This window comes from Trachypithecus francoisi, unplaced genomic scaffold (genome assembly GCF_009764315.1).
Source record: "Trachypithecus francoisi isolate TF-2019V2 unplaced genomic scaffold, Tfra_2.0 Lachesis_group2, whole genome shotgun sequence".
NCBI classification, from domain to species: domain Eukaryota; kingdom Metazoa; phylum Chordata; class Mammalia; order Primates; family Cercopithecidae; genus Trachypithecus; species Trachypithecus francoisi.
Window position 1 is genome coordinate 80,832,864 of NW_022681465.1, and position 144,179 is coordinate 80,977,042.

Sequence of the window (144,179 nt, forward strand, 5' to 3'; positions counted from 1 at the left end):
TTATAAAACCAAAAGACACTGTGTGTTTTAAACTCACTAAACACGAGCATTACAGTAACAAAATTTGTACTACTTCTTTTTCTGATTTAGAGATTGTCTTTCATGTGTTAATAATTTTTTGAGAAACTTAGTATCAAATTAATTACATAGAGAGACAAATAATCTGAGTATTCATCACACATTCACCTATATTTAGAGCTTTAGGCACAGTAGCAAAGTCACAAAGAAAATCTAGACTTGTATAAAAAGACATGATCTTTACTGGTGCTTAGATGAACAAAGAGGTAGCTAAAACAAAGCCACCATTTCTCTCAAATGTCATCAATTACATAAGACCTCAAAACACACACTGATTTAAAAGAAAGTCCATCCCTATTATAAACAGTGAAGACAGATTAATGTCATCTATTTCATAGTAGCGGGTCTTCCTTTGATATTTGTAACAGGCAGAAATATTTGATTTTACTCTTTTGTCACCAGAGATAATTGCTACATCACTTGCCAACATGATGAACTCATTTTATTAGTCAAATGTTGAATTCCACTCAAGTGCACTTAATACAGTACTACACATTATAAGTTGATTGAAATTAAAGAGATCTCCAATTAGAAATGGGATTTTCTAAAATACAACTATTACTAGTATTCAAGTTGTATGTTTCATTGGTGTTCTAATGAAACATATAAAGCAAATGATTTGTTTCCAGCATCTCTGAAAGATTATTTAGTCCTTTAATGTATTAAAATAGTAGTGAGAAAATATGCCCTTGAAATATAGACTCTGAGGTACAGTTTAAAAAATTAAAACTGATTTGATATGGTTAATTCAAACTGTGGTTAAATCGCAAGGGGACAGTTCAGAAGTTCATAAAAGTTTCAAATTAGTCACATTTGTTGAAAAAAAAACAAAATGCAGGTGCCTGCAATGTTTACATTGTGTCAGATATTTCAGAGCCATGTATAATCTTAAGTCCTGAAATCCTAAACACTTAGTTTCTTAAAACATTTCTGGTTACTGAGGAGGCATAAAAAATCCAACACGATTACATCTAAAATGAGGTTGTTCTTTCTCCTTTTATAAAATACTTTTGATTCCTAACACAAAAAATATGCACAGAAAGACATTTAGAATTTTCAATCCTTTTTTAAAATTGAGGGATCACTGCTTTTGAAAAATCTCTCTATACAGTATTTGCTTTGCTTTCTTCAGTCTTCCTTTTCTTCCAAGAGCTTTGCTACAGATGTACATCACCATGTATACTGATACTTTACTTTCCTGTTCCCACAACTGCAGAGGTGGCTTTATTAGCCAAGAGCTTGATCCTTAATATTTACTTCTGATAGGATTCTCTAACTTTCGCCTGGAGCGCGTCACATGTTTTCTTGGCATCACCTAGAAGCATGGCCGTGTTAGGTTTGTAGAAGATTGGATTGTCCACTGCAGCATAGCCAACGCCCAAAGACCTCTTCATAACAATCACCTGAGAACCAGAGATAAAATGACATAGTGCATTTAACAGACCTGTCTAGGACATGTTAGGCACACAAACATTGTTCTTCACTACCTTTGAACAAGGCATGTACCACTACTAATTATTTAGTGCAGGGACTTTACACAAGAAGTATTTTTAACATATGTTTACATTGTATTAACTTTAATACTTAAGTGTGCCCTTATTCTTATATCCATTAGAGAAAAAGTCATGTTAATAATTTATCTCTGAGTGACAAGATTACAATTATTTTCTTCTTAGTGCTTTTTTCTCTATAAAGACCATGTATACCATTTTCTAGTCAGCAAAATAAGCGTTTTTCTATGAATGTGCTAAAGAAAACAAGTTTAGTGCATAAGTTTCCACTACAAATTCTAAAACAGATGAGGTTGAGTGGGAAAACTATGTTATTCTTTTCTATGACTTTAAAGTATATCAGGAAGTTCTAGGATAAAAGCCCAAAGAGCAATCCAGCTTCTCACAATAACAGAGCTAATAACTAACAGAATGTTCTTATGAATCAAAATGGAAGATGTAAGTCAATGTATAATATTGATATGTTATAGACATTTACAATGACATGAGTTATGGATGTTGCTGTCTTGCTGAATATCAAGTCAGTTCTTAATGAAATGAAAAGCTTTTCTGTGGTCTACTAGGACACGTAATCTATCAAAAAATAGAAGCAGTGCAAATGTATTCTTTTTCTTATAGCATTAGTATAGTAATGCACTTCACAAATTCTCAAATATTGACTACTGATACAACTTTTCATACACACATGAACAAGTATATTTTATGTCTACTCATCACAAATACTAAGTTTTAAACTCTCATATTTATAATAAAAAGAAACAAAATTAAATGAAAATGTACACTATGTTATTATGATTTTTTAAATGCAGAGGAGCCTCAGTGGTGGTAAAATGTGCCTACTGCTGAGGCAGAGGAAAATTTACAAGCCTTTGAGTTATCCAAAATCTAGCAATTAGCTTTTTCAGAAGTAATATACATGAGTGAAGCTTGCTTCCTTATGCCACGTTATTGTTTGGATTTCTAAATCACCTTCCTGCTAGACACTCTATAACAACTTATAAATTCCCTTTCAGAAAGTTAAATGAAAAAAATATGCTCATCTTGGTATATGAAGGCGATTGATACTGACTCCCTGTCCCAGAGGGAAGCCATCTGCTTCACAGGACTCCATCTGGAATTTAGCCAGACTCATTACAAAAGCTCACAGCTCTTTTTTCAGCTGTGGTTACAGATTTTGTTAATCCACCCACATCATCTCATCTGGTTCTACTTGTGATTAGGGCATTCACTCAGGTTCTCTGGTGGCCAGAGAAAAGACAGAAGCTGGACATAGGAAACTGGGCCCTAAACATGCCCTCAGTCCTGGACCTCCTAGAAGGCATCATCATTTCTTATCAAATGATCAAAGAAAGTTCTGTGTGTATATTTTAAGTAACCTTTGATTATCAGAATGAAATACAAGACTGAAACTTTACCTGCTTTGATTTCCAGACCTCAAGGACTGGCATGCCTGCAATAATAGAGTTGGGATCTTCTTGAGCTGCTGAATTAACAGTGTCATTAGCTCCAATTACAAGGACCAAATCAGTATCTATATAATAAAAGAAAAAAGAAAGAATACAAAACTCAAAAGGTCACTCTTACATATTTTCAGACAAATTATAGTGATCTTTACTTTATAATAACAATAACAAAAATATAGGATTCACACTTGTGCCAGGCACTTTACAAGGAATTTTATCAGAGAGGTGAAGCAACTCAGCCAATGTCACACAGCTAAAAAGCAGTAGGTTTTGCATTTGAACTTGACTATCTTGACTACAGCCTGCATTATTATGCTTCTCCCCTCTCAATAAATCTAACTAATCTGACTTTATAACCCTTTTTTGATCTCAAAATGATCTTGCTATAGTGTCACATGATTTTACGAAATTTGCATTCCACTTTCAACCTTTAAAATGACCACTTAAACCTCAAACTATAAGAATCGAAGAAGAAAACCTAGGAAACACCATTCTGAACATCAGCCTTGGGAAAAATTTATGACTAAGTTCTCAGAAGCAATTGCAACAACGCAATAATTGACAAGTGAGACCTAATTAAACTAAAGAGCTTCTGCCTAACAAAAGAAACTAACAAGAGAGTAAACAGACAAGCTACAGAATGAGAGAAAATATTCACAAATTATGCATGCATTGGACAGAGGTCTAATATCCAGAATCTATAAGGAACTTAACAAGCAAAAAAAACACACACATTTTAAAAATGGGCATAAGACATGAACAGACATTTCTCAAAAGAAGACATACAAGTGGTCAACAAACATGAAGAAATGTTCAACATCACTAAACATAAGAGAAATACAAAGCAAAACCACAGTGAAATTACTATCTCACACCAGTCAGAATGGCTATTAATAAAAGTCAAAAAAATAACAGATGCTGGCAAGGCTGTGGAGAAAAAGGAACATTTACACACTGTTTGTGGAAATGTAAATTAGTTCAGCCACTGTGGAAAGCAATTTGGAGATTTCTCAAAGAACTTAGAACTTCTACGTGACCTAGCAATCCCACTACTGTGTACATATCCAAAAGAAAACAAATCTTTCTACCAAAAGACACATTCACTAGCACGTTCATTGCAGCACTATTCACAATAGCAAAGACATAGAATCAACCTAGGTGTCGATCAATGGTGCACTGGATAAAGGAAATGTGGTACATATACACCATGGAACACTACACAGCCATAAAAAAGATGGAAATCATGTCCTTTCCAGCAACATGGAAACAGCTGGAGGTCATTATCCTAAGCAAATTAACACAGGAACAGAAAACCAAATACCGTACATTCTCACTTATAAGTGAGAGCTAAACACTGGGTACTCAGGGACATAAATATGGCAACAATAGAACCTGGAGACTACCAGAATGGGGTGGGAAGGACATGGGCAAGGGTTGAAAAATTGTGGGGTACTATACTCACTACATCTAACCCTCAGCATCCCACAATATAACCATGTAACAAACCTGCACATGTACCCATGAATCTACAATAAAAGTTTAAAAAAGATACATAAAAATAAAATAAGATGACCCCTCGAGATGCAGTCTGATGTCAAGACAATGGTCTCAAAATCTGCATTAACGTCATGTCCATAATTCCTGGAACTGGCTGGTGTTACACATAATTTAACAACAATAGAATCTGAAAAGGGACATAAAATTAAAATGGCCTAAGTTTTCTCTTTAAGAACTGCAATATAAACTACCTTAGAATGTTGCCAAAAAATGCCATGTGAATCTAGACATATACATAATTTCATTACTTTTTCTAATAAACAGCATTTTTTAAGTTTACAGTGGATATTTGCCAGAGGGAAATGGTTTAATTTTAACAAGCATAGGCTTGGGCCAAATGTCATTACCATTCAACATCTACCCTATGACAGCTATAAAGTACAGCACCTTATCTAGGGAAATTCTAGTACTTTTTAAAAAGAAAAGAAAGAGAAAACTACTTCACCAGTCATACATTAGTACAATCAGAAACCAGTAAAATCTCAGAGACCGGCAAGAATCAGACACTAAATTATCAACAGAAGCACTCATAAACGAAGAGCCTGAGGTTGGGTAACAAGCTACTGAGAATCAGGATCTGGATTCAAAAGCCAGGTCTGCCCAGATTCCCAGTCTTCAGTATTTCTATACTATACCCCAAGGTTTTCACCATCCTTCAGTTCTTCACAGGGGAAAAAAATTTACCTGTGCTGTTTATGAATCTTTTGTACCTTATTCAATACTATCTTTCACTTATTTAATTTCAACTGAATATCTACCAGGTATAAGTTCTTTTTCATCTGACTAGTCAGTCTTCACTGAATCTACAATTTATATCCCAAATCTGCACTGCTTTGTTCACAGTAAGAATATTCAAACTTCACCATTGCCCCATCACTTACCTGGAAAATCATGGTTGATCTCATCCATTTCCAACACAATATCATATGGCACTCCAGCCTCAGCGAGCAGCACATTAAGCTGACCAGGCATGCGGCCTGCAACTGGGTGAATTCCAAACCTAGACATGAAACAAATGAACAGCTGGCTTTACTTGACAGGACATAATGTACAGAAACCCCAATATCACCTCTAAATCTGCACACTTTGCTCTTTGTTGCATCTCTGCTTTTTTCTGATACTATCTGATCTCTACAGAATGAAACAGAAGTAGTCCAGATATATAGTCAATTTACAAATATTGAAGTTGAAGTTTCGGTATCTTAGTGGGGAGAAACTATAACTTTCCTCAGAAAAATAAAAGCATAACTTTGGAGCCAGACTCTTCATATACGCTTGCAGGGCAGTGAACTTCCAATAATGTTAATAAATAATATCACCTTACATTTAAAAAGCATTGTGCTCTCTCATACTTTCTGGTAAATATTGAATCTTTAAAAACCTATTCACCTAGCCTGGAATTAAATGTTTCCCATGAAAAATCAACATTATTCTATCACAAGCTGACTTCACATTCAACTTTAACCTCTTTGTTCAAAGGTAGGGAGATGACTGGGCACGGTGGCTCATGCCTGTAATCCCAGCACTTTGGAAGGCCAAGATAGGCAGATCACTTGAGGTCAGGAGTTCAAGATCAGCCTAGCCAACATAGCAAAACCCCATCTCTACTAAAAATACAAAAATTAGCCAGGCACGATGGCGGGTGCCTGTAATCCCAGCTCCTCAGGAGGCTGAGGCAGGAGAATCGCTTGAACCCAGGAGGAGGAGATTGCTGTGAGCTAAGGTCGTGCCACTGCACTCCAGCCTGGGTGACAGAGCAAGACTTTGTCGCAAGCAAAACAAAAAAGGTACAGAGGTAAAATATTGTCATACACACGAAGTTAAAGCCTACAGCCACTCAGAGAATGATATAAAGTACTACTCCACATCACAGAAGACATGTGATGGGAACACACAGGAGCATCTAAAACACAGAGTGGGTAATACACAAGCAGAGCTCTACACTTAGGGTAAAGGACACCAAAGCATCAAGCAACTTCTTTTGACCACAGATATAATGAGGTCTTTAAAGTTTTTTAATCCAACTTCTTGCCCAGTATTTATCTGTCTCCACAGTACTAGGAGCAGTGTGTGGCACATAGAAAACGCTCCATAAGAAGTGAATGAATTAATGAATGGATGAATCCAAAAAGAAAAGCAGTTTATACTATCTCTTGGAAGAGATCCACCCAGCCTCAGCTTAAATACCTTCAGTGACCCTTCTAAGGTCTAATCCATTACTAGACTACATATATATATATATACACACAGACACACACACATATGTGTGTGTGCATGTGTGTGCAAGTATGTGTATATTGTGTATGTATGCATATATATTCATAAATATATTCATTCATATACAGTAAGTGCTCACATATCCATAAGTTCTTAGAAAGTGCAAATTTTTAGAAAGTGCAACTTCAAGTGAAACAAGATATAATGAAACCAATTTTACTCTAGGCTAATTGATATAAACAAGAGTTAAGTTCCTACAGCATATTTCTGGCCACAAAAATGTCCCCAAACTTCTAAATAAAGACCAAAACACTTCTAATAGTAAACATTGAAATAAATGTGAGCTATACATACAGTTAGGAAAGATTAATAAGATCAAATACAATAATTATTTACCAAAGGCAGGAACCAGATCTGGACAGGACACCATCTCATTGCAGTGCGCACTCCCAGACACCCACATTCACTCAGACTGGGACCACATAGACACAGCAATTCACTTAACATGAACATCTTGGAGATATGAGAGGGAAGCAGAGAATCCAGAGAAAACCCATTCAGGCATGGTGAGAATGTGCAGACCCCACAGTGACAATAGCCCCAGCTGGGAATTGTTTTTTTTTTTTCTCATCAAAGTGGTAACAAAATGATACTGAACAAAATGACATTATTTGAGGATTTGCCATATATATATATTCATATATTAATATATTCAGTCTTAATATGTTACATATTATGTAATATATAATGTATTCATATTAAGCCAAAGATAAATAAATTATACGTGTGTGTGTGTATATATATATAATCTCTTGGGTATATATATATACCCAAAGAGAAACTCCATCTCATTGTTTTCCAAGGTCTATAGTTGTGCCATCTGGAACCATAATGAATCTACAACCTCTTTCATTTGCAGATTCCTGTCAGCTATCCTAGTGATATGGTTTGGCTGTGTTCCCACTCAAATCTCATCTTGATTCCCATGTGTTGTAGAAGGGACCTGGTGGAAGGTAATCAAATCATGGGGGCAGATCTTTTCCCATGCTGGTCTCATGATAGTGAATAAGTTTCACAAGACCTGATGATTTTATAAGAAGGAGTCTCCCTGCACAAGCTTTCCTTTTTTTTGCCTGCCACCATCCACGTAAGATGTGACTTGCTCCTCCTTGCCTTCTGCCATGAATGTGAGACTTTCCCAGCCATGTGGAACTGTAAGTCCATTAAACCCCCTTCTTATATAAATTGCCCAGTCTCAGGTATGTCTTTATCAGCAGCATGAAAATGGACTAATATAGTAAACTGGTACCGGGAGTAGGGTGCTGTTGAAAAGATACCCAAAAATATGGAAGCAACTTTGGAACTGGGTAACAGGCAGAGGTTGGAACAGATTAGAGGGCTCAGAAGAAGGCAGGAAAATGTGGGAAAGTTTGGAACTCCCCAGAGACTTGTTGAACAGCTTTGATCAAAATGCAGATAATGTTATGGACAATGAAATCCAGGCTGAGGTGGTCTCAGATGGAGACGAGGAACTTGTTGGGAACTAGGGCAAAGGTGACTCTTGTTATGTTTTAGCAAAGAGAATGATGGCATTTTACCCCTGCCCTAGAGGTGTGCAGAACTTTGAACTTGAGCAAGATAATTTAGAATATCTCACAGAAGAAATTTCTGAGCAGCATATCATTCAAGTGCTGACTTGGGTGCTGTTAAAGGCATTCAGTTTTAGAAAGCAAACAGAGCATAAAAGTTTGGAAAATTTGCAGCCTGACAATGTGATAGAAAAGAAAAATCCCATTTTCTGAGGAGAAATTCAAGCCAGCTATAGAAACTTACATAAGTAATGAGGAGCCTAATGTTAATCCCCAAGACCATGGGGAAAATGTCTCCAGGGCATGTCAGAGACCTTTGCAGCAGCCCCTCCCATCAAACGCCCAGAGGTTTAGGAGGAAAAAATGGTTTCATGTGCCAGGCCCAGGGTCCCTCTGCTGTGTGCAGTGTAGGGACTTGATGCCCTGTGTCCCAGCCGCTTGAGTCGTGACTAAAAGGGGCCAAGGTATAGCTTGGGCTGTTGCTTCAGAGGGTGGAAGCCCCAAGCCTTGGTAGCTTCCACATGGTGTTGAGCCTATGTGTGTGCAGAAGTCAAGAATTGAGGTTTGGGAACCTCCGCCTAGACTTCAGAAGATGCATAGAAACACCTGGATGCCCAGGCAGAAGTTTGCCGTGGGGGTGGGGCCCCCGTAGAGAACCTCCGCTAGGGCAGTGCAGAAGGAAAATGTGGGGTCGGATCACCCACATAAAGTCTCTACTCGGGCACCACCTAGTGGAGCTGTGAGAAGAGGGTCACCATCCTCCAGACCCCAGAGTGGTAGATCCACCAACAGCTTACACCGCACACCTGGAAAATCTGCAAAAACTCAATGCCAGTCTATGAAAGCAGCCAGGAGGGAGGCTGTACCCTGTAAAGCCACAGGGGCAGAGCTGCCCAAGACCATGGGAACCCATCTTTTGTATCATTGTAAGCTGGATGTGAGGCATGGAGTCAAAGGAGATCATTTTTTGAGCTTTAAGATTTGACTGCCCCACTGGATTTCAAATTTGCATGGGGCCTGTAGTCCCTCTGTTTTGGCCAATTTCTCCCATTTGAAATGGATGTATTTACCCAAATGTATCTACGTAACTAACTTGCTTTTGATTTTACAGGCTCATAGGCAGAAGGGACTTGCCTTGTCTCCTATGAGACTTTGGACTGTGGACTTTTGAGTTAATGTTGAAATGAGTTAATACTTTGGGGATGGTAGGGAAGGCATGATTGGTTTTGAAATGTGAGGATATGAGATTTCGGAGGGGCCAGAGGTGGAATGATACAGTTTGGCTGTGTCTCTACTGAAATCTCATCTTGAATTCCCACTTGTTGTGGGAGGGCCCCAGTGGGAGGTAACTGAAACATGGGGGCAGGTCTTTTCTGTGCTGTTCTCATAACAGTGAATAAGTCTCATGAGACCTGATGGTTTTATAAGAAGGAGTTTCCCTGCACAAGCTCTCTTTTTCTGGCTTGCTGCCATCCATGTAAGATGTGACTTGCTCCTCCTTGCCTTCTGCCTTGATTGTGAGGCCTTCCCACCCATGTGGAACTGCAAGTCCATTAAACCTCCTTCTTTTGTGAATTGCCCAATCTCATGTACGTCTTTATCAGCAGCATAAAAATGGACTAATATACCTTGGATTCCTCCTAAGCAAAACACCCTCAGTCCTTTCAAATATTTAATGAATGACAGACTTCCTCACCTACTGCTGTCCTAGTCATCTGTATCCTATATTGTCAATGCCCAGCTTCAGTCTCAGTCCCTCAAAGTGAATACAGTATGCCAGACATGATCTAGATGCATAAGGCGCAGTAAGAAAACCATATCCTCACATCTTTCATTGATAAAGCCTAAGTCTGTATTAGCATTTATGGCCACCACAACACACTGCTGCCTCACACAAAAATTATGATCATTTAAGATGCGTTATTATTTTTCACATGAACTGCTGCCAAGCCAGGCCTCCCCACTCTTCATATAGGCACATCAGGGAAGAGGTTAAAGAGCACAAGACTTGACCCTTTCCTGAAAAGAAGACCTGAAAGGAGCTATAGATAGCCATTTATTTTGCCCAGGTAAGTGAGAAATAGTTTTCTACATCTTTAAAACTAATAATGAAGACCCTAAACTACTACTAGAGGTCTCTTAATTGGAGGAAAAATATATCAATGACAGATATTCTTTTTTTTATTATTATACTTTAAGTTCTAGGGTACATGTGCACAATGTGCAGGTTTGTTACATATGTATACATGTGCCATGTTGGTGTGCTGCACCCATTAACTCGTCATTTACATTAGGTATTCCTCCTAATGCTATCCCTCCCCTCTCCCTGCTCCCCACAATAGGACCCAGTGTGTGATGTTCCCCTTCCTGTGTCCAAGTGATCTCATTGTTCAATACCCACCTATGAGAGAGAGCATGCAGTATTTGGTTTTCTGTTCTTGCGATAGTTTGCTGAGAATGATGGTTTCCAGCTGCATCCATGTCCCTACAAAGGACACGAACTCATCTGTTTTTATGGCTGCATAGTATTCCATGGTGTATACGTGCCACATTTTCTTAATCCAGTCTGTCACTGATGGAAATTTGGGTTGATTCCAAGTCTTTGCTATTGTAAATAGTGCTGCAATAAGCATACGTGTGCATGTGCAGATATTCTCTTTTATCAAATATCTCTATACACACAAACTAGAAAATCTAAAAGAGTTGAATACATTCCTGGACACATACACCCTCCCAAGACTGAACCAGGAAGAAACTGATTCCCTGAACAGGCCAATAAAGAAATTGAATCGGGGTGGGGGGGCGCAGCAAGATGGCCGAATAGGAACAGCTCCAGTCTCCAACTCCCAGCGCGAGCGACAAAGAAGACCGGTGATTTCTGCATTTTCAACTGAGGTACTGGGGTCATCTCACTAGGGAGTGCCGGACAATCGGTGCTGGTCAGCTGCTGCAGCCTGACCAGCGAGAGCTGAGGCACGGCAAGGCATTGCCTCACCTGGAAAGTGCAAGGGGGAAGGGAGTCCCTTTTCCTAGCCAGGGGAACTGAGACACACAACACCTGGAAAATCGGGTGACTCCCACCCCAATACTGCGCTTTGAGCAAAAGGGCACACCAGGAGATTGTATCCCACACCTGGCCAGGAGGGTCCCACGGCCTCGAAGCCTCCCTCATTGCTAGCATAGCAGTCTGTGATCTAACCACAAGGCAGCAGCGAGGCTGGGGGAGGGGCGCCCGCCATTGCTGAGGCTTAAGTAGGTAAACAAAGCCGCTGGGAAGCTCGAACTGGGTGGAGCTCACAGCAGATCAAGGAAACCTGCCTGTCTCTGTAGACTCTACCCCTGGGGACAGGGCACAGCTAAACAACAACAACAAAAACAGCAGCAGAAACCTCTGCAGATGCAAACGACTCTGTCTGACAGCTTTGAAGAGAGCAGTGGATCTCCCCACACGGAGGTTGAGATCTGAGAAGGGACGGACTGCCTGCTCAAGTGGGTCCCTGACCCCTGAGTAGCCTAACTGGGAGACATCCCCCACTAGGGGCAGTCTGACACCCCACATCTCACAGGGTGGAGTACACCCCTGAGAGGAAGCTTCCAAAGTAAGAATCAGACAGGTACATGCACTTGTCAGCAATATTCTATCTTCTGCAACCTCTGCTGCTGATACCCAGGCAAACAGGGTCGGGAGTGGACCTCAAGCAATCTCCAACAGACCTGCAGCTGAGGGTCCTGACTGTTAGAAGGAAAACTATCAAACAGGAAGGACATCTATACCAAAACCCCATCAGTACGTCACCATCATCAAAGACCAGAGGCAGATAAAACCACAAAGATGGGGAAAAAGCAGGGCAGAAAAGCTGGAAATTCAAAAAATAAGAGTGCATCTCCCCCTGCAAAGGAGCGCAGCTCATCGCCAGCAACAGATCGAAGCTGGTCAGAGAATGACTTTGATGAGTTGAGAGAAGAAGGCTTCAGTCCATCAAACTTCTCAGAGCTAAAGGAGGAATTATGTACCCAGCACAAAGAAACTAAAAATGTTGAAAAAAGAGTCAAAGAATTGACAGCTAGAATAATTAATGCAGAAAGGTCATAAAAGAAATGATAGAGATGAAAACCATAACACGAGAAATACGTGACAAATGCACAAGCTTCAGTAACCGACTCGATCAACTGGAAGAAAGAGTATCAGCGACTGAGGATCAAATGAATGAAACGAAGTGAAAAGAGAAACCAAAAGAAAAGAGAAGAAAAAGAAATGAAAAAAGCCTGCAAGAAGTATGGGATTATGTAAAAAGACCAAATCTACGTCTGATTGGGGTGCCTGAAAGTGAGGGGGAAAATGGAACCAGTTGGAAAACACTCTTCAGGATATCATCCAGGAGAACTTCCCCAACCTAGTAGGGCAGGCCAACATTCAAATTCAGGAAACACAGAGAACGCCACAAAGATACTCCTCCAGGAGAGCAACTCCAACACACATAATTGCCAGATTCACCAAAGTTGAAATGAAGGAAAAAATCTTAAGGGCAGCCAGAGAGAAAGGTTGGGTTACCCACAAAGGGAAGCCCATCAGACTAACAGCAGATCTCTCCGCAGAAACTCTACAAGCCAGAAGAGAGTGGGGGCCAATATTCAACGTTCTTAAAGAAAAGAATTTTCAACCCAGAATTTCATATCCAGCCAAACTAAGTTTCATAAGTGAAGGAGAAATAAAATCCTTTACAGATAAGCAAATGCTTAGAGATTTTGTCACCACCAGGCCTGCCTTACAAGAGACCCTGAAGGAAGCCCTAAACATGGAAAGGAACAACGGTACCAGCCATTGCAAAAACATGCCAAAATGTAAAGACCATCGAGGCTAGGAAGAAACTGCATCAACTCACAAGCAAAATAACCAGTTAATATCATAATGGCAGGATCAAGTTCACACATAACAATATTAACCATAAATGTAAATGGACTAAATGCTCCAATTAAAAGACACAGACTGGCAAACTGGATAAAGAGTCAAGACCCATCAGTCTGCTGTATTCAGGAGACCCATCTCACATGCAGAGACATACATGGGCCCAAATTAAAGGGATAGAGGAAGATCTACCAAGCAAATGGAGAACAAAAAAAAGCAGGGGTTGCAATCCTAGTCTCTGATAAAACAGACTTTCAACCATCAAAGATCAAAAGAGACAAAGAAGGCCATCACATAATGGTAAAGGGATCAATTCAACAGGAAGAGCTAACTATCCTAAATCTATATGCACCCAATACAGGGGCACCCAGATTCATAAAGCAAGTCCTTAGAGACTTACAAAGAGACTTAGACTCCCATACAATAATAATGGGAGACTTCAACACTCCACTGTCAACATTAGACAGATCAATGAGTCAGAAAGTTAACAAGGATATCCAGGAATTGAACTCATCTCTGCACCAAGCGGACCTAATAGACATCTACAGAACTCTCCACCCCAAATCAACAGAATATACATTCTTCTCAGCACCACATCACACTTATTCCAAAATTGACCACATAATTGGAAGTAAAGCACTCCTCAGCAAATGTAAAAGAACAGAAATTATAACAAACTGTCTCTCAGACCACAGTGCAATCAAACTAGAACTCAGGACTAAGAAACTCAATCAAAACCGCTCAATTACTTGGAAACTGAACAACCTGCTCCTGAGTGACTACTGGGTACATAACAAAATGAAGGCAGAAATAAAGATGTTCTTTGAAACCAATGAGAACAAAGATACAACATACCAGAATCTCTGGGACACATTTAAAGCAGTGTGTAGAGGGAAATTTATAGCACTAAATGCCCACAAGAGAAAGCTGGAAAGATCTAAAATTGACACTCTAATGTCACAATTAAAAGAACTAGAGAGGCAAGAGCAAACACATTCAAAAGCTAGCAGAAGGCAAGAAATAACTAAGATCAGAGCAGAACTGAAGGAGATAGAGACACAAGAAACCCTCCAAAAAATCAATGAATGCAGGAGCTGGTTTTTTGAAAAGATCAACAAAATTGACAGACCGCTAGCAAGACTAATAAAGAAGAAAAGAGAGAAGAATCAAATAGACGCAATAAAAAATGATAAAGGGGATATCACCACCGACCCCACAGAAATACAAACTACCATCAGAGAATACTATAAACACCTCTACGCCAATCAACTAGAAAATGTAGAAGAAATGAATAATTTCCTGTACACTTACACTCTTCCAAGACTTAACCAGGAAGAAGTTGAATCCCTAAATAGACCAATAGCAGGCTCTGAAATTGAGGCAATAATTAATAGCCTACCAACCAAAAAAAAGTCCAGGACCAGATGGATTCACGGCTGAATTCTACCAGAGGTACAAGGAGGAGCTGGTACCATTCCTTCTGAAACTATTCCAATCAATAGAAAAAGAGGGAATCCTCCCTAACTCATTTTATGAGGCCAGCATCATCCTGATACCAAAGCCTGGCAGAGACACAACAAAAAAAGAGGATTTTAGACCAATATCCCTGATGAACATCGATGCAAAAATCTTCAATAAAATACTGGCAAACCGGATTCAGCAGCACATCAAAAAGCTTATCCACCATGATCAAGTGGGCTTCATCCCTGGGATGCAAGGCTGGTTCAACATTCGCAATCAATAAACGCAATCCAGCATATAAACATAACCAAAGACAAGAACCACAGGATTATCTCAATAGATGAAGAAAAGGCTTTTGACAAAATTCAACAGCCCTTCATGCTAAAAACGCTCAATAAATTCGGTATTCATGGAATGTACCTCAAAATAATAAGAGCTATTTATGACAAACCTACAGCCAATATCATACTGAATGGGCAAAAACTGGAAAAATTCCCTTTGAAAACTGGCACAAGATAGGGATGCCCTCTCTCACCGCTCCTATTCAACATAGTGTTGGAAGTTCTGGCTAGGGCAATCAGGCAAGAGAAAGAAATCAAGGGTATCCAGTTAGGAAAAGAAGAAGTCAAATTGTCCCTGTTTGCAGATGACATGATTGTATATTTAGAAAACCCCATTTTCTCAGCCCAAAATCTCCTTAAACTGATAAGCAACTTCAGCAAAGTCTCAGGATACAAAATTAATGTGCAAAAATTACAAGCATTCTTATACACCAGTAACAGACAAGCAGAGAGCCAAATCAGGAATGAACTTCCGTTCACAATTGCTTCAAAGAGAATAAAATACCTAGGAATCCAACTTGCAAGGGATGTAAAGGACCTCTTCAAGGAGAACTACAAACCATTGCTCAGTGAAATAAAAGAGGACACAAACAAATGGAAGAACATACCATGCTCACGGATAGGAAGAATCAATATCGTGAAAATGGCCATACTGCCCAAGGTTATTTATAGATTCAATGCCATCCCCATCAAGCTACCAAAGACTTTCTTCACAGAATTGGAAAAAACTGCTTTAAAGTTCATATGGAACCAAAAAAGAGTCCGCATTGCCATGACAATCCTAAGTCAAAAGAACAAAGCTGGAGGCATCATGCTACCTGACTTCAAACTATACTACAAGGCTACAGTAACCAAAACAGCATGGTACTGGTACCAAAACAGAGATATAGACCAACGGAACAGAACAGAGTCCTCAGAAATAATACCACACATCTACAGCCATCTGATCTTTGACAACCCTGACAAAAACAAGAAACGAGGAAAGGATTCCCTATTTAATAAATGGTGCTGGGAAAATTGGCTAGCCATAAGTAGAAAGCTGAAACTGGATCCTTTCCTTACTCCTTATACGAAAATTAATTCAAGATGGATTAGGGACTTAAATGTTAGACCTAATACCATAAAAATCCTAGAAGAAAACCTAGGTAGTACCATTCAGGACATAGGCATGGGCAAGGACTTCATGTCTAAAACACCAAAAGCAACGCCAACAAAAGCCAAAATTGACTAATGGGATCTCATTAAACTAAAGAGCTTCTGCACAGCAAAAGAAACTACCATCAGAGTGAACAGGCAACCTACAGAATGGGAGAAAATTTTTGCAATCTACTCATCTGACAAAGGGCTGATATCCAGAACCTACAAAGAACTCAAACAAATTTACAAGAAAAAACAAACAACCCCATCAAAAAGTGGGCAAAGGATATGAACAGACATTTCTCAAAAGAAGACATTCATACAGCCAACAGACACATGAAAAAATGCTCATCATCACTGGCCATCAGAGAAATGCAAATCAAAACCACAATGAGATACCATCTCACACCAGTTAGAATGGCAATCATTAGAAAGTCAGGAAACAACAGGTGTTGGAGAGGATGTGGAGAAATAGAAACACTTTTACACTGTTGGTGGGATTGTAAACTAGTTCAACCATTATGGAAGTGTACGGCAATTCCTCAAGGATCTAGAACTAGATGTACCATATGACCCAGCTATCCCACTACTGGGTATATACCCAAAGGATTATAAATCATGCTGCACATGCACACGTATGTCTATTGCGGCACCATTCACAATAGCAAAGACTTGGAATCAACCCAAATGTCCATCAGTGATAGACTGGATTAAGAAAATGTGGCACATATACACCATGGAATACTATGCAGCCATAAAAAAGGATGAGTTTGCATCCTTTGTAGGGAAATGGATGCAGCTGGAAACCATCATTCTTAGCAAAGTATCACAAGAACAGAAAACCAAACACCGCATGTTCTCACTCATAGGTGGGAACTGAACAATGAGATCACCTGGACTCGGGAAGGGGAACATCACACACCGGGGCCTATCATGGGGAGGGGGAAGGGGGAAGGGATTGCATTGGGAGTTATGCCTGATATAAATGATGAATTGATGGGTGCTGACGAGTCGATGGGTGCAGCACACCAACATGGCACAAGTATACATATGTAACAAACCTGCACGTTATGCACATGTACCCTAGAACTTAAAGTATAATTTTAAAAAATAAATAAATAAATACATACATTGAATCAGTAATAAATACTCTACCAATCAAAATAAAGCCCAGGATCTGATGAATTGGCAGCTCAAATCTACCAGATGTACAAAGAAGAGCTGGTACCATTCCTACAGAAATGATTCGAAAAAACCGAGGAGGAGAGACCCCTCCCCAACTCATTCTATAAGGCCAGCATCATTCTGACACCAAAATCTGTCAGACACACACACACACACACACATAAACATGCACACACACACGCACACACACACAGACACACACTTTATCCTTGATGAACACTGATGCAAAAATCCTCAACAAAATACCTGCAAATTGAATCCAGCAGCACATCAAAAAGCTAATACACCACAATCAAGTAGCCTTCATCCCAGGGATGCAAGGCCAGTTCAACATATGCAAATCAGTAAGTGTGATTCATCACACAAACAGAACTAAAGACAGAAGCCACAAGATTTTCTCAATAGATGCAGAAAATGCTTTCAATAAAATTCAATATCCCTTCATGTTAAAAACTCTCGGCCGGGCTCGGTGGCTCACGCCTGTAATCCCAACACTTTGGGAGGCCGAGACCGGCGGATCACGAGGTCAGGAGATCGAGATCATCCTGGCTAACACGGTGAAACCCCGTCTCTACTAAAAATACAAAAACTAGCGGGGCGAGGTGGCGGGCACCTGTAGTCCCAGCTACTCGGGAGGCTGAGGCAGGAGAATGGCGTAAACCTGGGAGACGGAGCTTGCAGTGAGCTGAGATCCAGCCACTGCACTCCAGTCCGGGTGACAGAGCGAGACTCCGCCTCAAAAAAAAAAAAAAACTCTCACTAAACTAGGTATTAAAGGAACATACCTCAAAATAATAAGAGCCATCTATGACCAACCCATGGCCAACATTATACAGAATGCGCAGAAGCAGGAAGCATTCTCTTTGAAAACCAGCATAAGACAAGGATGCCCTCTTCTCACCACTCCTATTCAATATAGTACTAAGAGTCTTTGTCAGAGCCATCAGGCAAGAGAAAGAAATAAAGAGCATCCAAATAGGAAAAGAGGAAGTCAAACTATCCCTGTTTGGAGATGACATGATTTTATACCTAGCAAACCCCACAGTCTTGGCCCCAAAGCGCCTTTAGCTGATAAACAACTTCAGCAAACTTTTAGGATACAAAATAAATGTATAAAAATCACTAGCATTCCTATATACAAATAACAGCCAACCCTGGACAAATCAGGAACATAACCCCATTCACAAGTGTCACAAAAATAATAAAATACCTAGGAATACAGCTAATCAGGGAAGCGAAAGATCTCTACAATGAGAATTACAAAACAGTGTTCAACGAAATCAGAGATGACACAAAAAAAAGGAAAAATGTTCCATGCTCATGGTTAGGAAGAATCAATATCACTAAAGCGGCCATACTGCCCAAAGCGATTTACAGATTCAGTGCTATTCCTATCAAACTACCAATGACATTCTTAACAGAATGAACTGGAAAACTATTAGAAATTATTAGAAAACTAATAGAAAAAACTATTTTAAAATTCATATGGAACCAGAAAAGAGCTCCAATTGCCAAGGCAATCTTAAGCAAAAAGAGCAAAGTTGTACCAGTACCATGCTACCTGACTTCAAACTATATTACAGGGCTGTAGTAAAACTACAGGGCTGTAGTAGTAAAACTATATTCCAGGGCTGTTTTACTACAGCCCTGTAATATAGTTTGAAGTCAGGTAGCATGGTACTGGTACAAAAACAGACACATAGACCAATGGAACAGAATAGAGACCCCAGAAATAAGATCACATAACTATAACCATCTGATTTTCAATAAAGCTGACAAAATCAAGCCACGGGGAAAGGGCTCCCTATTCAATAAATGGTGCTGGGATAACTGGCTAACCACACACAGAAAATTGAAGCTGAACCCCTTCCTTGTGCCATATCCAAAAATTAACTCAAGATGGATTAAAGACTTAAATGTAAAATCCCAAACTATAAAAATCCTGGAAGACAACCTAGCCAATACCATTCTAGAGATAGGAGCAGGCAAATATTTCACAATGAAGACACAAAAAGCAATTCAACAAAAGCAGAAATTGATAAATAGGATCTAATTAAACTAAAGAGTTTCTGCACAGCAAAAGAAACTGTCAACAAAAAGACAGCTTACAGAATGGGAGAAAATGTTTACAAACTATGCATCTAATAAAAGCCTAATATCCAGCATCTATAAGGAACTTAAACAAATTTACAAACAAACAAACAAAAAAAAAAACCACATTAAAAGTGGGCAAAGGACATGAACAGACACTTTTCGAAAGAAGACATACATATGGCCAACAATCATATGAAAAAACTCAACATCATTGACCATTAGAGAAATTCAAGTCAAAACCACAATGAGATACCATCTCACATCAATCAGAATGGCTATTACTAAAAAGTCAAAAAACAACAGATCCTGGCAAGATCACAGAGAAAAGGGAATGCTTATACACTGTTGGTGGGATTTTAGGTTAGTTCAACCATTGTGGAAAACAGTATAGCAATTCCTCAAAGAGCTATACACAGAACTACCATTTGACCCAGCAATCCCATTACTGAGTATATACCCAAAGGAATATAAATCATTCTACTATAAAAAACACATGCATGCAAATGTTCACTGCAGCACTATTCACAATAGCAAAGGCATGAAATTAACCTAAATGACCATCAATGAGAGACTGGATAAAGAAAATGTTGGTACACAACAGCCACAAAAAAGAATGAGATAATGTATTTTATGGGAACATGGATAGAAGTAGAGGCCACTATCCTTAGCAAACTAACACAGGAACAGTAAACCAAATGCCAGATGTTCTCATTTATAAGTGGGAGCTAAATGATGAGAACTCATGGACAAAAGAGGGGAAGAACACACTGGGGCCTACTCGAGGGTGGAAGAACGGAGGAGGGAGGGGATCCGACAAAAATAACTATTGGGTACTAGGTTTAAAACCTGGGTGATGAAATAATCTATACAACAAACCCTTTGAGATGAGTTTACCTATATAACAAACCTGCACATGTACCCATGAATCTAAAATAAAAGTTAAAAAAAGAACTCCTGTTTATATAATTTTCCATCTAGGTAGGGCTGAAAGATTCAACCCTCTAATCACATGTTCTTTACCTCTGGCAACTATCCCCTTCCTGAAGCTATGGGGCTAGGCCTAACTAGCCAAATTCACTTTAATAGCATAAACTCAGGTATAGTTGACAGGGTTTGTTGTGAATAACAGAAGACATCCCCAACAGGAAATTCCAAGGGCTTTATAAGTTTTTTTATGTCAGGAATGGGAGACAAAGACTAAATAGGTATTTTTTATTAGCACTGATAGCAAGCAGAAATGAACTGCACAGAATGAACTATTAATACTCCAAGATTATTTTAAAAGGAATCTAGCATCTCTTCCTTCAGTGGGTTGTTGACAGTTTTACTTAAGTGAGAATAAATTAAAGACATTCATTAGTTTTAGGTGGTTATCCAACCTCACCATCTTAACGCAGGTTTTAGGTTCTTTAATCATGAATTATTCTATAATTTTTGGCAATGTTAAGGACAGTTCAACATGTAAGTGAATTTTTTTTAATTCTCTAGAAACAAGATTGTTTATTTTTTTAACCGAACATTGCTATTCTAATGTCATCATCTGTGCCAAACCAGAGTTTCAATCACTCCTGACAACAAATGAAATGAGGCAAAATACTGACAATTTATGTTCATACTCTTCATGTAGTAATACAAGCTATATTCAGTACTACTACAGCTGTTTTCAAACTGCTCCAGAGAAAACATTTCCAAAATGTTACATGGATTCTTCTGCTGAGATCTCTACTTTAAAATTTTAATATTTTACAGTGGTAATAAGAAAATATTTGGAAAAAATTTTCTCCAGCAATCAAAGTGCATGCTCATTAAATAAGAGGCATTTTTCTAAACCTCAAATCTAAACCTCATATCTTTCTATATGCAGGTTTAAGCATGAAAATTAAAAATAGATTTAGAAAGAAAATGCATTATATTGAAATAACCAAAATATACTCCCAAGCCTACTGATGGCCAGGAATTTGAGAAAAGACATGATGAATGGAAGTTTCCAAGGTGCCTGAGTTTACAAATAACCATCACTGTTTTCATCAAGTTCCAGACTTTTAACCTTGTCTTCTATGGTGCAGATAGCTGAATAATCCCTCAGGTTTGGGACCATCACTGTTTTCATCAAGTTCCAGACTTTTAACCTTGTCTTCTATGGTGGAGATAGCTGAATAATCCCTCAGGTTTAGGGACAATAAAAGAAGCACTAAGAAAAAGATAACATATCCAGAAATAAATAAATAAATAAAGCTTACTTAAGTATAATAACAATTCAATTTTTTAAAAAAGAGGAAAGGCCTGAATTTGTGTAATCTTTGCATATGTGAGAAACAAGGATGCACACAAAGCAAAATGCACAAGAGTGACACATATACATGGCTTTAAAGGCACGTATGACACAAAATGTTTAAAAATAAGAAAGTTATTTGAACATCAAAATGGAAAGGATAGTAATAGATTATAACCCCCTGCAGAAAGTGAGAAACCAGGAATCAATACTGATAACAGATTCATAAGTCAGTAAGAAATAAACACAAAAAGAATGAAGCACTCTCCCTTACAGTGGTAGACCATGAACTGATAAATGTGATGGGGTTTTTACATGACCATTTTGCAATCATCATAATAAATATTGGTACTGTAAAAATCATTAGCATGGCTGGGCATGGTGGCTCATGTCTGCAATCCTAGCAGGTCGGGGTGGATGGATCACCTGAGGTCAGGAGTTCGAGACCAGCCTGGTTTAGTAGAAACCCCGTCTCTACTAAAAACACAAAAATTAGCTGGGCATGGTGGTGGGTGCCTGTAACCCCAGCTACTGGGGAGGCTGAGACAGGAGAATTGCTTGAACCCAGGAGGCGGAGATGGCAGTCAGCTGGGATGGCGCCACTGCACTCCAGCCTGGGCGAAAAAGCAAAACTCCATCTAAAAAAAAAAAAAAAAAAATCAGCACATGTTCAGTCTAGGGAGTTAAGTTTGATGAAGAGCAAGATATTTGCATGGTCTTAAAGACAGCTCAAGCAGTTTGCCCCTGTTCCCTTACTCTTACCTCAACTGAGAAAGAAAAAAAAATTAAAACTTTTAGTGCTTTCTCTGATAGCTACGTCAATGAAAACTGATCTATAATCAGAGAGTAGTTGTTAGAAATATTAACCACCTGTACACTTTGCTGAATGGGCATTTAATTATGTGGACAGAGTCCATATTTTTGTTTTCTCCCCAGATAATAATTCCTTGTAAATACCTAACAAAATAGATTTTACCAAGTTTAACATCCAAATCTCTGCCAAGAAGAACTTACATTGAAACTGTAGTTTATTAATATGTATTTTACTGCACTGTTTGGTGGACACAGGTACTGACAATATCTTAAGTCAATGTTCTGACGATTTCGTGAACCAAAGAAAGGCACAGAGATTGTGCCCCAACAAAGGCAGAGATCCTATAATTAAATTTTAGGGTCCTAGCATTTGATTATTTTTGAATAATAGAACAAAATCATTTCCAAAAGAATGTACCTTAAAATAAAAAGTTTTAGATTGAAAAAGTCATTTCACTTTAACAGAGATTCTTAGTCATATATCTAAAGTATCGCATTACATTATTAATCAACTGATTTTCTTTCAAAGTTAATGCCAAGTTGTATTTCAACTGTATCAATTTCAAATCAACATTTCAAATTAACTCAGAGACTTTTTCACCCAGTTACTAAAGGTACTCTTCTATCACTGACTAAACCCAATGATGAAACTAAATAACTAGATTTAGCCCATAGAACTACAGATCTAAAAGATCAGAGGGCACATGGATAAGGTTCAAGAAAAACAAGAAGTACCTAACAACTTAAAAAATAGCACACTCTGACCAGGCACCGTGGCTCACACCTGTAATCCCGGCACTTTGAGAGGCCAAGGTGGGTGGATCACCTGAGGTCAGGAGTTCAAGACCAGCCTGACCAACATGGTGAAACCTCATCTCTATTTTAAAAAAATACAAAAATTAGCTGGGCATGGTGGCACATGCCTATAGTCCAGCTAACTCAGGAGGCAGAGGTGGGAGAATCGCTTGAACCCGGAGGTGGAGGTTGCAGTGAGCCAAGTTTGCGCCACTGCACTCCAACACACACATATACCCTTAAAAAAAATTCTGGATCAACTGGCCAGAAAAAAAGGCAAAACTGTGATTTTCAAAAAAACCACAGAAGATGAGCAAATATTTCTTATTTGCACAGAAGAGAAGAAAAGAAAATATTCAAATGCAAAAGAAAGAATTAAATTTTTTTTTATTAAAAAAAGCTTTTTGTTAACAATTTAAAACAAATGCCTTATCTAGGAAAATTTCAGTCTTCTTTTTTGTGGGCCAGAGGGAGAGAGACTCATTAATCTGCCTTCATGTGTAACTCCCAGTTCAATCCAAAATGAATCCAAGAGTATTTTACATATAACTCAAAGGACGGTTGGCAGTGGGCATGATCAAGACCGTTATGGAAGCTGGGACAACATTTTATTTATTGAAGGTGGGGGAGGGATTTCAATACATGGTCTTACCACTAGTAAGAGCAAGAAGCAGCTTAGAGGGAGCCCAGGATTTCCAGAATAACTACATGATGTTGCCCAATCCTACAGTACTAACTGCCTCTCAAATTAATCATTTGTGCTTTTTGAGGTGTTAAAAGTAATCTTGGACACCAAAAATGTTTCCTAATTTCCCAATCCAGATCACCAATAAGTATCTCCTGCTTCTCCCAGGCCCACCACGCCCACTGCTCTTCCCAAAACCTAACTGATGAGAATGTAAGACTAAGAATTGCTGTTCCACATGACATTTAAAGTCTGTGTTAGTTTCATATTGCTGCTGTAACAAACTACCACAAATTTAGTGCCTTGAAACAATCAAATTTGTTATCACTTAAGGGTTCTGAAGGTCAGAAGTCCAAAATCAGTTTCCCTGGACAAAAAAAAAAAAAAAAAAAAATCAAGTTATCGAGAGGCCTTCATTCCTTCTGAATTGTTTTGTGATGAATTCCCCAGTGTTCTTTGAGCTTTTCTGGGTGTTATTTGGATGTCTCGATCTCTACCAAGGCCAGCGAGGTTTTCCTCAATTTTTCCCTCAAATATGTTTTCCAAATTTCTAGATTTCTCTTCTTCCTCAGGAACACCAATTATTCTTAGTTTTTAGATGTTAAACATAGTCCCAAACTTCTTGAAGGCTTTGTTCATTTTTTTAAATTCTTTTTTCCTTATCTTTGACAGATTGGGTTAATTCAAAAGCCTTATCTTTGATCTCTGAAGTTGTTTCTTCTGTTTGTTCTATTCTATTGCTGAGACACTCAAAGCATTTCACATTTCTCTGTGATTGCTTTTTATTTATGCTTTCTATTTCACAAAAGATGTTTCCTTTCATATCCTGTATCATGTTTTTGATTTCTTTAACTTGGACTTCACCTTTCTGTGGTGCCTCCCTGATTAGCTTAATAATTGGCCTTCTGAATTCTTTTTCTGGCAATTCAGAGATTTTGTCTGGAAAAGTCACCCTGTTCAACAAATGGTATTGGGACAATTGTAAGCCACATGTGAAATAATGAAACTGAATCCTCATCTCTCACCTTACACAAAAATCAACTCAAGATGGATTAAAGACTTAAATCTAAGACCTGAAACCATAAAGATTCTATAAGATAACATCAGAAAAACCCTTCTAGATATTGGCTTAGGTGAAGATTTCATGACCAAAAACCCAAAGACAAATGCAATAAAAACAAAGATAAATAGATGGGACTTAATTAAGTTAAAAAGCTTCTGCACAGCAAAAATAATAACAATCAACAGAGTTCACAGACAACCCACAGAGTGGGAGAAAATCTTCAAAATCTATACATCTGACAAAAGACTAATGTCCAGAATCTACAAAGAAATCAAACAAACCAGCAAGAATAAAACAAACGATCCCATCTAAAAGTGGCCTAAGGACATGAATAGACAACTCTCAAAAGAAGATATACAAATGTCCAACAAGCATATGGAAAAATGCTCAACATCACTAATTATCAAGGAAATGAAAACCAAACCACAACGCAATACCACCTCAATCCTGCAAGAATGGCCATGATCAAAAAATAATAAAGGTTGGTATGGATGTAGTGAAAAGGAAACATTTTTACACTGCCAGTGGGAATGTAAACTAGTACAATACAGTATGGTAAACAGTGTGGAGATTCTTTAAAGAACTGAAAGTAGATCTACCATCTGAGTCAGCAATCCCACTACTAGGTATCTACCCAGAAGAAAAGAAGTCATTATACAAAAAAGATACTTGCACACATGTTTATAGCAGCACAATTTCTGATTGCAAAAATATGGAACCAGCCCAAATGCCCATCAATCACTAAGTAGATAAATAAAATGTGGTATCTCAGCCATAAAAAGGAATGAAACAATGGCATTCACAGCAACCTGAATGGAACTGGAGACTAGTATTCTAAGTGAAGTAACTCAGGAATGGAAAACCAAATGGAAAATTATATTTTCTCACTCATAAGTGGGAGTTAAGCTATCAGGGCACAAACGCATAAGAACGATAACTGAACTTTAGGGACTCAGGGGAAAGGATGGGGGTGGCAAGGGATAAAAGAGTACACATTGGGTACAGTGTACACTCCTTGGGTGATGGGTGCACCAAAATCTCAGAAATCACCACTAAAGAACTTTTCCATGCAACCAAACACCTATTTCCCAAAAATCTATTGAAATTTTTTTAAAAATTTTAAATTCCTTCTGAAGATTCTAGGGCAAACTCCATTCCACGCCTTTTCCAACTTCTGCAGTCTTCCCTCTTTCCTTGGTGGGGGGCTACATCACCCCAACTTCTGCTTCCACTGTCACATCTCCTTCTCTAACTCTGATCCTCCTGCCTCCCTCTTATAATGACCCTAGTGATTACACTGAGCCCACCCAATAATCCAAGAAATTCTCCCCATCTCAAAATCCTCACCTTCATCAAATCTACAAAGTCCCTTTTGCTATGTAAGGTAACATAGTTGTAGGTTTTGGGGATTCAGATGTGGACACTTTGGGAGACCACTATTCTGCCTACCACAAAGCTCTCCAGTCCTGAAATTCAGTGAACTAGGACTTCTATTTTAGCTACATAACCTAATATATACTTTGTGATTACTGTTGGATTTCAATTTTATATCCCTCCTTGATTCCAGCTTATTTTGTTTAATTTTATTTGTTTTTAATATGGCTTTTGTCACCTTTAAATTAATCCATCTGGCTACCATCTTGAGGCTTTAACTGAGGTATCTTGGACCAAATTAGAAATTAAGGACCTCTAAAAATATTAGTTCTTTTTGTGATGCCTTGATTAGCTGCAGACTGCATAAAGACAACGTTTTTGTTGAGCTAGTTGTAAAGGGTAAATAATTTTGAGCTAGTTGTAAAGGGTAAATAATTACCAACATAACCATCATGTTATGCCTAATATCCCAAAGGACCGATCATTTTATATCTACTTGCACAGTAATTTATCACACTAAACTTTATGACTCTAAAGTCAGAAAAAAAAATATGCAAGATTATTACAAGAGAATGCCAATGTTTTAAGAAAAATAACAGAATACAATCAAATGCATAGAGATATATATGCATGCTGATGAGTCAATGTGAGTTTATAAAAAATTCTGGCACATGTAACTGGCTAATCCCCAAAGTATGTATTAAAATTAATTATATCAGACACTGGTTGGCCATGATGAGCAATTTCCCGGAACTGATGGCCAAAGCTCATCAATGTTCCGTCATCACATGAAGAATATCCAGAATTTCAACATGCAAAGCCTACCAACCTTTTAGTTCTTCTCTTTCAACTATGAAAATTATCTTTTATTATGCAAATGCTTAAAAAAGAATCAGCTATCTGTCACCATGATAAGATCCTACAGAGGAAAATAACTAAAATAAGGTCATAGAAAGATCTTGCGGGCTTTCAGAATTCTTCCTTTATGCATCTACTTCTTACTATACAATAACATAACTAGTTGACATGACTGTGCTCTCCTAACTAAGAGTTCCTTGAGAATAGGAACAAACCATGTCTTATTTATCAGTTCCTGTCACTCTATTGTAGGGACTCAATTAAAGAGAGAGAAGGAGAGAAGGAGTTTTAAACAACACAATGTGCCCAATAAAGTATACTGATTTATATACTTTCTATGTCTCTTTTTAGAGAAAGGATTTAGAAAAGCAGTATAGGGTAGCAGTTCAGAGTTCTAGCTTGCCACTGCCAGGTTCAAAGCATTTGAACAATTTACTTCTGTGCACCTCCATTCCCTCACATGTACCATGGGACTGATAATAAAATCTCCTCAGAGGACTATTGAGGGATTTAAGTGATGTAGTTTGTGTAAAAAGCTTTTCATACAAGGTGCTTTAGACCAACACCTGGCAGACATAAGTGTTCAATAAATGTACACAGCAATTATCCTGTTCACATACATTTTTGTATAATATAAATGTTCATCTGTGTTTTTCAAATAAATGCATATTTTTAATAATCACTTAATATAAAGAAGCACACATTTTCACATTAAAACAAATGTTGATTTAAAGTCAACACTTACTGGGTTGCTTTTCTAATTTTTATCTTGTAATGCAAGTAAAAATCAATAGAGTCCAATAAAAGCCAGAAAGTATTTGTATTTGCAGCTACATCAAAAGTATTAAAAAACTATACAGTCAATCTAGATTGAGGCCAGTAACTATCAATGTTGGGCTCCCTGGGAACTTGGTCAAAACTAACATTCAAATACTTTGATAGAGTCAAATTTCAAAAGATCATTTTTAACCATTTAACTGATATGATTAGGCAAAAATGTATTGTTTCTTTGGTTGATAGACACAACAAATGTGATCAAGTTAGGATAATCTCTTCACTATCTCGAAGCAAAAAAAAAGAAAACAAAAAATTCAACACTATTTGCTATTTTCCTCTCTCAAATATGAAAACAATAAAGCCTTTCATGGGACATTGGATGATAAAAAAGCTTAGGCTTCAGTCATCAATTAAGAATAGACCCAGGCAAAGTTCAAAAAAAGTAGAATAATCTACTCAAATGAAACAACCTGATCTTCAGAACTGTTTAAATTAACCAAGGAAGAATAAAAACAAATACGAGTATATACAAGAACTATTCATGAATACTGAGTATACTTGGTAAAATATGAAAAAGAAGAAATTCAAAAAGTACTATTTTTTAAAAACCTCTTTTATAATACATGATGACATAAACTTCATTCTTTAGAGGTTTTCACAACTTCACATTAAATTTCAGATACCACATGTTTTAAAGGGGACACAACAACAGAAATTTCCATGATCACAGACCATGGAGACAATATGTCCTGACCAGGGTACTTAACAGAAGTTTTCTTGGGTATGTGAGGCATTAAAGAATATAAAACATTCACCGCATGCATCCTACCAAAACTGTTCAAACAATGTTTTGCTTCTTGTATTATGGAAATATCCAGACCTAGTTCAGCAATAAACTATTAAGAATGTTTAATTAAATCAAGCATCCCAATTCAACAGTTATACAAAGAAACTATAAGTACAATTGGGCCCCTTTCTAAATTATTTAGAGTACTTTTTCCATTTTGCAGCTTCTTGCTATTATACATAGTGACAAGGATTAACAGATTTTTTTGAAAAAAGCTCTTTACAACCTTCAACTATTTGCTTACATGTTTTGTGAGTCACGATGCAAAATTTATGTCCGTACTCCAGATGTTCAGAGTTACTTTCCCTTACTTTACTCTGTTTTACATTTTAAAATCAAGCTAGATATAGGACAAGGTACACTGATAGCATTTTGGAATTCTGCCTTCCCAATACTATCATCCCACAATCTTCCTAAATATGTTACGATAACCTTCTAGGATGTTGACAAAGTAAACAAAATACATAAACAGAAAATAAAAAGAAGGCTCATTTGTTAAAAGTCTACTAACTTCTCCTGTTTTAAAACTATAAATATTTAAACATCCATAAAACCTTAATGGTTTAAATAGAACTTAAAGATCTTCCAGTCTTCCAACTGCTTCTTAAGGTAGGAATTCTTCATTTAGAAATTATACCAAAAATGTTTGCACAGTGTTCTGTCCCAAAAACAGGTTGGAAATTCCACTGTGGATACAATAAAGAGTACCTAGTATGGGCTATACCTCAAGGACCTGTGGAATTCTGTTTGTATGTGGCAGTGTTACATTCTGAGGAGTGTCACTGGAAGTAATCAAATGATTTGTTACTATATTCAATATTTTTTTACATTTAATTATGCATTTCACTTGTGAAAAATATGATAGGCTCGCTGAAAAGGCAGGTTTCTTTGGTTTATCACATGCTGATCAGAACTTCTGGTGACAGTTTTAAATCACGCTTATTAAAAGCACAAGGAAAAGGGTTTTTTTTTTATTAAGGAATCATTTTAGTGAGTCAGTTCTGAATAAAAATTTCCAAATCATGGTGTCAGCAGGGTAATTGTTCCTGTTAGATAAATAATCTTTGGTGGCGAAAAGGCCTGGACCAACTGGGTGGGGCTAGTCTATCCATCTGAAGGGAAATATGGTAAGAAGTGAAAAAAAAAAAAAAATCCTGATGAGGCACTTGCTGTCCACAAAAACTAATGAATGAGATACGTTGTAGAGTCAACATCTCTGGTGAGGCTTTCCAGGCAAAGGAATAAACACCTAGATTTCTAAAACTATCGGAGTCCTTCTTAGAAGCAGCAGTTCCGATGAATTCACTCATACAATTCCTAGTGAAAAAAAAGTGTTCATTTAATTTCCTAGAACTTTCCAAAAGCCAGAATTAAAGAACACTTTGTACTTTTCTTTTTTTGAAGGCAAATAAGGGCTGGACTGCTACTCTGTTTCTAAAGCCTGCTGTTCATCACGGCCTTCCCTTCTTAGGAAAAAAATACATATATATGAAAGAGAGCTTACGAAAACATCTCAGGGGAACAATTTTTCTAATGCAGAATAATAGACCTTGTCTTATGAATGTGAATGAGGAAATGTTTGACAGGCTACAGTCACATTTTCCATCGTACATGTGACCTGTGACACTGAGGCCACCCAAAGAGGTGAGTCAGAAGGATCAGCTCAGATGGTCTCGTGCAAACATCAATGCAGTCCTCTATAAAACCATGTCCCAAAACTACCTTTTCCATTCTGAGGAGAGTAATTATAGATTGTGCCCAAATCTAGTTTTCCCATCGCTTAACCAAATCCAACTACCAGGCCCAGAATAGAAACTGTATGACTACTGACACTGTTTTGATTTTTAAATAGTCAACAAGATTATGAAGAATGATATCAGAAAAAAAGAATTCAATTTGCAACTAACTCTCGAATATTACATCCTGGCATATTATAATATGAGAGATTTAGTTAAAATTATACATAATTTCACCTTTCTGTCTGAATAATTTTTATGATGCTATTGAATGGCTCTTGGAATGTAATGGCTAATGAGCTCAATAAAATGAAAATTATTTATAAGCAAGATCCTTATTTAATTGTTCACACGAACTTCATTGTAAAAACTAAGCTCAAAGAATTTCCTGTAACTAATACTAGAACCAGAAGCCAAAAATCACCCTGATGGTCAGTGACAATGAGTTCATCAATAGTTAAGAGTTTTTGGAGGGAGGGATTGCATTGGGGAGTTATACGTGATATAAACGTCATGCACATGTACCCTAGAACTTAAAGTATAATAAAAAAAAAAAAAAAAAAAAAAAAAAAAAAAATCCACACTCAAAAAAAAAAAAAAAAAAAAAGAGTTTTTTTCCTCAGGCCACAGGAATGCCTGTGACAACAGTTTATAAGGAATGCGTCCTAGAGTGGTATGACCGAAAGAGGCTTTACAAAGCACCTAAAGCACGGGCTTTAACCCAGTATTCTGTTCTTTCCACCATACCAATATGCTGTAGACAAGATAAAGCCAATCTGGGATGAAGGTAGCCACTTTCTAGGAGCATAACAGACACCTTTGATCTGGGAGATTACTAGCAACTCCACACAATAGGTTGAACATAGATGTGAGTGAATGCACATACTTTCTTTGGTTTTCCTCTCTTCCATCAAAAGTTTCATTCATTTGACCAGTTATACAAATAACCCATACCCACTATCCTGCCACCATGTTTTTCGAGAAGGCAGCCCCAGTGCAAAGTGCAAAGAAACACACCACATTCTTTGAGAAAATCAAAAGTGCTGGCTAATTCAAGGCCAAATAGTGGCAGCTATAACTTTGAAATTCTGATACAATAACCTATGCTACAGCTGTTCTCTGGTTTTTCAAGTAGCATTGAAATTGGAGACAAATGGGGTTATAATCTCCAATTCAGATTATCTTGAAGTCTATTAATTAATCAATTAATTAGTTAATTAATGTAAATTCCATAAGACCAGGAATTTTCAGCTGTTGTCTTCACTGAGGTATCCCCTGGACCTACAACAGTAGCCTGGGAAAGAATGCTATATATTATAATTATTTGTTCAATGAATGGTTATGGATATGAATAGTGGTATCTGTATTTTATAAAAGTATTACAAAGCTGACATGAAACTGCTAAATAATGTCTATCTCGTTATTCAAATACTATACGAGATAATTTCAACTGGCCTAGTTTCTATTCTCGTCAGAAGTATGTAACTTTATTGCTTTACCAATTTGCAAGCCTTGACTCTTCCTCCACCCAAAAACATAACAAATCTAAGAAGGCTGAACTTTGTTTATCTGAATCACATTTATTCATGAAACTCAGGAAAATCCTGGCCTAATGTGGTGGCTCATGCCTGTAATCCCAGCACTCTGGGAAGCCAAGGTGGGTGGATCACCTGAGGTCAGGAGTTTGAGATCAGCCTGGTCAACATGATGAAACCCCGTTTCCACTAAAAATACAAAAATTAGTCGGGCGTGATGGTGCATGCCTGTAATTCCAGCTACTTGGGAGGCTGAGGTGGGAGAATCACTTCAATCTAGGAGGCAGAGCTTGCAGTGAGCCAAGATCACACCACTGCACTCCAAGCTGGGTGACAGAGTGAAATTTCAACAACAACAACAAAAAAATCCAGTTAGTTAGATGGACAAAATATTTTATATTTTCAAGTATCTTCAAAGAATCAATTTCTAAGTAAAAATAACATGTATTTAAACCTATAGCCATATTATACAGGACTGTAAAACATTATTAGACTGCAAATACCACAGGCAGCTAGATGTGTTTAGACAGTATATAAAAAATAAATGAAAATATTTATTTTTAAAAATATGCAAGATATTTCAGCTTGTAAAAAGTTTAAAATATCTCCTGGACAGCTAACTACTCCTTGTATTCTTACTACTACTCTACTTGTCTTAGCATGCTATCACATTAAATGGAATTCATTCATTGATCTGTTAATAGTGATTTCTTCATAACTATAAACTTCTGAGAATTAGATTTATTCATCCTTATATGCTCAGTACCTAGCAACAAATTTCTCAGTAAGTTATTAATAGAAGGATGTGGTAGAACATTAACATGAAAGCAATACATAACATCAGTTAGTCACTCAAAGAAGTTGAAGCCAGGTACGGTGGCTCACGCCTGTAATCCCAGCACTTTGGTAGGCCGAGGCAGGTGGATCACTTGAGGTCCGGAGTTCGAGACCAGCCTGGCCAACATGGCAAAACCCCATCTCTACCAAAAATACAAAAATCAGCCAGGTGTGGTGTGTGCCTACAGCCCCAGCTACTTGGCAGGCTGAGGCAAGAGAATCGCTTTGAACCCAGGCGGCAGAGTTTGCAGTGAGCTGAAATCATGCCACTGCCCTCCAGCCTGGGTGACAACAGTGAAACTCCATCTCAAAAACAAAATAATAAGTTGAAAGGTATTTAATAAATTCAAATGACTTCTGTGATAATTCAAGCAATAATGATTTATAGAAAGAAAATCAAGAAGTAATTAATTATAAAAAAGAAAAAAATTCTACCCCCCCCTTTTTTTTTTTTTGAGATGGAGTCTCGCTCTGTCACCCAGGCTGGAGTGCAGTGGCATGATCTCGGCTCACTGCAAGCTCTGCCCCCTGGTTCACGCCATTCTCCTGCCTCAGCCTCCCGAGTAGCTGGGACTACAGGTGCCCACCACCACACCCGGCTAATTTTTTGTATTTTTAGTAGAGACGGTGTTTCACCATGTTAGCCAGGATGATCTCGATCTCCTGACCTCCTGATCCCCCTGCCTCAGCCTCCCAAAGTGCTGGGATTACAGGCATATTCTACCCCTTTCTAATTACTCAATGGGAACACTATCTCTGCCTTACAATGAAAAGCCTATCATATAATCAATCCAAAAATTGGGAAGGAAAAATAAAAAATATCTGTGGCTCTTATGTCATAAGATTGTTGTCATAAAATCCTTTTAGACATCAAGTAGAAGTTAGGTAAGCTATACAGGCATTCTGGGCTACTGGGAAGCAAATGATATCTTGGCCACTAAAGAAAGTCTAAGCCAGTGAACTTTCATGACATTCTAAAATGAGTTCTTGTCATGAAATGTCATGTGCTTTATTATATAATCTTAGTTCATGAGCATGTTATGACTATGGCCAAAGTAAAGGAAAACAGGAGTGTCTCTAAATCAATCATAGGCCTTGAAGCCAGACAGACTGTATGACAGATGTGATTTTTCTTGGCACCACTTGGGCGTAACTAATTGATGACAATCATATGTCCACACTGGCACATTTCCACAGGGGATGTGTGTGAATATGTCACCACATCTGGATGCTAGGCATGCTGGGGTCCTGAGGCACAAAGACCTACTAACTCCAGAGGCCCAGCAGCTGTACTCAATGAACACCGTGGGAGCTCCACAGAGTGATGAAAGGACTAAATTACTGCAAACTGTAAATACAGATTTATTTCATCAAAATACGAGGTAACTGCTACAGCCATCTCTTGTTCAAACAGACATTTGCCCCTTAAAAAAAAAAGGAAAAAAGCTAGCATCTATTATATATATATTCCTAACTTCGTAAAGAAAATTTGCATTTCTTCTGTGAAAAGATAACACATACAAAGAAAATCACCAAGTTTTTACAAATCTCTTTCAATAAAAAAAATTCACACAGAAAAATATGATGATCTACTGTCATTATTTTAGCAAGAATAGTCCTTTTCCATTTAATTCAAATGGAAGATTTACATAATTTGTTACAAAGTTTATGTTGAAAATTCAACATACTATAGTAAAAAAACTACAATATATTAATATATTTCACCTTTAATATGAAAGAAAGATGACTATAAATAACTTACAAATAGAAAAACTAGACTGAATTAATAATCTTATTCTGATCCTACATAATAAATTATTAATACATTTATAAAAGTATTTGAACTATGTTAACAATTATGTGAAGCAATGAAAAGCTCTCTCATGAAAAGTCTTTGGTCCTATTCACACAATTACTTCAATAAAAAATGTAGAACTGAAAAAGTATTCATAAATGTATAATTAAATATTTCTCATAAACCTTTCATCAAATAATTACTTTTCCCAAGCAGTGTCACAGAAATCATCCTACAACAGTAGTTTATATCATGTCCTCATAGATAAAATTCTAATTTTAATCAGATCAGAAACAAAAAATTCATTTGTCTTATCCTTTTTCCTTTCAGATCATTTTCCCATCTCTCTTATTTCCTTTGACATTTCCCTTAAGGTCCTGTCTTCCTTCAAGCTGCACTACAGTCATGATGCTCTTCACTCCACATCCACTTATTTAACACTGGACTGATTTTCCAAGAGGTCTGGTTAACCTAGGCTGATCAATGGGTTACAAGAGAGGTATGTCAAATTAATCCTTCCCTTCCCTAAGGATAACTAAGACATGAAAGGCATTTTTCTTTCTCTATTATGATTGCCACTCATCTCCTAAACATTTATATGGTGAAAGAGGGCATTACGAATACATTAGATTTTTTCACATGTGGACTGAATAGAGAAAGCAGTTTCTTTTTAGAAAAATCATAAAACGTTGTTTAACACATCCTTTTCACTTGCAGGCCTACAAATGTTCTCAGTAGCAAAATGATGGCTTTAAAAAGCACACCTTAATATCCTATGTAAAAACTGGAATAAGTAACTAAAAAGTAGACTTCTTATGTAAAAATTTAAAAATAAAGTCAATGACTTTTCTCATCATCTATCTTCAATTCATCTAAGATTCTCAATAAACATGAAAATCATATCACAGAAATGCTGGTCCCACCACAAAATAGTATTTTGATTCTATATATTTGACAAACACAAACTATAGATTGGAGGAAGGAGTGAGAGAAGAAAGGAAGCATAGGAAAGAAAGGAAGGAAGAAATAAAAGTGCAGCTGACATAACTGCTGACACTAATACAATTAAGGTAGCCCCCTGATTTCATCATCTAAGTTTCTGTCACCACTACTAGTAGCTGGGACATTCCAGCCAGAGATTAGGATTCTGCATCCAGTCCAGCACAAGTACTCTGGCTGGCTCTAGGAACACTGTTTGCCTTATTTTCTCATCAGATGATGCTTTTGTCTGAAGACAAAAGCACAAGGTTGATGTCTAAAACTTTTATGAACAGAAATTAACAGTTTTGTCCACAAACATTACCATCCTGGTAAACAAACAAATTCTATTTAATGAGTTACCTTGTATCTCTGACTTACAGTGTCACATCAATGCAACTGCTAGTGAACCAGCCTCCCCACAAAACAGGCAGCAGTTGCCCTACCAGGGATAACTCATAGGATATCTTCTCTGACTCCTAAGTAATATGAGAGTTCCAGAACAGGGACCCAAAGGTGAGCAGGACAGATGCAAAGTACCTTGAGGGTCACCACATTCATCACCCAATGGCCCTATTTGTACGTTCCTCAAACAGTTTATCCAACATCATGGAGAATAAGCTAGTAAAACGGAGTCCCTCAACTTTGCCATTCTGCTTAATATCCTCCCAAGAGCAGACCAATGCCCAAATGGCAAGTGGCAGGAACAGCTGCTGCTCTGATTCATATTTCAAAACATGAATAGCTTTAGGAAAAGAACACTTTCAGCAGTCTTTTCCACCCTGAGTATATGAGAGCTAACTCAGCAAAACAGTAACCAGCACACAGGTTTATTACTTGATCTTGCTCTTCAAGGCCTCTCTTTTAAGACCTTTTGTCTTTATTCAGTGTGACCAGAAACAAAAAAGATACAACTTGATGTACTTAAAATGCTTCGCTTGACCTCTTTCCTCAAATCAAACCACAGAGAAACAAGACTTTTGATTTCCCCATTAATAAATATTCAAGAATTTGGAATAATAAATTTTCCTTTTCTAAAATGAGTCAATAATATTTGAGTCAATGCTAATCCAGGGACAGCAAAATCTAAATAGTAAGACTAAGACCAGAATATGGCTTGTTCGTTAACAACTTAACTTCTTTACCTAGGATTACATATGTAAAACACCACTTTAAGAAACAGTCATCTTTTTCAGAAGCCATTTACAGCTGACCCTTGAACAACATGGGTTTGAGCTGCGAGGGTCCACTTATCCACAGATTTTCTTCTGCCGCTGTCACTCATGAGAGGAAGACCAACTCCTCCTCTTCCTCCTTCTTCTCATCTCACTCAACATAAAGACAAGGATTAAAACCTTTATGATGATCCACTTCCACTTAAGGAATAGCAAATATATTTTCTCTTCCTTATGATTTTCTTACTAACATTTTCCTTTCTCTACTATTTAAATACATATAACATAAAATTTGTTAATGGATACACATTTTGTTTATGCTATCAGTAAGCATTCTGATCATCAGTAGGCCATTAGTAGGCACGTTTTTGAAGATTCAAAAGTTATATATGGATCTTTAATTGTATGGGCGGGTCAGTGCCCTAACCCCTACATTGTTCAAGGGTTCACTCTATTTCCTTTTCTCCACACACACATCTTTACAAACACTGCAAGCCTCTCCACTGCAAACACTTACCTGACTTTTTTGCCTTGCTCAGTGAGCATCTTTACCAAATCAGCAATGGGGTATTGAGCTTTGGCTGCACAGAGACCATAGCCTGCAAGGTACATTAAGAACACAGAAGAATGTGTATTTTATTTTGAAATTACATGAAGTACAACTTCTCTCTTGATCAAAACACATGTTTATGCCAACAGAGGCAATCATTTAACAGGACTAGAAATGAAAGCAAACTTATAAGCTTGGCTTTTAAAAATATTGCCCTAAATTTGAAATTGAAAATGTAATGATTGCTCCTCAATCTTCTGTAGTGTCTAATACCGCTGTGCACCCCCGCCCCCGACACTGCACATACCCTTGGGTGTTCCCTCTCATCTCTTTCTCTGTCTCTCTCCGTCTCTCTCTCTCTCGTGTTTTTAACTCTCTTCATACTTGGCTTTGATGACACTGCAGTCCCCTGTCCCAGTCTAACTTTGTTATTATTCTTCCTCTAGTTCCTTCAATAGTTTATCTCCTTCTTTTCTTCGCTTATATGACAAAGCTTCCAAAGGGCTTTAACTTTGCCCCTCACAATCTCCTTGAAAACCTCGGCTTATCTCATGACTTCAACAACCATCTGATGATTCCCAATCTGTCCGCAGGCTTGACCTGTCATTTGTGCCCCAGTATAACATGCCTCTTGTCCCATCTCCACCTCAAATTTAATATCTCAAGAAAAGAACTCAAAATTTTCTCCCCACACTCCAAAAACTGTTTCCATATTTCTGATGTTATTACAGGTATAACGAAGAACTTCAGTCATCTTCACTGCCTTTTCTGTCCATTCTACCTGCACAATGAATCTCACATCTGTCCCCACTTTTCTATCCCCATTTTTTCAAATGCCAAGTCTCTGCTCAAGCTATTTCCACTGGCTTCTCCCATCCCAACACCATCTATCCTCTAAGGCCTAAAAACAAATCCTCACCTCCCTACAAACCTTCATAGGTTTCTTGTGATCAAAAAATTGTCCACATAGTTCAGTTTAGCCCTTATCATAACCCACCTTGCATTACTGATCTACCTATCTGACTTCATCATTAGATGGAAAATGCCTAGAGGAAATAGATTGTGTCCTCTACATCTTTACACCTTTATACTCCAGTACAGCATTGCTCAACGGGTAAGACCAATGACGCTTGGGGTGTGATGATTCATTATGCAGCAGTGCCCCACACATTACAGTACATTTCATTTATCTGCTTCCATCCACTAACTGACAGTAGCAGTCCCATCTTTGGACAACCAAAAACCCAAATACACCTATTTCAAATGTCCCTAAAAAGTGATATTGTCCCAAGTTGAGAAAGCTTACACTATAACATTCAACTCAGCTAATGTCTCCTATTTTTACTTCAGTACATAACTAACTAGTAAACTACTCACATGTCAAATCAGTAGATTTTCTTTACAGAAAACTCATTTGATAACATGATAAAGTTAAAATCTTAATCTGAAACCAATATATTATCCATAATACCACAGTATTCTGTGATAACAGTGAAGAGCTAAAACTCAGATAACTAGAAAATTGAGGCCTAGAGAGATTAAATGACTTGAGTAATGTCACATAGATTAAGAATTCTTAATTAAGAACAAAAGAGAGGTATCGTGACTCCAAACCAAGCACTTTCTACCAGGCCACATTGCCTCATTTTGTTGAAAACCACATGATTCTTGATGATTTTTTAAATAATCATTTTTGAAAAAGAATAACATTTATTGAGCAACTCTAATGAGTGGGCTAAAGATTTTCATATACTATATCTAATTTAATCTTGACAATGGGCCCAAAAATTACCAATGAGAAAAAAAAAGACTTGAAAATGATGTAAACATGTACACATAATCACAGAAAGACACAGCTAGAACCCACTGTAAGAATTTATAGAATTACCATGTGATCTCCAGAATATTAACTTAAACTGGGAATTCTCAGTATTTTTCACTTAGTAATCATAGAATTGCTATTAAGTTTCCATCATATTTTCAAAACTAAAGAAGTTTCAATTCTACTTTCCTATTATAAGAAATTTTAACGTCATCAATGATAACAGCTTTATAGGTTATTTGCTTTTGCTTTTTTTCTTTACCTGGTGTAATAATAATGCTATTAGCTTCTCGAATCATATCAATTGCATTGTCAAGGTTGATTTCCGTATGTGTGCCAGAAATTTCCATGGGTTTTCCACCAGCTGTTGAAGTGGTACCATAGCCTCCAAGAATCACATTAGCCAGGGAGCGATTCATTGCCTGGAGAGCCAAATTATCAGCTGTGAGAGTTTAATCCACATAACTTTTTGAGAATGGTACAAATGTTGTGTATATGATATTTGGAATCATTTTAAAAGGTTTATTTGATCATTTACAATATTTTAATCAGATAAATTTCAGCTGGTTTCTGAAAATCACTTCAAAAATTTAAATGACAGAAGATATCTGAGAACCACATTATATTTTTCCTTATCAAATCAATTGCAAACTGATATATTTTCAGTAAAACAGTCAATAGAAACAAAGAACTTAATAAAAAATTATCCGTAAAATTCATAAAGTAATGAAAAAAATCATATCTACTTATTACTGCCTGAATGCTGATTGAGCAATTTTATCTCTCAGCTGAATTCTGCTATAGATTCCATCTTCACAGATACCAGCTGTGAAGAAGCAACTGGTAAGAATCAAAAGAGTAAAGATCCACTTCGTCTAGAATATTGCTGCTCTCTGTCATCAAGAAAATAGAAATATGGGGGTTGATACTGTCTTATTTTCCAAATCAATTATAGCTCCATAAAGCCCCATACTTAAGTTTTAATAGAAGTAACTGGGTTCATCATTAGGACTCTAAAATATTTCACTTCCAAATAGGTAGAAGAATAAGATTATACACTCTTTAAAATTTATACTCACTCTTTTAACTAGAAAAATAATCATAAAAGGAAAATAAGAGAAATGAACTTCTCATGCTCATTTATAATCACTCAAGAATGTACCATAGGAATGCCACTGCTGAAATATGTGACAATAACTGATGTGGTTTTGAAAACAGTTCATTTATAGACCTCTAGATGTGGGGTAGTTCTGAGTAATCAAATGCATTTTAAGATTTCAAGTCACTACATGTGATCAAAACAGTCATTCTACATGATCATAACTGACTTTATCACTTCAGAAAAAATTTCCAAAAACTTATTAAACTCTATTTTAAGTGCTGTAATAAATATATTATTGATTCATTATATCACTTAAAAGCTATATAAGTGTCAATCTATTGCTTGTTTTTAAAATACAACACTTTAGTATTAAAAAAGTAAAAAAGCCCAGTCTCCAACTCCCAGCGCGAGTAACACAGAAGACCGGTGATTTCTGCATTTTCAACTGAGGTACTGGGGTCATCTCTCTAGGGAGTGCCGGACAATCGGTGCTGGTCAGCTGCTGCAGCCTGACCAGCGTGAGCTGAAGCAGGGCGAGGCATCGCCTCACCTGGAAGCGCAAGGGGGAAGGAAATCCGTTTTCCTAGCCAGGGGAACTGAGACACATAACACCTGGAAAATCGCGTAACTCCCACCCCAATACTGCGCTTTAAGGAAACAGGCACACCAGGAGAATATATCCCACACCTGGCCGGGAGGGTCCCACGCCCACGGAGCCTCCCTCACTGCTAACACAGCCGTCTGCAGCGATCTATCCGCAAGGCAGCAGCGAGGCTGGGGGAGGGGCGCCCGCCATTGCTGAGGCTTAAGTAGGTAAACAAAGCCGCTGGGAAGCTCGAACTGGGTGGAGCTCACAGCAGCTCAAGGAAACCTGCCTGTCTCTGTAGACTCCACCTCTGGGGACAGCCCACAGCTGAGGTCCAATAGGGAAAGCAGCGGGGGCGGTGCAGAGGCGAACGACTCTGTCTGACAGCTTTGGGGAGAGCCGTGGATCTCCCAACGCGGAGGTTGAGATCCGAGAACATACAGACTGCCTGCTCAGGTGGGTCCCTGACCCCTGAGTAGCCTAGCTGGGAGACATCCCCCACTAGGGGCAGTCTGACACCCCACACCTCACAGGGTGGAGTCATCCCTGAGAGGAAACTTCCAAAGGAAGAATCAGACAGGTACACTCGCTGCTCAGCAATATTCTATCTTTGGCAACCTCTGCTGCTGATACCCAGGCAAACAGGGTCTGGAGTGGACCTCAAGCAATCTCCAACAGACCAACAGACAGTCCTTCTGACTGTCAGACGGAAAACTATCAAACAGGAAGGACACCTATACCAAAACCCCATCAGTACGTCACCATCATCAAAGACCAGAGACAGATAAAACCACAAAGATGGGGAAAAAGCAGGGCAGAAAAGCTGGAAATTCAAAAAATAAGAGCGCATCTCCCCCTGCAAAGGAGCGCAGCCCATCGCCAGCAACGGATCAAAGCTGGTCAGAGAATGACTTTGACGAGATGAGAGAAGAAGGCTTCAGTCCATCAAACTTCTCAGAGCTAAAGGAGGAATTACGTACCCAGCGCAAAGAAACTAAAAATCTTGAAAAAAAAGTGGAAGAATTGACAGCTAGACTAATTAATGCAGAGAAGATCATAAACGAAATGACAGAGATGAAAACCATGACACGAGAAATACGTGACAAATGCACAAGCTTCAGTAACCGACTCGATCAACTGGAAGAAAGAGTATCAGCGACTGAGGATCAAATGAATGAAATGAAGCGAGAAGAGAAAACCAAAGAAAAAAGAAGAAAAAGAAATGAACAAAGCCTGCAAGAAGTATGGGATTATGTAAAAAGACCAAATCTACGTCTGATTGGGGTGCCTGAAAGTGAGGGGGAAAATGGAACCAAGTTGGAAAACACTCTTCAGGATATCATCCAGGAGAACTTCCCCAACCTAGTAGGGCAGGCCAACATTCAAATTCAGGAAATACAGAGAACGCCACAAAGATACTCCTCCAGAAGAGCAACTCCAACACACATAATTGCCAGATTCACCAAAGTTGAAATGAAGGAAAAAATCTTAAGGGCAGCCAGAGAGAAAGGTCGGGTTACCCACAAAGGGAAGCCCATCAGACTAACAGCAGATCTCTCAGCAGAAACTCTACAAGCCAGAAGAGAGTGGGGGCCAATATTCAACGTTCTTAAAGAAAAGAATTTTCAACCCAGAATTTCATATCCAGCCAAACTAAGTTTCATCAGTGAAGGAGAAATAAAATCCTTTACAGATAAGCAAATGCTTAGAGATTTTGTCACCACCAGGCCTGCCTTACAAGAGACCCTGAAGGAAGCCCTAAACATGGAAAGGAACAACCGGTACCAGCCATTGCAAAAACATGCCAAAATGTAAAGACCATCGAGGCTAGGAAGAAACTGCATCAACTAATGAGCAAAATAACCAGTTAATATCATAATGACAGGATCAAGTTCACACATAACAATATTAACCTTAAATGTAAATGGACTAAATGCTCCAATTAAAAGACACAGACTGGCAAACTGGATAAAGAGTCAAGACCCATCAGTCTGCTGTATTCAGGAGACCCATCTCACATGCAGAGACATACATAGGCTCAAAATAAAGGGATGGAGAAAGATCTACCAAGCAAATGGAGAACAAAAAAAAGCAGGGGTTGCAATCCTAGTCTCTGATAAAACAGACTTTAAACCATCAAAGATCAAAAGAGACAAAGAAGGCCATTACATAATGGTAAAGGGATCAATTCAACAGGAAGAGCTAACTCTCCTAAATATATATGCACCCAATACAGGAGCACCCAGATTCATAAAGCAAGTCCTTAGAGACCTACAAAGAGACTTAGACTCCCATACAATAATAATGGGAGATTTCAACACTCCACTGTCAACATTAGACAGATCAACGAGACAGAAAGTTAACAAGGATATCCAGGAATTGAACTCATCTCTGCACCAAGCGGACCTAATAGACATCTATAGAACTCTCCACCCCAAATCAACAGAATATACATTCTTCTCAGCACCACATCGCACTTATTCCAAAATTGACCACATAATTGGAAGTAAAGCACTCCTCAGCAAATGTACAAGAACAGAAATTATAACAAACTGTCTCTCAGACCACAGTGCAATCAAACTAGAACTCAGGACTAAGAAACTCAATCAAAACCGCTCAACTACATGGAAACTGAATAACCTGCTCCTGAATGACTACTGGGTACATAACGAAATGAAAGCAGAAATAAAGATGTTCTTTGAAACCAATGAGAACAAAGATACAACATACCAGAATCTCTGGGACACATTTAAAGCAGTGTGTAGAGGGAAATTTATAGCACTAAATGCCCACAAGAGAAAGCAGGAAAGATCTAAAATTGACACTTTAACGTCACAATTAAAAGAACTAGAGAGGCAAGAGCAAACACATTCAAAAGCTAGCAGAAGGCAAGAAATAACTAAGATCAGAGCAGAACTGAAGGAGATAGAGTCACAAAAAACCCTCCAAAAAATCAATGAATCCAGGAGTTGTTTTTTGAAAAGATCAACAAAATTGACAGACCGCTAGCAAGACTAATAAAGAAGAAAAGAGAGAGGAATCAAATAGACGCAATAAAAAATGATAAAGGGGATATCACCACCGACCCCACAGAAATACAAACAACCATCAGAGAATACTATAAATGCCTCTACGCAAATCGACTAGAAAATCTAGAAGAAATGGATAATTTCCTGGACACTTACACTCTCCCAAGACTGAACCAGGAAGAAGTTGAATCCCTGAATAGACCAATAACAGGCTCTGAAATTGAGGCAACAATTAATAGCCTACCCACGAAAAAAAGTCCAGGACCAGATGGATTCACAGCTGAATTCTACCAGAGGTACAAGGAGGAGCTGGTACCATTCCTTCTGAAACTATTTCAATCAATAGAAAAAGAGGGAATCCTCCCTAACTCATTTTATGAGGCCAACATCATCCTGATACCAAAGCCTGGCAGAGACACAACAAAAAGAGAGAATTTTAGACCAATATCCCTGATGAACATCGATGCAAAAATTCTCAATAAAATACTGGCAAACCGTATTCAGCAGCACATCAAAAAGCTTATCCACCATGATCAAGTGGGCTTCATCCCTGGGATGCAAGGCTGGTTCAACATTCGCAAATCAATAAACGTAATCCAGCATATAAACAGAACCAAAGACAAGAACCACATGATTATCTCAATAGATGCAGAAAAGGCTTTTGACAAAATTCAACAGCCCTTTATGCTAAAAACGCTCAATAAATTCGGTATTGATGGAACGTACCTCAAAATAATAAGAGCTATTTACGACAAACCCACAGCTAATATCATACTGAATGGGCAAAAACTGGAAAAATTCCCTTTGAAAACTGGCACAAGACAGGGATGCCCTCTCTCACCACTCCTATTCAACATAGTGTTGGAAGTTCTGGCTAGGGCAATCAGGCAAGAGAAAGAAATCAAGGGTATCCAGTTAGGAAAAGAAGAAGTCAAATTGTCCCTGTTTGCAGATGACATGATTGTATATTTAGAAAAACCCATCGTCTCAGCCCAAAATCTCCTTAAGCTGATAAGCAACTTCAGCAAAGTCTCAGGATACAAAATTAATGTGCAAAAATCACAAGCATCCTTATACACCAGAAACAGACAAGCAGAGAGCCAAGTCAGGAATGAACTTCCATTCACAATTGCTTCAAAGAGAATAAAATACCTAGGAATCCAGCTTACAAGGGATGTAAAGGACCTCTTCAAGGAGAACTACAAACCACTGCTCAGTGAAATCAAAGAGGACACAAACAAATGGAAGAACATACCATGCTCATGGATAGGAAGAATCAATATCGTGAAAATGGCCATACTGCCCAAGGTTATTTATAGATTCAATGCCATCCCCATCAAGCTACCAATGAGTTTCTTCACAGAATTGGAAAAAACTGCTTTAAAGTTCATATGGAACCAAAAAAGAGCCTGCATTGCCAAGACAATCCTAAGTCAAAAGGACAAAGCTGGAGGCGTCACGCTACCTGACTTCAAACTATACTACAAGGCTACAGTAACCAAAACAGCATGGTACTGGTACCACAACAGAGAAATAGACCAGTGGAACAGAACAGAGTCCTCAGAAATAATACCACACATCTACAGCCATCTGATCTTTGACAAACCTGACAAAAACAAGAAATGGGGAAAGGATTCCCTATTTAATAAATGGTGCTGGGAAAATTGGCTAGCCACAAGTAGAAAGCTGAAACTGGATCCTTTCCTTACCCCTTATACGAAAATTAATTCAAGATGGATTAGAGACTTAAATGTTAGACCTAATACCATAAAAACCCTAGAAGAAAATCTAGGTAGTACCATTCAGGACATAGGCATGGGCAAGGACTTCATGTCTAAAACACCAAAAGCAACGGCAGCAAAAGCCAAAATTGACAAATGGGATCTCATTAAACTAAAGAGCTTTTGCACAGCAAAAGAAACTACCATCAGAGTTAACAGGCAACCTACAGAATGGGAGAAAATTTTTGCAACCTACTCATCTGACAAAGGGCTAATATCCAGAATCTACAAAGAACTCAAACAAATATACAAGAAAAAAAACAAACAACCCCATCAAAAAGTGGGCAAAGGATATGAACAGACATTTCTCAAAAGAAGACATCCATACAGCCAACAGACACATGAAAAAATGCTCGTCATCACTCGCCATCAGAGAAATGCAAATGAAAACCACAATGAGATACCATCTCACACCAGTTAGAATGGCAATCATTAAGAAGTCAGGAAACAACAGGTGTTGGAGAGGATGTGGAGAAATAGGAACACTTTTACACTGTTGGTGGGATTGTAAACTAGTTCAACCATTATGGAAAACAGTATGGCGATTCCTCAAGGATCTAGAACTAGATGTACCATATGACCCAGCCATCCCACTACTGGGTATATACCCAAAGGATTATAAATTATTCTACTACAAAGACACATGCACACGTATGTTTATTGCGGCACTATTCACAATAGCAAAGACTTGGAATCAACCCAAATGTCCATCTGTGACAGACTGGATTAAGAAAATGTGGCACATATACACCATGGAATACTATGCAGCCATCAAAAAGGATGAGTTTGCGTCCTTTGTAGGGACATGGATGCAGCTGGAAACCATCATTCTTAGCAACTATCACAAGAAGAGAAAACCAAACACCGCATGTTCTCACTCATAGGTGGGAACTGAACAATGAGATCAGTTGGACTCGGGAAGGGGAACATCACACACTGGGGCCTATCATGGGGAGGGGGGAGGAGGGAGGGATTGCATTGGGGAGTTATACATGATATAAACGTTATGCACATGTACCCTAGAACTTAAAGTATAATAAAAAATTAAAAAAGGGAAAACAAAAAAAAAAAAAAGTAAAAAAGCACCAAGATCTTCAATGATAAATACCACATCGAGAAAACTATGGCCGCCCCACACAATGATGGCTCAGCCTGCTACCAGCTTGGTGGAGACATTTCCATTATGCTGAGTAGGGCCCAGGCAAAGGCAGTGAGGAAAAGGTACACAGAAGATGAGCAAGAAGCCATACTTTAATAAAGCCTAAATAACTTAAATTTCAAAGATGATGAATCAAAATGTTGCCAGAATTGTAATTGCTCTTTCAACCTAAACTCTATTTATCAGATACAACATTGACATTTTACAGTGCCCAAAGTCTGACAAATTTGTCTAAGATTATTACAAACAAAAGAAAACCTGAAATGTCTTTACATGTATTATTAATGGATAAGAAAGTGAAAGAATTAAAGTAATGCCTTTTTTTTTTTTTTTTGAGATGGAGTCTCGCTCTGTCACCCAGGTTGGAGTGTAGTGGCACGATCTCGGCTCACTGTAACATCCGTCCCCTGGGTTCAAGAGATTTTCCTGCCTCATTCTCCAGAGTGGCTGGGATTACAGGTGCACACCACCACATCTGGCTAACTTTTTATATATTTGGTAGAAATTGGGTTTCACCATGTTGGCCAGGCTGGTCTCAAACTCCTGACCACAGGTGATCTGCCTGCCTTGGCCTCCCAAAGTGCTGGGATTACAGGAATGAGCCACCATGCCCGGCTAAAGTAACGCTTTTAATTAAGTTCACAATCTCAAGCTGACATGATGTTTTAAATTCCTAACACATTCCTCCCATATTTAAATCCAACATTTAATGAAAATCCATATAGCCACATCTGAGACTTCCTAAACATTCAACTCATTGATGTAGATTAATCCTTTCTAGTTTTGAATTATACAATTCTGAAACTGTTATCAAAATAAATGTTCTACCAAATTGTTGCCCTTAAAAATTGATTTAAAGGACTATTTCGGACATTAAGATATTTCTGTCATAGATAACTTTTTAAAAAAAAAAAGTCCAGTGAACAAAGAGCCTCCATCACCTGTATCATACAGTCCTGCAGAAGATCACAGTAGTAGATGTACTGCTGTACAGAGGTAGAGGGACAGAGGAGAGTGATAAATAAACAATTTTATTCTAACTCGGCTTAAAAGGAACCATTATTTCCTCCTATAAAACTGAATGAAGAAGAAGGAAAGAATCTCTGAGGACATTTCATTAATGTGTATCCACTTCTGATGGCATCTTAGGGACAAAAAAAAAAGGAACCACTCAGTAGTTTAACAATCATAGTCAACTTCTTAAACACGTATTCACAATTACATCACCATTAAGCCATAATAATTCCATGTGGTCTCTTAAAAATGAAATTATTTTCATCTCTAAATTTACCATTGCAACATCATAGTCTCAACAAATGTTTAGCGTTCATGGTTCTGTTTTGTTTCTCTCTCTCTCTCTTTTTTTTTTTTTTTTTTTGCCTGCTTAAATGATTAATGAGACTATCCTATGACCGCTGTTCCAGAGATTGAACAGTTCTCAGCTTCCAAGACAAAGAATTGGCAACACTGTTTAAGGCTGTTCCTTTTAAGCTATTAAGCCAATCATTAAAATTACATTCTACATTAAAGAGAACCCTAATTCACATAATTCTGAACACACTGTAAGAAATCAATCTGAAAGCACAGGACAGGTCATAAAACTGACAAAGTCAAAGCAATAATAACATATACCATTTACTAGCATCTCTCATTTCAATGCTTTGTAGGTATTAAATAATCACAAAGGAAAAAAACATTTTTGATTTGGCTTTTGATCCACTTCATTCTGTTCTATTTTCATTTGGAACCAAGCAGCAAAGTGCAAAAATCAGAAAATTTGATCTCAAAATGCTGTTCAATTTTTCTAAGACCTCTATTTCTGAGGCAATCTGGATACTATCACAAACAAATAAACTGTAAAATCATAGAGAGGTTAATGTCTATATGATATTTGGGTATCATTGATTTGAGTTGGTTGTTTGGACACTTCAACATTTTTCAGTTTTTATAATCTTGGATATTGTGCAACCACAGCACTGAGCTCAGAGGACACCCAAAAGAATTCTTTGTCAGAACAAAAATTCAATTTTGGGGATTGCCAGTTAGCCATTTGGGGTGCATTCCATTCCCTCACACATAATAAAATCACCCTGTTCTAGTTTGGACTTGCATGTTTCCTTCAATAAATAACAGTGAAGGTCAACATACTGGTACCATGTTAACTCTACTATATCTGCTATCATAATATATCTGGAGAAGACTCTAAAACATGAAATAAGCTAACAAAATATTTATCTAATATTCACTTAACAAACCAATTTGTGTGAATGTGCCAGGTGCTTGGCCAGACTCCACAAACACAAAAGTGAATAATAAATGGTGCCTTACAATACTTTCTCAGTAAAATGAGAATAATATTTCCTACCTTCAGAATTTGTGTGGGGATTAAATGGGCTATATTTTGTAAAGCATCCAGCATAATGCCTGTTATCCTGCACTAACGCCTAATTTTGAGTAGCTATTTTATTTTTATGATTATACTGATCTACCTAGAGCTGCTAAGCACAGCCATAAGAGACTGAATAAATATATAATTTCCTATAATAAAGAAGCATAAAGAAGGTTTATCAATGAAGGTTAATGTAAAAAGTGAGAAATCAGAAAATTTTAGAAGAAAAGATAATTTCTATCTTCAAAATCGAAAAATATGACAGGCTCATATTTGCTGGTTTCTGACTTGTTTTGTAACAATGCCTAGGAGTAGAGATCATACAGTAAGACAAACACATTGAACATCACAAGTAAGAGCTTTGACTGGTGAATGCTTTGTGGAGATCAATTTAGCAATATCAAAAGCCAACAAAAAGTTCTTACTCCCTTTGACCATGTAATTGCACTTATAAAAACTAGACCTAAGGAAATAATCAAAGATGTATAAGAAGGAAAACTGCAACCAAAAAAAAAAAGAAAGTTAAAAACAACTATTATGAATTTGAATAAACAGATTCTGGTATATCTGTGTGCTATAATAGTAGGAGCTAAAAATTATTAGAAAATTAAACATTAATTAAACCTTCATTAAAGTTAAGGTTAGACAATTACATAATATATTCAGTAGAATGTATTTAAATATATTCATATAAAAAAGACTAGAATGTTAACTGTTAAGTGGTAATAGAAGTTTAGGTAATTTTATTTTTTTGTTTATCCTTTTCTGTTTCTTCCAAATTTCCTACATTAAACATCTTTGATTAATTGGATTTTTTTTTTTTTTTGAGACAGGGTATCACTCTGTCACCTAGGCTGCAGTCCAGTGGTACAATCACAGCTCCCTGCAGCCTCAACCTCCCCAGGTGATCCTCCTGCCTCAGCCCCCCAAGTAACTGGGACTACAGGCATGTGCCACCATGCCCAGCTAACTTTTATATTTTTTGTAGAGAGAGAGTTTTGTCATGTTGCCCAGGCTGGGCTCAACTGATCCACCTGCCTTGGCCTCCCAAAGTGCTAGAATTACAGGTATGAGCCACGGCACCCGGCCAGAATTCTTTTAAATTAAAACTTCAACTGTTCTTGAATCCACATTATTAATATGACCCAATGTGATATTTATGGCCTCAGGCAGCTATCGGAATAATTTGGTAGCTCTATATACAGAATAGGAATACAAAATATCTATGGAATGCTGATGGTAAAAGGCATGCCTGTGGCAGTGAAATGGAAAAAAAAGAAATAGAAGACCTAGAGAAAACAAGTCAAAAAATATAAAAGAATAGGAAAAATATGAGAAAGATGATATAATTGCAGAACACATAGAAGAGAGTACTTTCAACAAGTACCTCTTGCTACCTTATTCCAGTGTTACAGAAGAGTTACTCTTAAGACTTACTATGGTTGCTATAACTAATAATAATAAAAGACACTAAGTGAAGAAGGAAAAGGAGAGTAATAAGAGAGACACAGACAGAAATGTGGGGAATACTCTTCATAAATTTAAAAAACTAAAGAAAACCGTTTTTTAAAAAGGATAAAACGAGAAATTAACCATGCTGACATTTCAAGAACTAGATACAAGTCTTCTTCCCTCCTCTCCCCATATCAGTATGCCACAGGCTTTGTTAACATTCCAATCCTTCAAATCCTCCCATTTAACTTTAAAAGCCACTGACAACCCTCAAGTTTAAGTAATAATGAAAATCTGCTGCCCCCTGCTGGTCATTCAAATTCATCAACTGAAGCAAAATCAAACTAAGGGTTAAAAGCACTTTTACAGAAAACTGTTCCTAGCACAACTTCATAAACATTTTTTCTTCACAAATGTTTCTTCTTTCTGTCACAAAGCTGACACTTTTCAAATAGGATACATAAACCTTCACCTTTCCAAATTCCCCAAGCAATTTAGGTGATTTAATTTTAAAATCCCTTAGCTTGTTTTGAATTTGGGCTATCAAACCCTTTGTTTGGCAACACAGCCTAAGAAACAAAAATATTTTTTACTATGAAAAGATACTTCAGCCTTCCAAATTACAATGAGATTTTCAATTAAATCGTAAGAAAAATCCTGAGTTGTAAAATGCGGCAGTTTTTTAAAATATTGTAATAAATGAATGAAGGTAGAGTAAGTATCTGATATGGTTTGGCTGAGTCCCTACCCAAATCTCATGTCAAATTGTAATCCCCACATTTCATGGGTGGGGGGACCTGGTGGAAGGTGATGGATTATGGGGGCTGACTTCCGCCTTGCTGTTCTTATGCTAGTGAGTTCTCACGAGATCTGGGGGTTTAAAAGTGTGTGGCACATCCCCCTTCACTCTCTCTCCTGCTCCACTACGGTAAGATGTGCTTGCTTCCCATTCACCTTCCGCCATGATTGTAAGTTTCCTGTGGCTTCCCAGTCATGCTTCCTGTTAAGCCTGTGGAACTGTGAGTCAATTAAACCTCTTTACTTCATAAATTACCCAGTCTGAGGTAGTTCTTCACAGCAGTGTGAGAATGGACTAATACAGATCCCTTTCTTGTTTAAATTATTTATCAATGTAAAATCACATTCTGGTTTCACTTAGCTTCATACTTGTACTGTAACAGTTATTCAAAAGTATTATTTAGACAATAACACCTATAATTTGAAAAAAGTTCTATTCAAACCTTTAATTATAATATTTGCATAGCATCTTCTTGCCATCAAGAAGAGAACTTGAAACAAACAGAAAAGCTAGGAAGTATTAGTGTTGTTACTTTTTTCTGTTCTTTTTTTTAAAAACCATCATCACACACTGGGTCCTATTGTGGGGAGGGGGTAGGGGGAGAGATAGCATTAGGAGATATACCTAACGTAAATGACGAGTTAATGGGTGCAGCACACCAACATGGCACATGTGTACATATGTAACAAACCTGCACGTTATGCACATGTATCCTAGAACTTAAAGTATATTAAAAAAAAAAAAAAAAATCATGCTGACCACAAAACTTCTAAGGTAGAAACTCTCACAGATGACCAACGGAAGTGTAAATCAGAACAACCTTTCCAGAAACATGGCTATAAGTATAATGAGGCTATAAATTCTAGGACTCTATATTAAGACAAAAATCTGAAATGTCAAAGATATGTACAAAGAGAAATCAAAATCAAACAACTTCATATGTATAGCATTAAGGGGAAATTAAATAAATTTTATATATTCATATGATGGATTAGGGTAAAGTCTCTTAAAATAGAATTTTTAACGACAAAAAGTCAACAATATAGTATGTAAGTTTTTTTAAATGTAGGACAATATACAACATGGTCAGACAAGTAAATACACAGATATGCCATACATAAGGAAATAAACCAAAATCTTACCTGTTTATCTCCAGATGGAGAGAGGCACTAGAAGATTTTCATCTTTCTATTTAATTTTCCTAATCTTTACAGTTGGGTACCTTAAAGGCAGTCTTGGAAATTTATGCAAATGAAACACTCTGCTATTTCTGCTGAAGAGAATTCAAAGCTACCATACTCTTTTTTTTTTTTCTTATGAGATGGAGTCTCGCTATGTCACCCAGGCTGGAGTGCAGTGGCATGATCTTGGTCACTACAACCTCCACCTCCTGAGTTCAAGCAATTCTGTGCCTCAGCCTACCAAATAGCTAGGATTACAGGCACCTACCACCACGCCCAGGTAATTTTTGTATTTTTAGTAGAGATGGGGTTTCACCATCTTGGCCAGGCTGGTCTTGAACTCCTGACCTCGTGATCCACTCGGCTTGGCCTCCTAAAGTGCTGGGATTACAGGCGTGAGCTACAGTACCCAGCCTACAATACTCATTTTTATGGCTAATAAAAGAAATGATAAGCACATCCATGTTTTCAGAAAGTCATTTCCTTTTCTTTCATGTATGTGTTGTTTCTTACCACACACATGATGTATGACAGGATAGCACCAGATGAGCCTATGAGTGCACCCACAATGGTCAACAGATTGTTGTTGAGCAGGAAGCCCTCTGCACACAGGGCCCAGCCTGAGTAGCTGTTCAGCACAGTGATGACGACGGGCATGTCAGCACCCCCAATAGCAGCTGTCAAAGTCACACCCTAGAACAACAATCAAAGTAGAACTCAAAATTAATAACATAAAAATAAAACCTCTGGCATTTAACATTTTGCTCCCTAATTATTCTAGCTTTCCCATTAATATATTTACATATAAGTTCCACTTCTGGTAATAAGTGTCTCCCATCTGACCAACACTTCCACAGGTATAACAACTATAAACACCGAGCCACCCACCCCCCTAAAAAAAATCTTTACATTAAAAAAAACACTTTTCAGTGATGAAAAACAGGCAGAAACTGGAGAAGTGTCTACATTTGGAAAAACATAACAACACCAAGTGAATTTCCCAATATTTATGGCTTTAGACTGAGGGCAATCCCCTGTTGGTACCAATTAAAGAAATTATAAAATATAAGCCCACAGTCTTACTGGCTTGAAGGTCCTGAAGATAGCATTTGAGATGACTAAGGCAGCTGGAAAGTAATAAGGGAAATCCCACAAAGGAGCAGGCTAGAGAGAGGGAGTCCCAGTTTCTGTGTATAAATTCTACTCAAATCTCTGGATGACTCTTGAACTATACATAGGTGAGACAGACTCCAAGCAATCCTGTTAAGGATAAAATAACAACAGATTTCAGCTGCCCCTCCCCACCATAAGGGAGTCAAAATTTGGAATTTGAGTTTAGCCAAGTTAGCTGGCTACAAAAATGCATAAATAAAAAATAATAATCAATACCCTTTGAAGGAATATAACATAATCCAAAATGTCTATAATGTATCATTAACAATGTCTGTGATACAACTCAAAATTACTAAACACAGGAAAGGAAAAAGCTTTTTGCTTCTTATTTCACATATTTTTACCTTTTTTTGTTTGTTACAATGAGAGCATATTCATGTACTACTCATTTAAGCCAAAAACAATAAAATAAATTCAAAAAATACTTTGTCTAAGACATTCTCATAGAACCAATAAATCCTTTAAATATCATATTCACTGCTTCCCTGAAACAACAATTCTTAAAGTTTTGTTTTGTTTTGAGACAGAGTCTTGCTTTGTCGCCCAGGCTAGAGTGCAATGGCATGATCTTGGCTCACTGCAACCTCTGCCTCCCAGGTTCAAGCGATTCTCCTGCCTCAGCCTCCCAAGTAGCTAGGAAAACAGGCGCACACCACCATGCCCGGCATATTTTTGTACTTTTAGTAGAGACAGGGTTTCACCATGTTGGCCAGGCTAGTCACAAACTCCTGACTTCAGGTGGTCCACCCACCTCGGCCTCCCGAAGTGCTGGGATTACAGTCATGAGCCACTGCGCCCAGTCACATTTGTATATCTTTTATTTTGAGACTTCATTAACCTATTCTGCCTTATTAGATTAAAAATATCAAAATTATTTTCTTTTGTTTAAAACAAAAATCAGTGCAACAAGCCAGAATAAAATTAGACTATGAGCATTAATATAAAGATGAGATTTTAATTTACTTTTCAGTGATCTCAAGTTTCTGTGTTGAAATCATGACTTAACTCTCATAATCACACAAAAATAAGTATCATTTTTACACTATAAATTAGGTGTTTCTGAATCAAGGAGCCAGTAAGTATTTCATAAGCAATTGCCATGTGTCTAACTTTGTGTTAGGCACTGTACATAATTTTTTTAACCGTATCTACAGATTACACACTGAAAGAACATGAGTAAGAGTGAATAACAGCAAATAATAGCACTGCATGAAACAACATCATACATTGATATAAGATGCCAGACTGTCATATAGACAACTAAAGACTACTGTTTCAATATACTAAATGTAAAAATTACAGAGAAAGAGGAAGGCTGAACCTATCATAAAAGGCTTAACTGAACACTCTCACTGAGCATATGGGTTTTTTTAACTGCATTTCATTTCATACTTATTTGATTTCATGTCATATCTTCCAATGATGTGAGAGCAACTAGTGGGCAGAGACTATCTTACTTGTATTGTATAAACCCCGAAGCACTATTTTGTAGGGCTTGTCATATAATAGGCACCTAATACATTGAAACCCTTGGCCTTTTTAAGCTCCTGTTCACCAACACATTGATCCAGTGAAAAGACTCCAGAGCAATAAAGGCGTCTCATGTGACAACTTTAAAATGAAGAATTAAGTTGCAAGAAAGAACAATGTTCTTCCTACACTCTTCTGTGTTTTCCAGATTCTAAAAAGATGAACATGTGACATAATTTTAAAACATTTTTATTCCATCAAGGTTCTTGATGAGATAAAAATCTGATTACACTTTAATCTAACACAATATTACCAGTTTTTCACCAAATATGTACTTTTCAATCTCTGACTTCTTACCATGATAGCAGAGAGAGCAGACACAGAACCCAGACAGGCGATGCCAGTGGTAAAGCTTGGGTCCACCATGAATGGGATTATCCCGCCCACACTAGCAGCCAGTAAGCCTGCATTGAGTAAGTGCCTTCCAGGCAGTAGGAGAGGGGCAGATTTCAGAAGACCTAGAGCCAAGCACATAGTAGTTAGAATTCAGAATGTGTTGTAAGAAACTCCCTCACACACACTCAAGTGTGTCTTTTAATCCTAAACTACCAAAATTTAACATTAGCATAACATGGTATTTAAAATATTACTTTATATTACTAGGTATGAAACAAAAGCAAATTAGAATTATTATACATAATAAACATGAACAGAGACAGAAAAACTATGGTTCGACTTCACTATTCTTTTCCCTATTTTGATCACAAAACAATTTCTTTCCTTTTTGTCATGAAATCTTAAGAAGTTATTTTCTTACGTATGACCAACACGGAAGTTGTTAAGTGTGAGTTTATTTATTTAAAACTTCATGCATGCCAGTCTTCTGACAAAAATAAAGCATAAAAAAGTAAAAATAAATAAATAGAACTTCAATATGGAATCCTAGCACACTAGTATTTCAGATTCTATTAACTGAGCCCAAGGAAGAAGAAACCTTGTTTGTTATTTGTTCCTAAAGGCAAAGCATGAGATAAAAATGTTTGAGACTTGAAGTTCTTTTATGATTTTCAAGTTTTGTGGAAGTTCCCCACTTAATTTTCATGACTTTATTACTGAGAGGCAAGACCATGTTTTTAAATCACAAACTAGTTTCTCTAGAGACTTTTTTGTAAAAACACTGACAGCAGCCTCTGTAGGGTTTTTTCTCCACTTCCATTTTCATGATTGACTTTACCAGCAGCAAAAGTTGTCATGCTAGAGTCCTAAAGTGAGTATTTGTTTTCAAAATAAGTACTGTTTACTACTCACACAAACTTATTTAATAAGTTCCTATTTTGGAAAATGTATAAAGTTCATTTCTATGAATTCTACACAGTCATCTCTAACCAAGGATTATGAGGATGCTGTTTTGTTCACATGTATTATCAAAAGTCAACTAGTCCCTCTATGCAAATTCCTGTGCACTAATTTCCTCCATTAGCTGTCTGCAAATCAAACAGCTTCAAAGCTTTATGAGACTTGTTAAGTATCAATAAAGGGGAAGGATGGGAGGAAAAAAACTTTTACAATTTCTGAGTGCTATATGAATACTCTTCACCTAACAGTTTTACTGTTAAGGTATTTTCTTTTTTTTAATCTTTTTTTTTTTTTTTTTTTTTTTTTTTTGAGACGGAGTCTCACTCTGCCGCCCAGGCTGGAGTGCAGTGGCCAGATCTCAGCTCACTGCAAGCTCCGCCTCCCGGGTTCACGCCATTCTCCTGCCTCAGCCTTCCGAGTAGCTGGGACTACAGGTGCCCGCCACGTCGCCCGGCTAGTTTTTTGTATTTTTTTAGTAGAGATGGGGTTTCACCATGTTAGCAAGGATCGTCTCGATCTCCTGACCTCGTGATCCGCCCGTCTCGGCTTCCCAAAGTGCTGGGATTACAGGCTTGAGCCACCGCGCCCGGCCAATCTTTTTTATTAGTAGTAATATTTGATTTTTTTATAAAAAGTAGAGATAGGGTCTCGCTATATTGCCCAGGCTGGTCTTGAACTCTTGGGCTCAAGAGCCTCCCACCTCAGGCTCCCAAAGTGCTGGATTGCAGGCATGAGCCATTGCGCCCAACCATGTTAATGTATTTTCTGAAATTAAAATAGATCCCTAAATGCCCTAAACATAGCTATTTACCTCTATGTTATGCTGAATCACTTACCCTGCAATTTTCCATAGGCAATGAGAGACCCACTAAAGGTGACGCCACCAATGTAAGTGCCGAGGTAGGCCACAATCTTGGTGAGATTTGCTGCTGCATCCGTAGCAAAATGTGGATATTCTATAATGTACTCAGCTATGCAAGTAAGTACAGCTGCCAAACCCACTAAACTGTGAAAAGCAGCAACTAATTGAGGTAAATCAGAAATCTGGATGCGTTTGGCAATTGTCAATCCTGTCATGAAATGAAGGTCAAAAATAAATTAAAACTTGACAAACTTTTGAGAAGTAACCACAACAAAGATCACCCTTAAGAATTTCCACCATTGTCACAAATAAATATTATCTAGTTCCTAGTACGGGCTAAATATTCTCTACAGGGGCTGTACAGAAGGTAAGGGCACTAGTTGTATACAGGTTGAGTATCCCTTATCTGATATGCTTGGGACCAGAAGTGTTTCAGATTTTAATTTCTTTTTAAATTTTGGAATATTTTCATATACATAATAAGATATCTTGGGAATGGGACCCAGGTCTAAACACAAAATTCATTTATGTTTCATATACATACAGCCTGAAAGTAATTTTAAACATTTTAAATTATTTTGTGCTTGAAACAAAGTTTGTGTTAAGTATTTATGTGTGGAATTCACCACTTGTGGTGTCATGTCACCACACAAAAAGTTTTAGATTTTGAAGCATTTTGGATTTTTGGATTAAAGATGCTCAACTTGTATACCCTTTCAAAACAACAGTTTTTCTCCACACACCTAAGCACGACCCAACTCCAACGAACCCCAACACGCAGCATCAATGCATGCCTCTTCCCATCACAAACTCCCAACCTTCCCCTAGCCAACACTTCTTCAGACTACCTAAATCTCTAATCAAATTCCCTTATATTCTCCCCATTACAACCAGGTCCTCTTCTCTATAACCAGTGCTTGCTCCTGAACACATAAGAAACACCTGGAACATAACGAAGATCTTGGTTTTCAGGTGGGTAGGTGGGAGCAAAGTCTCAAGGTAAAGAAATGCAAAAATCTGGGCAGTAAATACCCAAATTAGGAGCCTCTGAAGGAAGTGCATGGCTATAGGTAGGTGATACAGAAGGAGTGGGGCTCAGAATATTTGCTAAGATCACATCTAAAGGTTTTCCCGCCATGAACCTATAGCGTAAACATTTTCTTTCAAGTCCCTTTCCAGAGATTATCAAGAAAAGAGTCAAAGCTTTCCTGAGGAAGTATGAAAGGAGGCCTAAAGCCAGTGTTGCACTGGGAAACATTTAATAACCAGTTCCACAGGAAAGAAATACATGCACATACAAATACATGAGATTTAACTGATATAAAGGTGGCTAGCACACAATTTTCAAATAATAAGAAATACAGTGTTCTTTATTGAAAATTCCATGTAGACAAATTGACATTCATAGAATGTTTTTATGGATCTTTGCTAAACTCTTATATCTGTAGCCAACCTAGTGTTTGCAACTGATGAATAAGCATACTTCCAACAGGAACATTGTTTGATATTTATTTTTATTTACTTTAATAACTAAGATGAAAGTAAAACAACAGAATGTATGTGAGAACTTCACTCATTTATCAACCATGAGTGACTTTATTGCTGAATCTGATAATAGTTTTCAAATACTGGAAGAGTATTTGCTCAATTACTTGTGCTATTCACAATGTCACAACTACAGTCAAAACATTTGAAGTTTAAGCTGCATCATTAACATTTTCTCCATCACTTTCTCACATCTGGACAATAAACAAAACAATAAATCAAGCCCAGATTGTAGCATTTGCCTATTTCCATACTGCAATACTCCTACCAAGTAAAATTTCAATCTACCAATGTGATGTCATTGAATGTAGTATTGGAAAGAGATGTACCACAGCCCACTGATACATAGCATTTCTTCTATACACATACAATAGATATAAGTAACCTCAAGAGCATAGATAATAAAACCTAGTAAATTAATTAGAAAGTTATGAGTTTTTAATATTATTACCTTTGTTTCTGATTTATTTAATTTTAAGTTTATGTAATTTAGTATTTAATAATGGCTCTGTTAAACAATCAACTTTAAAAATTCCTGGAAAAACATTTTTTTTTTTTTTTTTGGAGACAGAATCTCGCTCTGTCATCCAGGCTGGAGTGCAGCAGCATGATCACAGCTCACTGCAACCTCCACATCCCAGGTTCAAGCGATTCTCATGCTTCAGCCACCCAAAAAGCTGGGATTGCAGTTGTACGCCACCATGCCCAACTAATTTTTGTATGTTTAATAGCTACGGGGGTTCACCATATTGGCCAGGCTGGTTTCAAACTCCTAGCCTCAAGTGATCCACCCACATCAGCCTCCCAAAGTGCTGGGATTACAGGTGTGAGCCACCAAGCCCGGCCTAAAAATTCCTGAAAATTTAACAATCCAGCACACAACTGAATAAAATTAAAACAGTGGTTTTTCTGCTGGCACATGTTTTTTCATTTTTAACAGGTCTATGAAGCAGAATCTTTGGCTGTTATTTATACCTAGCAGAACAAAAGTTAGCTTATGTATAGTACATACATAAGGATTCCAATCCCCCATTCCATTATCAGCTAATGGGACACAGTCAGTAAAGGAAAATAAGAATTGAGTATAGGATATGTTGACTCAGTTGATGCATTTAATCAGTGTTTTAAAATGTATTTGAATGAGAATTACACCAACTGGGATGAATTTTCACCAAAATAATATTAACTGAAGCAACTTCCATGAACACAACTTAATTATTTCATCAATATGGACTTTAGAAATATATATTGAGAAACTGGAGTTCACATAAAGGCAGAAGCCCACCACTGCTTACCAATGGTACCACCCAAAGCCATCGCTCCAGACATCTGAGCTAGTAATTCTGGGCCCGGTTTTAGGACTCCAAGGGTGGCTGCCAGTCCTCCAGCAACCCCAATCATGCCCAGTGCATTTCCAAGACGCGCTGTTCCCTGGGTGGAGAGGCCAGCCAAGGCACCAACACAGCACAAACCCGAGCCTAGGTACATGATCTTTTCAAAGGAAAAGGGAGAGAGAGAGATTATTAAAACCTTTGGTCTATTAGCTTAGAGACTTCAATATATTTCCTACCCATTAGGAATATTAACATATAAAATACTTATATTGTATTTGCACTTATACCATTTATATAAATTGGTTTCTTCTGGATTTGCTATCATGCACAAATACACATAAAAGTACCTGAATTTAAATGGGGTCATTATTGGATCTAAAAATACTAAACTTGACCAAATGCTGTAAAAGAGCCAACCCCTGACATAAGTGCCAGGGGCTGTGCCATATGTTTTATCTGTGTTGTCACAGTCTCATGAGATCCACAAGAGGGAAAAATCATTATCCTCATTTTGCAAAAGAGAGAATCAAAGCTTAAAGAAGTCACATACTTTCTTCAAGGCAAATGATCAATAAATTGGAAATCTGGAATTCAGACTAAGGTCTTTCTGACTCACTGCTCCAACTCTTCTCAAAAAAAAAAATGTTCATTCAATAAATACTGCATGTTGGAAACACAGAAGAAACTAAAAGACAGTCATTGAAAAGAAATAGAAAATACGGAGTTCAGAATTGTTTCATTATAAATCCACAACAATCTAGCTAGATACATAATGAAGATATTGATAACCTTCCTAACTCCTTTTACATGTGGAAAAATGTAACAAAACAAAGACATAAACCCATATTTAAACTCAGTTACCAGAAAAATCTGTCTCTAGAATCCAGGGTCCTGATCCTTAGGGGAAGAGAATGCTTGGTTTGACCAAGATGTTTCTAGGGTTATTGTTGTATTTGCTTGACAGAGTTGTATTTGCTCGATAATTTGAATTAGGATAACTAACAATGTTAAATCCAATAGAGAAGAAAATATTGTGGTAAATATAAAAACTTACAAAGAGCCTCTTACCTGTTCAATGTTATAACCACTGTAGAGGGCAGCTAAATATCCACCAACAAAGGTACCAGCAGGGAGCAGATACAGGTAGTTGTATTCTGGGGGGTCAGTGGGACGCTTGAACATGTCCAGCATTCTCTGAGTTACCAGAAAGCCACCTTAGCAAAGCAAAGGAAATAAAAAACATAGTACCTCTTTGAGCTCACTGAGCAATATGATTTTTTAAAGTGCTACATTTTTTCTATTTTAAGCACATCTTTATCACCTAGGAATAAATATAATTTAAAGTAACATTTTGCAACCTCAAATTTTTTTTTTTTTTTTTGAGATAGAGGCTCACTCTGTTGCCCAGACTAGGGTGCAATAACATAATCTTGACTCACTGCAATCTCCGCCTCCCAGGTTCAAGCTATTCTCCTGTCTCAGCCTCCCGAGTAGCTGGGATTACAGGCTCACGCCACTATGCTGGGCTAATTTTTGTATTTTTAGTAGAGAGCGGGTTTCAGCGTGTTGGCCAGGCTGGTCTCGAACTCCTGACTTCAGGTGATCTGCCTGCCTTGACCTCCCAAAGTGCTGGGATCACAGGTGTTCACCACCACACCCAGCCAAAATTTAAAGTCATTCTATTACTCAAGTCAGTTTCATTAGAGAGGTGGAGGAAAAAACACTAAATATATTCAGGAAGAAAACGCTATCAGAATGCAAAACTAAAAGAAAAAAGCCACTCAAAAAGCTTGAGAATGTGAAAGATCAAAGATTGGCATCTTTTTCTAGTAGGTTGTTACATTTGTAAAACCCTATAAAAAATTATAAAAGAGAAAAATACCATATCAACAGGCACCAGGTTTCTTGGACACATTAAAGAATTTTTAGCTACAAAATAGCATCAAACGAGTCTCACACATGAGTGATGTGCGAGGCTTTCAGTTTCCAGGAACAAACGCTGGCTAGGATAAGGCAAAAGACTAAAATTTGATCTAAAATTATACTCATTTATAGATGTTATGGTGACAGCTCTAACCCAACTTACTTCAAAACTATGCATTCAGTAACTTTCCAGTTAACTTGTAGCAAGACATCATTTTGTTTGTTTGTTTTGGGGAACTGGGGGTTGTTCTCTCATCAAGAGTTTCTAAAAATTACAGATGGGCAAAATAACTAATATTCCTGCACAAAAAGCATTTACGGTCTGAGTGAAACCTTTTTTAAAGGCACAATTATGTCTATTTTATACTGATTTATATTTGCTTTGTATGTCTCCATTGAAAATAGTCCTCTGAGACCTTTCACTGACATCATACCTGCAATGTTGACGGAGGATATGAATGTGGCAAGAGTAGCAAGGCCCTGAGAAGTTGTGGAAGGATACAAATGTCCTCCCATCAGTGCCAACCCACCAACTGCAGTCAGCCCTAGAAAGAAAGCATCAACATGGTGAATAGTGATAGTGACACCACCAAATTAAATATCATAGCTGAAGTACCTCACATACATAGATTCATAGAGGGTAAAGTTCTCAATATCAAAAAACAAGGCAGCTTTCTTATACCCTCATTAAAATGAAATAAACAATTTTCCTTATGCAGACTGTGGATAACACACCTTCACATCATTCTCACTGAAATTACTACTGTGGGAAAAGGGTTAACAAAACTTTTTCTCCTTCTGCATTGGAACTGGACTTTCCTTTAACTTTCTAGCTATGTTCCTCTGATACAGATATAAATCCACCAATGTTAGACAACATTGCTTATGGTTAAAAAGTGACCCTGGTAGATAATTTGCATGTAAACTAGAAGAAACTATTAATGAACTGTAAATGTCTGCTGGGGATGCCTAGCTTTGGGTTTTCCTGACTACAGCACCTCTTGGAGATAGACATGTTCCCTGCAGAGATCCTCGAAGCTGTGCCTATGGCAATGTTATAAAAGATGACTATTGGCCCTGAGGCTTTCAAGCCAGGACAGCTCCCATGTTTGTCCAATGTAGGATTCATTCCCTCATATCTGAACCATTGCTAGGGGACAAAGAAAATAGATCCTGGGCAGCCGCGTGGACTGCTGCTGCTACATGAACTGCGGAAAAGACTGGCACCAAAGAGAAATGCCTCATGCCACCTCACTGGAAAGCGATGATTTCCCGTACCATAGCTTCATGGTGAACCTGATGCCACACAGGGCCTATTGTAGCCTTGGTAGGCTGAATGTTGAGTTGAATTCAAGGAGAGCCCTATAGGATGTTGCAACTATGATTCTGTGGAACACTGGTTTTCAAATTTTATCAGTGGAATCCTTTCCTTAAAAAAAAAAAAAAAAAAAGAATCAAACTTGGAAGAAGTAACAGTGGCTCTGTCCTGCTTGAAATGGGAGCAGCCCAAAGAGCTGCCACATTTCCACGGCCTCTTACTTTGCAGGCCCATATTCCATACCCTCTCGGAGTCTGGGAGCCCTTAGATCACCAAAGCAGATGCCTCGGATGCCAAGCAAAACAACTTGAAAACACACTTTATAAACGTCATTGATAGTCCTCCTAGAGCTGAGTAAGCCTATGAAAACCTGAGATGAGGAAAAACAAGAGAGGAACAAACCTGAGATTGCATTCGTCACAGACATTAGTGGTGAGTGGAGAGCAGGGGTCACTCCCCAGACGGTATGATACCCCACAATGCCAGCCAAGCCAAAAGTGGTCACCATCTGAGAAAAGGCTAGATTGGGAGCCGCAATGCCCAAACCCAGTATCCCCGTGAGACCTAGAGAAGAAAATAAAGAGTGTGTGTGAGCTGACATCCAGTTGTCTCAGTAAGATTAAAAGCACACCCATAAATATGTGAAATAGTCAATGCTTTTAAATTCCACTCCCTTGCCAGTAATGAGCAGATTTTTTAGACATTTGACAATTAAGAAGTAGGGGGACGGAGGAATACTGTGGACAAAACCCAACTTTCTGACCGCCCCCCCAAAATAAGCTATAAAGATCTAGTAATATTTATGAGTCACCTTAATAACAATTTGCACATTTTCCTCTGTGTAGTTTGTCCTCTTCCCTGTTTTAACTTTTATTGACAATGCCACATATGTTTATATAAGCATTTTTATTCCCGATTACAGGCCTATAGAGGATCTACCAAAGCATTTTCTACTGGGACAAGACACAACCTTTATAAGACAAGACTTTTATGAGGCCAATTTTATGTCACTCTCAGATTTGGCTGAGGAATAGGGGTTTTAAAAGAGTAGGAAGAATTTCATTCACTCCAGCACCTCCCCAAAACATATGGCTTCCACCCACCCGGGACACAAGTTTTGCAATTGCTCCTGAATCTGGACTGGATTGTTGGCCAGGGCAGTCAGCTCCAGCCTCAACACCAAGTCAGCAAACAGGATTTTACAAAGAAAAGGAAAAAAATAATACAAATTAAATTAAGAATGTGCAGAATACAAACAGCTCTGAACATACATCTTTAATTATCACCTTCCTTGATAGCAAACATGTGGACAGTTGTTCTGCAACAGAAGAAAGGGTTACCTAGTGGTCAGTAAAAAGAAAATGACAGTGGGTGACCAGGGAACTAGAAGTTAACTTTCCTGAATAAGGTACCTTTTTCCTTGATGTAAACTATTACTTTGGAAGTGGCACCACTGAAATATCTAGGGCTTGACATTAATTTTACATTAAATCATTCAATATGACTGTAGTTTTAATTAATTTTCCTACCCACATATCATGTATCCAAGGTTCCAGTGCATAGCCCATTAACCATCTGATTAGAGAGTTAGATACAACACTGTTTTGTCTTCCAGTTAAAAATTAGAGAGTTGTATAGGGTTGTGAATAAGAATATGTTTTCTTAAGTCAGTCTGGTTTGAATCCTGGTTCTGCTGCTCCCTAGCTGTGTCATCTCAGGCAAGTTACTTAATCTCTCTGTGCTTCAGGTCTTCATATGTAAAATTATCAACCCTCTCTGTCTTCATCTGGAAAAGAAAATAATAATATACCCACTTTGCTGAATTCTTGTAAAAAATAAATGAGCTAAGGCATGTGAAGTATTTAGCACAGTGCCTAGCAGTCAGTAAATGCTAGCTATTATTATGACCGCATTAGTCAAGAAGCACTACCTTATTATAATCCACGGTCCTTTGTGTTAGCCATCTGTGACAAAAACTATGTCATATAACTGAAGGTTTTCTTATCAACTGTTTAATAAACTAATGTCTTTTCTATCATACATTTAGTAACATATGTCAGACTATATTTCTATATCTGTATAACAGAGGAAGAGAAAGGCTGATGAAAGAAGAGAAAGTAAATCACATTCTTTGAAGAATGCTGTTCAAATACATTTTTAATACATATAAAAGAAAAATGCTTATTTTTAATATAAAAGAGGGAGTTCAAGATAAAGAAAAACACATATAAGTTCATCCTTTCATTCACTGGAATATGCCACTGTCATATGTATTAAGAAGCAATATGCCCTGATTCAAGAAATATAAGAGAAACCAAGAAAAATAAATCATTATATGTGCCTTGCTACATTTCCTTATGAATCTGAAAGAGAAATGGAAATTTACAATCCTACTCATAATATGTTCCATGTACAACACAATAGCCTCATTTATTTTGTTTTTTTAACAAATAAGTGCAAGTAGGGACACTGCTTCATCTACTCACAGTGTTCACCACTAGAGGCTTTTTCAGTCATTTTGCTGAGACTTGCTCTTTATTCAAGGAGAGTTACATGTTTAGCTTTAAAACATCTGGACTCACATGGGAATTTGGAGGATGCTGAGTCTACAAGAATTCTATGTGCTTGGTGCTGGTCCTTAATTCTTTATAGTTTGCTTTTGTTTTGTTTTTGTTTTGGCTCTGAATAGATCTAAACATTTTTAATTCATTCTTTGAGACAGAAACCAATTTAAAATCAAATATCCGTATTTCAGCCTCTAACAATGCATAGCCAGAATGAATATTAATCACCACTTTACCACTTTACAATAAATTATTTAGTGTTTTCATGAAGAAGAATTTTAAAACAAAGAATTTATGTTAAATTATAAAGAAAGAGATCTAAATGAAAATATTGAATTTTTTTACAAGTTGAGTAACTCAAAATGTTAGTCAAATGTTCAAGGACTAAAGCCTATATTGTAGTATTTATTCTTTAAGGCAAACATTTGGTTCCCTTGTCTAACCCATGTGTGCAGATAATCACAACTGATATTTCACAAAAAAACAGAAAAAACATAATTATATTTATATGCATTTAACACCAGCACAATATGGCATACATCACTTCTCAATACATTTGATGTAGATAAAAGTAATCTCAGCACACTGGCAGGCCAAGGCAGGAGGATCACTTGAGCTCAGGAGTTCAAGACCAGCCCGGGCAACATGGTGAAGCCCCATCTCTACAAAAAAAACACACAAAAATTAGCTGGGCATGGTGCCATGTGCCTGTAGTCCCAGCTACTCAGGAGGCTGAAGTGGGAAGCTTCCTTCCTCAACCCCAGGAAGTTGAGGCTGTGGTGAGCCATAACTACACCACTGCACTCCTACCTGAGCAACAGAAAAAGACTCTGTTTCAAACACATATATAATACATATATTTTAATATATATAAATAACTGTATTTAAAATGTTTTCTGTAAAAGGAAAAATGTTTATTGCCTGCATATTATTTCACATGCTTTCATTCCAGTGTTTAGCACACTGACTCTATTTATTGCATCAATAAATGTAATCTCCATTTCCATACAGGTGAGACAAGTAGTATGTTGCTGAAAAACCAAGTCTATCAGGCCTGATCACTAATGGAATCCAAAAAAGACAAAAGCATTTCATTTACTAATTTTAACAATTAATATATTGCTTGCAGGCTGGGTGCGGCGGCTCATGCCTTTAATCTCAGCACTTTGGGAGGCCAAGCCGGGCGGATCATGAAGTCAGGAGATTGATATTGTCCTGGTTAACATGGTGAAACCCCATCTCTACTAAAAATACAAAAATTAGCCGGGCATGGTGGTAGGCACCTGTAGTCACAGCTGCTCAGGAGGCTGAGGCGGGCGAATGGCGTGAACCCGGGAGGCAGAGCTTGCAGTGAGCCAAGATCGCACCACTGCACTCCAGCCTGGGTGACAGAGAGAGACTCTGTCTCAAAAAAAAAAAAAAAACATACAGTATATATATGTGTGTATATATATCTATATATGTATATATATCTACATATGTAGATATATCTATATATGTGTATATATCTACATACGTAGATATATCTATATGTGTATATATCTACATATGTAGATATCTACATATGTGTATATATCTACATATGTAGATATCTACATATGTGTATATATCTACATATGTATATATCTACATGTGTAGATATATCTATATATGTATATACATATATACACACACGTAGATATACACACATATATATACACACACACACACGTAGATATATATACACACACATATATATATAACTTGCAAATCAAACAATCAAGACTAAACCCTGGTAAATGGTATCCTCACCTGCTGTATATGCAGAAGCCGTTGTCATTGTCTTCCTAAAGGGTGTAATGGTAGCTGCTTTTTCAGCTTCCAGCTCAGCCACTGTCTTCTGTTTTACTGGGGCACCTTGAGGAATATTTTTCGGTGTGGGCGGTGGGAAAATCACTTTGCCATCCTAATAGATATTAGAAAATAGTACATATTAAAAAGTCAATCCAGCATTTCAAAATTGCTTAAAGAATATACTTTACTATTTTTTAAAACCCTGTTCTTTTAAATATAATTTTCTGTAAATAAATTCATACAATTTGTAACATCATTTTACATAAATATGTCACATGTGTATACAAATACTAATATCTATGTTACATATACATACATATATATGTAATTTGTATGCATACAGGACATATATGTAAGAATGAAAATCAAACCCTTAAAAGCAGATAAGTGGGGGGAATGTTTAATTTTTACTTTATTCAATTTGTTTGTTCATTCTGTTTTTCAAAAGCAGTGTATATTTTTGGTAAGTCATGTACTTTTAAGTCTTTGAAATATTTTTCTTTAAATCATTCTGCATTTACAAATAATTTTTATCAGCATAAACCTGGCATACCAATACCTTATTAAAATATGTCTCAATTCCAAAATAGATTTCTTCCATAAACAGAAATTCTAAAACAAATTTACACTAAAAGCACAGGAAGGAATAGATCTCTTTACTTACTTTCATCACTACAGTTCCTCTGATGACATGACCCATCGTACCAAAGTCAAAGTCATCTTTCACATCAAAATAAAAATTATCTTTGTCCGGGCTGATGGCCTTCAGGAGTTTGGTGATGTTGTTGGAATATAGGGTGCTGGCCTGAGTGGCCATTCGGCTGGGCAGGTCTGTGTAGCCTATGTGGGTAATTCCCTAAATGAACAAAATTACAGTCAAAAAAGTCTATCGCCCTACGTTCACATTCATTCTAGAACAATTCTCATTCATATTCAATGCTAAGTTTTGAAATTATATATCTTTATAAATATATGTACATACCCATAAACATAAATACATATTTCAACAGAAACTTTAAATATGCCTACTTTTAATTTTAAAATTTCAGGCCTCAATGTCTCTAAATATTTAAAGAAATAAACACCCCCTCATAACTCACTTAAGACATGAGAAGTGATTGCAGATAGAAAATGCATCTTGCTATACCTTATGAATGTAGAGTTCTCCTGGCTTAGTGGTTTCAAAGTTTCCACCAGCCTCAGCAGCTAAATCCACAACAACTGAACCTTCCTTCATTGACTCAATCATTTTTTTATTAAATAAAACTGGAGCTTTCTTACCTAATAAAATCAAAGAAAACAGCACAAGTTATATTATCATTTTCTAATGCCTTAAGGTCTAATTATTACAATAGTCTCTGGCCATTCAGGAATTTAACATCTGAAATTTTAATTCTTTCCAAGAGACCGCTAAAGACCATAGCATGGGTGAGACTGGGAATTCTCTTAAGGAAAAAAATATGATGTGTGAGCTGCAAAGGCAGTGTGCAGGAGGGAGCCATGTGACTGGCAAGCAGGCCCTGCCATCTGCTCAGCATGAGAATCTCAGCACTGCTCTCCCCACCTGGTTTATACACCACAGCATTCATGAAGAGATCAACAGTTTGACTGTTTTTTAAAAAATGCATAATAATAAACCACTATGGAAACTATATGCACCCAAATTGAACAATTCGTAAAGGTCACCAATGTCAAGAGTACAGTTAATGCTAATTTATGAATTACAAAACAGAATATTGCCAATTATCTTAACATATGTCACCAGATTTTGACACATCATATTAACCTACCTTAATTTAACACAGAAAATTTTGAGGAGAGACAGGAAAATGCCAAGAGATCAAAACAGTGGAAACCTACAACTCCAAAAGGTTTAGGAGTTCCCTCATACACTTTTATTCCCACTCGACAATTATGTATTGGTGTCTATAGTGAGTCAAGCCCTATCTATGCCTGGTGCTGGGAATACAGTGGTAAATAAACAACAAAAAAAAAAAAATCCTTGTTCTCATGGTGTGCATTTTCCTCATTTAATAGTTCACCTTTTAAATTTGCAATGTGTTTTTAAGAAGTTCACTAATTCTTAAATAGAAGATGAAAACCCAGACCTTAGGACTTTTTGAGCTAATATACATCAATATGTTCAACAGGGGCTTGTACTGTCAGCATACTATCGTGTTCGCATTTCATAAAACAATAGAAATACCTAAATCAAACGATAAAGGAAATAAACTTGTGAGATTAGTAGTATGGAAGCAGAGCATAGCCGGGTGCAGTGGCTTATGCCTGTAACAATTTGGGAGGCTGAGGTGGGGAGGATCACTTGACCCCAGGAGTTCCAAACCAGCTGGGGTCACATAGCAAGACCCCATCTCTACAAAAATAAAAAAACTTAGCTGGATGTGGTGGCACATGCCTATAGTCCTAACCACCCAGGAGGATGAGAAAGGAGGATCACTGGAGCCCAGGAACTCAAGGATGCAGTGAGCTATTTTTGCACCACTGCACTCCAGCCTGGACAACAGAGTGAGACCCCATCTCTTAAAAATATACATATTTTTTATAAAAAGAAAGCAGAGCATTAGTAGCCTGATTATCTTTAGCTCTTCTTTTGAAAGCTTTCAATTCTGTATTTACAGAATTTGATTCGAAAAGGAAAAATAACATTTGTAGTACATGTGGAAATAAAAGGTTGTGAAGATACAAGTGAGGTGTTTATGTAGTACTTCCTTCTACTTCCTTCTTTTTTTTTTTTTTTTTTGGAAACGGAGTCTCGCTCTGTCACCGGGCTGGAGTACAGTGGCCGGATCTCAGCTCACTGCAAACTCCGCCTTCCGGGTTTACGCCATTCTCCTGCCTCAGCCTCCCAAGTAGCTGGGACTACAGGCGCCCGCCACCTCGCCTGGCTAGTGTTTTGTATTTTTTAGTAGAGACAGGGTTTCATCATGTTAGCTAGGTTGGTCTCGATCTCCTGACCTCGTGATCCGCCCGTCTCGGCCTCCCAAAGTGCTGGGATTACAGGCTTGAGCCACCGCGTCCGGCTGTACTTCCTTCTTTTGCTACAAACTGTATAGTTTCGAGATAAAGTACAAATCCTAAGGCTCCTGGGACTGAATGCCTCTCACCCTGGGTGAAGTGGTTTTTCTAACATGCCCTCTCAAAACTGCACCATTGGACCTTCTATTCCAGCCACACTGGGCTCACTGCCACATGATTTGTTAGAAGATCTCTTGTCCTTTCTTTTGAGTTTCCAAGAAAGAGCAAGAATCAAGAGACATTTTGCCCAGAGACAATACGCTGAAGTTCTGGTAGTTTCACCACTTCTCAAAATTCTCCAAAAGTATTCCTTTCCTCTACCCTCCGTACTATAATCTAACAAAGGCACCTTGAATACTTAACTAAACTTTACTCAACCATGAGAATTTGAGGAAGCAAACCACATCCATCTGAGGACTCTTCCCAAAATAAAGGTCATGCTGCTTGGCTCTCCAGTGATTTAAAGTTATGGATCATATGGCTACCTCTACATAGAGGGGCACATTTAAAGGGCTACCTGTACTTTCCAGGTACTTACTGTCATCACCATCCCCACCCTCTGGGGTCAGAGCCTCTTCTCTATTTACCAGCCATTGTTTACCACAGCTTTTCCTCCCGCCTTATTTGTACCCACCTTTGGCCAATGATTGCACATATTTGATTTGGCATCTAACTAATTTCCCCTGCCCTAGATATTTGCGATTCCTTCTTTCTCCTGAGACATCCATAGCTAAGGATCAGTCCCTGGACTGTATGCTACCACTCTGCGAGACATCAAGTGGCCAAAACCATTTTAGGCTCCCTAGAAACATCAAAATATACAACCCATTTATCTCCTCTGATTTTACTCATTCAACCCCACAAAACAACTGTACAGTAGCAAACACAACTTTGAAAAACACACGTACATGTTTGCATCTTAACAAAGATAAGTTGGGTGTTTTGTCCCTATTATTGCTCAGAAATTCAATCACTTTTAAAACAATAGCATATTATTTCACATAGGTTAACTTATTTGGTGCACAGACTGAAGGGTATCACTATAACAAGTTTAAAATTTTACTTGAGTCACACAAGAAAATTTAAATACATGGAATTATAATAAGTAAAAAGCACATAACAAAATAGTATGTAAGTTTATATATATTTATATACATGAATGTTTCTATTTATATATACATAGATTAATATTATATAATACAATACATTACACATATTATACTGTTTGTAATAAATTCTATATTATATAACATTTAACAAAACCAGGGTATATTTGAGTGGTGAGGCTATTTTCTTCTCTGTGTTTTTCCTTATCTTAATTTTAAAATTAAAACATCTTTAATAAGGGCTACAGGGAATACAATCATGAATGTAACAGTGCAGCTGCCTTCAGGCACTCACATGTGGACTAATTTTTTGAAAATTCTGGAAAGTGCAGAAATAAAAATTGAAAACAGAAGGGAAAAAAATAAAGCCAAAAAAGAAGCAAAATAGTAAATAAAAGCTCCAGATGAGCAAAACCTCAAAAGAACAGGTCCAGAGACAGAAAGACTGAGAAGACAATTTCAAAATACTATCTTACCCTGGTAGCCTAATATAATAAAGTTTAATGCATAATAAATGCAGCATTACACAATGAAGAACAAAAGCAATATGATGATTAGTTAGGTATCTGGGTAAAAAATATCTACCCAAACCTAATACCATACATTAAACTCTAGAAAGATAAGAATTAATTGTAAAAGAAGAGAATCAATTCATGAAGTGAAAGAAAAGAGGAAAAAGGAAACCTTGGTGAATATCTCTCTAGTCTGTGGATTAAAAAAGCACTTCCTAAATTTAAAGCAATGAAGAAAATTACAAAAGAAAACATCAATAGATTTAAATATGAAAAATGTATATATTACAATTCTCAAGAAACAGACAAAAATTGATGAAAAGCCCACAGAAATTTCAATAAAAACAAAACACTATAATCCTATAGATAGGTGAACAACAAATACAAATGGAAAATTAAATAAAAACAGTACAAACAAATAAAAGTTCACTCTTAGTATGAGATGGAGAGATCACAGGTGATCTTTATTTTCTACTTTGTACTTTACAGCATCTCCAATAAAAGCCACATATCATTTTTATTTTAAAAATAAAATAAAGTACTCCTGGATAATCACAACCAGTTTCTCCTTAAGTCAAGGAGAAGTGGCGGTTTAAGAGTGGTACTATGAGAACTAGAAGAACTTAGAAAAACCCCAACCTACTTACTTACCAATTGAAAAGCCTGACCCAAAATCACCTGCCTTCCCTCCCTTCTACAACAAATGACGCTATGCAATTAGGGCAGTCTTTCAAGGACTGTACCAAAACACAATAAAGGGAGACACGGGCATAACTAAACATGGAATACAAACAGGAAGATGTGTTAGGTTTTTTACATGTATAACATGGAAATGAATATATCCAATGTTTACAAATTCTTCAAATATAAAGAGATGCCCTCTACACCCCAGAGACAGCTTGGTGAAAGACCTAGATATAAAAGACAAAATAAGCACATCATTCTGACAAAGGCTTATAAAAAAGAAAATAATAATAAACACATCAGGTATTTTGAGACATAACTGCAAAAGAAACAGGAAAATTAGTAAAATAAGGCAGATGAGAGGCATTTTTAAAGCCCAGTTGGGCTTTTCCCCCTTTTGAAGTTCATTTTATCATTTATCTGCAAAAGATGAGATACACAAAAAGATCATTATATTTCCTAAACCAGCCCCCTTAAAAAAAAATCAATCACTGTGACAGAATAAAATTAACAAGGAGAGAAAATTTTAAGAAATATTTTCTGATACAATACCAACTGTGGGTGAAGGATTTGGCATGATATCCAACTTTATGAAGTATTTCTTGCTCCCTTCTGGTTCGTAGACATTAAGTTCCCCTGGAAGGGTTACTCAGTTCCCTCTCAGAGGGACTTATTTCCATACTTTTGCCAAGAAAACCGCAGGACGTCAAGCTCTCACAGTCATCATTCAAATATTCATTCATTCATTGACATAACTAATACTTAGTGCCTCCCATGTGCAGGGTGGATGGAGGAAGAAAAATTTTAGTTAGGCTCTAGGGTCTAATATTTTACAACTAAAAGTGGCTGCATTCAAAGGTTGGTTAACAATTTTATTACTAGAAGAGTTGGGTATTTAAAGCACTCATGTAAAAATTTGAATTATAGTTTCTCGATTGGTTGGTAGTTATCTGGAGTGAATAAAGGTACCACAGGTTAGTGTAAGGCATCCTTGAATCTCCATGTGCACCATGAATTGACTGTAGACTGAAAAACTGCCTCACACAAGTGTACTATTTCTTGATATATGCACATATGGCTGTGATTCACATAAATTCATTTTTAAATGTTATTGAAGTCATAGCATCTTTTCTCAACCATGTATTTTCTCAATAAATGAATACTAAGATGCAGTTTTAAAAGTAGTAAAATGAGAAACTGCTAGAAAAACTAACTTCTGCTTTGTTTTTTTTCTCATCTGTGACTTGAGAAAAATTACTAATTTCTAAAAATAGCTTCAACAACTCATTGCTGTGTAGCAAAAAAATATATCATTGGCTTCTTTACAGCACTAAATTCAAAAAGAGTCACACAGCTTAAACTAAATACCAAAGGCTAAAGATTTACCAGAAAATTCTGTAATATATTATATCTTTTTGAATGAATCAGGCCTAACATGATAATCTGAAATCAATAAATTCCCAGATTCTATCTTAATGGGAAAAGAACCAAACCCTCACACTTTAATCATACCAAAAAGAAAAAATTAATTAATTAAGAAGAAACCACTAAAAATATTAAAAACAACAAGCCATGAAGATGAAATGGGTTTACCACAACATTTTATAATGATTCCAAGGAGCATTCAGCATTATTTACTGGAAGTATTCAACAGCATGTAATCAGATGGGGAAATTCCTAACTTCCTGGTCTGTAAGGCATCAAATTAGAGGGTCTAAAAACAAAACAAAACTTTCTGCTTTAACAAGTACATGAGATATTTAGCTCCACAGTAGCAAACAAATAATACGAATCATAGAATCTATTAATCCAAACCAAAATAGATTTCTCATGAACAAGTACTAGGCAGACAAGGACAGTTTTTAATGTAATGTAGTCTCTACATTGACTAAATGTAAAATAGAGCAGGTAAAGAAAGATAGGCTGAACTTTATCATTTACACGGTAAGAAGCTTCATTATAACAACACAATGTTGTACTGAGTATTGTTAGTAACTACTCAGTATCCATTTTCTCCTTTTGTCACTATGCTGATTTTCATTTTTCCACCCAGTCCACGAGACATGACCTCAGAAACCACTTGTATTAGTCTGATCTCATATATTCATATATATATAGAGAGAGAGAGAGAGCTGCCCGAGACTGGGTAATTTATAAATGAAAGGGGTTTAATTGACTCACAGTTCCGCAAGGCTGGGGAGACTTCAGGAAACTTACAATCATGGCAGAAAGGGAAGCAAATATGTTCTTCACATGGTGGAAGGAGAAAGAAATGAGTGCCCAGTGAAGGGGGAAGCCCCTTACAAAACCATCAGATCGCATGAGAACTAGCTCGCTATCATGAGAACAGGATGGGGGAAACTCCCTTTGGTTCAATTCTCTCCACCTGGTCCTTCCCGTGATATGTGGGGATTATGGGAACAACAATTCAAGATGAGATTTGGGTGGGGGCACAACCAAATCATATCACCACTCCACCACCACTGGAAGGTCTAAGGGTAATCTTATCACTTTATTAGTGACTGGTTCAGATATCCAGGTGTAAGTTGAGGTGCATCTCATTGCCCTACCTACAAGGATTGGTTCAGAAATGGTCATAAACCAATCGAGGTTAGTATAAATGAGGGAAAATTTGCTAAGGATTTCTGAAAAAGAAGTTTCCTTCTTTTTGCTCTTCAAGAGGGTGCCATCAGCACTGGACTACCTCCTCCTCTAAATATTGTGTTGTACATACTGGAGCCTGAAATTGTTGCTGTCTTTTGCACAGCACTGAGGATGAAGCCAACTCAGAGACGAGAGCATGAAGGAGCACAGTCAGGGTGTCCCAGCCCACACTTATCCACAGCTATAACTGGACTTCGTTCTGTTAACAGAACCCAAGAAATCGCCTACTTTAAGGCAGGTTGTGTTAGAATTTCTGTTTCTGGCAGCTAAAGGCATCCTAACGGATCCATACCAAAAGCTCTTTTAGCATTTCAAAATCAATGATGGGGTTAAAGTACTGAGTCTTAAGCTTTTAAAATGTTACCAATGATAACAAAAGGGTTTTTATACATATATGTATGCATATGAGAATAAAAAATAATAGATTATGTAAAATATAGAATATGGCAAGAAAGTGCTGAACATCTAATCCACTAATCCATTTTCTAATGAGTCTCTGATTTAGCCAGCTCCACAGTATATACAGCAACCCCTCTACTCTGTTCATCATAGATATGAAAGCTGTATTAATGAGCCTAAAGAGATTCTGGCCCAAGTTTAAATAGTCAAGCAAAGTACTTTGTATGTGAGCTTTATCCCTGGAACTACAGGAAAACTTTGCCTGCATAATTATTTGTATAAAGAACCAGACAGAAAGTCAGGCTGGCAAATAGTTGGCTTTTACAAATTGGATCCCTTGAGATATTTCTAAATGTAATACTTATGAAATATGATTAGTCAACAGCATATTTTAGCAGATTAGAAAAATCTCTAAAGATCTATTTAAAGAAGAAACCTAAAAACAAGCTTTGACCTCATAAGTAAAGAATATGTTTATAAAAATTTTGAAAGGATTAACTGAATAATTCACCTCTCAGAGCTGCAAAATTCTGTATACATAAAAAGCAAAATTAGTTAAGATTTTACCATGGTTTCATGGGTTACAGGAATTCTCCAAACTTAAATGGTAGCACAAATAAGGAAATACATATTCTCATAGAAACTACAGCATTCTTTGAATTCCCTCCAACATAAGTATAGATATACATTAGCTACCAAAATCCTTTAAAAATTGAAGCAATAAAATTGTATTACACATTCTGATTTTATTATTTTGTTAATATGAAAGAATTTAAAAGTGTTTTTAAAAATAGAAACAGTGCTGTTTATTTTCTTTCTCATGTCGTTCAACTTAGGTCAGAATGAGGTTAACTGGGAAAATAGCCTTAATAAAAATGGATATCTTCAGCAAATTCAGATAAAAAACAATTAAGTCATGTTTCTCCGCAGGGAAACCCATGCCACATTGCCATCTAATAAATACTGGTTATGTAACTTCATGGGTGGATTCATGAGGGACCATCTTCAACGTTCCACATAATCCTTGAGAATGTCTGGATTTTTATTGCAAAAGTCAGTAAGATCTGTAGTCCTGAGTCCCATCCAGAAGACGAGGCATCACCAATGGAAGAAAGAATTACAATAATGTTCTCTATACCCAGCCCTACACAGGGTTTTTTCTTCATTCCTCAAAACAACTTTGCAAGGTAGAAATTTTTATTCACATTTCAGAGATAAGGAATCTGATATTCAGAGAGACAAATCAGCTGTTAAGTAGTAGAACCAGAATTTGAATCTACTCTATCTGGCTCTAAATCTATGACCCTTCCCCTGATTTCCAATGAACAGATCAAACATTAACACATTAAATTACAAAGCAGGGAAGAGGAAAGAGGCTGTTAGCTGTGTACAAAACTCTACATGTGTTATGGGCTGAATTGTGGCCACTGCAAAATTCCTATGTTGACGCCCTAACCCCAAGTACCTCAGAATATGGCTGTATTTAAAGACAGGGCTTTTAAAGAGGTAATTACATTAAAATGAGTCTATTAGGGTGGGCCCTAGGACAACCTGACTGGTGTCCTTAAAAGAAGAGGAAATTGAAGCATAAAAAGAGAAACCAGGCATGCACACACACAGAGGACAGACCATGTGAGGACACAGCAAGAGGGCAGCCATCCACAAGCCAAGGAGACAGGCTCAGAAGAAACTAATCCCACTGACACATTGACCTTATATATCTATCTTCTGGAACTCTGGGAAAATAAATTTCTGTTGGTTAAGCCACTAGGTCTGTGGTATTTTGTCATGGCAGCCCTAGCACACAAATACAATGTTCTCTTATTCCTGGGCACAGAGCTAGACAATTCTCAGCTTCCTTCACAGTTAGGTTTGGCCACGCGACTAAGTCTTAGCAAAAGAATGCAAAGCAGGAGTGATGTGTGCAATTTCCTGATCTTCCATGCACACTCCTCCATCCCACTTTCCCTCTGGCTGGCTGAAATAGAGACAGTCCCAGAGCAACCTTCATAGCCTCATAATGATGATGGCAACACTGTCATAACCTGAATCCCCAAATGACCATATGAAAAAGAGCTGCCCACCAATGTGTGAACCTACCTGTTACTAAGCAAGATGTAAATTTCTGTAACATCGGCGCCATTATGCATTGCTGGATTAATCTGTTACAGCAAAACTCATAGATTTAGGGCTAGACCACCCTAACTAATTCTGAAGCACAAGAAAGTAAAGGGAAAATGTAAGGAAGGAGATACAGAAACGCACATGGTAGGGAAGTACTAATACATTAGCAGTAATGCTATTTGTGCTGCTTTGCCAAAGACAGTCTCAGCCTCCCAATCCTTTACAAACCAGGGAAAGCCAGGAAGGAAGCATAATGCATACCAATATTGCAACATGCTTTTGGAGAAATAACAAACCAAACCAAAGTATAACTATGCCATAAATTATTCCTAACAGAACATTTGCTAAATCTAGCCCAGTCACTCACAAAGTGTGCTCAAATACACCCTAAGAACAAGACTGATAAATAGCAATGGAAAAGTCACAGTTTTGGCATCCTCCACTTGAGGACAAGTTGCTCTATCTGCATTGAAAGCTATGAAGAGGTGTGTAGACAGCCTGTGGTTACCAACCCTTGATGTTGCAATACTTAAGTTTCTCTCTGTTCTTCAAAATGTCTTCAATATCCTCAAAACAAATTAAACTTTATATAACAATATTACAAAAGTCTATATAATCATAAAATACATTGAAGGGAGGGAATTACAGAACATGAATCAGATAACAAAAAAAGTAATATAATTCCAAAAGAGTTGGGAATCACTGATCTTACAGTTTTGTCCTTTGTGATCATAATGCATACAGTTTAATAAGAGAATGAATAATAAATCCTTACTTTTGGCAAAAACTTTAGTCATCAAAAACAATATTTCTTTGTGGAATTACACAACTAGAGAGTATCAGTTATTCTTGTATCAGTGATTCTCTTGCCTAAAAGCACAAGTTTCAACAATTACCATGGAAAGTCATTCTTTTGCGCTATATTTCCACTCCATATGAAAGATAAATTCAACAAGACAGATGGAGAACAAATGTTGATTTTCCAGGAGACTGCAACATCTCAGGTTCATACATGTAAGGAACTTGTATATTAGAGGAAAACACCTCCCACCCAATTCTCCAGAGACATGGAAAATTACCACAAAAGTCCACACCCTTTGAGGGGTATATTTTATAGATCCTAACAAGTATAGATAAAAACAAAAAGTATGGTCACCCTAATCTGGATTGTGCCTAAAAAAAGACATAAGTACATATGGCATAAAGTATTTTAATTAACAATCGAGCAATGCATATGTTCCTTCCTCTCTGACAGGACACTTTCTAATTCCCAAACAGCTCTTCCACTACTTCCTAATTTTATCTCCTGAGAGGTCTAACTAGCCAACCACCTCAAACTGCAGAATGGGCATGTGTCCCAGTTTTGAATAATTTAAGAAAGTTAAGTTCCCAGGCTTAAATTAGCCTCTGCAATATTCCTATCCAAAAGTGAACCAACAGAGTGTTCTATCAGAATTTGTAGATACCACTGAAAAAAATGAAAGGAACTGTACCAACCAAGACCTAAAGAAGGTATCCAGAATTATTAGTTCAGCAACCTTTGCTAAGCCACCATTGTGTACAAAGCACTATGCCAAGCACTGGCATAAATCAAAGACTCCTGCTGCACTCACAGGGAGACAAGATAACTGAGGAATGATGGCACTAAGCACTGCTGTAATAGGAAGAACAAGCAAAGTGCTTTGAGTGCAGGAAAAAGAAAAAAGAACACTACTGCTGAGCAGGTGGCAATAGAAACTGTGGAGGATGTAGTAATTGAGTTGAGTAGGATTTCAAAAAGCAGGCAAGGGCAAGGATAGTATTCCAAAGAGAATAAGCAATATGTGCAAAGGCAAAAAATTATCTTGGCCCATTTGAGGAGATAATAGCAGTCAATATGGCTGAAATCAGGCCCAGAGAATAAGATATTAGTTTAATATGAGACCCAAAAGCTAAATCAGGACCAGATAATGAAAGCCAAGAAATACCTTCAAGGAATGCAAACTTTATACCACAGGTAATTGGGGAGTGGGAGACTATCATCCAACTCTGTTCAGTTTAGATGGTTTGCTTCATATAATGATGCTGGGAACCCAAGTCGCCCAAGCTACTGTCATCATTGCTAAAAATCCAGGCCTTAGAACAGCTATGATTCCCCTAAATTAATAAGGACTAGACCTATAGCTGGGAAGCTACAGGACTTTAAGACGCTCATGAATTTTTAATTAAGAGGTCACCAGAAAGATTTCAAATGGAAAAGTTGGTTTCTGTCAGGTTAAACTTAGCATGTGCTCCATAGTTCTCTTCACTCTCATTGGAACTTAGGTGAAATATGCCTAAGACACAGTCAGTGCAAAATCACCATGATTCCTTCTCACCCCATACCGTACTCCCCTCCCCAATGTACTTATCAGATTTTCAACCTGATTCAGTCCCTTCCTGATTAACTATTCTATGTCTACGACAAGTCTCTCTAAAAGGGTTTCAGATCATTAAGGATGTTAAAAAATCTTGTGTCTCAAAAGGCTTAGCAGAAAAGATTATGAGCACAGCCTGAACATTACCAGAGAGCAGGGCTGCCTTACTTTGGGCTGCCCCAAAGGTCAATGAGCTGTGCAGGAAAGTAGAGAGCTTTCCTTTATGCGCACAGCACCACAAAGTGGGGCTGTCAGCTTGGCCCCATCCTCAAGTTACCTGCATTAAGTGAAATTCTCACCTTTAATCCATCACTCAACCCAATAGGGGGGTGAGATGATAGTATAAGATATCAGGCAGCATAACAACTAGCTAGCTACAGAACTATCTCATTCCACACATAATCTATTTAAGTACAAGTTCATTGTTTTTTCAAGACCACCAAGTGACATATACCTAGGACAATAAAAATGTACTAACTCCGTAAAGTCGCTCTTTGAAACTAGTTACTTACCTAGGTCTGCCTCTCAACATTCTTATCCATGCCAGGTCTTCAGTCCAGCCTTCCAGGGATCTCAGTCTATAAATCTTAGCTTAGAGAATTTCTGACATTTGACTTAATCCCCTTTGAATCCACTCAAGGAAAACTTCAGAACAATTTCTGCTCTGAGGGTAATTCAAGAGTCAGCCACACCATCAGGGCACCCAGGCAAAGGCTCAGGACATAAAGCAGTAAAGGTATAATGCCAAGGACACTGTTTTCCAAAGAGCATTTTTACCTTCATGTACTCTTTCAGTCATTTTTGTTAAATGCTCATGTTTTCTGTTTTCAGTGACCCAGAGATAGGAAAGATCTGTAGAAAAATCACCTTTTCCCATATAATATTCCAATTCACTTTTTTCTTTCTTCTTTTTTTTTTTTCAAAAGAGAGTAAAGGCCCTTTTCAGCCGGCCTTTTGAGGTACTGATCAAGGACTTTCTGCAAGTTTAATGTGAAGATCGTGGCTTCAGAAAACAAGAAAGGCTTAGTGGAACAGATTAATAAAACTTCTTCAACTAGACTTCAAGATTGTCAAGTCTGAACTTTTACTAAAGTACACTAACTATAAACTACTTATAAAAAATAAAATATTATGGGGAGAGGGGAAGGCCCTGAAACTCAGTATGTGTTTATAAAATAAATCTTGAGTACTATCACTGACATCTAGCTCTGTAATCAATTATAAATCTATATACTCTATTCGAATTATCCCTAGTTCTTTCAAGTATGAGTTGACTAAATAAAACTAGCTTCCTAGCCACATGGCTTACTCAATGAGTAAATGTTTTAGCACCCTCTACTGGCCACTTGTTACATCTAATCCTCTCATAGCTTGCCCCACAATGCGCAGCTGCTTCTCAGAGGTCAGATGGTGGCTGCAGCATATGTCACCCCATTCCTTCCTCAGAACCACCTGTGAAACAGCTGAACCAGGAGCCACTGCCACACAAGAAAAGGATGAATCCTGAAGTGCTCTCCTGACACTGTTTGTGCATGAGTTATGTCTTCACTGACAGATTTCACAACTATCCTGGGTCCAGGGTTTGATCTGTATGCATCTCCCGGAACCAACTACAGGCCTCATTTCTACAATTACAGATGCTCCCATTGCCTGAGCCCTGCTGAGACCCCATATCAGCCTCCTGCCTGTCTGCTTCATCTAGCCGCTCTGCGGGGACGCAGGTATCTGGAGAGACCAGCTCACCTATCACCTGGGTTAACAGAGGACAGAAAGAAAAACACACTTGGGAGGCTTGTTTTCCCCCACAAGCTCACAGATCTGATGCCAATCAATTCTTTGTCCTTAGGTCTATATTAACCAGGTTTTTTGTTGTAGGGGAAGGTACTAGAGGAGAGCTTCTCCTCTTTCATAGCCTAATGACAAAGCAAATTCTAATAATCCACAGTACCTCAGAGAAAGTGAGGCTCCTTCACTAGGATCTAACATAAGCAACCAGGAACCCTTTAAGCTCTCATTATGTGGTCCACTTTCTTTCAGAAAGGAAAAAATTAGAATCAGCATGGTGTTCATTATTCAATAACAAAAGGAAAGGATAGGTGAAGAGAAGAGGTGAGACTATAAAATATGGACAGTTTGCTCATGCCCAAATCTTGCTAGATCAAGCTACTGCTTACTGATTAATAAACACTTATTGGTTTGACATCAGTCATGTACTGAGTACAAAATACTCTTCAGAAGATTTGTAAAGGGACTAGAAAGTAATTCCTCCCATCAAAAAGCTCACAATTTGGCTGAAAACATGTCAAATGAAATAATTTAAAACTGACAAAGGGTCATTTCCATAAGTAAAAATATATACTGAAAATTCCATAAATACATATACATACAAAGTCCCCTATCTCTCTCTCACACATATATGGGAAAAAAAGATCAAAATATTCATAACAGTCATCTCTCTGGTAGAATTTCAAATGATCTGGATTTTTTTTCTTATGTATCACTACTGTTTGAATTTCCTACAAGGAGAAGGTAGTATCTTAACAAAGAAAATGTAAATAAATTAACAATCAATTTATCAAGGGTTTGAGCAGAGGAACCTGCTTATGAATATAGTACTGTACATACATCAACAAATGGTGCTGGGATAATTGGCAAGCCAAATGCAGAAGAATGAAGTTGGATCCTCATCCCTCATCTTATACAAAAATCAACTCAAAGATGGATCAAAGACTTAAATCTAAGACCTGAAACCATAAAAATTCTAGAACATAACATCAGAAAAACACTTCTAGACACTGGCTTGGGTAAAGAGTTCATGAACAAGAACCCAAAAGCAAATGTAACAAAAACCAAGATAAATAGATGGCATTTAGTTTAACTAAAAAGCTTCTGCACCGCAAAAGAAATAGTCAGAGTAAACATACAACCCATGATAGGAGAAAATTTTCACAAACTATGTATCTGACAAATCACTAATATCCAGAATCTAAAAGGAACTCAAACAAATCAGCAATAAAAAAATAAATAATCCCATCAAAAAGTGGACAAAGGACATGAATAGACAATTCTCAAAAGAAGATATACAAATGGCCAACAAACATATGAAAAAAATGCTCAACATCACTAATGATCATGGAAATGCAAATCAAAACTACAAGATACCACCTTACTCCTGCAAAAATGGCCATAATTTAAAAATCAAAAAATAACAGATATTGGCATGGATGTAGTGAAAAGGGAACACTTTTACATTGCTGGTGGAAATGTAAATTAGTACAACCACTGTGGAAAGCAGCATGGAGATTCCTTAAAGAACTAAAGTAGAACTACCATTTGATTCAGCAGTCTCACTACTGGGTATCTACCCAGAGGAAAAGAAGTCATTATATAGAAAAGACACTTGCATACTCATGTTTATAGCAGCACAATTCGCAGTTGCAAAAATATGAAACCAGCCTAAATGCCCATCAATCAATGAGTAGATAAACATACATATACCTATACACACACACCATGGAATAGCACTCAGCCATAAAAAGGAACAAAATAATGGCATTCACAGCAACGTGGATGGAGGTGGAGACCATTATTCTAAGTGAAGTAACTCAGGAATTAAAAACTAAATACTGTTAAAAGTGGAAGCTAAGTTATGAGGACACAAAGCTATAAGAATGATATAATGGGCTTTGGGGACTCAGGGGTTAAGAGTGGGAGGGGGTTGAGGGATAAAAGACTAAACATTGTGTACAGTGTACACCGCTTAGGTGACAGGTGCACCAAAATCTCAGAAATCACCACTAAAGAACTTTTCCATGCAACCAAACACCACCTGCTCCCCAAAAGCTATTGAAGTTTTTTAAGTTGCAGAGAAAATAATAGTAATAATAACCTTTTCTAAATAAATAGTGTTTTATTCTCCAGAAAAAAAAAATTGTACATACAGTATAATCTATGAACTTACACAAAAACTCACAAAAGGGCTAGGCGTGGTGGCTCACGCCTGTAATCGCAGCACTTTGGAAGACCAAGGCAGGCGGATCACCTGAGGTCAAGAGCTCGAGACCAGCCTGGCCAACATGGCAAAACCCCAACTCTACTAAAAACACAAAAATTAACCAGACGTGGTAGTGGATGCCTGTAATCCCAGCTACTTAGGAGGCTGAGGTAGGAGAATCGCTTGAACCCAGGAGACAGAGGTTGCAGTGAGCCGAGACTATGCCACTGCACTCCAGCCTGGGCAATAAGAACGAGACTCCATTTCAAAAAAAAATTTAAAAATTTTCACAGAAAAAAAACTTGAAGAAAATTATTAATGACTATGAATTTTGTCATATGTTTTTTCATTTTCTAGTAGTTTTATAATAGAAAGTACTAGATCCTTCCTTAAAGAAATTCAAATGTTAAGCAATCATTCACTCTTGCTATTAAAAAAAAAAAAGTAAAAGTGCTTTTAAAATAACCATTTACTTAATGGCATACCTGGAATAAGTGCTGTGCTGATAAGGATGTCTACCTCCTTGCACTGTTGAGCAAAGAGTTTCATTTCAGCTTCAATGAACTCTTTGGACATCTCTTTTGCATATCCTCCTTGTCCCTCACCAGATTCCTTCAAGTCCACCTCCAAGGGCTCAGCACCAAGAGACTTGAACTGTTCCAAAGCTGCAGCTCTAGGGTAATTGTTAAAGTGGAAAGAGTAGTTATTTCAGGCCCTAATAAAGAAGTCAAGATCATCATTTATATCTACCTTTTTAAGAACAACAAACTATATATTCAAAAATCAACAGTCCCTTTGATGTCATACTTCACTGTTTCAAATTTTTTTCTAAAGGCAAGTAACATATTTAAGAGAATATTCTTTTCTGAAAGAAAAAAAACTACTTAGAATTCCAACTTCTACTTAGTTAAGTTGCAAAAGCAATTTCACAATTGCCAACTCCAGTAATCAATTGTGTTCCTTATGACCCCGGTGTGGATGATGATGTGATATCTGATATATATCAGGATTTGATATCATTCAAATCATTCAAGATGAGGTTTTTCACTTGAAAATATTCTGAATTTGTTCTTATTAGAGACTTTTCCCACAAAAATAACTCTACATGTAAAATTATTCTAATAAAGTGACTTTTTTGCCCCCCACCCTGTCCTCATTAAATTGTATTTGCAAAAAATAACCTATAAATAGTAGTAAAGGGTAAAATGTGAAAAGCCAACACATTTAAATTTTATAAAAATAAATTCAGTTTTAAATAAATAAATAAATGCTACCCAAGTACTGTCTCCTGGTTGGAAAACCAGAACCAACAAAGACTTCAGCTCTGTGGTGGACATGTGTGTAACTCATCAATATCCATTCCACTGTGGTAAATCCCAAACCCACCTAATGACAATAATCAATCAGGGTACTTGTTAAAAGTTCAAATTCCCAGGTCCCTTCCCAGACCCACTGAATTATAATCTCCAGCAAGCAGGCCAGACGCTATATTATTTTTAGCAAGAGCTGCAGTTCATCCTTGTCATCATGGAAGTTTGGGAAACCATGATCTGAGCCAATAAATCCCTAGCAACCATCATGTTCAAGAGTATGCATAAAGGGTAGGACATACAGTCTACGGTTGAGCAAGAGGTTCTCCCTCTGGTGGCTTGAGCAAGGAATCTGGTAGCCCAGATTGCCCCCTGGAGGTAAAGTTGCAACCACAAGTGGATTCAGCTTTAGGAGGAAGCCAAAGCCAAGGACAGCAGAGAGGAGTGATAGAAACTGGTCCTTGATAGCACCGAGAAGCATCTCACTCTAATGTGAAAAGGAAGTCATTCCCCTGGATTCTCAGTTAGAAGAAATAATACATTTTCTTACGGTTTAAGCCAATATGTGTGTATGTACACACACATATATATATACACATATATATATGCACACACATATATATAAAATAATCCAAATTTTGTTCAAAAGTTATATATATATATATATATATAAAACTCTATCAGAAATTATACCAAAATATCACTAGCAATTATATCTGGCTGATAGAATTATAAAAAGTATTTTCACTTTCATCCTTATGTTTCTCTGTATTTTTCAATAATGAATTCACATCATTAGAAATATAAGTTATGTTTAAATCTTTGTTGTTATACCTTTGCCCATAAAATAATCTCATCATTTAAAAATATTATAACATATTAGCATTTAAAATGTGTATATCTTTTGACTCCAATATTTCCTTAGAATTTATCTAAGGAATTTATATGGGGAATTGGTTCCATGACCTCACTCAGATATCAAAATCCACGGATGATCAAGCCCCTTATAAAAGACAGTGTAGTATTTGCACACAGCCTACGTACATCTTCCCATAGCCTACATACATCTTCCCAAATAACTCAAATCATCTCTAGATTATTTATAATGCCTAACAAATGTAAATGTTATATAAATAGTTGTTATATTATATTGTTTAGAGAATAATGACAAGAAAAATGAAATTGGTTCTAGCTTAGTACAAACACAAACATGTTTTCTGAATATTTTTGACCTGGTTGAACCCACAGATAATAGAACATGGATACAGGGCTTACTGTATGTACATGTAAGTGTATATTGACCTACAGAGTATTGTGTAAATATAGCAAAAAATGTCCATTTATAGAGGCCTAGTCAAATAAATTGCTGTACTTCTATACAATGGAATCTTCCGCAGCCATTAAAAACATTAATATGTAAGGAAAGATCTTCATGGTCTACTGTTAATTGAAAAAAGGTAAATGGAACAGTAAAATTACATTTTTAATTAATATGTAGAAGAGGGAACACATGAAAATAATTACCACTAGGCAGTGAGACTTCAGGGTATTTTATTTTCTGTTCTTGTGCTTTTTCATATTTTTCTGAATTGGAAGACTAATCATGTACTATTTTATGACAGGAAAGAAAGCAAGGTTTTTATATATTTAAACTTTGTGATACAGGCATTAGGCAAGATAATCACTATTGCTAAGAGGAGTATCTTCTAGTTATTGTTCGAAAGAATTCAAAAGTCAGACCATTTAAATACCATTGGGCAATGAGCTGTTTTTAGGATATTTAACTGAAAATACATACCACTCAATCTTCCAACAAGAATTTAAAATCAAGTATGTTTTGAATTTCATATTTATAATATGAAACCAACCCCATCTCAAAATAGTGACTAGAGTAACTAATGAGCTATAATTCTTAGAAATGTATTAAATCACTTCAGTCACATCTTTATTATATACTTGAGATACCTGTATAACGAACTTAATCAATTATAAAGAAAGATTGAGTTTGTGTATTTTTCTAATATAAGCAACAGCCATATTCTAGCTGTTGATTCTGTATACAATCTAAAAAATGACATCAATATACTAAATTCTCAGTAGTTCACCCACCACCAAGTTTCAAATCACCTTTAGGTCAAATACATACATTTCCATTTTAATACTACTGTCCACTACAATGAAAACTTAACCTGCTTTCTACTGGCTTGGAGGTCTTGAGAAAACTTCACATCAACAAACAGTAAAAATAAAATGACAGGATCAATGGCATGCTTAACTCTAGCTATGCTTGGTTTGTGTCCTGGTTACTTTGGAAATGACTTATTTTCTCATTTCAGCAGGACAGCTTTTTATCAGTATATCACTTTAACTCTAGATAAAGACTATTAACTATATTCTATGGAACATTATTTACTCTGAAAAGTCACATTCTTCCAACTTTGAATGGTTGCTTTCTTTTCTTTTTTCATCATTCTATATTCAAGATTAACAGTAGTATTATTCCTCCAGTACCCTCAGCTGATAATAAATAACTACATTTTTCAACCTCAAAAATTATTAAAACACATATTAACCGTACTCAACTGACATTTAATAAAATCCAGTGTCTAGTGTCTTCTGAAATGAAGAAGAATTTTAATCAAACTTCTCTTTAAAGACAATCTAGGAAAATGTGTGTATGTCTGCGTTAAAGAAATACACAGTGTATTTCTTTATAAATCAAGTACTTTCACCCAGGGGCTCAAAAATTATCAGAAAAATACATGCAGCTCTATCTTAACATAAAACACAGGAAGCATAAATAATGCAGTAATAATAATTCATGTGTTGCTAGTCAGGTGAAGTGCCAGTCAGCTTTATTTGCTTCTATCCATTCAAGGTAGGGCATGCTCCCACTCAGACTGCTATTTTACTCTTTCTTCAGATTCACAAACATCTTTGTTCATGCCCTAACTAGTACCTAAAAGCATTCTGAACAGAAATAGGTAAAGCAACATGTTAGAAACTCAGGATAGAAAGAATTCTGGTCCCACTGTCAATCCACCAAAGAAAACAGAGTTGTGAGTTGTTAGTTTAAGTAATACATTTTCACTTTGCATTAACTTTTAAAAAGTGGAAACATTTTTAAATGGAAAGAGCTTATAGACCAGTTGCAATGTGCTACTTCAGTTTATAAGTTTTAAGGAAAGTGTAATATACCCCTGAAACAAAATGTTTTTACCTTAACATCAGTCACTAGTAAAGCACTCACCTTGTGTCAAATCCTCGAACGATCGCACCCATCGACTTTGCTGCACCTGCAGAAGCAAGCCCAGCAACACCACCACCAACTATCAGAATCTAGAAAAGAAGATAGACCCAGTTATGTATTAAGGCTCATTATCAACTAATCATGAAAAATCATCAGCTAACAATTATTGGTGCCTAGTATAAGTTTAGCATCAATAAATGGGGGTGCTGATAGTGATGATGATGATCAGCCCTTAGTAACTGTATGGAGCACATAGACTATTCTTTAACTGAATCACCACTGATCTTAAAATTTTATGAAAGAAACAACTGCTAGCAAAGGCCAACAACAATTCACTAAAAATAGCCTAATAATCAGCATATCCATGTAAAAGCAACCTAAGCATGATCAGCATTACATATGTTGAAGATTAACAGATTCTTTTCCACTGTCTAAAAGTTCCTTCTACTAAAAGTCCCAGTATGGCAATCTAACTACCTTTACCGTACCAAATTATAAGGTTTTTCTTTGTTCATCAAACATCAAAATACATTTCAAAGATGGGTACAACATGGGTGAAACATCTACCCCAACCTCTATTTTGAGCCAAAATGCTTCTGAAAGGAACAGCTGATGAGCAACCACAATTCTGAACCATTTTGAGCAACTCTCCCTAAATCTGAGGCAATGAAACTAATGTCCCTAATCATGAAGTATCAGCAACAAGAGAACCAAAGAATTCCTCAGAAACAAGAGTCTCCCCCGCCTTCTAAGAAACAAAGTAAGAACAATATTGTCTCCAGTCTGGAATGGGACTTCCAGAGTAAAGTCCTGTTATATATCCCATAAACCGTCAATTGAAAGCAACACTTTGTTCCTGTAGAAAAAAATGCCAACCACAGAATCAGTGAAGCTTACAAATTGACACCCACCCATCATGCCCACATGTCCTTCTGCCTTTACAAAGACTAGGCTAGTCAGACTGTGCACCAGTGAGCTCTGGGCAGTGTCTCAAAAGTCACGGGAATTGATCTTGATAATGATGCTGTGTTTGGGGACAGGGGGAAGTCTATAGGAAAGGGGGCAAAGAGTGACCAGAGGGAATAAGCAGGCTCTAGGCTCCAAAGCACCAACCTCTTCCACACAAAAGCTCCATCGCCACTGAAAGAAAGAGAGAAAGAGAGAAGAGAGAAAGAGGAGAGAGAAAGAGAGGAGAGAGAGAAAGAAAGAAAGAAAGAGAAAGAGAGAAAGCAAGAAAGCGAGAAAGCAAGAAAGAAAGAGTAAAGAAAAGTAAGTAAAAGTCACAGGACTTGGCCAAGTTATCCTGAATCAAGACATAACAACAACAACAACAACAAACCCATACTTTAAAAAACAGAATCGCACAAAAAGAGCAGATCTTACTATAGAAATTTACTTTTTCTTTCTAAAGCATGGAGTAAAGAAAAAGACACAGAAAATAAGAATCAGAAAGCTTAGGTCAAAATCCTGACTCTGTTACTAACTTGTTCTGGGTGATCTTGGGCAAGCTGCTTATCATCTGCAATACAGCAATCAAAGTGCCTTCTCAGACTGTTGTTACATTAAACAATGGAATCTAACTGAAGCACTTACTGCTAACTGTTACACTGTAGGCATATACTCAAGAAATAGTATGGGGCCAGGCAGGTGGCTCAGGCCTGTGATCCCAGCACTTTGGGAGGCCGAGACAGGAGGACTCCTTGAGCTTTGGAGTTCAAGACCAGCCTGAGCAACATAGTGAGATCCTGTCTCTATTAAAAAATAAGAAAGAAAAACCTAAAAAGAAAAAAAAAGAAATAGTATGGGAAAGGGCAGGAGAAAGGAAATAACTTTAGGAACATTGTTTGTGTTCACTCATATAAGTTCCTCTGGCCTTCCCCATCTGAGTAAAGGCAGTAACTATGCACAATTGTTTAAGCCAAAATGGGGAATTTGTCAACTCCTCCCTTTGCATATATTTCCATTTCCAATTCATCAACAAGTACTACTGGTTTTAACTCCCAAAGATCTCCCCTAATCCAAATAAAATCCTTCACCTTTCTCTTCATTTCTGGTGCTGCCATCTTCCCAGGTATAACCAATTGCTGACAGATCTTGCCTTCACCATACTATCCATTCCCCCACAGAACAGCCACATGATTTTGTTTTAAATACTAAACCAAACATTTCCCTCACCTGCAGGAGAATCCAAAGTCTATAACATGACCTAGAAGACAGGCCCCACAAGATCCAGCCTACACCTTCCTTTCCGACATCATCTCAGATCACTCATCTTGTTCACCACACTCCAAGACCAACAGTCTTCTTTATTTTTCCAGAACCTAAATACTGGAATCCTAAATGCTTGGAATCCTTAAACTCTTGTTTCCTTCTTCCATGCTTCAAATCTCAGCTCAAAGGTCAGACGAAGCTTCCCCATCACTCTACTAAAGTGACCTATGCCCATTACTGTCATATCATACAGTTCATTTTTTCCTGTGTGAAATTATCTCATGGCCAGGTGCAGTGGCTCATGCCTGTAATCCCAAAATTTTGGGAGGCCAAGACAGGAAGATTGTTTGAGCTCAGGAGTTCCAGATCAGCCTGGAGTGAAAACTCCAGGCAGAGTGAGAACCTGCCTCGAAAAAAAACCAAGTCAAAAATAATAATAATAATAATAAAATAAAATTACCTCAGGCATTTATTTGATCTTTTGTCTCCTCACTGTGACCCCTACTGGAGTGTAAGTTTTGTGCAGTAGGGATTTTGTCTTGTTCACGCCATATCCCCAGCTCCTAGAACAATGCCTCACATATCATTGTCTTGGGCCACATATAAAATACGCTAGCTAACACCAACAATTGCTGATGAGCCAAAAAAATAAAATGGCAACAAAAATCACATAATGTTTTAAGAAAGTTTACAAATTTGTGTTGGGCCGCACTCAAAACCATCCTGGGCCACACGTGGCCCACAGGCTGTGGCTTGAACAAACTTGTTTTAGCAGGTAAGAACCCTCCATGTTTAAAGGAAATCCAAATAAAAGACTGTATTATGCAATCCACCTTAATGAGTTGTACCAGTGCCTTCAATTTCAGAAAACTATTTCTGTCATGTAACCAAAGTCCCTTAAGCTGCAATTTAAATTTTCAGTAAAGATAGTCACTCCACCTTTTAAAGGCTCATTCTCTTTTCTTTAAGCATCTTGCCTTTTGTTTCACTTTTTAATATCTTTTATTCACAGCTTTTCTCTCAACTTCCACATATATCTAGAAAGATTATAACCAAAGTAGACTCGTGCATCAAAGCATTCAGTCATTTTAAGAACAGCATCGAACTTCTGGCCACTATGCGTGCCAGACATTTTTTTATGATCCCGAGAAAGTCAAAATTTAATCATTGTACATCTCACATCTGCGTTGTTTGCTCATACTTTCTTGCTAAGTATTCTGGCCTCCACTTAAACTGCATTTTTTTCACCTGGCCTGTTTTTCAAAACAATATAATTTCTCAAAGCTGCTATCAGCTTTTGTTTTAATTGTTTTCCAGATTTATTTCGTGTGAGAACTCTGGGCTTATATAACAAAGTACTTAAGAGCAGGAAGCACCAGTAAACCTGTACCCTACAGGTAGGTAAACGACCACATTTAAAGTCAAGTTTCCCGTACCTAGTGTTATGGTTTGGATGTGCTTTGTTCCAATGAAAACTCATGTTGACATTTGATCCCAAATGTGGCAATATTAGGAGGTGGGGCCTAGTGGGAGGTGTTTGAGTCATGGGAGTGGATCTCTCATGAACAGATCAACGCCCTCCCTAGGAGTGGGGGGCTGAGTTCTCACTCTGTGGGTTGACAGAAGAGCCAAGATCCTTCGGTTTCTCTCTCTTGACTCCTCTCTCACCATGTGATCTTTTTTGCACACGCCTGCTCCCTTTACACTGTCCACCATGAGTTGAAGCAGCCTTGAGGCCCTCACCAGATGCAGCTGCCAAATCTTGAACTTTCCAGCTACCAGAATTATGAGCCAAACAAACCTCTTTTTTTAAATAAATTACCCAGTCTTAGGTATTCTCTTTTAGTAACACAAAATGGACTAAGACACCTAGCCTCAGGATTTCCATTGTTACTGAGTGTACATAGGATTGAAGGATCACAATATGACCTCCTATTCTTTCAGCAAGCCATCGTCACCTCTCATCATTAACTGCTCCTTTCTGCTATCAGTGTAGATTAAAGAAACTGGCACCCTTTCTCTCCGCCAAATACCCTGATTACACCACCTCCCATTTCCTGTCTTCTTGATCCAAAAATTGGCAAGAAGTAAAGAAACCAAAAATACCTTGTATATGTGCCAAAATGTTGCAAAAATTGAGAAACCCAGAATCTTCAGAATGGTATCTTGAAGATTTGTTTTAAAAAATTAACAATATATAGGCTACAGAGGACAAGTTATCCAAAATTCTTTTAAAAATTCAAATTAGTAAGTTAAAAAACAGAAAAGACTAGAACTTTCAGAAAGTCAAAGTTCATTTTTTTCTAGCAATCTTAAACGTTAAGCTTTGAGGCTTCATGAAATATTCATACACACCAAAAAGTCATCAATGTGAGGTTAACATATAAAAATTTTTAAATAACTATATTTTGAGACTATACATCCCCTTTCCTTTAATCAATGCATATTATAAAGAAACATTAAAAGTTGTACCTACCTTAGCTGGAGGAACTTTTCCAGCAGCTGTGATCTGACCAGTAAAAAAACGTCCAAAATGATTTGCTGCTAGGACAACAGCCTTATAACTTTAAAAATAAATAAATAAATAAATAAATAAATAAATAAATAAATCTATAAAAGGAGAGATCTCAGACTCACATATCATCATAAGTTATCAATGAAGTTTTGTCAAAGAATAATCACTAATATTTATATAGTATGTACTATGTGTCAAAAACAGTTCTAAGTGTTGTATATATACTTGCTCCTTTAATTTTCACAACAAGCCTATGGATAGGTACAATTAGTATCTTCATCCCATAGGTGAGAAAACTGAGATACAGAATGAGAGACTTGCCCAAGGTCACTCAGCTAGGAAATGGTAGAGCCAGAAGTCTAACACAGGTAGCCTGCCTACAGAGGCACTCTCTTATCCATTATGCACCCACCCTCTTCATAACAAGTACTGTAGAACATAATAGAAAATGTAATGAATGAAAGATAGGAAAATACTAACAATGGTTTTCTTTGGGTGCTAGGACTATACATCCTTCACACTTACTTTACTATATTGTCCAAATCTTCTTTGATGACTAGGTAGTGCTTAGGTAATGGGGGGAAAATCTTTAAAATAAAAAAAAATTAGGTCATCCATAGGCTTGTACATAATAAGATTCCAACCTTGGAGAACAGAAGAAACACTTCCCTTGATCTCTAATGTTTCAAAGTATGGGATTTTCAGATATACTGACTGATTGCCTTTGTGATCTTGGGCAAATTTTTAAAATTTTCTAAACCTTGGTTTCCTCATCTATAAAGTGAGGACAAAAAGCATCTATGTTTTAGGGTCATGAGGACTAAATGAGATAATGCAGGTGAAACACTTGGCATAAAGCCTGTCACATAGAAAATGCTCAGTCAAGTGTTTTAGCCAAAGAAACAAACTATTTAATAAATCAAATAATTTTCATACTATTTTATATGTAAAAGGCACTTTTGCATTCTTACTTGGTAATATATACACTGGCTCAATATTATAAAGCAACTATTAAAACTCCCCTGCTAGGTGACAAGAAAATCTTCTCCCTGATCATATTTTTACATAATAATACTTGATATAATAAGTGATGCAAAAACATATAAAGTCAGGCGCGGTGGCTCAAGCCTGTAATCCCAGCACTTTGGGAGGCCGAGACGGGCGGATCACGAGGTCAGGAGATCGAGACCATCCTGGCTAACACGGTGAAACCCCGTCTCTACTAAAAATACAAAAAAAACTAGCTGGGCGAGGTGGCGGGCGCCTGTAGTCCCAGCTGCTCGGGAGGCTGAGGCAGGAGAATGGCGTGAACCCGGGAGGCGGAGCTTGCAGTGAGCTGAGATCCGGCCACTGCACTCCAGTCCGGGCGACAGAGTGAGACACCGCCTCAAAAAAAAAAAAAAAAAAAAAAAAAAAAAAAAACATATAAAGTCACCATTATTAAGTTAATCATACTGGAGCAAAAAATAATACTTTAGAGATTATGTTATCTGTTGCTCTTCTGAATTCAAGTGACAGCAATTTTTAATGGGCAAATATGACAAAGATTCAAAGGCCACTGTAAGAAATTAATTGTGGAATTAATGCTCTAAAAGATTCAGTTGCTATTCTGAAAAATAAATCACAAAAGGAGGTTGATTACACAGGAAATGTACAAGAAAACATTTATAGTGAAAAAAGTTAATAAATTGGACATTTTCTTCATGACAGCAAGAAGTTCAGAATGAACAGTAATGAAGTGGAAGCAGCACATCTTCACTGTAATATGGCTGTGTGTATGAATGAGACAGATAATGATTTATCATACATTGTATGGATATGTATACTAGATTATTCCTTTTACACTATGATCTCTGCACATATCAGCTCAGGACATAAAACAGTGATTCCTCAAATTGTGATCCCTGGGTCCCTGAAGGTTTAAACTTCAGACAAATCTGGGACCATAGTGGATGAGATGGAGAGTAGGAATGTTTCTACACAATCCTGTCATACTCAGTGTACCCAAAACTACTCAGCTCTTATTGGATTTATTTATATTGTCTCATAATATTTCATTTGCTCAAAAGATTCAACAGCTAAAACCACTTGATCTAGAGTGACTGGTTTTGATATTCTTTCACATAAGTACATTTCAGAATCAACAGCACCCTTAAAACTTAACATTATACATTTTCTAGATAAAATTTTAAGTCACATTAGGCTAAATAAATTTAAAAGCGTGCAGCTAAAAACACAAAGTAGAATCTATGACATATTTCCTATGCTAAAATATAAAACCTAAGAAAACTTTCTGCTTATGTGTCAGGTTATAAAAGGCTTTATTCATGTTAGTCATGTTAGTGCCTTTTATGCATTTTTTTTAAAAGATTTTCTTTGTGCTTCATTAATATTAGCAAATTGTCAACTACTAATAGTTGTCATGCTTAAAATCTTATTTAATTAGTTTCTTAGAGAAGTTGCTTCATAAGCATTATCCCATTTCCAGATTGTTCCCACCCTTTAAGGCAAAGTCAGCAGTACACTGCGTTCATGCAGCTATTCCTGTCCCTCACCCATGGCAGGCATGATTACTCAATCATAGCCACATTCCTCCAAGCAGAATGGGCCTTAGAATCCTTCTCAACATATGGCCGGGCGCGGTGGCTCAAGCCTGTAATCCCAGCACTTTGGGAGGCCGAGACGGCGGATCACGAGGTCAGGAGATCAAGACCATCCTGGCTAACACGGGGAAACCCCGTCTCTACTAAAAAAATATATATATAAAAAACTAGCCGGGCGAGGTGGCGGGCACCTGTAATCCGAGCTACTCGGGAGGCTGAGGCAGGAGAATGGCGTAAACCCGGGAGGCGGAGCTTGCAGTGAGCTGAGATCTGGCCACTGCACTCCAGCCTGAGCGACAGAGCAAGACTCAGTCTCAAAAAAAAAAAAAAAAAAGTCCTTCTCAACATAGTACCCCAGGCAATCAACAGAGAATGTATTGGTGCTATTGGGCAAATGAAGCGTATTATCATCTTGACCTTAAAGGTAGAAGACATAGCCCTCAGTTATCAATATGGGTTTTGACATCAGATGAAACTTCCTCTAGTCCAGACCTTTCTCCTATTCTTTAAATATTTTATAAATTTACCTAAGCAAAACCTAATTAAGATGGTAAATCCACTAATATATGCATATTAATTTAACCACATGAAATTGTCACTATTCAACCATTTTTGACCCATGAAAACAGTAACTTCAACCTGATATATACATGTACACACACACATATGAAATATAGTGTGTTCCTCATACAAATAATCTGACAGCTATTTGCTTTGGTGGATGGAAACATTGCTACTCTTCTACTCAATAAGATTAAAAAGGAATATATAATAGAGTTCATTTCCTATCTAATTACTGTAAAACAGTAAAAAGAGTCAAAAATAATTTAAATGCACTCTCAAAAGGCTGCAATCTACAACAACAATTACAAGTAAAATCACTGTAAAAGAGAAGAGCTACAGTGTGAAGGTTTCTGTAGCACCATTGTGCTTTTGCTCAACTGAAATGGAAAAGAACCTACCCTGCAATGTTGGCCATGGAGCTTAGTGCATCATATCCCTGAGCAATTGTAACTCTTGGAACCTGGTCCATTGCCAGAACTGTAGTTTTTCTTTGGGAAAGTTTATTTAGCAACTCTGGATTTTGGGCTGGGTAAATAAAACTAATCAGTGTTCCCGATGTCTTTAAAAGGTCAGCTTCATGAACACCTAATGTTGGATTAATCATAGGGGCTCGCACCTGGGAAAAAAAATCAAGTCACAGATTAAAAATATAAATACCTTAATCATATTTTTAACTAAACAGGAAAACTTAGATAATATGCCATGACTTAAATAATACTCCAGAAATAAATCTGCCATCAATAAATTTCTGACTAAAAAAGCACACACAGACATATACCATCTTTCCCCTGCCTAATGACCTGTGGACTGGTCTGAGTAAAGGGTACACACACCTGGGAAATACAAGATACTGAGACTGGTTTGACAATTAACTGCAGAGAGGTAAAAAAATATATGGAAGCTCTCCAGCAAACCTGCAGTCCCCAAAACTTATTACTCTGGTAATATTAACAGATATTAGAATAAACAGACAGGAAGTTTTGTTGTGTGTTCAATCCTTCAAGCAAGATTCAATCCTTGCTAATTTTGGCAAGCATAAATATTTGGAGTGATGAGACATTAAGAACATTGTAAACTAAGTAGAGATTTATGTCACTTTAAAATTCCAGGTAACTATTTAGAGATGAACACAATTCACACTAGTAACCTTGCTGAATTGGGTTTAAGTCAAAAGCTACAATATATTTTGTTACGTTAAGAAGTATCAACTAAGTCAATGAATACACACTTCATATGCTTGAAAGTTTCCAATATCCACTTTTTAAAGCCAAATTTTTAAAATTGCATTTTAAATATATTTTAAAATATGTTTTATATCCAAGTTTAAAATCAACCTTCAAATAAAATATCCCATTTCATTAGTTCCCAGTTAGCAATAGTGCTTTTAGGCAAGTAAACACAGAAAACACAGCCTCTGGGACTTATGTTTTAAATACAAATGCAAACATTGGGTCAATAAGTTTATCTCACAGCATTTCACCTCAATTTACCTATGAGACACCTTTGTCTGCTATTCCCATTTCATTCATGTTGATCTGGTGATGCATATTTCTAGGTTCTGGACTTTAATTAAGGCTCTCTGACAAGGTCTACTTTTCCTCCAAGAAAATCTATAACATAGATTTAGTAAAAGTTAGAAAACAACTCTGAATTGATTCTACTGGCCCCTATCAAATGCTCAGCTGAGACCGTTGTCATCTAAGTCAAGCCAATAGAATGTTTCCCTGAATGCGCTCCTCAGGATATTAACAGACTTGGCTCAAACGAGAGGCCCCCAAGATCAAGAAGTTTATTAATGCTAGTACTGTACAAGGTCATATAGTATTCTATGTTACAGTATTTCTGAGCACACCATTAACTGCTTATATACATTGTGAATCCCTAAAAGGAACACATAGCATTTCTAAAATGTAAACACCCTTATAGGGCTTTTTCAAGACATCTCAAAAGATGATCTCTAGAATATATACGAGAATGAATTATACTTCTCTTTAAGTAATTTTACTATATATCTAGTTATATCACCAAGTATTTGTAAACTTAAACCTTTAAAAAGCTTTAGCTGAGTTGCAGTTAACCCCCATACCACAAATTTTGCTATTAACTTTCAATAGCAAAAATTGGTTTTGTAACATTAGCAAAAACCACCCGTCAAGTGTTAGGATTTTGTCAAGTTATTCAGTGGATTTTATGTAAGGAAATAAAAAAACTATGTGATTGATACCTCATAGAAATTAATGTAGAAAAAAAGCTTGTATTTCCTGAAAAAAGTGAGTTACTTCCCTGTTTGCCTTGGTTGCAGGAGGCTTAGCATTTAATTTAATGCTCAATTCTAGTTATCATCTGTGCTAGACCCTTGATACAGTCTCTTCCCCTTACTCTAAAGGATTTTTTATTTCATCTTTTAATTCTCAAGTCCTTTAGTATACAGATTTCTGTTATATATTACCTTAAGAACTTATTTTAAAGTAGGTAAAGCTACTTGCCACTCAGCCCAAAGCTGCTTTCTCCAAAATAATCATGCCCTCTCTAGAAATAGCACTTATGTCAGTGTAAATCATTGTGCCTTCAGGTGTCAGAAGATTACTGAACATTCAGTCCCAGACTAAGTTCCACATCTTCTTTCCATTCTAGCAGTAAATGTTCCCGTGTGGGTATTCTGGATATATATGGACCATGTAGAACGAATTTTTCCTAGCCAATTAACAGAAAATGTTCATATAGCAAATGTAAAAATGAAGATCACTATTTCTCTCCTCATGGTTAAACATAGATCATATTGTCTGATAAAAGTTTTACTGGAGTATGAAGAATATGACAACATGCAATCATTTCTTTGAGAAAAATACACTATTTGAAAACAGGAAAAGGTATAACTCCAGAGAAAGTAATTTAATTTTTCTATGGAAAGATTTTTAAAAGTTAGCATGCTATAAATGGGAGAGGCAAAAGGAATAATTACTTTGACCACCAAATCAGAAGCCAGCGCTTCCTTTGCCCCTTGGATTTGGGCACCTGCCGCTCTATAGTGATCATCTGAGAACTTGGAAGCTTCGCCCGCACCAGATTCCACGACAACATTAAAACCCTGCTTGACCAAGGTCTGAACGCCAGCAGGAGACAATGCCACTCGCTTCTCATTTTGGAATATCTCTTTGGGGACTCCAACAGTCAGTTGCTTATATGGAATTCCTATAAACAAGCAAAGGCAAAAAAAAAGAATACATTTGGTAAAAAACAAAGAATGTTTAAAAACAGTTTTCAGAAAACTGAAAGGGGCAATCTTTTCTTCAAAATACACCACACATGCAACCTGCTGTTCAGAATGATGTTCCTGATTCATACTTACAATTCTTTGACTTTTTTGATAGAGGATAAGAAACTTTTATGCCTAGTCTTCTGAAACTTCTGAATATTTTATTTAATCAATTGGCTTTCTTCAAGGAATATACCAAACTTAGTTGATTTATAGGCGAAAAAAAGTGGGTTTAGAGATCTCTCCACATGCTGATTCCACTCTTCAACTAAGCCCTTCCGGTTATGGTCTCATTGTCCTTACTTTTAACAAAAATGGAAGTAATTAGCTATTTTGAAGAACAACTGTATCCTAGACATTTTGATGGCCTGCCACACTCAAAGTTCCCTTCCAGGCAATTTGGCCACAGACAATGCCTCATAAATTTCTAAGTGTTGTATCTTAAGATTTTACACACTCAGCCACTTAGACGAGGGATCAGCAACTGTGTCAAGGACAATCATCTACAGGGCAGATGAGGAAAACTAGCAGCTGCACCTTATGAGATCACTTAGACAGGAACTCTGTCCAAGGACACTATATGTTGGCCAGTGACTACTCAACCCACTGGGTTCTCTCTCAAGGAGTTTGAATGGGAGACCCAGAGAAAGGGACAAGGAGAGTAGATCAGTGCAAATGTTATTTGTAAGCACAGCTACGAGGTAATCAAAGGGAGGTCAGCAGTAACAGTGGCAGAAACATCAGTAGTAGATATTTAAAGAGAGAAGATGGGTCACAGCCATGAATTCCACAAATAACATTCCGCTTATCCAAGGAGTAGATGGGGGGTTTCTGGGCCCTCACACTTGCCAAGAATCCACATAGCAAATCCTCATCACAAAATATAATCTGATGTGATTCCCTTTCTTGCAACCCAAAAAAGCCTATATAGTACAATCTTATATTTAGATATGGTTCAGACCGTCTTTGGCTATAGGATATCAGTTTCTCCTGATGTTTTACTTAATATGCAGCATAGACATTTTTTAATGAAGAGTATCTGTTTCTATCTAAGGTTTATTAAAGCTTAGGAAACCCATTCTTGCAACCTAAGATCTGAATATGTATAATTTCAAAATGAATAAAATTATCCCTACAGAGTAACTTATTAAGTAAGACCTTAGAGAAATTAAGTCAACCTAGACCTGAATTTGAACACTGTCTTAGATTCCACACTACCTATATAGTAATAATTTACAGTACACAAAAGGCAAATAATGCTGAATCTTACTCCTTACTTGAAGGAGAGGGAGGAAAATAATAGAAAGCTGGCAAATATTTGGATTGACATACAAAGCTCAATCACATACACTTATCTCAAGTTCATTTATCTGACAACCTCAAATTGTCAGGCTCTACATGGCAAAAGCAAGGAAGCCACCAAAGATGACTGAAGCCATGTCAAAAGGATTTAGAAGCCAATGTGAAAGGGCTTCCACTGACCAAATAAGAGATGATTTGAGCACATACAAGGGACAGAGAAACTGGCTAAACAATACCAAGATAATTCAATCAACCAAACCTAGAATGCTGTAAATTCTACAGAGCAACAATGAAATTCTTCAGTATATTAAAAGGAAAAAAGAAGAGGGGAACTTATAGACAAAAGAGACATAGCAAATGTGTGTGGACCCTGTTTGGATCACTCTTTGAACAAGCCAACTGTAAAGAAAAAGGAAGGAAGGAAGGAAGGAAGGAAGGAAAGAAGGTAAGGAAGGAAGGAAGGAGGGAAGGAAGGAGCAATTAAAAAAATATGAATACTGACTATAGATGGAATTACTTACTACACTTTTCAATATGGTAATGAACTTATGGTTATATTAAGGAAAACACAGACTCCTTATCTTTCAGAGATAAAAATAATTGGGAAATAGTGAAGAACCAGAAATTAAACAAAAGTGTCTTATACATAATCAATATAGAGATCTTGATGTCCATGGATTTACTCACAAGGACAGTATTCATGTCTTCAACACAGTTATTTACCTTTATTTTATACACAATTTTATCACACAGGATAATCTGGCTTTCCAGAGCAGTTTAAAAGAAAGCATCTGAAGATAAAGTTGGAGGCTTATAGGGACAGATACCCTGCCAATTGTGACTTGTCATCTGAGAATAAGAAAAGAGGCTATAAAATCTATTCAAGGCAGACATAAGATCTCAAAACACCTAGCAGTTTAGGGGTCCTTAATGAATAGACAAATAGTCCTACAAACTTAAAAAACAAAAGAGGGCATTATTCTATGTGACAAAGGTTGCCCCCCAAATATCCATCCTGTTCCTCCACCTTAATAAGAAAATGCCATTTTTAGCTGGGTACACTGCCATCTAGAATAAAAGACAAAATGTCCAAGTCTCCCTTACAGCTATAAACAGCTACACGTCTGAGTTCTGGACAGTGAAGTGAAGTGACAGAAGTACTGGGATGGTCTTTGGGCAAGACTGATGAAACAGAGTTGACTTGGTTTAGAAGGGCCCCTTTTAGCCTCTCCTCCTTCTGGCCTGTACCCCAGAACAGAAGCAAGTAGACATCCTATCAGGGAAGGCCTTGTAGGCCACTGGAAGACTTCAGATCTTCCTCTGTAAGAGCTAGGAAGCAAATGGCAAATTTTGAGTTAAGGAGTGACCTGACTGTACATTTTAAAAAGATTATTCTCACTGTCCTGTGTAGAACAGACTGTAGGGGGCAGAGGTAAAAAGCACAGAGACCGTTTAGAAGACTGGTGCATCAGTACAGGTGACAGATGATGATGGCTTGGACCAAGATGATAAAAGTAGCAATGGCAAGAAGAGGACAGATTATAGATATGAGATAGAGCTGACCCATACCTACTAGGAGAATGTAGAATGACTCCAAGGTTTCTGACCTGAGCAACTGCAATCAAATTGCTACTTATTAAATTGGAAAGCATTAATGTAGACCAATTAATATACTTAATTCCTAATTCCTGAGCAAAGTTGAGCTGTATATGGTACAATTCTCAAATACTAACAAGAAATTAGAAAGGGCTTCTAGGAGAAATGGTTACTATGAGCAATAGGCTCCAGGGACAAGTCAACTGGTTTATCTTTTTCGTTTGTTTTTTCTATTACCTTCTCTTCTCTGTTACTGCTGGAAATCAGGAACGTCTATAGTACATGGAAAACACAAGATAGCACTTACTTATTTTTTGTTTAAAATGATCACTCACAAGCACCAGGCCATAAAACTACATGGCTTTGGCTGGACATGGTGGCTCACGCCTGTAATCGCAGCACTTTGGGAGGCCGAGACGGGTGGATCACGAGGTCAGGAGATCGAGACCATCTTGGCTAACATGGTGAATCCCCATCTCTACTAAAAATACAAAAAATATAGCCAGGTGTGGTGGCGGGCACCTGTAGTCCCAGCCACTCGGGAGACTGAGGCAGGAGAATGATGTGAACCTGGGAAGTGGAGTTTGCAGTGAGCCGAGATCGCGCCACTGCACTCCAGCCTGGGGGACAGAGCAAAACTCCGTCTCAGGAAAAAAAAAAAAAAAAAAAACTACATGGCTTTTCCTTTTATTGATCATCAGATCTATTAGTTCCTATGACTTGAAGGTTTCATTTACAATCACTGAAGTGAGACTTTACCTGGTTTTACAGGCGCTTTACACCACAGTTCTTGGTGAGTATGAAATGTTCGTAAAAAATCCTTCTTCACATGTAGACCCTTACAGGACCCCAAATTGCTAAGTAAAGGACACGAGCAGCCAGTCACCAGTGTTTTCAGTAGGTTTGCCATGCTGATATGAGTTCCCAATTTTCTGACTCCCCAGTTTCCTTCAAGGCAAATCACTAAGAAAAAAGAAAATAGGATGTTTATATGCCAAGAAAAAAACTATCTGTCTTTTAAACATGAAAAACATTTTAAAAATACTAATCTAAAGAGCTTGAACTATAACAGCTGTATGTAGACATCTACAAAGAATTTTATTTGCCAAGTTTCTTACTTACAGAAGATGCTCAAAATTCGTTTTCCAGTTCAGGCATTTAAAACTTGGAATCCATTTTCCCACTAAAATTGGAGTTCTAAACTCACTATTCAATTCCAAACCTAGGTCATATAATCTATTTGATCCCTAATGTAGCTGGAAAGCTTAAATACACATACATATTGCTACAGAATCAAGTCATATTTTACGTGAAAGTTATCTTCTAAGTCAGCATGTCCAGCAAAAACTGCATGTAATTCAGTTACCTTTGAATTTCCCTTAAATTACCTAAAATACTGTACAGTACAATGGTGACTTACATTTAGCCACCAGGTCATACTGAATACTCTGACATCCTATTCAGTGCAGCAGGATGCTTATCCACTGAGACCTCTGAACTGAGGCTGACTGAGTGAACACAAGATTCATGTTTGCCAAGTGCACCTCTCAAGAAAATTAAACAAGCATGACATATGACTCTAAGAAAAGAAGAAAGAAAGAAAAATTCCATAGTATCTTTATCAAATAGGCTTGTGCTTGCAGATGTGGCCATAACGATGAACCCTTTTGTCAGTGGTTCTCACAAATGGCCACTTTTTGCCAGTTCTAACCAGGCTGGGTGAAGTGTCACTGGATTTTGCTGTTACTAAGGCTTCAGGCTTCCACCTCCACCACATTCCTCAGTAGATCCCCAGGGATGCATGAAAGGCACTCCCGCTGTCCCCATAATTCCCAACGGTCCTCCATACCTTTCTCTTCTTTCTTTCAAGAAGGGAAAGAAGCCAGGCACCGTGACTTATGCCTGTAATCCCAGCACTTTGAGAGGCCAAGGTGGGCAGATCACGAGGTCAGGAGTTTGAGACCAGCCCGACCAACATGGTGAAACCCCGTTTCTTCTAAAAATACAAAAATTAGCCAGCCCTGGTGGCTGGCACTTCTAATCCTGGCTACTCAGGAGGCTGAGGCAGGAGAATCGGTTGAACCCAGGAGGTGGAGGTTGCAGTGAGCAGAGATTGCGCCACTGCACTCCAGCCTGGGTGACAGAGCGAGGCTCCGTCTCAAAAAAAAAAAAAAAAAGGAATGGAAAGAAGCCAAGGACTTAGAACTTTATCAGCCAAACTCAGCTAACACTGGTAACTCTGCCTGTAAGTTGTGCTGCATCATGTGGACCCTCACGGGACTGAGCACCTGATCCTAGTAGGCTCCGTAAAACTTCTTCCAGACTCCAGAGGGAGAAAGACTTAGCTCATTTTTAATTTCAGAACTGCTGCCACTGGCCAAGCATGGTGGCTCATGCCTGTAATCTTAGCACTTTGGGAGGTGTTGGCAGGTGGATTGCCTGAGCTCAGCAGTTCAAGACCAGCCTGGTCAACATGGCAAAACCTCGTATCTACTAAAAATGCAAAGAATTAGCCGGGCATTGTTACGCGCGTCCGTCCATGTGAAGAGACCACCAAACAGGCTTTGGGTGAGCAACAAGGTTGTTTATTTTCACTTGGGTACAAGTGGGCTGAGTCCGAAAAGAGAGTCAACAAAGGGAGACAGGGGTGAGGCAGTTTTATAGGATTTGGGTAGGTGGTGGAAAGTTACAGTTAAAGGAGGTTTTCTCTTATAGGCAGTGGCGGGGGGGGGTGTCACAAGGTGCTCAGTGGAGAGCTCCTGAGACTCACTGCCCAGAAGAAGGAATGTCACAAGGTCAATTAATCAGTTAGGGTGGGGCACGAACAAATCACAATGGTGGAATGTCATCAGTTAAGGCAGGAACTGACCATTTTCACTTCTTTTGTGGTTCTTCAGTTGCTTCAGGCCACCTGGATAAATACGTGCAGGTCACAGGGGTTATGATGGCTTAGTTTGGGCTCAGAGGCCTAACAGAAGTGACAGTGTACACCTGTAGCCACAGCTACTCATGAGGCTGAGGCACGAGAATCACTTGAACTTGTGAGGCGAAGGTTGCAGTGAGCCGAGAACATGCCACTACACTCCAGCCTGCCAGCCTGGGCAACAGAGCAAGACTCTGTCTCAAAAAAAAAAAAAAAAAAAAAAACCTGCTACCACAACTTCCTGAAGAAACATCTTTAAAATACCAGAAAGCATCATTGGTAATGGAAATTTTTAATCCAGAGAGCATTTATTCATAAGATGCCCCTTAATTCAACAAATATAAACCAAGGGCAGAGTTTTGCCATTAAGAAGCACTTGTAGAATCAAACTGAAATTTTCCTGGAGATAAGAAGTCAACAAATAATAATACTACAAAGTAGAGTAACACAAGCTCAGAGTCCTTTGAAGGATCAAAGAATGAGATTGTGATCTCTTTGAGAGCTCAGAAAAGGAAGGGAAAGCCATTTGAGATGAAGAGAATCAAATGAAAAATAGCTAAGGAAGAAAGAATGCAAGATGTGTTTTGGCATGCAATTGAAAATATGTATGAATAATTCTTTGCATTTGGACAGACAGTTTTACATGTTCAAAGTGTTTCCACACATCATGTCATTTCATTTCAGTCCTAAAGTATTCTGAAGTCCCAAAAATACCCTACTCATTCATTCATGGGTCACATCTAGAGTTATCATGGCTGAGAATAAAGAGAAAATTAGTTCAAAATTCAGCTACATATTCAAAACCTCTACCGAATCTACACCAAGAACTAAGGGAGATGCAAAGATGTGTAAAAGATTATTCTTGTCTTGAGTGAGATTTTTTTCCCCTACCATTACTGAGTGACCTACTCCTATCCCAACCTCCCTGCTTACCCAAGTTTCTCTTCTTGGATCATCCCAACTCCCCAACAACCACCATTTTTATAGAGCTGACCAAGAGTTCCCAGACCTCATCAGCAAAAGAGTGAACTGAGCTTTATAGAGTCCTGTGTTGTCCAAATCTGCCACTCACTTACGGTTCAACCTGAACCTCCCTGTGCCTCAGTTAGCTCAACTATAAAAAAAGCACAGGTTTCAAAGGCCATTTTAGGCTCTAGAAGTTTTACGATTAGATGAAACTTTGTAATGTTATAAAACTGAAGTCCTATTTCATGGCCTGAAATCTGGAAAATTTGTTCCTACGACTTGGAAAATGGTAATTTGATGTTCAGCAGATCCCTGGCTGAAAAGCCTTCATAGGCCAATTTCTGTGAAAAATTCCACTTGATTCAACTATGAACATACAGGGCAGAGATCAGGAGGTCATTTCTTGGCGAGAGCAGTACATATCACTAAGTCTAAACCAAATACAAATGGCCCAGAAAGATAGAGAATATTTAAGCTATTTTATCATTGGCCTGTACAGGTTTATATGAAAGACAATACCCCATCTTAATAATCACATTTTCCTCCATCTTCACTGTAAAGCTCTCATTTATCCATGTGCTCCTGTGGCTTTGAAGCAATAAGAAAAAAACTTTATAAGTCAAAATTAGGGGGGAAAAAAACACAACTTTTTCAGCATTGCTTTCATATGTATGTCTAATGTAACTTATATGGGCTATTTCCCTATTAGATATTAAAATCCTTGAGGGCAAGCACCCAACCTACAGAGGGAGGATACTACAGATATTTAAGAGAGTCAGCTCCGGATCTGTGGATTGGAAACCCCCACTCTACAACTTATTGGCTGTGTGACCTTGGGAAGTCACTTAACTTCTCTGTACTTAATTTCCTTTTTTTTTTTTTTTTTTTTGAGGCGGAGTCTCGCTTTGTCGCCCGGACTGGAGTGCAGTGGCCAGATCTCAGCTCACTGCAAGCTCCGCCTCCCGGGTTTACGCCATTCTCCTGCCTCAGGCTCCCGAGTAGCTGGGACTACAGGCGCCCGCCACCTCGCCCGGCTAGTTTTTGTATTTTTAGTAGAGACGGGGTTTCACCGTGTTAGCCAGGATGGTCTCGGCCTCCCAAAGTGCTGGGATTACAGGCTTGAGCCACCGCGCCCGGCCAATTTCCTTATCTTTAAAATGGGGAATAACAGCACCCAGCCAGGGTGGTGGCTTGCCTATAATGCCATCTCTTTGGGAGGCTAGTGGGGAGGACCGCTTGAGGCCAAGAGTTCAAGACTAGCCTGGGCAACACAGTGAGACCCCCATTGCTGAAAAAAAAAAACACTTAATTAGCAGGGCATGGTGGTACAAGCCTGAAGTCCCAGCTACTTGGGAGTCTGAGGTGGGAGAATCGCTTGACCCCAGGAGTTCCAGGCTCTAGTGAGCCATGATTGTGCCACTGTACTCCAGCTTGGACAAAAGAGCAAGGCTTGAAAAAATAAAATAACAGCACCTACCTCTCAGGGTCATTGCCAGGATTGAGAATATCCTTATGAGCTGTTATATTCACTTTGGTATTACCTCTCCCCCAGTGCTTTGCACAACACAGAGGAAGTCAGTATCATTGAATGAATGAATAGGGCTAGGTAACCTTAAGCCTAAGTACCTATTGAGCACATTTTCCAAGGATTTTCAGAAAATTTCCTTTGAAAAGGAAATGTTTGTGTAGCCTTGTGGAAAACTGATTCTATCAGCAAAGGTAAGCAGCCTGAGCGCACCTGCTGGAAAGAAGGTGATCCTAAACTGTCTGTTAATAAAAAGTCAAGGTTTGCTAATAAAAGGGGTACAATGGAGATGAGGGGCACACTTTAAATAAGAAGAGTAGGTAGGCACCTAAGCCCCAGGCGCTGTTCCGAATAAGTCTGTCCTACAAGACTCCTGACAAACAGACCACCTAAGGACTGGCCAGCACCGCAGGGTGAATAAAGGACACCGGCAACCATAAACAAGTCACGCTTTTAAAAGCGAGACATACCAGCAAGGACACAATACCCTACTGAGCCAGCTTCGGCTAGCAGGCGCCGTGACCTCACCCAAAGCCACCGGTGTCACCCAAAGCCACCGGCTACTGCCACCGGTGCCGCCCCTTGCTCAGCAACTAACTGCCGCCCGCTGGCATCTGCAGGAGACCGCTATTTATAACCTCCCTAGGAAGCCGATTGGCCGGGGCTGCAAATAGTCATTCCGGCTGTTGAGTTTGAACTAGCTCTGCCCAGGTCGCCCTCTCCGCTGTCTCTTCCTCCTCACCAGCCTAGGCCCCAGAAACTTGGAAACACCACCGCCAGACCGCCCCGACTCACACTCACAATTTGTGCTCGCAATCTCCTATGTCCCCAGCCGGACACCCTCTCCGAACTCCCTCAAGGGTCAAGCATACCTCAGGTGCATCCAGCTGCCACCTCTCTGGGTGAACCGCCCATCGAAAGTCCTCTATGACCTCCCTCTCCACCAGCCCCCATCTTGCAGGCCGAAATGACGCCGTACGACTCTCGCTGTCCCCCAAAGCTACAAATATCTGCACCTGCAGGGCTGCCGCCTCATTCCCTGCCCCTCTGCGGGGGCCCAGTTCCCAAATCCACCCGCCCACTCCCTGCGACATCTCCCTAGCAGGAAACGAGAAAGGGACCCCAAGAGGCACGGTTCTTCTTCCCCATTTAAGTCTGCGGCCTGCGGACACCCCAGTGCACCCTGCGCCCAGGACACCGCCGACCCCGCCCCCCTTTGCTCTTTGACAGGTCTCTCTCCAGGCGAGGGCCCTGGTCTTCAGGGAAGGCCCGAGCCTCTTTCCCAGCTGCGCCCTAGGCGCGCGCCCCAGCTGCCGGCACCCGCCAGTGCCGCCGCGCTTACCTGGGCCAGGAGGCTGACAGCCTTGGGCTGTGCCCTGCGGGCCGCGAGGGGACGTTGCGCTGACAGACCCGGACTTGGGCCCCGCGGCGCTGAGCCTCCAACCCGGAAGAACAGCCCCAACTCCGCGGCTGCGGGCGGCCACGTGACTGCAGCTCTGCTCCCACCTCGGCCCGCGCCCCTTCCCCGCCCCGGCTTTCTTCCCGCCAGGCCCCCTCCACCCGATCGCCGCGCGCTCTCCGGACCAAAAGGCGACCTCACGAAATGCCCCCTTTGAGTTCAAAGGCTAGTTACCCCCAGGGGCCCTTCCACTCTCGGGGACAGCCAAAACCTCTTTGTCTGCCTCGGCCCGCGGCCCCCCGCCCCGCCTCCGCTCTTTCCCTCTGCCAGTCCTTGTCAATCAAACCTGGAACCAAACGCGGCAGCTGAAGTTCTCAGGGACACATTTGCTTCTCCCCTTGAAGAACCAGTTACAAAGCGTGAATTCCTCTCTGGGGTCCCATCAGAACAAACAAACAGGTAATATAACTCCACTCTGGGTACCTGCCTTTCCTCCAGCTGTCTAGGAAAATCAGAACTTCTGTAACAGGAAAGGACCCAAGGGAAAGGAACAGGCGGAGAAGGGTTGGTGAAGGGCGGGAATGGGGGCGTTGATTTTCCATTCTGGCAGGAGAGGTGGAGTTAAATTCCTCAGAAACGATGTCCAGGCTTGAAAAGTAACACACATCTGCGTGCTTGTCTTCCAGCACCAGAGCCAGCCTAGAGGAAGCTGACTAGTGTCACTGCTAGTACGAATATCCCCGAGGCTGGAAAGCACCCCGGGTGGAAGTTGTGAGCTTTCCAGACCAGGCCTTGGCTGTTTTTGTAAAACTATTAACCGTAATGACCTAGTCGTTCTTTTCACACAGTTCTGTTACTTATTCTGCAGATGTATTCTGACTAAAAGTGGGAGGAATAAAAAAAGAGTGTAAAATGGTTCACTTGCCCAAAACGTAATCATCATGAAGTGTCAGTAACGTCATTTCTTTCTATTAATTGAAATTTTGATACAAGTAAAATAATTATGACTCTAAAAGGCATAAGCAGAACAGGTATTCCATATCTTTAAAAAGAAAGGAGCTGCAGGGAAACCCTTAGTTTGAGAACTTGTCTTGTGATTAACCTACACAGAAGGTCATTCAACTAATGGATTCCCACTGCAGTCCAAACTCACAGACAGGAAATGACACAGCCCCATGTTTTAAAATAATAATGAGCCGAGTTAAGTGTGACCATAGGGAGGGTTACCAGATACTGAAGGTACAATGAAGTGGGATTAGTAATGGATAAGGATTTTCAACTAAGTTATTGATTTAAAACTTTTTGTAGGGGTCTGAAGTTGCTGCTTTGTCTTTTAGGGATTAGTAATTCGTGGTTCCCAACTGGGGACAATTTACTTCCAAGGGATATTTGGCAATGTCTAGAGACATTTCAGTTGTCATAACTGGAGACGGGACATATCTAATGCGTTGGGGCCAGGGATATTACTGAACGCCTCTCACTGCACAGCCCCTCAGGACAAAGCATTATCCAGCCCCAAATGTCAATAGTGCTGAGGCTGGAAAAACCTGGCTTAAATTAATGCTCAGTACATTATTTAATTTAACTTGCTTATAAGTTTATACCACATGAAAACAAACTCAAAGATAGCATAGTTTTTCACTTTTGAAAACAGTGAATGGTAGGCATATGATACTTTTAATAACAAGCATGTGATTATTTTATTCTGCTTACTTGTACAACATAATTTGGGTGCTATTCCTTCGGGTGAAAACATTTGTCATTTGGAATGCTCTGTTTCAGTTCTTAAGCTTCTACGTGTAATTACAGCGTGTTATTCATAAAGGGAGTCCCCAGTGAAAATGGGATTAAGTTACAAAAGTTTGCTTTTAAGTTAGTTGCTTCTAAGTCTTAGACACTGTCTTGAATAAAATTTTTGTAGAGATTTGATATTCCCTATTAAGTTGTAAGGGCCTTTCCCACTCTGACATCTACTCTTTCCTCCCTGACTACCTTGACCTGCAAACTCTTATTTTAAAATATTACCTCTCACATATGTTTAAGTTTTCATTACAGATTGTTCTATTATTGAATAATTTTTAAAATATTTTAAAATTAGGATTAACATCAAAATTTAAACCCTTTGAAGTTTAGGAGTTTTTGTAGTCACAAATGCTTAAAAATAGTTTTTAATAATTAGAGTTCTAATCTATCAGAAGCCAAAAGAATGAAATATTTACAATACTATAATATACCATTTGGATCTGCTTTAAAGCCTAAAAACCAGAGAGGTGCCCAATAGCCAAAAATCAAAACATAGGCTGAACCTGAGAGGACATGTAATCAAAAACTGACCTCTAGTAATGGCTTGTTACCAAAACCCAGCATCTAGGTAAAATCAGGCTAGAGAAAAGGTAGCTTTAATGTCTTTTCGTTGTGGTTATTATGTTAAACGGTTACTGACAATTTATTGTCTCAGCTTCCCTTTTATAAATAATTATTAGTAAAGTGAACAACCCCAGAGAGATGGGACTCTTCAATTTCAGTGTGTCTAACAATGCAGACACTCGACAGGTTTTAAAGGAACCATCACTAACCTTAATCTTAGCCCTCTTCTCCCAGGCTGACCAATCAAGAGTGTTTGATTTTAGGAAACAAATGTTAACTGACTAAATGAGCTGATGTTAATCAACATTAACTGGAAGAAAAAAGAGAACCGATATTAAAGAGCCAGCACAAAGTTCAATAATTGGCATTTGTTTAAGCTACATAAGTAAAACCAGTTTGCATTTGAAATTTTTGTGAGCATCTAAAAAACTAGCATACTACTGTGAATATTGTCCTTTGCATATAATAAGTACCAATTACAGAAACCTATGGATTTTTAAATCGATATAAAAAATTGGCCGGGCACCGTGGCTCACACCTATAATCCCAGGACTTTGGGTGGCCGAGGCAGGCAGATTGCCTGAGGTCAGGAATTCAAGACCAGCCTGGCCAATATGGTGAAACCCCATCTCTACTAAAAATACAGAAATTAGCTGGGCATGGTGGCAGGCACCTGTAACCCCAGCTACCTGGGAACCTGAGGCAGGAGAATCACTTGAATCCAGGAGGCGGAGGTTGCAAGTGAGCCAAGATCATGCCATTGCACTCCAGCCTGAGTGACAAGAGCACAACTCCATCTCAAAAAAAAAAAGAAAAAAAAAAAAAAGAAAATTACCTGTGTAATCATAGTTTAGGGGGTCTGGGAAGCTGGTGAGGAGTAGAAGCTATGTTAGTTTCCTAGGGCTGCTGTGAGAAATTACCACAAACTGGATGGCTGAAAACAACAGAAATCTTTTCTATCACAGTTCTGGAGATCAGAAGCCCAAAACGAAGGGGTTGGCAGGGTGGATTCCTTCTGGAAGCATTGAGGGAGAAACCATCCCATGCCTCTGCCAGAGCTTCTGTTGGTTGTCAGCAGTCCTTGGTGTTCCTTGGCTTATAAATGCAGCCAGTCTCTGCCTCCATCTTCACATTGCCTTCTTCTCTACATGCCTGTGTCCAAACCTCCCTCTCCTCTCTCTTATAAAGATACCAGTCAGTGGTCTTAAGGACCACCCTAAATCCAGGATGGATTCTGTCTTGAGATCCTTAACTAATTACATCTATGAAACCTGTATTTCCAAATAAAGGTGGATACAAATACTTTGAGAGGGGACAGTATTCAGCCCACTACATGGGCATTCTATGTGTTTAAGGGTAACACACTCTAAAGAGCGTTTTGGGGTTTTTTGGGGGGGGAGTTTGTTTGTTTTTTGAAGAGGGATGGATTTGCCAGTTCTTGAATTTAAAGTGAAAATCCAAATTATTTGAGGGAAATTCAGTTGAAAGTCATTTTGTATTAATAAGTGGGGAAAATTTTCCTTAGTTATATACCTGGTTTACTGGTTTAATAAACACTCAACCTAATTGAAATTTTCCTGCAATTTTTATATATCATATATTTATCACCATTATCAAACTACTTGATTATAAAACTCCATAATAGTGTTTGATAAAAGAACTTCAGCCAAATTAAATTTAAAAGAATTTAATTCAGCAATGAACCATTCATCGGGCAGCCCCCAGAATCACAGCAGATTCACAGACTCCAGGGCTGCCTTGTTATCAGAACAAATTTATAGACAAAAAAGGTAAAGTGATGTACAGGAATTGGAAATGAGGTACAGAAACAGTGACATTGGTTACAGCTCAGTGTTTGCCTTATTTGAATGCAGTTTGAACATTCAGTAGTCTATGAGTGGTTGAAGTACAGCCGCTGGGATTGGCCACCACTCAGCTGTTGTTACAAGTACATACTTATTAAGTTAGATTTTCAATTTTGCCTATTAAGTTAGATTACAGTTCCTCCACAAAGACTCAAATATAGAAGTACGGAGTCTTTCTCAGGCCATATTTAGTTTGTTTTAACACGCTAAACATTTTTATAATATTTCACTTTGTAAATATTGCATTTGATTAAAAACTCTAATTTAATATAAGTTTTACAAAGCATCATCTCTTTGAAGATCTTTTTTTATGCTACATGTTACCCATAACAGAAAAATAAAAACCAGAATATCTCACCTCCACTGGTTTTTGTTATAGTCTCCTATCTCCTCTCCTCCTACCATTTATTTTCAATTCTTTTCTTTCTCTTTTTTTTTTTTTGTTTGTTTGTTTGTTTGTTTTGAAACACTCTCACTCTGTAGCCCAGGCTGTAGTGCAGTGGGATGACTTCAGCTCACTGCAACCTCTGCCTCATGGGTTCAAGTGATTCTCCTACCTCAGCCTCCCAAGTAGCTGGGATTACAGGCGACTGCCACCACGCCTGGCTAACTTTGTATTTTTGATAGATGGGGTTTCACCATGGTGGCCAAGCTGGTCTTGAACTCCTGGCCTCAAGTGATCTGCCCACCTCAGACTCCCAAAGTAGCTGGGATTACAAGTGTGTGCCACCATGCCCAGCTCATTCTCAATTATTTTACCACTTAAATTGTATACATGTTTCTAATGTTCCCTTGGCCCTCTGTCCTATTAATTCTAATACTTTCTCTGTGTACAATGTTACTTGTGCTAGGACCACTCCCAAAGCTCAGTCTCTAGCCCAGACCTCTTTCCTAAGCTCCAGACTCTTGCAGCCAACTACCTGCTGGTCATTGCCATTGAGATATCCACAAATATATCAAGCGAAACATGAGAAAATTCCCTACTCCCCTCCTTTTAGCTATAGCAAAACACTTGATGGTTCTTGAATGGAGCAATTCCACACTTCCTTGACTTTTACATGCTTTTCCTTCAGTCTAGAATGCTCTCCCTACTCTACCTTTTCTTTGCAAGCTTGTGCTCATCCTTTAAGGTGTAGCTTTTGTCTCTTCCTCTGTGAAGTATTCTAGGAAGCCTTGTTCGACTCTTATTTCCTCAAGCTTAGCACAGTGTTGGCACATAACAAACGCTAAATAAAAGTTAGCTAGATCAATAAGAAGCAGCCACTATGGAAGAAGATTGGATTGAATCCTGAGTCTGGCTGAGTACCCTTGGGAAAGTTCAACTATAAAAAATATGGAGACAATAACTATTTCACAGGCTATTGTGAAGAGGAGAAGAGAATCTATGTAAAGAATATAGCCCAGAGTCTAGCCCATCATAGGTTTTAAAAAATGTGTCTGACTTATGGCAAGGGTGCAAAAGCAATTCAATGAAGGAAAGATAGCCTTTTCAACAAATGGTACTAATGCAGTTGGACATCTGTAGTCAAACAAAAATGAACCTCAACCTAAGTCTCACAGATTTTTACAGTAAAGTCAGGATGGAATACACAGTTACATGTGAAACCATAAAACTTTCAGAAAAAAATAGGATAAACTCTCCAGGATCTAGGACTAGTCTTAACACTAAAAGCGTTATTTTTTTACCTTGTTTATGTTGAAGGACTACAAAAGCAATATTTATAAAGGGAAAAACTGAAAAACTAAACCTTGTCAAGAAAAAAAAAAAAAAAAAGGCTGGTGCTGTGGCTCACTCCTGTAATCCCAGCACTTTGGGAGGCCAAGATGTATGGATCACTTGAAGTCAGGAGTTTGAGACCATCCTGGCCAACATGGTGAAACCCCATCTCTACTAAAAATACAAAAATTAGCTGGGCATGGTGGCAGGCGCCTATAATCCCAGCTACTCAAGAGGCTGAGGCAGGAGAATCGCTTGAACCCAGGAGGCAGAAGTTGCAGTGAGCCAAGATTGCGCCACTGCACTCCAGCCTGGGCGAAAGAATGAGACTTTGTCTCAAAACAAGAAACAAAACAAAACAAAACAAAAGCAAAAAAAATTTTAGCTCTGCAGAAGAGTCAATAAGTTATATATATATATAAATTTATATATATTTAAGAAATATGTAAATATACATATTTAAGAAATATAAATATATGTTTTTAAGAAATAAATATATATATATTTCTTTAAAACTCTTAAAACCTAACAGTAAAACAAAACTCAAATAGAAAATGGGCAAAAGGTATAAAGAGATATTTCACAGAAGAGGAATATAAGCACATGAAAAGATGATCAACATCATTCGCCATTAAGGAAGGGAAATTAAAACTGCAATGAGACAACACTACATATCTATAAGAATGCTTAAACAGGGCTAGGCACAGTGGCTCATGCCTGTAATCCCAGCACTTTAGGAGGCCGAGGCGGGCAGATTGCTTGAGCTCACAAGTTCAAGACCAGCCTGGGCAATATGGTGAAACCCCATCTCTACAAAAAATGCAAAAATTTGCTGGGCATGGTGGCATGTGCCTGTAGTTTCAGTTACTCGGGAGGCTGAGGTGGGAGGATGGCTTGAGACTGAGAGGCAGAGGTTGCAGTGAGCTAGGATCCAGAATTGTACCACTACACTCCAGTCTGGGTGATAGAGCCAGACCTTGTCCAAACAAAAAAAAAAAAAAAATGCCTAAAACGAAAAATAGCGATAATATCAAAATCTGGCAAGGGTGGGGAGAAACTGTATTATTCATACATTGCTGCTGAGAGTATAAAATGATACAATCACACTGGAAAACAGTTTGATGGTTTCTTTTAAAAACCTGTAACTACCATATGGTTCTACCATTTATATTCCTAGGCATTTATCACAGAGAAATAAAAATGTATGTTCACACAAAAACCTGTACATAATTGTTCATAGTAGCTTTATTCATAAGAGCCAAAAACTGGAAACAGCCCATATGTCCTTCAACAAGTGAATGGTTAAACAGACTGTCATACATGCTTACCATGGAAGACTACTCAGCAATGAAAATGAATGAACTACCAAAACACTCAACAACTTGGATCTGTCCCCAGAGAATTATGCTGAGAGGGAAAAGCCAGTCTTCAAAGATTACATACTTAATATTCCATTCACGTAATATTATCTTTTATTTGTAGAAATGAAGGTCCCATTATGTTGTCCAGGCTGGTCTCAAATTACTGGCCTCTGGTGATCCTCCTGCCTCAGTCTCCCAAAGTGCTATAATCTATAATTATAGATTATATATCTACATATACATTATATTTAATATATAATGTGTATATATATTAGTATATATATTTATAATGTGTATATATATATAGTTGTTGATATTGAAACCGAATCTCCCTATGTCGCCCAGGCTGGAGTGCAGTGGTTCAATCTCGGCTTACAGCAACCTCCACCTCCTGGGTTCAAGCAATTCTCCCACTTCAGACTCCCAAGTAGCTGGGACTATAGACATATGCCACCATGCCCGGCTAATTTTTGTATTTTTAATAGAGACAGGGTTTCACCATGTTGGCCAGGGTAGTCTTCAACTCCTGACCTCAAGCGATCCACCTGCCTCGGCCTCCCAAAGTGCTGGGACTACAGGCATGAGCTACCATACCTGGCCCCCTATATAATATTCTTGAAAAAATGAAATTATCAAAATAAAGAACAGATTGGTGGTTGCCAGAGTTTGAGGAGGGGATGAGGTAAAAGAGATGTAGCTATGGCTATAAAAGGCCAACCCGAGAAATCCTTGTGGTGATAGAAATGTTCTGTATCTTGATTACATCAATGTTAATACCCTGGTTATGATATTGTATCTAGTTTTGCAAAATATTACCATTGGGGGAAACTGGGTAGAGTCTACAGGGGATCTCTCTGTATTATTTCATACAACTGCATGTGAATCTCCCATTATCTCAAAATAAAATGTTTAATTAAAAAAATAAGCCTGACAGGTGTAGTAAAATAGTAATGGTAGAATCTAGGTGGTAGATACACAGGTAAGTATATAACATTCTTTCAAATTTACTATTTTTTAAATGTTTCTTTGTAAAATTAGAAAAAAAATGTTACATATTGTAATTATTCTGAGACTAAGTCCCCCACTGACACAATCTAAACAATAAAAGTAAGGTACATTCGGTACATTCAGCTTACTGAAAATATTCATTAGTGCCTCTTTTCCTGTAGCATAAATTTGTCAAGTGAATTGCCCATAGATTAAGAAAGCAGTTTCATGAAATAGTTTTTTATTAGTGGAAGCAAACGTTCAAGGTTCAGGATGCCATCCTGAATTTGGGATAAAAAGGTTTTTCATCTCCCTTACCCCACACCTCATCTTTCTTCAGTGTTTTCAGCATTTATTTGGCATGCTAATTGTCAAATTCCCCTTTCAAGTGATCTTTTTTTCTGATAGAGTGGCCAAGGTACTCTAGGATTGCATTGCTGGCACACTCTACTGTTAGGTGACAGTTTAGGCACTACATCCCTCTGTAGTGGCTTTTGAGTAGAGGACAAATCGTAGGAATTTATAGCATTAACTCAAAAATTCTAGAAAGCCTCAGGGAACAATTAACTTCAGAGTTTAAACTTGTCAGACCTGAAAAGTAACTATAAATTCATATTGATGGTTACGGATTCTTTGTTTATTAATCTCCACAGTGGGCTCAAGAGTCCAAAAGCATAAATCATGCCACCTTAGGACAGTAAGAATAGTTACTTTCTGTATAATATTTCAGTTTATATACCACCTTAACATGTATTTCCTGATTTAATCACTTTAATAACTCAGAAGAAGATTCTGTTATTCCTGGGGTTTTGTTTGTTTGTTTGTTTTGTTTTATGAGATGGAGTCTCACTCTGTTGCCCAGGCTGGAGTGCACTGGTGCTATCTCAGCTCACTGCAACCTCTACCTCCCAGGTTCAAGCAATTCTCCTGCCTCAGCCTCCCGAGTAGCTGGGAAACAGGCACACGCCACCACGCCCAGCTAATTTTTGTATTTTTTAGTAGATATGGGGTTTCACCATATTGGCCAGACTGGTCTCGAACTCCTGACTTCATCATCCACCCACCTTGGCCTCCCAAAGTGCTGGGATTACAGGCATGAGCCACTGCACCTGGCCTATTCCTGTTTTAAAGTGAAGAAACAATGGCTTAGGGTTAACTGATACATCTGAAGTCACAACAACAAGAATTAGAGTTGAGACTTAACTGTAGGTCTTTTGGTTCTAAGTTCAATGATTCTGGTGGGAAAGAGTATCCTCTGGGAGGGGATGCTAAAATGACTTCCCTATGTGAATGAAGGTACCAAGAGAAGCAAGGAAAACAGAAGCCCATTTATAGAGATAAAGAGGGAGTCCTCTGTGAGCATCAAGTCCCTCTCATTTTTCCCTCCCCATTCATTTTCCTGGATTATCCTACTAACCCTTAATTTTATTTGAGATGAGACCTTTTCACAGAAGCCTTTCCAGACCATCCAAGGTTAAGTGCCCTTCCATAAGACTCAAGTTTTAACATTATTATAGTGTTTATCACTCTGTGTCTTAGTCTGTTTGGGCTGCTATACCAAATTGCTATAAACTGGGTCATCTATAAACAACAGAAATGTATGTCTCACAGTTCTCGAGGCTGGGAAATCCAAGATCAAGGTAGCAGCAGATTTGTTGTCTGGTGAGGGACTGTGTCCTCAAAGACAGCTATAACCTCACATAGGGAAGAAGCAAGGTATCTCTCTGAGTCTCCTTTTATAAGGATACTAATCCCATTCATGAGGACTCTCCCCTCATGACCTGATCACCTCCCTATACCCAAGGTATTGGGTATAAGTATTACCCCCAATACCATCACCTTGGGGTTAGGATTTTAATATATTAATTTTGCAGGGACATAAACATTGGGTTCACTGCATTCCATATTATTTCCTATTTGTATAATTCCTGCACTGAAGTGCAAGCTGCTTGAAGATGGATATTTTATCTTATTCATTGGCATGTCATCCACACCTAACAGAGTGTCTGGCTTTCTTAGGCAGTCGGAATATACTTGTTAAATGGAAGGAAAGCATTGTGAATATTCTGTAGAAGCTGAAATAGAAAAAAGATACTGGGTTTTGACCACATGCCAACAAAAAGAGCAGTTAATAGACTGCGCAAGAGAAATAGGGAAACAATGTGCCAGTGGCAAAAGCCTGCTTGCTGACATTTATACATTAAACATTGATGTTTCTGTCTTTTTAAGTGCCAAATTTGGAATCTGTACATTGCTTGGACTCTGTACATCATCTGATTAATGAGCATTTCCAGATATTACATTACCTTGCTGCTGGTCAGCAAGCACTCAGTTCAGTTAGTTGAATTGTGCTATTAGTAGTATATTGCATATTCTAATTATTAATTCACAACTTCCTCTAAACTTTTCAACACCTACATCTCATGGTCTGACCACGACTTTCTTTTCAGTGTCTTGATTCCTTTTTCCTTCCAATCTATAATCTTCCGTCTTCAACCCTTTCTCTATCTAGTCTAAACCATGAACAGCCTCTCAACCCCTTCTGTCTTTATCCTTCTGCCTTAAACTACATAACAAAATTGCATTCCCACTGACAGGCATTGGGAACAATGCCTATATCAGGTTGTGAAGAGTTGTTAGAGAGAAGCCAGGTGCGGTGGCTCATGCTTGTAATACCAACACTGGAAGGCCGAGGCGGGTGGATTGCTTGCAGCCAGGAGTTTGAGAGCAGCAGCCTGGGCAACATGACAAAACCCCTTCTCTACTAAAAAAAAAAAAAAAATAGCCAGGCATGGTAGTGCATGCCTATAATTGCAGTCTCTTGGGAGGCGGAAGATAAAGAATTGTTTGAACCCAGGAGGCAGAGGTTGCAGTGAGCCGATATCGTGCCATTTTACTCCAGCCTGGGCCACCAAGCAAGACTCTGTCTCCAAAAAAAAAAAAAAAAATGGGAGTTGCTGGAGAGAAATCACAAAATGGTCCAGAGTGTTGCCCCTGCAGATCTCTACTTTCCAACCTCAACTGGGCCACCCAATAGTTTTCGTTGGATCACACTCCTCTCCCAGAGCAGCTTTTGCAACTGTTGTCACTTTCCTCAGGTCCTCTTTTTTTACATCCCCACCCTCACTCTCAGCAAAGACATTTCCTTCTTTTTCACTGAGAACATGGAGAGCATCTTTTCTCCAGCATTCTAGCCTGCAATATCTGCATCTGTTTCCATTTCTTAGTGAAACAGGGTTTCTCCCATCCAAAGTTATTCCTGCTGCCTGTACTTTGAATTTGTGAGCTGCCACCTCCTCCACTCCTTTCCTCCCTTGATTTCCCCTCTTTTCCCTGATGTAGTCCTTTGCCTCATTGTCTTTAGCTGACATATTTATGTTTACATAATTTTTTTAAAAAACTCTAATAGCAACAGAAACTTCTTTAATACACTTGCATTGCAAACTAGTTTCATATCTCTTTCATTTATTTCACAATCAAGCTTAGACAAAGCTATCTGCACTCCTTATCTATGTTTCCTAGTACTGACAGTTGCTGGTTTCCAAATCATTCACAAACTTATATTATTCCAATTGCAAGTATGATTAGGAGGCCTATTTGTTCATTTATAGTGAGAATATAATTCAAGGATAATGGAATGTTTGCATCAATATGATCCATTTATTCTTGAGACAAAGTATAGCATATTATTTAAGCTTGTAGACTATGTATTTAGAACTGAGTTGCTCACTATTTATGTGATCTTAGGCAAGTTAATTTACCTTTCTGAGCCCCAGTATTTTTATATGTATAAAATAGGTAAGCAATAATGCCTACTTTATAGGGTTGTTTTGAAGATGAAATTGATGCAGGCAAACCCAAAAATTGAGGCTCTTGGCTTCAGGTAGGAAGGAAAGAATTCAAGGGTGGTGACAGAGTAAAGTAAAAGCAAAGCAAGTTTATTAGAACAACAGAGAACAGGAAAATTGCTGCTCCATAGACAGAGCAGGGCTATCCCATAGGCAGAGTAGCACTCATGGATTGCTGACTAACTATATTTATAGCTACTCCTTAATTATATGCTAAATAAGGGGTCGGTTATTCACAAATTTTCTATGAAAGGGATGGGGAGTTCCTAGAACCAAGGGTTCCTCCCCCTTTTAAGCCCTATAAGGGACATATTTTTAAGCAGTGAAGTGCTCAAGATGTAAAAGAAGATAATGGCCATGAGAAATGGGTCAGAACTGAGAGGCTGACTCATATCCAACAAGGACTCAGTATTGTTACCTGCTATGTCAGGGGTTACCGGAAGCTCCTCTGTGGAGATAGTAAGGTGTCCAGTGGGAGCTGTGGGGGACCTCAGGCCCCATGCATCCTCTGCTCTCTTGGCTATTATGGGTTTGGTTGACCCCTTCAGAGCCTGGGGCAGCCCTTTTCCAGTGGTCTTCTTGCTTACAGAGGGCACACTGGTTTTGGCTCAGGGGGCCACTGAGTCAGGCTCTCATTTATGCATCCCAGATGCCAATCTCATGGCACTTCCTCAGGATGTGTAACTGTGAGGTGGTAGGGAGCTCAAGACAGCCACCAGCAACTGTGTGTTTTGAGTATTTCTTTTGGTTTTCTCTGCCTCCTCTGCACAGATCCTACTGTTGTAAACTCCAAAGGCCATGTTTAAGAGTTGACCCGGCCGGGTGTGGTGGCTTACACCTGTAATCCCAGCTCTTTGGGAGGCCAAAGCAGGCGGATCACTTGAGGTCAGGAGTTCGAGACCAGCCCGGCCAATACGGCGAAACCCCATCTCTACTAAAAACACAAAAAAATTAGCCCGGCGTGGTGGTGTATGTCTATAGTCCCAGCTACTCAGGAGGCTGAGGCAGGAGAATCATTTGAACCCAGGAAGCAGAGGTTGCAGTGAGCCAAGATCATGCCATTGCACTGTAGCCTGGGCAACAGAGTGAGACTCTGTCTCACAAAAAAAAAAAAAAAAAAAAGTTGGCCCATGCGGGTTTGAGGTTTTGTTTCTGCCTTATGTAGCTTCCTTCTAATCTCAAGGAAAGACTGAGTAATAAAATGCATACCCAGGAAAGCATACCTTTCCAGGGAGTCTGGGTCTGTATTAGTATAATTCCTGAATGCCTCAACCAGACAGCCCTGAAATAAAGCAGGATTTCCATCGTTTTCAAAGTTACATCTCTAACCTTGTCATAATTAACTGGCTTAACCCCACACTTTTTCATGCCTTCTATTAAACAAGTTACCATATGATTTCTTCATTCAAAATCTTGGCAACTCCTCTGGTAATCTCTTTGAGGCTCCAGATCTGGAACTGCATCTCCCCCCATATGATAAATGGCGTGGCCTTGGTTATAAGCATTCTACCTGCATTTTTATGGGCAGTACCCAGAATTATTTGTTTATCCTCTATGATAGAGCAGGTGGACAATATTTGCATATCATGCCAAGTTAAGTCAAAGGACATCTTCCCAAACTTCTCTACAGACTTCCCTGCATCCTCGAAAAGCCAGCCAAATTTCTCCATGCATAAAGCCAAATCAGATATAGAAAAAAAAAACACACACACACACACATGTATTCTGATTGTCCACTAATCTCTTTCAGCTACCTCTCACAATGAACACAGGTTCAATTTTAGGGGCTGATATGAGACCCCACTCCTGATGATACTGGTTGGGCTTACTTCCTTGGGCAGGGTGAGATGTAGGCTTGGGATAGTTTAATAAGGGGAAGGGGAGGTGGAATCCTGTGCTGTGGAACTGGTGAGATTACCCTCCTCAGAAATGGGGGACTGAAGAGACTTCAGGTTGGGGGGCACATGGGCCTTCTATGGGGAGTAGCTAGAAGGAGATTATCTAGGGTATCTAGTATGGCTTTTTGGTGTCTGGATGTAACATGAGCAAGGCAAATCCTACAGGTGTCCCTTAAGTCAGGATCCTAGTAGAGAGCAATAAGAGCCTATACATAAGGGATTTCTCTTCATTCTCCTTCCTTTTTACAGAATAAGTTGAATTGTAAAATAGTAATATAATGTAACAAACCATTTTTAGGCCAAATTTCTTGTTCTCTTAATTTGTGTTGGACCCAAACTGTGTTGCAGTAGAAAATGAGTCTCGCCTTACACAGTATGGCTGAGACATTAGCATTCGCTCTAGTCTCTCTGACAGGGAAGAAGCAGCGATATACAAGAGACTGAACTGTATCTGCCTCTGTTTCCAAAAGATTCATGTTCAACTTTCACTCACACAAAGCCGGGAAAATTTTACTAGTCTTTTTTTTTTTTTTTTTTTTTTTAGACAGAGTCTTGCTCTGTCGCCAGGCTGGAATGCAGTGGTGCTATCTTGGCTCACTGCAACCTCTGCCTCCCGAGTTCAAGCGATTCTCCTGGTTCAGTCTCCCAAGTAGCTGGGATTACAGGCACCCGCCACCATGCCCAGCTAATTTTTGTATTTTTAGTAGAGACGGGGTTTCACCATGTTGGTCAGGATGGTCTTGATCTCCTGACCACGTGATTCGCCCGCCTCGGCCTCCCAAAGTGATGGGATTACAGGCGTGAGCCACCGCGTCTGACCGTTTTATTAGTTTTTTTTTTTTTTTTTTTTTTTTTTGAGACGGAGTCTCGCTCTGTCGCCAGGCTGGACACCGGATCTCAGCTCACTGCAAGCTCCGCCTCCCGGGTTTACGCCATTCTCCTGCCTCAGCCTCCCGAGTAGCTGGGACTACAGGCGCCTGCCACCTCGCCCGGCTAGTTTTTTGTATTTTTTAGTAGAGACGGGGTTTCACCGTGTTAGCCAGGATGGTCTCGATCTCCTGACCTCGTGATCCGCCCGTCTCGGCCTCCCAAAGTGCTGGGATTACAGGCTTGAGCCACCGCGCCCGACCACCGTTTTATTAGTCTTTAAAAAAAAAAAAAGGAACCTGAACTTTTGTAACACAGCTGGAACAATTCACAGCGGCAGCGGCAGCCACAGAGGCGGAAGAAAAAGTTTAATTTAGTTGAGTTTCTGTGGTTGTTGATTGTTCGCTAGTCTCATGGTGATGGAAGCTGTACATTTTTCCGAAGGGACCGACAAGCTGCTGGAGATTTGGTTCTCCTGGCAGCAGCCCAATGCAAACCAAGGATCTGGAGATTTTCGCAGTATCCCAAGATCTGATTGGGACATAATTTTGTTTTTGTTTTTGTTTTTGTTTTTCGTTTTTGGTTTTTGAGACGGAGCCTTGCTGTGTCCCCCAGGCTGCAGTGCAGTGGTGCGATCTCGGCTCACTGCAAGCTCTGCCTCCAGGTCTCACGCCATTCTCCTGCCTCAGCCTCCCGAGTAGCTGGCATTACAGGCGCCCGCCACCAAGCTCGGCTCATTTTTTGTATGTTTAGTAGAAACGGGGTTTCACCGTGTTAGCCAGGATGGTCTCGATCTCCTGACCTCGTGATCCGCCCGCCTTGGCCTCCCAAAGTGCTGGGATTACAGGCGTGAGCCACCGTGCCCAGCCAAGTGGGACATACTTTTGAGGGATGTGCAACATTCAATCGTTAAGTGTGACAAAAACTGACAAGCAGGAAGCTTATGTACTCAGTGAGAGTAGCATGTTTGTCTCCTAGAAATGTTTCATTTTGAAGACAAGTGGTGCCCCTCTCTTGCTGAAAGCACTGGTTCCCCTGTGGAAGCTTGCTAGGCAATACGGTGGGTTTGACTCAATACAAAGCTTCTTTTATTCTTGTGAGAATTTCATGAAGCCTTCTCCCTAAGGGTACCCACACCAGAATTTCCAGGAAGAAATAGAGTTTCTTAATGCAATTTTCCCAAATGGAGCAGCATATTGTATGGGATGTATGAATTCTGACTGTTGGTACTTATGTACTCTGCATTTCCCAGAAAGGTAATCAGTCGCCAGATCAAACCCTGGAAATTCTGATGAGTGAGCTTGACCCCGCAGTTATGCACCAGTTCTACATGAAAGATGGCGTTACTGCAAAGGATGTCACTTATAAGAGTGGATTCATGACCTGATACCAGGTTCTGTCATTAATGCCACAATGTTCAATCCTTATGGGTATTCGATGAATGGAATGAAATCAGATGGAACTTATTGGACTATTCACATCACTCCAGAACCAGAATCTTATGTTAGCTTTGAAACAAACTTAAGTCACCTCCTATGATGACCTGATCAGGAAAGCTGTGGAAGTTTTCAAGCCAGGAAAATTTGTGACCACTTTGTTCATCAGAGTTTCTAAATGTCACACCATGTTTTCTTCACTTCAGAAGATTGAAGGTGTTAAGCGTCTTGATTGCCAGAGTGCTATGTCCAATGATTACAATTTTGTTTTTACCAGTTTTGCTAAGAAGCAGCAATAACAGCATAGTTGATTAAGAAAAATGGAGAAAAAAATGCAGAGAGAGAACACACATAAGAAGGTGGTGGATGCTTTCTAGAAGTCGATGCTGGGGGCAGTGCTTTCCATAACCACCACTGAGTAGTTGCAGAAAGCCCTATATGTAATGATAGTGTAATCATTTTGAATTGTATGCATTATTATATCAAGGAATTAGATATCTCACATGAATGCTCTCTTCCGTGTTTAGGTATTCTCTGCCACTCTTTTTTTTTTTTTTTTTTTTTTTTTTTGAGACGGAGTCTCGCTCTGTTGCCCGGGCTGGAGTGCAGTGGCCGGATCTCAGCTCACTGCACGCTCCGCCTCCCGGGTTCACGCCATTCTCCTGCCTCAGCCTCCCGAGTAGCTGGGACTACAGACACCCGCCACCTCGCCCGGCTAGCTTTTTGTATTTTTTTTAGTAGAGACGGGGTTTCACCATGTTAGCCAGGATGGTCTCGATCTCCTGACCTCGTGATCCGCCCGTCTCGGCCTCCCAAAGTGCTGGGATTACAGGCTTGAGCCACCGCGCCCGGCCTATTCTCTGCCACTCTTGCTGTGAAATTAAAGTGCATGTAGAAAAAACCTTTTACTGTATGAAACTTTATAACACTTGTGAGAGCAATTCAATTTGGTTTATGCACAGTATAATATTTCTCCAAATATCATCCAAAATTTCCCACAGACAAAGCTTTCATCCTCATTAAGTGTTGGCCTCAGCCTAACCGTCTGGGACCGTTCTATTAAATTGCTGCCATAATTTTACATCCAGTTACCTCCACTTTCTAGAACATATTCTTTACTAATGTTATTGAAACCAATTTCTACTTCATACAGATGTTTTTTGAAATGGCAATTAAAGTTTTTCTTCCATGAGAAAAAAAAAAAAAATAGAAAATAGGTCTCTTTCTCTTTAAGCCATTTAATTTGAATTTGATCCCTATTGCTTTAGACACCCTAGCAGCAAGTCTTTTGAGATGCTTGCCATGTCCCCATGTCTAACAAGGATCTCCACTAGACACAGACGTTTTTCTAAATCTAACAAGAGCCTAGTTAATTTTTCTTTCAAATGCCTACCTCCCTTTTCCCTCAAGAAAGGTCAGTAGGGTAATCGCCACCAATTTCTGCAAAGAAGGCCTAAGTACAGTCAGCATGGCATGATAAAAATGAATTATGAGATATGAGTGGACAGTAGAGTGATGACTGCATCCACTAGCAAATGGAATGCAACAAAAGAGGTGTTTTAATAAGCAAATTATTGAAGGAGAGATTAAAATAAGGAAACAGGATTCTTATAGTCTGAATTCCACAAAAAGTGAAGAAAGCATTTTGGTTTGGAGAAAAAGTGGGATGACAAAGACAACAAGAAAAAATGATGACAGAGACCAAGATCTCCCAAGGATGGGACTCTAACCCATAATCCTAGAGGGGATACCTAGATCCCTCTAGAGTGGGACTCTAACCCACAATCTTAGAGAGACAAAACCAGTTAATGCTGAAAAACCTGGAGCATCCAGGCATCAACAAATGAGGGTCCCCCACACCAAATGCTATACATCCCAGAACAACCCAGAGGCAGACAACAATGAACCCCAAAGGTACAAGCCCAAGGTCCTCAATGGTGGGATTCTCAACCACAATCCTATGGGGACAATTCCAACACAACTGGGGACACAGAACAACATGACTCCAACATCCCTAAGTCAGCACAATGGGGGATCACTCATAATAACAAAAGAAAAAATGCAGCCTGCACGGTGGCTCACGCCTGTAATCCCAGCACTTTGGGAGGCTGAGGCGGGTGGATCATGAGGTCAGAAGTTTGAGACCAGCTGGCCAACATGGGGAAACCCCGTGTCTACTAAAAATACAAAAATTAGCCGTGCATGGTGGCGCATGCCTGTAATCCCAGCTACTCGAGGCTGAGGCAGGAGAATCACTTGAACCCGGGAGGTGGAGTTTGCAGTAAGCGAAGATCGCGCCACTACACTCCAGCCTGGGTGACAGAGCAAGACTATATCTTGGGGGAAAAAAAGAGGAAAGAAAGAAAAAATGCAAAACAAACAATGAAACTGTCCTACCTTACATAAAACAGAAACCACTGCCCAAATAGCAGGGGCAACAAAGAAGACACTCACCTATCCATGGAGGGCAAATGGTGCTGATTGATGTTAGTAGGGGTGGGGGTGGGGGTCCAGTGAAGGTCTCCTGCAGGTCCCCTCGGCTTGTTAATCCCTTCATGGGCTCCAGGAAAGATGATGCAAGTGAATCCCAAAACTGGGCCTCAGCCCAGGAGAGTTCTTGGCTTCATGCAGGAAGGAATTCAAGGGTGAGCCGACAGAGTAAAGTGAAAGCAAACCGAGTTTATTAAGCGCAACAGAATACAGGAAAATGGCTGTTCCATAGATACAGCAGGGCTACCCCATAGGCAGAGTAGGACTCATGGATTGCTAACTAACTATATTTATAGCTACTCCTTAATATGCTAAATAAGGGGCAGGTTATTCATAAATTTTCTAGAAAAGGATGAGGAGTTCTCAAAACCAAGGGTTCCTCCTCTTTTAAACCATATAAGGTAACTTCTGGACATTGCCATGGCATTTGTAAACTGTTATGGCACCAGTGTGAGTATCTTTTAGCATGCTAATGTATTATAATTAGTGTATAACAAAGATCAATGGCAATTAGAGGTCACATTCATTGCCCTCTTGGTTTTAGCTGATTTGGCTGATTTCTTTAATGCCTCCTGTTTTCATTAGCAAGGTTATGACCAGTGTTTGGAAAACAAGTCCCGCTGATCTACCTCAGTATGAGATAATTAAATTAGATAATCCATGTAAAGTGTTTATTTGGAACATAGTAAGTGCTAAATATTAGCAACTATTATTGTTATTATTTTCCTCCCAATATGCAAATTTAGATGGATAATAAAATTTTAACGAGACGATTGCTTAGCGCTGGATTCCCAGAAGTGGTTGTTTATTCGTTAATTTAATGGCCTCGAGCAGGATACACCCATTGCAGCATCTAGAGTGCTGAATCTCAGGAAAGGGTGCACTTTCATGGACTCTTCAGAATCCTACTATTTTTTCACATCTCTGCAACTGTAGGGTCCCAGAAAAACAATATTCCAATACAAAGGCTTCAAAAGCAAATCTCTCTGACCCTCTATCCTCCTGCCTCTGGCCCCTCATTCTCCCAAGGCTAGCCTTAGAAACTAGAATTTTTCTTCCTCAAGGCAGGTCATAGAAACCAGAACCCCATTTCCCCAACACCAGCCATAAAACCTGAAAGTATTATCCTAAAGTTCCTCCAACGTTTTTGTGTAAAAATCAGTCATAAAAAAAAATTATTTGACCTACTTTGTTTGATTGATGGTCTAAAGTCCCTCATTCTAAAGAGCATCCTGCCCCATACCCAGAATGAAGAAATCCATGCTCAGAAATGCCAAGAAGAATCTAGACAGACAGGCCTTTCTGGGTTTCCCCACTCAGTCTTTAGCATTAGATCATACCCTTTTTGTCCAATCATACTTCTACATAGCTGCCCATACTTTGTTAAACCTAATGATAAAAATGGGCAGTTTCCTCTATATCTTTGGGTCCGCATTCTAAAGGCTCCTGTGTCAGGTACAACTCTAACCAAATAAATGTGTATGCCTTTTCTCCTAGTAATCTACCTTTTGTCAGTGATTTTCAGCAAAACTTCAGAAGGCAAAGGGAAAGATTTCCCATGGCCCCTAACCAACATTGGGCACTCGTAAGCTCTTCTTCTTTAACCTTCTATTCTCCACTGGCTTCTGTCATTTTAGTCCTATGTAAATGAAGAAAACAGATTTCTCTTCTTCAATCCAGCCATTAAATTTGATAATTTTCTCTTCTTTTCTGTCTCACTTTTCCTAAATAATCTCATTTCTTCCTGTGGCTTCAGCTATCAAATCTCTAACTCAAGTAACATTGCTCTGAGTGTCAACACCATAAATTTAACTCTCCTCTGAAGAACTCCACTTGGATGATCCAGGTACCGAATGAAATATCCAAAATGGAAGAAATGACAGTCCCCTCATCTGCTCCCTTCTGGTATTCCGAATCTTACAGGCTGAGGCACCAAAGCCAGAATCCTGGAAGTCACCCTGATCTCTGGGTGTTGCCTCACACACAATCTGTCAACTTCTTCCTAAATATCTCTTCAATGTGGCCCTTCTCTCCAACCCCACTACCACTACATTACTAGACACCATCATTTCTCACCAGAATTTCTACAATAGCCGCTGAACTTGTTTTCCTGCTTCATGTCTCATATTCCTCCAACCTACCAATCTCACACCCCTGCATATCCTCAGCACCTGGAACAGTGTCTGGCACAAAGTAGACACAAAATCAATATTTGTTGAATGAACAAGCGAATGAATGAATTCCTATTGTAGAGGCCAAGGAAAAGCTTCCCCTTTGCCCTCTGAAATTTTGTTGAAACGTCAGCTGACAAAAGCAAATTAAAAGAAGAAATGACATGAGGAATAATTACTCTGTGGCTCTCCTTTGTGGGTATGTTAATAAATTTCTGTGCCATTTCTCCTATTAAGCTGCCTTTTATCAGTTGATTTTTCAGTGGACTTTCAGAGGGCAAAGGGGAAGTTTTGGCTCCTACGGTTTTAGTGCTGTGAGCAGGATACCAAAACTGTTCTGCTCTTCTACAAGCCACAGTGAAGGGAACCCAGGACCTGACTAGCTGCCAGAAGAACAAGAATTTCTTACCAGCCAAGCTTCTGGCCTCTCTTTCTGTGGAATCTGATCAAGTTGACAGTTAAAATCCCTGTTTGTCTCTTTTTCCTCTGCAAAATCTTGATTAATGGGAGAAAAGGATTTGTGTGACTAGTCTTGGGTGTTGTGACTCTGGTGTAATTTTTGGTTTAAGTATTCATATTATTTGATCCTTTTTGTCTCAGAAATCAACTTTTTCTTTCTTTGTCTTTCTGTGTTGTTATGTCATAAAGAAGGGTACCAAGCATGAGATAGAACACAGGCCTAAAACCTTTATAAGCCCATTGTTCCAGCCAGCCTTGCGGACTTGTTAGTATTATAGTTCTGACCAGAACAGCTTATAAACTTTGTTGTGGGCCCCAAAAATAAAAACCATATGAGATTCCCCTTTCATCTTGTTTTATATCCTTGAAAGTGTGGCTGGTGACCAAATGAGAGCACTCTCTCTTGGTCTCCACCATCTATGAGGCATGATTTTCAGGTCATATAAGGTGACGAGTCTGAAAATGGCGGGGACATGAGACATGTAAGATTTTAAGTAGCATACTTTTTGTTATGAATGTGTCAAGCTGTCAGGGGAGTTTGTCTTAAAAAGTCCCATCTCTGTGGGCTTTTGTCATCTCAACCCTTGTTGCTTGGTTCTAAACAATTGCCTTCTTTGTGTTTATAGACAGAACAAATTAAAATAAAGACATATAATAGTGTCATGGCTAACCTTAGAAATTCTCTTGACAAAATTAAAAAGTGAAAATCTAACCTAACACAAAGTGAAAATCATAATATATATGCTCAAACTGTCTGTAGGATTCACAATAAAACTGCTCCACCTTTCAGTCCAGTAGTTAAAATTCTGTGCTTTCACTACTGTGGTCTGGAGTTTGATTACCAGTCACGGAACCAGTACCTTTTGGTTTGATATTTGTGTGACTTTTGGCTTTTTGGGGTACCCATTTGTTGTTGATCCTTTTCCCTTTCATGGACAGCTTTTGATTTTCTGCCTCCTTCCATCTATGGGGGCGTATGAGGCTTTTGGGTCTTTGTGTGTGGACAGTCAGCTGAGAAGTTGAGACACTAGAGAATATGGCTGGACAGATGTGGGTTGAATCCCGTTTGTGGCTACTGAAACTTTGTTTTCTTTGAGCTGTCTTTGAATGCATCTGTATCTTGTGAAGACTGCTTTGTACCTCTTTGGAGACACCTCATGTGTCCTTAGTTAAATTGTTGAGTCACTTGCAAAGTTACCTTTGGTAAAAAAGTTTAAAAGTCAGGAGTATCAGCTATTTGTCCCAGCTAAAATCTGATAATAAAAGATCTGAAAATATATTTTTAAAAAGCTCTATGATCAGAAGTCAGCTTAATTAAAAGCTAATATTCAACATATATGTTGAATATATAGTTATATACATAAATATATAATATACATATATTTATATTATAATTACATTAAATATATAGGTATATATTTAATATGTAGTTATATATTTATATAAACATATTACATACCTATATATAAATATATTTAATTTGTATTTTATTTAATTATATACATTATAAATATATAGTTTTATATTTATATATTACATTCTATTTATATATTCTATTAATGTAAAATATTATATACTTATATGTAACATAATATATAATTATAAAATATATAAGTTAAATATTTTTATATTGTATAATATATAAATGTATTATAATATATAAATATATGTAAATATGCAAAAATATATTTAGATCAATATATGTATATAAATCTGCAAAAATATATTTATATAAATAAATACATTTAAAGGCCTTCCTGCCTTTTTTCTTTGGGATCCTCTTTCTGAGGATTTTTCTAGTTTACTGAAATTCCTTTTAATTATATATTTGGTCTTTTTGTTTGCTTCATTTCTTGTGATATGATTTTTGTTGAGAAAAGTGTAAAACTTCATTGACTTTTTGCTCCTCCTTTCTCTTTGCTGTCTTGAATATCACATAAAAGGATCTTGTGGGGATGTCTAAAGACCCGGAAAGAAACATAGAAAAACCTGCCACTCACCCACTTTGGGGAGATGGTCTTTTGTCTTCCTGTGGAGTCTGAAGAGTCATGGGCAAGTTCTTATCAGGTCTAAAGCTCCGCTCTCCTTTGCATTGCATTACCTGGTCTCTTTGGCTTTGGGGATTCAAGGAATTACTTTGACCTATTAGAGAATTTGACCTTGTGTGTGCAGTGGCTGGTGGGTCACTGGTGAGGGCTGCAGTTCTGGAGGTAGCTGACAGTGGTTGTAATTAATAGTTACTACTGTATGTAGGCTACTTGTTTCTTTGCTCTATTCTATAAAAAAGGCATAGTTGAACACATGGAGACTGTGGGAATACTCACCACCAAGGAATAACTCTTCCATGGTGGATGGGCTGATCACAGAATGGACTGATTGGTATGGGTCCCCCACCAATGCCTCACACACAATATGTCACTCTCACTAATACCTCACACACACACACCAGCCTCAGGGTGACATATTTGTAGTGAAGTATACTCTGGAAACACTGTGCAGCCCAGTCCTTTGGTGTTTCCCTCTTTTGTGGGGGGCCCAGGGTTCAGTGTAAAAGTGGAATCTTTGATGTTTAAAACTCTAGATGCTCTGTCTTCCAGCTATGCCTACTTTTTACATATACAAATATTAGGCCCTAAAAATTGCAAATGCTTTGTTTGCCCTGTTCGTTAATGGGCTCTGCCCTGAGCCCAGTGGTCTAAGTAGAAAACAGAGACTAAATTAGAAGCCACTAATATGACTAGATTGGTCTCTAAAATATGACTTTCGGCCGGGCGCGGTGGCTCAAGCCTGTAATCCCAGCACTTTGGGAGGCCGAGACGGGCGGATCACGAGGTCAGGAGATCGAGACCATCCTGGCTAACACGGTGAAACCCCGTCTCTACTAAAAAATACAAAAAACTAGCCGGGCGAGGTGGCGGGCGCCTGTAGTCCCAGCTACTCGGGAGGCTGAGGCAGGAGAATGGCGTAAACCCGGGAGGCGGAGCTTGCAGTGAGCTGAGATCCGGCCACTGCACTCCAGCCTGGGTGACAGAGCGAGACTCCGTCTCAAAAAATAAAAAAAATAAAAAAAATAAAAAAAATAAAAAAATAAAAATAAAATAAATAAAATATGACTTTCTGACATTTAGGTGTTTGTTTTTGGTTTTGGTTTTGGGTTTGGGTTTTTTGTTTTTGTTCTTTTTTCCCCGACAGTGTATTAGGGCATTCTTCAGTTGCTATAAAGAAATATCTGAGACTGGGTAATTTATAAGAGGTTTAGTTGGTTCATAGTGCTGCAGGCTGTACAAGAAGCATAGTGCCAGCATTTGCTTCTGGGGAGTCCTTAGGAAGCTTACAATCATGGTGAAAGGCAAAGGGGGAGGAGGCACATCTCACGGCAAAAGCAGAAATAAGAGAAAGAGAGTGTGGGTGGAGGTGCCACATACTTTAAAATGACCAGATCTTGCAAAAACTCTCTTGGCACCAAGGGGATGGCACCAGCCATTCATGAGGGACCTGCCCCCATGATCCAAATACCTCCCACCAGTTATTACATTTCAACATGAGATTTGGGTGGGGACAAATATCCAGACCACATCAGATTGGGTCTTACTCTATTGTCCAGGCTGGAATGCAGTCACACAATCACAGCTCACTGCAGCCTCAGCTTCCTGGGCTCAAGCAATGTCCTCATCCTCCTACCTCAGTCTCTCAGGTATCTGCTATTACAGGCACACACCACCATGCCTGGCTAATTTTGTTGCTTTTGTAGAGACAAAGTTTTATACCATGTTGCACAGGCTTAGCTAGTTATTTTTAAAAGGCTTCTGGATTTCCTCTATGCTCATTTGTATCTTTCTTTTTAACATCCTATGGGAATTTCTATAATTTTATGTTACATTGGTGTGTTTGTCTGTTTTGCGTTGCTATAAAGGAATACCTGAGGCTTGGTAATTTTTAAAGTAAGGAAGTTTATTTGGCTCACTATTTTGCAGGCTGTACAAGAAGCATGATGCCAACATCTGCTTCTGGTGATGACCTCAAGAAGTTTACAATTGGCTGGGTGTGGAGGCTCATGCCTGTAATCCCAGCACTTTGGGAGGCAGAGATGGATGGATCATTTGAGGTCAGGAGTTCGAGACCAGCCTGGCCAACATGGTGAAACCCCTACTCTACTAAAAATACAAAAATTAGCTGGGCATGGTGGCATGTGCCTGTAATCCCTGCCACTCAGGAAGCTGAGGCAGGAGGATCACTTGAACTTGGGAGGCAGAGGTTGCTGTGAGCTGAGATCACACCACTGTACTCTAGCCTGGGCAACAGAGTGACACTTCATCTCAAAAAAAGAAAAGAAAAGAAATAGAAAGAAAGAAAATAAAAATAAGCTTACAATCACAGTGAAAGGCGAAGAGGAGGAGCAGGCATATCACATGGCCAAAAAAGGAGCAAGAGAAAGGTGGGAAAGACACTAGACTCTTTTTAAAACCAACTCTCACATGAGCTAATGGAACAAGAACTCACTCCTTACCACAAGGACAGCACCAAGTCATTCATGAGGGACCTGCCACCATGACCCAAAAACCTCCTTCTTGACCCAACCTCCAACACTGGGGATAACATTTCAACATGAGATTTGAAGGGGACAAATACTCAAACTATATCACTTGTCCATTTTTAATCTTTCTCTAACATACCCAAACTTCTTCTTGAAAATGCTTAAATTAATTTTCTCTGTTTTGAGATGTAAATTTGCTATGCTGTTTTTCTTAAAACTTGGTAAGATCTTCAGCCATGAAGGACAGACAAACTGTAACCTTTCCATTTACAAAGCTGCATTTGAATTCAACTGTCCTTTTGAACTAACAAGTTTTACTGGTCTCATGGCTAAAATTTTAAAGATATAGGCCAGGTGCGGTGGCTCATGCCTGTAATCCTATCACTTTTGGAGACCAAGGGGGGCAGATCACCTGAGGTCAGGAGTTCAAGACCAGCCTGGCCTACATGGGGAAACCAAAAATATCTCTACTAAAAATGCATCTCTACTAAAAATACAAAAATTAGCCAGGCATGATGACACACACCTGTAATCCCAGCTACTCGGGAGGCTGAGGCGGGAGAATGGGCGGGAGAATGGCTTGAACCAGGGAGACGGAGGTTGCAGTAAGCCGAGATTGCACCATTGCACTCCAGCCTGGGCAGTAAGAGTGAAACTCTGTCTCAAATAAAGAAAAAATGATATAAAGTATTTATTTGTGTTTATAATTTATTGATATATGTCTATGTTTATATATTGCCTGTATGGTAGCAACTTGACATAAATAAATGAGTACTCATACATTAAGTAAATAAGCCCAAATGCTTTTCAAGTTCACAAGGCATTAGTAATCTGTGGTAAATGAAGATAGTTTAAAATTTGGGGTAAAATAAAATAGAAACGTCTTCTGAATTTAATTTAGATATTTTTTCTGGGTCTGTCAGACAGGTTTACACTATCTGCTATTTTTTTAAGGACCTGAAAGTGAATGGACATAGAAAATTGAGGAAAGAAATAAAATGGTAACAATTATAAGAGGTTATAAAAGGTTCATGGAACCCTTTTATGTTTTTTCTTGTGCAGTCAAAACCAATTGCAGGCTGGATGCAATGGCTAACACCTGTAATCCCAGCACTTTGGGAGGCTGAGATGAGCAGATCACTTGAGCTCAGGAGTTTGAGACCATCCTGGGCAACATAGTGAAACTCTCTCACTACCAAAAATACAAAAGGAATTAGCTGGGCATGGTGGTACACACTTGTAGTCCCAGCTATTTGGGGGGCTAAGATGGGACAATCGCTTGAGCCCGGGGGTCAAAGGTTGCAGTAAGCCAAGATTGCACCACTGCACTCTAGCCTGGGTGACAAAGTAAGACCCTGTCTCAAAAAAAAAAAAAACAAAAAAACAAAAAAAGGAAAAGAAAACAATTGCAGTTGGATTGATCTGTATATAAGGCTTTATTAAAATTAGCTTTAGCATTTATAATACACTGGCGCAAAGTTAGAATTTGGATTTCTCTTTTGAACAAGATTTTTGTATATATTAATAAGACATAGTAAAAGATTTTTGTTTACCTTTTGAGTAAACTGCAAAAATACTAATAATAAGAGGAGATAATTTCCCTAATGCTGTTTTTATTATGTCTTTTGAAGTTTGGAAAACTGAGTCTCCTCTCTGTCAAAGAGTAAAGTTTTTGCTTTTCGAAATTTTTGAATTATCACTTTGGCTAAATGAATAACTATTATCTTACAGTGACCTGTAATCTTATTTTGATCAAGTGTTTTAAACCTTTGATATCTGACAAACTTTCCAAAATCAAATTTAAAATTCTAAATTAAATGTTTTTGACCTCAAGCTCACTTTTGGGAATTAAAACCTTTAGAAGTCCAAATAGGACCCCTGGAAATCCAAGAGAAACATATTAGGCTAATTTGGTATATTAAAATCAAATAGGAAGCTGATCAAATAAAAAATGTTGCTTAATTTTCTCTGAGTTATATTTGTATAAATCTGTTATTAATATGCATCCCAAAATTGTATCATATTGCTAAAATGTTGATAGATCTTGTTATATGTTATTAGTAATACTTATTATCCTGTTAAATTATTGTATACCACAGAAATAATGAAATTTCCTTGTCAGTTGCATCAGTAATCATGGCTGTTCTCAAGTCTTTTGTCATTCACAGATGATTATTGTTTTACTTGGATTCTTTTCAAAAGTGGTTTGTAATTGGCTACAGTCTAAAATTTGCTTGTTCAAAAAAAAAAAAAAAGTCCATGGAAAGGGCCCTGGCAAGTACTCTTAAACACAGTTTTCTGATAACTTTGGAATTCACACCATTGGACTAGTTAAAAACTTCTAAAATAATTTTTTAAAAGCTAATAAATTAACAAAGATTGCTAATCCAACATCAAGCAGAATAAAAGTTAATTACATGGGGCTGAACTGATAAAATGCCAAAATAATATTTTCATAACCTTTTTTGGTTTGAAACATTGCTGATAGTTTTTATGTTTTGTTTTCCAGATTCAAGAAAATTGTTTTTTTTCTTTTGAGCTGTTCATAGCTTACAGTAATTGGATAAATTACACTTTTGTGAGAACAACTGAAACACTAACCTTTCTGTCTACCTGATGTCTCCAGAATTTGGAAAGTATTTGTGAGTATTCTTCACTTGTGGCAATATAGTTATTTGTACACATTCAATAAGAATCTGTTTTCTTTTGTAACAGAACACAGTTAGATACACTAATTATTTTGCCAAGGCTTTCATTGAAATGGCATAATTTTTTAATGACCAGACTGCTTTGAGGATTTCAAGTTGACTTTATAGAGCCTATAAAAAGCCTGCTGGAAAAATTAGCCTTGTACCTTGTCTATACAGTTTCCTTACAAGGTTCCTGACCTTGCAGTAGTAAAGAATGTCACTCTCTGGCAGGCCCAGGAGCCTCAGGATATTTTGGGACCTTGACAAGAGAGGAGTGTATCCAACTTACACAGGAATTACAAGTACAGTCTGATGGTGAATCCTTGTCTTGGCTTCTTAGTCTTGAGAGTTTTAAAAAGTTGAATGTGAAATTCCTTATGAAAAAGTTCCAACAAAGCCAAACTTTAAAAGAGTCTCTATGTGGTGAACACTATTTTTGCTGTACTTTATGCAAATAATCAGGCCAAATATAATAAAACTAAAACTTATTTGCAAATAAATTGCTCCTACTATTATTTGCCTTTAGTAGAAAAGGGGGACTGAAGAGAGAAAATTATATTTCAGAAGAAAATGATAGTGTACCTGTTGTTAGATTCTAGCTTTGTCCATTGTTTTTAAGTTTTAATTATTTGCCTACATTTGAACTAAATCTTGAATTCTTTCCTGGCTACAAGTCTCCAAGCTAACATTTAAATTTTTTTCTCCTGTTTTTCTGACTTGGAATAAGTAGAAGTTAAAACTATGCTTTTCTTGAAGCCCTGCAGACTGGAGCAAGACAACTTAAATAAACTATGGGAAAAATCACTATAGCAACTTATATATAAACAGCCTTTATGCTTGTTGATGTATGGAATACTCAGAAAGTTCACTGCAACACCTGATTTAAACTACAACCAGGAGACTCTATCAGATTAGCACTACAATCTGAAGAACTACAGAGACTCTCAAAAAACTAGTGTATAGTCTACAGTAGATATTAACCTTTGTTTCTCTTCTGTTTTCGTAGAAACACCTTTTATTAAAAATCTGTTTGCCTGCTTCATATATAGAGTCCTAACCTGTGGAGAAAAGAAAGAGAGATCAGCCTGTTACTGTGTCTATATAGAAAGAAGTAGACATAAGAGACTCCATTTTGTTCTGTATTTGAGATGCTGTTAATCTGTGACCCTACCCCCAACCTTGTCCTTGCAAGAGACATGTGCTGTGGTGACTCAAGGCTTAACGGATATTGGGCTGTGCAGGATGTGTCTTTGTTAAACAAGTACCTGAAGGCAGCTTGCTGGTTAAAAATCCTGCCCATCCCTGGGCAATGGAACATCTCGGTGTAAAACCCATTGTGTGCTTTGTTTACTGAGCAAGGAGAAAACCGCCTTTAGGAATAGGATGGGACTTGCTGGAGCAATGCTGCTAAAAGGTTTATGGAGAGTTTGCATATGCATCTCAAGGCATAGCATTTTCCTTTAAACTTATTTATGTCACAGGGATTTTTGTTCATATGTCTTATTGCTGATTTCCTCCCTAAAACGATCCTATTGTCCAGCCACTCCCTTATGTTTAAGATGGTAAAGATAATTATCAATAAATACTAAGGGAACTCAGAGACCGGTGCCGGCGTGGGTCCTCTGTAAGCTGAGCGCCGGTCCCCTGGGCCCCGCTTTTCTTTCTCTATACTTTGTTTCTGTGTCTTATTTCTTTTCTCAAGTCTCTCGTTCCACCTAACGAGAAACACCCACAAGTGTGGAGGGGCAGGCCACCCCTTCACTAACCCATCTGTAATGCCACCTCCTGGAATGGGACATAGCTGTTTAACTGAACTGATCTATTCTTGGGACTAAGAGACTGATAAAAAAGATATAAAATGATATATTCAAATTTGCTATTTTCTGCTTATCCTTTTTGTTTTTCTACTCCTTTGTCTATCTGTTTCTGTAACCAAAAGGGGGGTCCTGATCCAGACCCCAAGAGAGGATTCTTGGATCTTGCACAGGAAAAAGTTCGAGACGAGTCCACAGTGCAAAGTGAAAGTAAGGTTGTTAAGAAAGTGAAGGAGTGAAATAGTCCATAGACAGAGTAGAGCATTCCCAAAAGTAAGAGGAGGAATACACCCACCGTAAGTACAGTGCTTGTTTATATATAGGATAACAACAACAACAACAAAATCACAGGGAGATGTGCTCTATTACAAGGGTTTGTCATAAAGGACTAATTTTCTCAATTACTATATTTTGCAAGAATTGATATTATTCTGTTTAAAGCAAAATTAGAACAAAAAAAGAACAAATATCTTTGTTCTCAAGATGTCAGGATATTGGTCATTCCTGAGCCTGGGTCTGTTTAGTAAACATTTTTAGTCTGTTCCCCTAACCATAAATATCTAGAGGCTAGGAATACCTAACCCCCTGGGAATGCAGCCCAGCAAGTCCCAGCCTTATTCTTCTAGATGGAGTCACATTCAAGATGGAGTCACTCTGGTTCGAATGCTTCTGACATATTTCCCCCATCCCTTTTACAAGAGGACCCATAATCGGGGTTGCAGAAGAATGAAGATCCATCTTCTGTAACTTCATGCTGAACAGGGGCAATGATATTCCTACCTACCTATTAGGGTCTCATATTCAGGTAGAGAGGATGGTAGAGAGGAGCTCGGTCAGAAAGCATCAGTATGGTGAGGGCCATTTGTAACTCTGAGTCCCAGCAAAAGGGATATCTGGAAGATTAATAAGTGTTCAATTTAAGAAAGCGTTGAGTAAGCTTATCTTGCATTCCTACACAAAAAGTACAACAGCAGTATATTCACAACAGCAAGGCAAAATCAGTGAAATCATCCCAAGTAAACTAAACAGGAAGGCTTGCCGAGAACTGGGCAGTTTTTGGAACCAAGCTGATATAGGATCAACGGACAGCACATCAATGACAGAGATATGAGTGTCTAAAGCTTTCATAGACTGGGTAATATTAAGTATACTGTCCAGAACATACACACAACATTCGGTTTTGAATAAAGCACAAGTTTCCCCTCAGGCTGCTGTTAAAATTCCAAAGTCATATAATTTTGTAAGGTCACCTGCCTAATCTGAGAAGTTTCCTAAGTTAGGAAGGTAAGGCATGGTAAGTATTATTGAAAGTTGCAGCTATGTGCTTGGCTAGGGCTTCGACTTGCAGCTCAATATCCATCATGGCACCTGTGAGGAAAATACAGCCTACAGGTAGAACCACAAAAATGCCCATTTTTGTCACATATGCCGAGCCTTTACAATTTCCCAGTCAGATGAGAGAGAGTTCAATTTGGTGAGGATATGTCCTGGGAGATAAGATGACCCCACATACACTGTCCAGTCCAATTATAAGGTAAGTATGGCCAGCCATGGGTTCCACAAGCCCATAACCATCCCCAAGGGGAAGGGTAGGCACCCATTCTTGGTGAATTATGTTGCCATCCCAACCAAATATAGTCTGTTAAAAGAAGGGTCTGATTACATTGTTGAGGCGGCAACCATCCGATATCATGTGTTCCAGTGTGGTGGTGACTATTATTGCACCTTTGAAAACATAGAGATCCTTTGCCTGATACCAGTACTTGAACAGCTGTCATCTGCCTAAGTCCATCATGCACAGTATAACCTAAAGTTGGGGTGGAGTTTAGCTGTTCCCTAATGACATGAAAAAGTGCCTTTTTTTTCTCTCCATAGGAGAGGAAAGGACTAAGGTCTGTGTGGCTATGGTACATGGGAAAAGAGAGAATATGTTTACAATATTCAGTTTCCCAATCATAATAAAGTCCCCATAAACTTAGGTTGGCCAGTTGAATATGCGAGGGCAAACCAGAAGTAGAGGAAAGTGGCAATTCTCCACATACCAACAGTTTGTCTGATTATGCAGAGAAATTAAAGTCTGTGCCCACTCAGCAAATAAGTTACTCTCTGTGTGATTCCAACTTATACCCAAAAGTAGGATGCCAATCCCTGTCTTTGTGTTACCAGTCCCTTTTGTTTATTTTGAACAGGAGCCAGAGGTCACTGGTTGATTCACGGGAGTAAGTGGTGTTAGTGTCTTGTGTTCGGTCGACCTGTGGGACATCATAAGAAGCAAGTTTAATTCAAGATAAGTGGACCCAGTTGTTTATTCCTAGAAGTTTAACTGCAGTTGGGATACTAAAAAGAACTTGCTAGGGTCCCTTCCATTTGGGGGAAAGTTGATCTGCTGGGGATCCTTCCTCCCAAGTTTTTAATGGGATACAGCTGGGTTATAATACGATTCTCTTCCTTTAGTTGGGGAAGGAGTCTTTGGTTTCCATATCCAAGGAGTGTCTTTTGCACTTGTCCTGAGTTGATTACATAACTTTTTAGCGTGAAAGTATCTATCAGGAAGTCTGTAGTTAAGAAAGGCCTTCCATACATTATTTCAAAAGGACTGAGCTGCAGATTTCCCTTGGGGGGGACGGGGGCACTGGAAACCTGTAACAAGGCTACAGGCAATAAAGACAGCCAGGTTGCTGATGTTTCCTTTTACAGTTTAGAAAGAGTCCTTTTTTTTTTTTTTTTTTTTTTGAGACGGAGTCTCGCTCTGCCGCCCAGGCTGGAGTGCAGTGGCCGGGTCTCAGCTCACTGCAAGCTCCGCCTCCTGGGTTTACGCCATTCTCCTGCCTCAGCCTCCCAAGCAGCTGGGACTACAGGCGCCCGCCATGTCGCCCGGCTAGTTTTTTGTATTTTTTAGTAGAGACGGGGTTTCACCATGTTAGCCAGGATGGACTCGATCTCCTGACCTCGTGATCCGCCCGTCTCGGCCTCCCAAAGTGCTGGGATTACAGGCTTGAGCCACCGCGCCCGGCCGAAAGAGTCCTTTTTAGC

General features: G+C 38.4%; 1 protein-coding gene and 1 pseudogene across 4 annotated transcripts; one reads left to right on the forward strand and one right to left on the reverse strand.

Annotated features, from left to right (window-relative positions):
• Positions 1-240: 240 nt before the first annotated feature.
• NNT (nicotinamide nucleotide transhydrogenase) lies at positions 241-111,242 on the reverse strand. Of its 4 annotated transcripts, none has more exons than XM_033179515.1 (22): positions 111,130-111,242; positions 104,589-104,792; positions 100,638-100,867; positions 98,074-98,291; positions 94,470-94,557; positions 89,783-89,871; positions 85,708-85,895; positions 69,455-69,588; positions 68,972-69,163; positions 68,266-68,419; positions 64,313-64,474; positions 63,027-63,137; positions 61,738-61,883; positions 60,631-60,826; positions 57,765-57,998; positions 55,930-56,090; positions 53,443-53,622; positions 39,714-39,873; positions 37,597-37,678; positions 5,491-5,609; positions 3,005-3,120; positions 241-1,481 (listed from the first exon to the last, which is right to left on the reverse strand). In XM_033179515.1, exons 2-22 carry the CDS (start codon positions 104,737-104,739, stop codon positions 1,332-1,334), a joined length of 3,261 nt encoding a protein of 1,086 aa, XP_033035406.1. In that variant the 5' UTR covers positions 104,740-104,792; positions 111,130-111,242; the 3' UTR covers positions 241-1,331. The 4 variants fall into 4 exon arrangements, with proteins under 4 accessions (XP_033035406.1, XP_033035410.1, XP_033035408.1 ...); XM_033179519.1 differs by having other exon boundaries at positions 111,126-111,166; XM_033179517.1 differs by having other exon boundaries at positions 243-1,481; positions 110,989-111,164.
• A 15,075-nt stretch (positions 111,243-126,317) lies between these two features.
• LOC117065089 lies at positions 126,318-127,321 on the forward strand (annotated as a pseudogene).
• Positions 127,322-144,179: the final 16,858 nt, after the last annotated feature.

Excerpts from the sequence above, each read along its gene's own strand:
- NNT (XM_033179515.1), bottom strand. The coding sequence starts at position 104,739 with ATGGCAAACCTACTGAAAACACTGGTGACTGGCTGCTCGTGTCCTTTA. Across the intron at positions 53,623-55,929 it reads CTGCTCTCTCTGCTATCATG|GGTGTGACTTTGACAGCTGC; the intron begins GTAAGAAGTCAG and ends TTGTTGTTCTAG. Across the intron at positions 39,874-53,442 it reads TGTCATACATCATGTGTGTG|GCAATGAATCGCTCCCTGGC; the intron begins GTAAGAAACAAC and ends TTGGCTCTCCAG.